General features: G+C 38.2%; 1 protein-coding gene across 4 annotated transcripts; it reads right to left on the minus strand.

The window, feature by feature from the left end:
* Positions 1 to 14,250: 14,250 nt before the first annotated feature.
* Positions 14,251 to 66,045, minus strand: FBXL4 (F-box and leucine rich repeat protein 4). Of its 4 annotated transcripts, none has more exons than XM_081313778.1 (8): positions 65,585 to 66,045; positions 44,440 to 45,025; positions 42,807 to 43,155; positions 38,699 to 38,943; positions 33,927 to 34,140; positions 28,546 to 28,617; positions 25,805 to 26,117; positions 14,251 to 18,865 (listed from the first exon to the last, which is right to left on the minus strand). In XM_081313778.1, the coding sequence occupies exons 2-8, from the start codon at positions 44,946 to 44,948 to the stop codon at positions 18,702 to 18,704; spliced, it is 1,866 nt and encodes a 621-aa protein (XP_081169904.1). In that variant the 5' UTR covers positions 44,949 to 45,025; positions 65,585 to 66,045; the 3' UTR covers positions 14,251 to 18,701. The 4 variants fall into 4 exon arrangements, with proteins under 4 accessions (XP_081169904.1, XP_081169903.1, XP_081169902.1 ...); XM_081313777.1 differs by having other exon boundaries at positions 65,555 to 66,045; XM_081313776.1 differs by having other exon boundaries at positions 43,122 to 43,155; positions 65,279 to 66,045.
* Between the last annotated feature and the right edge of the window lie 78,134 nt (positions 66,046 to 144,179).

The following is a 144,179-nucleotide window of genomic DNA, read 5'->3' on the forward strand; positions in this document are numbered from 1 at the left end:
TTTAAATGCAAGGACTGGCTGTAAACATTTTTTTCACTGGCATCATAACTTCAAACAGCCACTAAACAGGGCACTTGTTAAGTGAGGTCTACCTATAGTTAACTTAAAAATGGTGGGAAGAGACTGCTAGGAAAATGATGATATGTATAAACCCTCATTCTTCAGTTCCAACAGCCAAGGTAAGGTGGCTGTTAGCTTTTTAAAACTTCAGACAGAAAGTAAAAAGAAGACAGCTTTCCCCCCCACCCACCCCCCACACTAGGTAAGGTAGCAAACAAAAATTCTGTTGCCTGCCCATTGGTACACATGTATGTTTATCTCCCTAATTTAAGAAGACAAGATTACAGGGAGCACAACAGATTCAAGAAAGCAGACTTTAAAAAAAAGTCAACACAAGCTAAACTCGGACAGTGAAAACAACTCATTCAAAGAAATTGTTGTGTTGGTGGTGGCTGTTCTAAATATTTTTCGGTCTGTGAAGAATAAGCTCTTCTTGCACTGTCAATTCTTCAGTCCAAGCTGCAGTGGCCCCCCACCCTTCTATTCCGCTTGTGCCTTCAAGGAACTAGACAGAGTCCTGCTCCCCCTCCCTTCTCTCAAATAGAAATGATGCTACAATCATCTAGATCAGGGGTAGGCAACCTCAGCTCTTTTATGACTCATGGACTTCAACTCCCAGAATTCCTGAGTCAGCTGATCTCAGAACTCAGGAATTCTGGGAGTTGAAGTCCATGAGTAATAAAAGAGCCGAGGTTGCCTACCCCTGATCTAGATAAATCAGTTGTGGCTAGCTTTCCGTATCAAGGCCTAGAGACAATGGATCCTCTACCCTGTGGGATTTTCCAGTGTAATTAATGGAACTGCATCAGTGAAATAGCTTTACCTTTATTAATTAGCATTAAACCCATTAAGTGTTTAAAAAAAACAGATTGAAAAGTTAGATGATTCTTCTGAGTTCTGTGGGAATCAGCAACTATATAAATGTAATAAAATAAATAAATAAACCGCCCTGAGTCCTTTGGGAAAGGGTGGTATATAAATGTAATAAAATAAAATAAAATAAAAATAAACTTTTGGCGACACCTTTGACAAAAACATGATCATACATGTACATTCCCTTTTTCTTCCATATACAGGCAAATATAACTAAGGTATAATTTATCTTTCCAATAAATATATTTCCAAGATTCTAAAAACTTATACAACGTAAGGAAGTAGATTTTGGATGCATGTATATTTTAGCAAAAATGGTGTGTATGTGTGTGAAGAAAAAAAATATTAATATTCCTATCTTAAGAGCTGTGGTGGCACAGTGGTTAGAATGCAGTATTGCAGGCTATTACTGCTGGCTGCCAGTAGTTCAGCAGTTCGATTCTCACCAGCTCAAGGTTGATTCAGCCTTCCATCCTTCCGAGGTCAGTAAAATGAGGACCCAGATTGTTGGGAGCAATATGCTGACTCTGTAAACCACTTAAGAGGGCTGTAAAGCACTGTGAAGCAGTATATAAGTGCTATTGCTATTGCTATATCACCCTGATAAGATACAAACGTTACAGTCTAGCTTCCAAACAATGTTTACTTTCAATAATACTTATACATTTCTTTGTTGACTGTACATCCAGAGAAGTTGTAGATGATCATTGGGAAAATATTAGACTCACAACTACTTGCAAGAGAAAAAAAAACCCACATATATAAACTACCTCCGTACGATTGCAGCATGTTAACTTTTAACATCACATTTAAAAATCTTTCCTTTGAAACCCAAGAAAACAGTGCAAAGCAAATATTTGAACAATTAAAGGAATAATTAAAAGAAGTGATACAGTAGTTTATATCCTATTAGAGAATTGTAAATCATATTGGATTTCCTTAATATAGTACATAACATGAGAACCTGGGAGGAGACATTAGAAATTATTCTTTAAACTATCTAGTAGGAGTTGTGGCTATCAAGAACTATTGATACTTTTGGAAAATGACAGCATTTAACATGGGTCACAGCATCATAGCAATAGAACACAGTCAAACTAGAGTCTTGGATTTTAAGAGAGCTAATTTCAATAAACTTAGAGAGAACTTAGGAAGGATTCCATGGATGAGAATCCTTAAGAGGAAAACAACTATTTTGAAAAGTGAGATAATAAAAGCACAGTCTAGCACAGGGGTGTCAAACTGCCAGCCAGCGGGCCGGAGCGTCATGGAGAAACCGCGCCCATCCCATTGCCGGCAATGGGAAAAAGTTCCGATACGTTGTGCGACATCACGTGACGTCGTGAGTTTGGCATGTCTGGTCTAGCACAATACCAACAAAGAAGAAAAATAACAGTTCTCAAAAGAAACCAGTATGGCTGCATAAAGAATTCTCTGATAAATTGAAAGATAAAAAGGACAAGGATAAAAAGTGGAAAGAGGGGCACATAACTAAGGCAGAATATCAGCAGATAGCCCGAGCCTGCAAAGATGAAGTGAGGAAAGCTAAGGCTCAAAATGAACTAAGGCTTGCGACCAAAGTAAAAAATAACAACAAAGCTTCTTTTAACATGGAAAAAACAAGAAAAAAATTAAGGAAATGATTGGTCCATTAGTGGGGAAAAGTGGCAAGAAGGTGACAAGCAACAGGGAGAAAGCAGAACTATTTAACTCATTTTTTGCATTTGTCTTTACACAAAGGGAAAAAAGATCAACCTATCAAAAACAGTACCATAAAAAACAGAATAGAAACACAAATTAAGATAGGCAAGAAAATGGTGAGCACCTGTCCAGCCTAGACAAGGACCAGATGGATTATACCCCAAGGTTCTCAAGGAACTGGCAGATAAGATCTCAGAACCACTGAACTATATTTTTCAAAGATCCTGGAGCACTAGGGAACTACCGAGGACTGGAAAAGAGCTGATGTAGTTCCCATCTTCAAAAAAGGGAAAAAATAGATCCAGGAAACCACAGACCTATCAGCCTGACCTCAATACCTGGGAAGATTCTGGAAAAGATTATCAAACAACGAATTAGCGAACACCTAGAGACAAACAAAGTCCTTACTAAAAGCCAACATGGGTTTGTTAAAAACAGATCATGCCAGACAAATCTTATTGCATTCTATGACCAAGTGACAAAATTAGTGAACCAGAGGAATGCTGTGGATATAATTTATTTGGACTTCAGTAAGGCATTTGATAAAGTAGATCACAACCTACTACTTGATAAGATAGAAAAATGTGGATTAGACAGCATCATCACCAGATGGATTCGTAGCTGGCTGACCGGCCATACTCAGCATGTAGTCCTCAATGGAACTGCATCTACATGGAGGGAAGTGTGTAGTGGGGTGCCCTAGGGCTCTGTTCTGGGCCCAGTGCTCTTCAACATCTTCATCAATGATTTGGATGAGGGGATAGATGGGGAACTCATCAAATTTGCAGACAACACCAAGCTGGCAGGAATAGCCAACACTCCAGAAGATAGGCTGAAAATACAGGAGGATCTTGACAGACTTGAACATTGGGCGCTATCTAACAAAATAAAATTCAATGGTGAAAAAAGTAAGGTTCTACATTTAGGCAAGAAAATCTAAATGCACAGGTATAGTATAGATGGTACCTTGCTCAATAATAGTAACTGTGAGAGGATCTGCATTAACAGAGGGAATAGAATCAAGATCACGTGAAGTGTTAATACCACTTTACAATGCCTTGGTAAAACCACACTTGGAATACTGCATCCAGTTTTGGTCACCACAATGTAAAAAAGATGTTGAGACTCTAGAAAGAGTACAGAGAAGAGCAACAAAGATGATTAGGGGACTGGAAGCTAAAACATATAAAGAATGGTTCCTGGACTTGGGCATGTCTAGTTTAATGAAAAGAAGGACTAGGGGTGACATGATAGCAGTGTTCCAATATCTCAGAGGTTGCCACAAAGAAGAAGGAGTCAAGCTATTCTCCAAAACACCTGAAGACAGGACAAGAAGCAATGGATAGAAACTAATCAAGGAGAGAAGCAACCTAGAACTAAGGAGAAACTTCCTGACAGTTAGAACAATTACCGGTAATCAGTGGAACAGTCTGCTTCCGGAAGCAGTGAATGCTCCAACACTGGAAGTTTTTAAGAAGAGACTGGGCAATCATTTGTCTGAAATGGTATAGGGTTTCCTACCTGAGCCGGGGGTTGGACTAGATGATCTCCAAGGTCTGTTCCAACTTTATTATTATTATTATTATTATTATTATTATTATTATTATTATTATTATTATTATTATTATTATTATTATTATTATTATTGTAAATAGGGAATATCTTCTAAGCTATCTTGGATATGACATTTCTTTATATAGAATCTCAGTATATTCTGTCCACCTTTGTTTAATATCTGTGAATCAGTTAATATTTCTCCATTGGCATCTTTTAGCATACCAGCTCAAAATTGGAACCGCCTTTTGAGTGTACTAATCACTTGGAAGGTTTTTCTTGTTTTTCCATGTTTATTTCCACCTCCAATATCTTCTTGTTCTTTCTAATCTTTGAAATTCTTCGTTAACTTCCTTCTTTCCAAAATTTTTATCTTTCTTGGCTTTGGCTTCTCTTCTTTCAGTTTGGTGCCGTTTCTACCATCTGTTACAACATCCAGTGCTTTCTTCTCTTTCTTGTTCTTTGGCAGTCTCTTTTCATATTTATCCATAATAATTTCTTTGATTTTATCCCATATTTCCTCTGGTTACCTTTTAATAGGATTCCAGGACCAAAGAGTAATTCCTAATGTTCTTGAAAATGGTGGCTTTGTGTTCAGGATTATATCATGAAAACCAGTTAGACTTGCTTTTCCTCTTTGGAAATTGAATTTGAAACTTCCACATGAACACTTCATGATCTCCTCCACAGTCAGCCCGTCGCCATCTTTACTGTTATAACAGCTCTTCCATTTCCTTCTAGTTAGTTTGATTCACTGTACTGTAGTGAATTAGGGAGGAGTCAATTTGAGTTTCTTTTGCATTCACTGTTGCCCAGATTTAAATTATGCTTCTGTTTGTGTAATCATTGCTTCCTCTGCTTAGCTTCTCCAAGATCAACTCATGACTCTCTTATAGTGGCTCAACAGCTGCCCTATCTCCAGGCCTGGAAGTAAAGCCAGAAATGATTTTGGAACACCATTAGGGTGGAATCTCTGGAGGAAAGCTATTCCAGAGAGCAGGCACTGCAACAGAAAAAGCACATCACTAGTCACTTTATATAATCTATCCAAGCAGCTTTCAGGGTTAAAAAAAGAAGAGTGTTTTACCATTGCTTTTTCTCATGCAGTATAAAATTATGGTTTTTGCCATTGTCACTAAGGTGACAATCTTCCTCCAATACCTTCCTGTATGTCTGTTGACTGATATGGGTATCTACTTGCATTAGCTGAGCAGCTCGGATAACCTTAATGCTCTGGAATATATACCCTTGGCATAAACTCCTAGCATTCTTTGCTCAGCCCTCACAGGATCACACCCCACCCCTACCACTGCAAAGCATGTATAATAGGATTTGGTAGAGTGATAGAATTGGTAGTGGTAGAATGGAAGAAACAAATAACATCTGATCTGGGTCACTGTGGGTTTTCTTTCCAGTACCTACCTGTGCTGAGCTTTAAAAAAAGCCTGTAGTGAGAATTTTTAATCTTGATGTACAAAATAGGTTTAACATTTACACCTCTGCCCAAATATCTATCTTTCACTATCCCCAAACATTTCTAGCATACATTTACACCCTCCCATAGGCACTGGCATGTTTTAGACCCTTTGCCTTAAGTAATACTGACAAGGAAATTCAATAATGTCCCCTATCCACAATGCTCGGGATAGTCAGGCGTGCATTTTCAAAATGGCTTATCTAGCACCATTGCAGGAGAAAATTTATACATCTGCTAATCACAAATTATTCAGATCACTCTCAATAGACAATTGTGTTCTTCCTATTAAAGAATCTATGCCACAAAGTCTGTAGGATGGAAGCAGAATTCAGCCGCGCTCCTAGAGATTTCATGGCATAGGTTGTTTAATAGGCTTGTTGACAAATTGTGGATAGCCCCTAAAACAGGAGTGTACTGGGTCATGTCATCTCTATATTGAAGAATGTGTGTGATTATCAGAAAGAAACAGTTAGAATGGAATATGGAGCAACCAAGTGGATCAAAATTGAAAAGGAATGGGCCAAGCGTGTGTATTGTGGCTTTATTTATTTATGTGCAGTATATACCATGAGAAATGATGGAGTAGAAGAAAAAGTGAGCTTTTAGGAAATCAAGGAGGCACTTACTGAGTGACAGTTCTGATTAAACGAATCACAAAGAGGTAGAAGCACAAGAACAATAAAAAAAGAACCATATCCATCAAGAACAGCTAAAGGACAGCAGAGTGTATTATATAAGCTACATATTATGACTGGAAAGTTTGCATGGTGACCTTCCATTTCTCAGAATTGGGGAAATGGAGAAAGAAGAAGTAAATTCCCCAGTCTGAAGAGGAGAGTCTTAAATTTGCCTTTGGAGAAAGCAGAGCAAAGACAAAGATGATTTTCAAAAAAGTCTCTTGCCTGTTATCCCTTCTCCTAATGTTCCTTGTGGCCATTAAGATAATGGTGAATCAATGCTTCTGGGACCATATTTCCAACATTTGCTTCTAAAATAAATTAATCTTAATAAAGCCAGATTAATATATTTTATGTTTGAGCATAACAAAAGCATCAACTACATGATGCCAAGCGTATCAGCACTAACTGCATATCAGTACAGCCTCATTATTTGCCCTTCAATCTATTCTACGATGACAAAAGATTTGTAGTCAGTGGGATCATTTTCATATTTCATATTTTACACATTAAAATATGATCGCATTGCACTTTGGCTACAAAATAATCATGAGTGAAGTTGAGAGTAACACAGAAAGATGAAAGTGTTTTAAATTTTTGGGAAGAGAATTTTTTTTGCAGAAGTATTAAGTAGAAAATAATTGTATTCATTGGTGAGAAAAATGTTGAAATCATTACATTTTTTTTAAAAAAAATTGGCAAACCAAACTTTTGACAGCTTCCATCACTGCACACAGATACGAACTTGTCCAGATAAAAATTATTTAAACAGATGCTTGTTATTTTAAATATAAACTCCTCAGTAAGCTTTCATATATATTTGTTTATTTGTTCACTGTCTTTTCACTGCATATAATGAATAAATTTAGCACATTTGTAATTTTGCATTAAAGACTGAGGATAATGGGAGCTGCAGCCTAATGTTTGGAAGTCACAGTTCATAAAGTCTAGTAACCAGGAAATGTTTTAATAGTAAGCAAGTTCTAGGTTACTAAAAAAATTCTAAGAATATCTACTGTAGAAAATGCTCTTGATGTAGCAAGATTACTTTATGCACAAAAATGGAAGGACACTTTGATTCCCACAAGGAATGGATGGCTGCAGAAGGTGATGGAGTTAGCAGAGATGCCTAAACGGACTGCTTTGATTAAAGACAAAAGCACAATTACTTTTGCTTCTACTTGGAAGCCGCTTCTGAACTTTGTGCTCGAGGTGGGGAAAAAATGAAACTTTGATTTCGGGTTTTACCGATTAGTTAGGTTGTTGTTATAGAAATGGCTAGTTTATACTATTATGTAAAGCATAAAACATCAAGGTTTGATGTTATTATCTTATTTTACTGCACCAAAGGGAGTTGGAAGTCAATGCCTTTTCTTTCTTTTCCCCCTTATTTCCTACATTTTCCCCTTTCCCTTTCCTTCCCCACTATTTTCTTTTGTATTTTTGTATCTTATAGTATTAATAAATAAATAAACTATAAGAACATCTAGAAAATAATGCATTACAATACAACCAACATGTATTTGTAAATGCCAGATCTTATATTATTTTAAAATGCACATGCACATAGGCCTGTGTAATTACTAGACTAATAATAAATTATGGGAATACCACTGTAACACATCAGATCATTTTAGTAAATCATTGTTAAGTTTGCTTGTGACATTTTTGTGGAAAAAAATGTTAAAATGTAAACTAATGCCATAAGATAGGTAGCTGAGCATTCATTCACTTATCCGTTCATTCATTCAAGACAGCATTCTCTTACAGACCTTCTTAAGATGGCTAAAGTTTAAAACCTGAAAGGAGAGGTGAGAGGTCAACATTTATCCACAATCTGTGTGGGCTTCTATTAACAGGTTTTTAAACTGAAGGGTTCTTTTAGTCATTCTCCATAACAGAGGATCCCAAGATTTTTGAATTTGTAATATGGCTAATTGTGAGAGCATCTACACAATAACTACTGGCAATACCAATTCACTCATTGATTCCAACACAGCACCAATTTATACCACAGATAATAGCTATATTCTTCAGTTATTCTTTTATACTATGTTCCCTCCTACTTCTGCTTTACCTTGTTCTTTTTCTGAGATGATACTCTCCAACTAAGCATTCACCATAGAGGCATTTTTGGAACTCAGATTGATCTGCAGGCTGTCATTTGGCTTTGCAATATGCAAGCTTCCCATTATTTTAACTGAATTCATTAAAAATTTGAACTGAGATTAGTGGTAGCAAAGGAAAGGGGCCTAAATTATACATCTTTTAAAATGCAAAGCAAATCATACTTGATTTACTAAGGAGTAGATAATAGAATGAGTATTTCTAACTTTGACATCATGATTCACTTTTTAAGTAACTTTAATTCTTCTAATTTTGCACTGATTTCTTGAAATATGTCCACACCCTTCTGGAATAGTGGTTCAAAAACTGAATCTAGTACTGTTATTAGAAAAACTATTTCTGTTACTTCAATTTCATATCATTGATTTCTTATTCAAGTACAGTCTTGAATAGCATAAACTCTAAACACATATGATGTAAATGAAAATTGTTCACCAATATTAATATCAGCAGTTTATATTTTAGTACTGATAACATAAACTAAGCCTAGTCAGTCTTTGCTCTCTTTCTCAGTGAAAAGTAAGTCAACTTCTCAATTTAATCCTTTTATTTAATCAGTTCAAGATGAATGATAGACTAAAACCTAGCAGTTGAGAAAGCATTGCTGCTTAACCTGCCTTATTCTTGATTTTTGTTGTTGTTAATATAAATAATGTAAATTTTGTAAGAGAATCACTCACTTCTTTATCCAAGTTTTTAATTAAGATGTAGCAATAGAGAATACTTCAATCTATAAAAATATTTATAGATTCTTCTTGGGAATCTTATCTTGACTCCATTATTGACGTTTTTACAAGTTTAATGATTCAACTAATTAATTTAATTTTTTAACATGGCTGTAATTCTGATCTCAATAATCAAAACATTTGGGACACTGAGTTCTTGGTCAACTGAGTTTCTCAATTAAGTTAATTACATTAGTGTAGCATAATCAAAATACTAAATCAAACTAACTTCATAATGGAACAATGATTTCATTATGCTGTAGGTGCTTATGAACAGTTTATCTAATCTAAACTCGTTGCATTTAAAGAAGTTTAAAAAATGTAAGAATTAGGTCTGTAGTTCATTCTTTTTCTTTTGCTAAAAGTAAAATGTTCACTGTCATTTAATCAAAACAATCTTGAAACATGGCAGCAAGATTACCCAAGAAGCTTCTTACCATCTTTTAGATGCTCCCTGGTTAACTTGATTTTTGCCTTATTATTTATATAAGACTATCAAATGTATTATGTAAGTGTTCATTCATTGTAACTGCTAATGCAAAGTTCTTTTTTCTTTATGTGCTTTCCTGAAATGTAGTTGAAAATATTTTGATATTTTCCTCTTGTAACCCAATTTTCCCTTCAATTCCTTCTATCATTTTTCATTCCAAAAGAAATCCATTAAGGAGAAAAACAGGAATTCCAGAAGTCCTCCAAGAACATCCAGCCCCAGCAATTGGTCTGAGGAACTGAGGAAGTTCTAAAGAGTTTAAAGGGAAGGACTTTTGTGAGGGAATAAAATGCTTTTGTCACTGGGAAAATCCACTCTAAAATCTCCCATTCTAAATAGCACTTTCTTTGAACCATAAGATTATAGGGTATTGAGATGTCAACTACTCTCTACAATGCCTGAATATGTTTGTGTGTATTCTAAAGTTTTGCTATTTGATAAAGGAACTCATAAAGGACACTGATGTTAAGTTTCCTTGGAATGAAAGAAAATGGTAGCAAAACTCTGTGTGTGAAACTTTCCAGGAAACGGGTTTTTTTCCCCCCTGGGTGAAGGTCGCATGTAATTTCCTCTTTATGGGAAAGCTCCCCAAATGTTTTCATTAAAAGTCCTATTTTAAAAAACTTCACCTTATGGTTTTTGATAGAAGGAAGCTCTTGTAATTCAGTAAGAATTAGTGTTGAAATTTAAGAAAATGTTTTCAAACACTGAGTAGCAATAAGTTACTTTAGTATCCTGCATGTTTTGTTTTTCATTGTCTTCCAAGCTATCCTCATGCTCTACAAGTCTTCTGTCAGATACATTTACATTTAAAATATCTGCCAAGCATCCTGCTTTCAATATTCTGAAGCATTATCCTTAAGATAAACCAAATACTAACAATGCAGCCTTTTAATGACTTTAATAGAAAAAAGGGGTTGTGTTTTGTTTGTTAAAAATAAAATGTATTGTAAAACTTTTTAAATAAAAAAAATAGAAAAAAAATGTAAACACCTGTTATGCTTGTTTAACATTTCCTCAAGATAGTCCCTATGGAAGCTATCTTACAAGATGGCTACATTTATAGTATAGGTGAGAAAAGAACAATATGAGATAAAAATGGAGTCCATCTGGAGTTATAGTACAACTTACGTTATCTGTGGTCTGGTCTTCTCTTATCTAAGAGATGACTAGGTAAAGGTAAAGGTAAAGGTTCCCCCGCACATGCGTGCTAGTCGCTTCCGACTCTAGGGGCCGGTGCTCATCTCCGTTTCAAAGCCGAAGAGCCAGCGCTTGTCCGAGGACATCTCCGTGGTCATGTGGCTGGCATGACTAAACGCCAAAGGCGCACGGAACGCTGTTACCTTCCCACCGGAGTGGTCCCTATTTTTCTACTTGCATTTTTACGTGCTTTTGAACTGCTAGGTTGGTAGAAGCTGGGACGAGTAACAGGCGCTCACTCTGTTATGTGGCACTCGGGATTCGACCCGCCAAACTGCCAACCATCTGATCGACAAGCTCAGCGTCCTAACCCACTGAGCCACCGCGTCCCAAGAGAGATGACTAGGAAACAGCAAAAAAAACCTTTCTAGGTTCCATCAATGTTCTTTTCACCTTGAAATTATTATCCTTCTCTTCTTCCACATCTCCTCCCTACTATTTTCAGGCATGAGTATGACAAGGATCACATATCTTAAAAAGAGTTAGAAACTTTCAGTTCTAAATCTGATTTTCACAATACCAGTAGGGTTTTAAAATTATTTGAGGGGAGCAAAAATGGACTTAACATTGGCTTTCCTATATACTGAAACTAATAAAATCTCTTTTAAAAGTGAAATATCAGAGACTCTAATCTTTCTCTCCCTTGCAATATAGTGATAAAAATTACCCATATATTTTTCTTGTACATTCTCTTCCTCGTTTGACATTATTTCAAGTATTATTCCATCACTAGCAGCCAAAAAAAATTAATCAGCTGTTAAGTGCAATTCAGTGGTAGGGAAAGGAAAGGGAGAGGATTCTAAACATCTTTTCATGAATATAGCAAATTTTCCCCTCCTCCAAAGCAAAATATTCACAAACAACGTAAATGCTGAATACTAAAAATTCAAGTTCATTTTTTCAATTGATTTGAGGAAAGCAACATTGATCGTTTAAATTATGTTCTTTCATACGAAGTGTTTGTAGAGGTTTTCATTGTGAAGAAATATAAAATAACAAAAAAGTGCAATTTTGATGAAGTAGCAATAATTATACAGTTTTTCTATTACAGAATGCAGAGAAAATTATGTGCAGAGCTTATTCTTCAGTGCTTTTTGAGAAGTTGCCTTCCTTTTAGCACTTCATCAAAACACTTCCTCTCACAAAGTAATGTTTTCTGGACTTTGAAGAAGAAATGAATGTAGCAACAAACCATTTGAATGTTGTAACAAAGCCACTACAAGCAACTTAGTTTTAGATCAATCTTTTTATTTATAGTATGAAAAGCCTAAGGCAATGGTGTTCACAGTGGAGTGATGCCAAGAGACAGTAGTGGTGACCATGACTGCATTAATGTCAGGGCCCAAACCAAGAATAACACATGACAATTCTTCCAAGCTGGGTTCTTTATTCTTTCATACCTATAGATAAAATCTTGCCAGACTGAAGACTCTACCATGTGCAATCGCAATATATTCTGTGAACTATTAGGGAGAGGCTGTTTTCATCCTCTTTCTCTCATACATAGTATCTGAGCTGAGTTTCCACTTACTCCTCTAGAATGCACCTCTGCCCTACTGGGAATCCACCTCCTCAACCCAATCACAATTAGTGCATGTAAAAACACAAGGTTAGACCACGACTTTCTTTTTTGACACATACCCCCACCACCACCACCTTGTGCCTGGTCTAAACCTAAATCCCTGAATTAGAATAACTCCTCTTGCTTCTGATGAAAGCCTTTTTGAGACCTGTGGTGGTGCAGTGGTTAGAATGCAATAAAGGTAAAGGTTCCCCCGCACATGCGTGCTAGTCGTTTCCAACTCTAGGGGCCGGTGCTCATCTCCGTTTCAAAGCCGAAGAGCCAGCGCTTGTCCGAGGACGTCTCCGTGGTCATGTGGCTGGCATGACTAGACGCCAAAGGCGCACGGAACACTGTTACTGCAAGCTAATTCTGCTGATTGCCGACTGCCAGCAGTTCAGTAATTCAATTCTCACCCGGCTCAAGGTTGACTCAGCCTTCCATCCTTCTGAGGTCAGTGAAATGAGGAGCCAGATTGTTGGGGACAATATGCTAACTCTAAAAACTGCTTAGAGAGGGCTATATAGCTCTGTGAAGCAGTATATAAGTCTAAGTGCTACTGCTATTGTTTAGAATCAGCATCTTTTTCTAGGGAAAGAATCAAATTTTAGAAAGTAAGAAATATGAACTTGATGGATATATGCAAGACCCATTGCCATGGGACAATGAATAAAGCATGTTTCAGGTGCGTGACAGATAATACTCAGAAGAAACTCATCTCCGTAACTCACTACAAAATAAGATGGGGAGGGAGGTATAGTAAGATCAGCGCTTTTTTTCTCATAGAACGCTCAGAACGGAGTTCCGGCACCTTTTTTGGATGGAACCTTGTAGGGTAGGCAAGGCGGGTTGTATAACATATGTGAGTTCCGGCACCTTTTTCTTTTACAAAAAAAGCACTGAGTAAGATACATATATTTCTTTACTTTTTTTCTTACATTCCATGGGAAAAAAATAAATAGAAATTAAAAAATAAACTATGAGGCAAAATTTGCAGAATGCAGAGAAAAATCTAATCCCTCCATACTTCTGGCGGCAGCAGACGGCTCTATAGAGGGCTGTTAAGTGTATGCAGTAAGTGCTCAAACATCATGTTTCCTTCATGTTAACTTTTGTAGCTAGGCCTATTCATAGTTCCTTGATTTCTACTCTCTCTTTTGAAGTCTAATCTTTCAGTATATCATCTGTACATATTTTTCTCATTGTTCAGTGTTTTTAATAGCCTCCAGATATTATTATAAACAGATTGTTTTGGTGTCAATTTGTGTATTGGGGACTATCTCTCAGAAGACCTTGGTCTCTCCAGATTACTAGACACTAATCTTAAAAGTTTCAATATTAGTAAAAAGGGATAGTTTTTTTTATTTTGTGTCTATTTTTTTAACCTGCTTTGCCTGGACATAAAAATGGGCTGAGTTTTGCTTACCTGGTTCTGCCTGCCACTTTGCAGCCAATGTTGGTCATTTTGGATCTCGTTAGCCTTGCTCTTCTAAGTCTGGGTGAGAAGGTGGTAGAAACCAACATTATCTTGAAAGCATTAATTTGTGCAACATTTGGTTATTCTGGTTAAGTGTGGTAAAACTCTTTAGAAATTTGCAGATTTCTTTACTGCAGCCCACAATCAGTGAGCAGCATGTCTACAGGATATTTGAAAGGCTACTTTCCACTTCCAAGGCCTTTCTTCAAAGATCAGGTCCGGTTGCTTCAAAATCCAATCACTTTCCCACCTCCGTGTCTTCTCATTTCTTTCAAAGAGCTTTGAGTGATATCAGTGCAGAGAATATTAGGATAATGAACAGTAAATATACAATCTCAACAGAGTTTAATTTATTTCTGGACAAACGTTATAGATCTAGTCTAGTTTTTATGAAGCACAGTTAGTCTGGGAGGTAAACAAAGGTTTTGTTGTATCCTAAACAAAACAATTTTTTTAAACAGATTTCAGTGACATTTGCTCTGCCCTTAAGAATCCTATATTCTGTTGGTTATAAAAATGGAAGGCACAACTTTTAATCAGTATAGTCTTAATATTATTTTACAGTTACATATATCCATGTGTTTAAAAATAAAACATGCTCACCATGAGCTACATAGAATAGTTCATTTTAAAATATTAATATTTGTAAAACAAGCATAACCCCAATAAGCTGTCTTCTTGTTATAGATATGTATAAATATATGTACTTGTCCTGAATTCATATTTCAAAACACATTTTAAAAGGCAAAACAAAAATAGCACATTTAGTGTTTGTCAGCAAAATAAAAAGATTTAAACCTTTTAACAACAGATTGACACAAGCATACTTAATTTTGTCTATGGGAACACATAGGCTAATAAGCAGACATATGGAAGAATCTTAAACTGAATATTTAAGATTGTGTGAGAATATTGCTAGTCATCATTGCCATAGTGGAGAAAATCTCTTTATATGTTTTAGTGGTAATAGTTGTCTAAAATCAAATAAATACAGTAATGTACCCTTATACCTAACCTCCAGGGGAAAAAAATATCTTTTCACTAACCTCTCTATGCTGTCTTTAATTCACAGAACAAATAACTAAATGAAACCGGACTGAATCTGTATGGCAGCATCTCTGTCAAAGTAGAATACATCTTTTCAGATCTTGAATCTTCTGCAGAATGAGAAAAAAAAATCTGAAAACATACATTCAAGTAAAACAGATGTTCTGTTTTCTGAATGTTTTATGATTTTTTTTTAAAAAAACAACAACCCAGGATCAACTGATAACTTACAGTTCTATATAAAATATTTGTCCCTTTTTTGAGTGTTTGAATCTTTTATCCCTAAACGCTTTCAGAATTTCACTTGTGTTTTTCTGATACAGTAAGGGAGCTAAGTAAACAAAAATTAGGAAAGTTAAGACACTTCTTTATTTGATTAAAACAAAGCATCCAACTTAGGATGGAAAAAGCAATAGTGGAAAAAAGGCACTGACTGAAATGCTTCACTTGATTTAATTCAAGGGATAACTAAGTTGCAAGTATTTTAAATAATCAGTTTGCAACGAATCCTGGCTACCCTCTTTACAGTGAAGTTTTTACTGCAAAGATTCTGAATGCATGTTGTGCCACACTAAAACATTTTTTTGAAGGCCACTGTAAAAAAATTATTGATTTCTATCAGCCTACAAAAGGCTATTCCTAAATTTCTCAGGCTACACCAATCCAGAGCCAGTTAGAAATAGAGATAAAGTAATAGCATCTTCTCAAGAATAACCATCCTATCAAAAGCATTCCAACAGCATAGAGTAAAATAATGCAAAAATGTTACAAAGAACCACAGAAAAATATTGAAGGATATGTAGTCTCTATCATTTTGACCAAAGCTAGTGTTCATTATTCAGCATCAGAAAAATACTGGGTAAAAATGAGATTCAAATGAGAATAGCAGGAAAGGAACAATGGCTAATTAATAAGGACATACTTACAAATTTGTTAAACAGATAATTTCAAATTTGCTAAAAAGCACCTAAATAAATCCCCAGACTTTTAGAAGAGTGTTCCAAGGAAATACTAATTTAAAATGTCATGGTTGGGAACCTAGATATCTTGCTATCACTGAAGAAAGTATAAATTCTGCTTTGTAGCAGAGAAATCTACAATAAATCTTCTGTCCATCTGCTGATGCAAAAGTGAATTATACAGCAATAAAATCACTTCAATGAAACATGCAAGTCTACAAGAGAAAGTCTATAAGAGAATCTAGAATAAATTCAATGTTTTGGAATGCTCGGGTCAAAATCCAGGCTTATACCCCATATAAACAGGACCCGAACCAGAAATTCATGCTAGAAGGCCCTCAAATCCTGAAGTAAATTGCCATAAAAGAATGGATAAAAATCCTTACAAAGAGTCACTTGAGAGTGAAATGGGTGGCATATAAATTCAATAAATAAACAAAATACAAGAGTAACTTGGCAATTACAGCAAGAGTTTAATTTGTTGCGCCGAAAGATTGCACATGTAGTTATTCAATCTAAAGTGGCAAAGACTGGATCACTTTAATTAATAACTGAAACAAGCATTAAGCCTTACTGCTATTTATTCACTCAGAATTCTTTTCTGTTAGCAGACTCCGCCCGAAGCTTTGGTGAAATTCATTTCAAAGATATGTAAAAATTCACACAACCTGAAAGGGGGCAAGTACATTAAAACCTTGGATGCCCTTTTATTCAGAAAATCCTTCTTATCCAATTTATAATTTAATATATTTCTAGAATACTATATTCAGCACAGAGGTATCTTGCTTAAGAATGAAACTACATTCAGTAGAGAAACCTTTATTGCCTTCTTTACTATTGGCTATGAAACAGCATCAATAGAGATCCGATACGATACAAAGAATAGGTATGCTTGTTTTAAGTCCCAGAAAAATGAAAGGGGTACAATAACCTAGAAATTCTGACACAAAATTTAAATCAATGGTATCATGATAGTTCATATGAAAACAAATATTTCAAAAATAAGATTGACAATGTAATAATGATTTTGGCTTGTTTCATGATTAGTTAGGAAAAAAGCAGCTTTCTCAGTAAAGTTCTTCTATCATCACTGGCCAAAACTTAACTTGAGATAGGAGAGAAAAGAGGTGAGAGCAGTGAGGAAGGTTGGCAATACCAAGCAAATGCTTAATTTGCTAGGTTTGATCAGAAACAACCAGTACTGCCAAAAAGCCAGATTTTCAGACGTTTCTGGCTAACCTCATTGAACTGGGGGAAATGAAAACTACTACAAGAGTAATGTTTTTGAACTGTGGTGGAATTCCCAAAGATGACTGAAATGTTTGTTTCTACAAAAGCTGACTTAATAATCTGTGTTGTGACGAAGAGAAATTACAGTTTCCAGCATGCTTTAAAATAAAAATACTCTATGCATTATAAGAGGGCTCTCTTATGCCCTCCTAGTTTTGGTGGACTGTTCAATAGTGAAGTATAAGATTCAGCATTGGCACTACTGATAAAAATTTAAAACACAACATCAGTGTTATACACAAATACACATTGTTGTTCAAGTTGGCTTCCCTTCTTTCTTCCTTAAACCTACAAACAGTCCATGTGAATCTCCCAAACATCTGGAGAAATTTGGAGAGCAAGGAAAGAGAAGCCCATCCTGCTAGAAATGTAACTTGTTCATAAAATGGACACAGTGACACACAACTCAAATATATGAGTTATTTTAGACAAAGCTCAAATAATTATCATTACATGAATATTATCAGCATTTGAGTGCCAGACAGATTTTAAAAATGATGTAAAGTCTTTTATAATTTGGATACTTCACTGTTATGTGTAGAAAGCAGCTCTGACCAAATTGCTGTATTAGTAAAGATATTATTTTAAATTTGTTTTCAGACCCCTTAATCAACTGGGTAATCATTTTTCCCCCAAAATGATTTGCTTGATTAAAGCTGGTAATTCTTATCACATCGATGCAGTTCTAAATTCTCAATTCTAAACATATTTGCTAATGTTCCAAAATAATGAGATCCCTTAATTTTACATCTTGTATTGGAATTCAAGCAGTGAACAAAGAGAGAAAGGGAAAAAACTCGACTGATAATATGACAGCTGAAAAGAAAAGATCGGATGCTGCTGTAACTGAGAATTTCCTTGCTACAAAAAGAAGCTCTAGAAATTCTCAGCTCCATCAGAGACTGTCGGGGAATTTCAGTGGGCTGTTCCTTCAGTCTAGCAAAATGGTCCCTTAAAAAATAAATATATAAATAAAATATTAAATGGTAAATAAATTCTAAGATAAAACAACTCATTATATTGCATTTACTAGAAAGGCCGAGGCTCTCGCTGCCAATACCAGTCTGAATGGATTGATGAAACTATTTGAATAAAATAGGTTTCATACTTCAAGACATTCGGGTTCTAAGTCCTTCCAATAGTTATATCTTAAAAGTGAACGTCAAAACTTAAAATGATTTTATCTTTCGCTTCTCAACTGTATTGTTTTACTACTAATATCCTACTAGGATTAAATGCTTTATAAGTGTATATCTTCTAACATTTACAAGATGCTTTCAACTGTAATCATTTGGCAAGTATTATATGAGGAATAGATGCCTGACCATTATTTAAATCTTTTGTATTTTACCTTCATATTAAGAATTAACCTTTCCCCCATGCTTCAGAAAAATATATATTTTCTCTTTGAAAAAAAAATCATTACAAATTCCCAGCAAGCAGAATCCTCAGGTCAGTTCTACGTAACAACATATGAATTGAGTCACTGAGTGAAGCTCTTCTTGATGAGCACGTTAGGGAAGCTGGCATTCAGTTCTAGGAAAACTCGGTGATCAATTTGTGAACAGAAGGACACATCAAGTAAGGACAATTCTTTACAAGACTCCAGCAATTTTCTTAAGGAAGCCGGGCTTACCATTCTTGTCCCTGGAAAAGAAGAGAACGAAAAGTTAAAGAAAAATAAAAGGAATAATTAAAGAAACAAAAATCACTGGGCTATTTAAGAAAAGCGACAATGCTCCTAATTAATCTAAAGCTTTCGTTTAAACAGGGACGTGGTGGCTCAGTGGGTTAGGACGCTGAGCTTGTCGATCAGAAGGTCGGTAGTTTGGTGGGTCGAATCCCGAGTGCCGCGTAACAGAGTGAGCGCCTGTTACTCGTCCCAGCTTCTGCCAACCTAGCAGTTTGAAAGCACGTAAAAGTGCAAGTAGAAAAATAGGGACCACTACGGTGGGAAGGTAACAGCGTTCCGTGCCCCTCTGGCGTCTAGTCATGCCGGCCACATGACCACAGAGACGTCCTCGGACAAGCGCTGGCTCTTCGGCTTTGAAACGGAGATGAGCACTGGCCCCTAGAGTCGGAAACGACTAGCACGCATGTGCGGGGGAACCTTTACCTTTACCTACATTTTAAAACTTTTTTTTCCTACTGCAACCCATAGCATTTTTAATCCTTTCAAATATTATTTTTCTTTTATATTATGCACTTCTCATAAGTTACTTTGGATGCTGGTATAAATAGAAAGCTGGAATATAAATTAAATAATACTGAGCCAACATGGAAAAGAGATGAAAGAATTGGATCTTCATTCAACTCTACAATTTCCTGGATGGTTTGGCAAACCACAACATTTCACACTATTTAATCTCCTGAACTTTTTTATTATAAACAAAAAAGGGCCCATTTTATCCTCTTCTCCACTAACTGGTCTTTCCCCTTTCCAAGACAACTAGAGTGAGTTTCTTCAATGAACCTGTGTAGTATTGATGCCATCTTATCAATTACGTGGACCAATTAAGATCACAGTCACCCCAGAAAGTGCAACAGAAAAAAAAATCTACTGTTATAAAATGTGGCTTAGTTAGCTATTACAATCATGTGGTATCTGTGCTTGAGGCCAAGTGGTAAAAAGGAATGGTCCAGATAGCATAGCTAGATTGTACACTGTGGCATCTTTACAATGCAACTACAAGCCTATCTTATTTAAAACGAGCATAAACTGTAATGTTGGCTAATACACAGTTCAAGATGTTATGTCAGATTCTTGTTTGACACTGATTTCATTTAAGGATAAACTATGTATCACAAACATAATGCTGCACAGTCCTTATTAATTTAAGAGGTTTTGAATAAAAAAACAAATTAAATTTGTTGTATAACACGAAGAAAGTTAGACTTTATCGTTTCCCCTTGCTGAGGATTACACCAATAATAAATAATAACTTGGTAGCAGTCCTAATATAAGCTACCAGTTTGGTCTAGGGGTGAAGGTACCAGGCTAGAAACCAGGAGACCGTGAGTTCTAGTTCTGCCTTAGGCACGAGAGTTGTCTGGGTGACTTTGGGCCAATCACCCTCTCTCAGCCCAACCTATCTCACAGGGTGGTTGTTGCATGGAAAACAGGAGGAGGAAAGAATATTGGGCATGTCTGTCACCTTGACCTGTTTATAAAAAATAACAAAGGAGGGATACAAATAAATAAATAATACCTCGGACTAATGGAGGAAAGAACCCAAACCAGACAAAAAAAAATGCCGATAATCTGCTTCCTTCCAAACAACCTGACTGCATATAGAAGGTTTTTGAAAACAAGCCAAACTCCTCGTGCCCCAGTTTTTTAACTTAGATGGGAAGGATGGTTGAAAAAATCCTCATAATGGGAGCTCTGGAAAATGCAGGTATGTGATTGCCTTTCCCTAATGGGGTGGTGGTGGTGGTGGTGGTTTTTAATGTGCCTATTTTTGTACAGAAACTGAGTAACTGCATTGTGAAACTGTCAAGTAAACTGATGGTTTTGACAGGCGCAAGGGGACATTTGGAACTTTTGGCATTCTAGGAAAATGTGGGAGGCATTTTTTTTTTTAGTTTATAGCATCTAGGAAGCCGTCAAAAGAAGAATGCATTGTTATTCCTCCTTCCCGTGCCTGAACGGTTTTACATATTAGGGCTTTTAAATATGTGTGAACTTTGCTAGAATTACTGTTTTTAATTCAGTCATTTAGGTAGGGTGCATACAGATGGTTAAACCCACCATATTCTCCTAAGCTGTACTTTATGCTGCCTGGCTGCAGTCAAAATATCAAGTGGAAGTTTATTTTTCTGGAGCATGTTTTATGCCCTTACTTAAGCATAATCCAAACATATGTTGCAATTTATGTGATCACATAATGGCTCTGCATATGTTGCTCTACAAGCAAAGAACAGAACTATTATACCCTTTTCACATATTGCCCATTTTCAAACTTCTGTATTAACAAGCATCTCAGCATTAGAAAAGAAAGAGAAGAAGAAGAGCAGGGGTGGAAGCAAACTGCCTCTGAGCGCTATATGAAAGGGTAGGCGATGTTTCCAAAGGTTGTCAATTTGCACAACTCGTAAAAACGGTCGAGGTTTCCCTTGCCAGCCGTGTCCGACTCTAGGGGGCGTTGGGTCATCTCCGATTCACAGCCGAAGAGCCAGCGTTGTCTACGATCACGTGGCCAGCATGATTATACGCCAAAGGGGCACAAAATGCTGTTACTGTCCCACCAAAGGGCTACCTGTTGTTCTACTTGCATTTCTCCTGCTGTCAGCTGCTAAGTTGGCAAAAGCTGGGGCAAGTAAAGGAGGCTCACTCCATCACATGGTACTTAGGTCTCAAAACTGCCAACAAGCCCAGCATCTACTCTTTTATTTGTACCTACTGGCTGAGTGGCAAGTATGAGAGCAGCATGCGGACGTCCAGGTGGAAGCCCACTCTCAGCCTCAGAAACTCATTTGGGTCCGTCATTCACTCTCAACTCAAACTACCGCATGGGAAAGGAGGATGAAGTCCTACCTACCCTGCTTTGAACTCCTGAATGAAAGTATAAATGTAACAAAGAAATACAGACCTGTAAGTATTTTTTTTTAAACAGACGCTTATTGTCATGAGAGTTAAATATTTTACTGGCTATTAAACCCTCACTACTGTTGACAACATGAAAGGGAGAACTGAAAAAGGATAAAACCAGCTTGTCAAAAGATATGTTGAAAAGATGTTTATTTTTCTCTGCGGAAGTGATTTCAACATGGCAGAAATTTAACTCAGCTAGGTAGCATATTTTTGTGCTGGGTGGGGAGAGGACGTGTACTGATCCATTTAACAGCAGCAGGTGCACATTTTTCTAGTTTTTACCTTGTCTATTTATTGCTATAATGAAACCTTGAGCACTGGACAACTTTGACATAAATATTTAGAAAGAAACAATAAACATATTTCATGTTTAGCTACAGTCATTCCACAAACACTCTGCAGCAATAACTTTCAAGATATTTGGTACAATGAATTAGCAATAGCACTTAGGCTTATATACCGCTTCACAGTGCCTTACAGCCCTTTCTAAATGGTTTACAGAGTCAGTACATTTTCCCCAACAACCTGGGTCCTCATTTTACCAACCTTGGAAGGATGGAAGGCCGAGTCAACCTTGAGCCGGTCAGAATCAAACTCCTGGAAGTCAGCAGAATTAGCCTGCAATACTGCATTCTAACCACTTAGCCACCACGGCTCTTAAAATTAATTAATGCAAAGTACACAAAGAAATCTATCACTTAAAAAGACTGCAATGATGACAAGTCCAACAAACCACTTTCCCTCCAAAAATGAAGGCCTTGATAAGCATCCTGAACTGGGGGGGAAAAAGCTGACTAAAAACTGTCACCTGTATCTCACACTAAGCTTCCTACCCTGCCTGTTTTTATTTTTTATTTTAAAAATGAAGCTGAATATTTTTCACCTTTCAAAGTACAAGTTCTGACTTATTTATTTATTTATTTATTTATTTATTTATTTATTTATTTATTTATTTGATTTGTATACCGCCCTTCTCCCTAAGGAGTCAGGGTGGTGAACAGTGAACATAAATAACAGAATGCACAAATAGTTATCTTAAAACAATAATTAAAACAGAACCTGTCAGACCAGACCGGATTGCTTAAACAGATATGTTTTTAGGTCGCGTCGGAAGGAGCAAAGGTCGGGAGCCATCCGGAGCTCAACCGGTAAACGGTTCCATAGGTCAGGCGCGCTCACAGAGAACGCCCTCCCTCTGGGAGCCACCAGACGGCATTCTCCAAATGGCGGCACCCTTAGGAGGCCCTCTCTGTGGGAGCGCACTGGACGGAGGGACGTTGACGCTGGCAGCAGGTGATTCCTAAGGTACTCCGGACCCATGCCATGTAGGGCTTTGAAAACCATTACCAGCACCTTGAATCTTATCCGGAGGACAACTGGGAGCCAATGCAGTTCACGGAGTAGGGGTGTAACATGGGAGTATCGGGAGACTCCCAACACAACTCTCGCGGCTGCATTCTGTACCAGTTGGAGCCTCCAAGTGGTCCTCAAGGGCAGCCCCATGTAAAGAGCATTGCAGTAGTCTAAACGAGAGGTCACGAGTGCATGAGTGACCGTACGTAGGGCATCTTGGTCTAGATAGGGCCGTAATTGGCGAACCTGGGCAAAGGCTCCCCTAGTCACAGCTGTTATGTGGTCTTCCAAGGAAAGCTGTGAATCTAAGAGGACTCCCAAGTTGCGGGCCCTATCTGTGGGGGGTAATAACTTACCCCCTATAGAAAGAGATGGAATGTTCTGAATATCTCGAGATGCCGGTACGTACAGCCACTTCTAGCCCCACCCTGCCTATAAGGACCTCCAAAGCACCCTTAGAAAATAAAATGGCTGCAGAACAGCATCTCAGCACTTACTTTTGGTATGTACTACCCTTCCAGGAAACAACAACAGAGTAAACTGGGAGATGGTGGGGAGAGTCTGGAAAATTCAGAGGTGCACAGCAAGGACAATGCTTTGCCGGTGAGGTGGCTTTTACATACTTTATCCCTTTTTGACAGAGTATGGTGTGTGCTTGTGTCTTTACAAGGCGTGCGTGTTTTGCTTGAAGGGTATGGCCCCAATATTTGTGAATTCTTGCTTGAATGCAAAATAATATGTAGGTGTATGTAGGTAGACTACCTACAAATGTCAGCAGATGAATCAAACATAATAAAAAAATAGCAGTAAGCTTCCATTACTGGTAGATAATGCAGCTTGTGTACAGTACAACTAAGCCAGCAAAGAATGTTATTGCATAGACTGCTTTTTTCTTATACAGTGGTACTGCAGTACTCATTGTTAATTGGTTCCAGGAGGAGTAATACTTACCAAAAACGATGAGTACCAAACAAATTTTTCCCCATAAAGAATAATGTAGTGAGTCACAAGGCAGCCGACATAGACAAGGTCTATCTTGTGTGTTGAGTGCCAACCAATGATGAGTACCTGCATTGGCTCCCAGTTGTCTTCTGGGTGAGATTCAAGGTGCTGGTAATGACCTACAAAGCCCTTCATGGCATGGGTCCGGAATACCTCAGGGAGCACCTGCGGCCGGCATCAACTTCCCTCCGCCCAGTGCGCTCCCACAGAGAGGGCCTCCTCAGGGTGCCACCGGTCAAAGAATGTTGACTGGTGGCCCCCAGGGGGAGGGCGTTCTCTGTGGGCGCACCGGATTTATGGAACCATCTTCCGGTTGAGCTCCGGATGGCGCCCGACCTTCGCTCCTTCCGGTGCGATCTAAAGACCTACCTGTTCGAACAAGCCGGCCTGGCCTGATGGGTGATGGGTTTTGGTTTTATTGTTTTTATGTATTTTAACTTATTGTTATAGTTTTTGGGCATCTTGTTTAATCTTTTTTAACTTTTGTATTCTTGTTTTTTAACATATATTGCCCTGTTCACCGCCCTGAGTCCTTCGGGAGAAGGGCGGTATACAAATATAATATAATAAAATAAATAAATAATAAACAAAATTTTATGGTTTCTCAGAGAAATTTTAATGTACTAGGAAAGACAGCTTCCTATTTCTGGCTTCCTCTCCACAATTTTTTCCTTCTGAAAAAATCTCTTTGGAAGCCAGGGAAGCTCCTGAATAAGGGAGGAGGGATATAAACAGGTAGTAAAAAAAGGGAAAATAAGCTAAGGTCTTTTGAAACTTCCCAAGCTCGCAAGAGACTGGGGTACTTGATTCAAGTTTCAGCAGCTGTAACATTTGGCTACACTTGTCTGGATTCAGAAGTTAAATGAGATTAGTACTTGGTTGGAAATACTATCGGGGAATATCAGGACTATTAAAATAAGTTTGGAAAAATCCAAACATATCCAGATTAATGGCAAACTACATTAATATACAGAAATACAGTGTTAAGTATATTGAGAAAGCATTTTGGGGTCTACTGCAGCACAATTGAAAACTTACATTTATTCATTAATTTTTAAATTAGCATTTAAATTTATTTCAAAAAGTCATAGTTTCATTTTATGCTCTTTAAGAAACTCTTTTATCGTAAGGTTCACACTTTATAAATATATCCTGTCATGCACTATTACAATTCCAAGAGCTTCTCAAAGCTGGCAATAATACTTGAATGAATTTCAGGAATTCATTAAAAAAATCTAGATTTCTTTTTAAAGAAAAAGTAGAATGTTCCCAATTTTGTTAATCAAAGAATTGGGAATTAGACTGATTTATCCCATTACCAATGAGTCTTTAAAGCCATGAATGTATCTTGATATCAATTGTTTTTACGTAGCAATGTGCCATAAGGAAGTAGATCTCTGAACATAATATTTACAATAGAAGAGAATGTTTGTAGCTCAGGGATGAACTTTGGGGTCCTGGGTGCTCTCTGAGCTTGGTTGTTTTCTTACAAGAAAAATAACCAAGCTCAGAGAGCACCAAGGGCCCCACACATAGTATTGCAAAAACATAATTTTCAAAACTTATAATTTTCTCTTCTGATTCGGATAACAATTAATTAATTTACAGACGAATTACATGTTCTTGGGTGAACTTACCCAAAATATCAAGCTGCCGAAGATTTGTACAATTTGCAGCAAGTTCTTCAATGTCAGAATCACACACAGACCGGTTAGCTGTCAGAAAAAGCTTTTGCAAATTTGGTAGTTTTCGAGCAAGTTTCACAAAGCATCCTGTGCTGCTCTGAAGAGTCGGGCACCAGCCAAGATCAAGCTCCTCCAACAGTGGACAGCCAGCAGCCAGCTCTGCTAATCCATTTTCAGAAATGTTTTTACATCGCCATAAATCCAATGTTCGAAGTTTTTTGCATTTGGCTCCCATCATACTAGCTATTGTGTTATAGTCCTCAATCTGTCAAATTAAAAAATATTTTTTAAAACCAAAGAGTGTTATCTGCTCTCACTGTAGATTTCTGATAATATCTATACTTTGTCCAACTTATAGACCCATTAGGAACCTATCAATTATTTAAGAAGCCTTCAAGACCTTGTAGTCAAGAAACAATTTCTGTTCTAAGTTCATTACCTAACTAAAAACATTTGGCACAAAATTCCACCTAACATCTAACATACCATGATATTTTTAAGCCTCTGTGCTTAAAAATAAATAAAATAAAATAAAATAAACAATCCAGATGGATTTCTTTAAATGATTGTTCTAGAGTTCATCTGCTGAAAAAGTCCTGCTTGAAGTCTTGATCTCATATTTTTAGTGATCACTGGACTTGAAGAACAATTCCAAAATAGGAACTATCTGGAAAAAAGTTATTTCTTATTAAATCATCAAAAAGCATTTTAAACTGAAGTCATAAGCACACTGGCTAAAGAGTTAAATTTGCATAGTATAAATGTAATATGATGCAGACTGACTTTACTCTTACTTTGAAACTAAATAGTCTCATTTTGAACTAATGGAAGTTTATAGACTGTCCAAGAACAGAACTAGTATTATTAGAGTAAAAAGAAAAAGAAAACTAATATGCAGGGTGATTATAGAATAAATTATTGAACTCAATCCTTGGATCTTTTTTCCCTAAGGGATAAAAAAAATAATTTGTTTATTAAATTTATTTGCCACTCATATCTTCCCAAGGAAACTCAGGAAATAGCAGGAAAACATCAATAGATCAGAATTATACACCATAGTAGATATTAAAAAGTAATATTTGTAGAAACAAGTTCTATTTCTTATCTATATCAGGTTTTAAGACATGCTAGTATTTATGCAGAGGAAACAGTATACTTAAGTGATGTGTAAACTACCATATTTACATTTAGAATTCCTGCATGTAAACAACATGATATGTGAAAACCTTTTCATGGGGTTTGAATTTACGTACGTTTATATAAACCAAATTTCTGTTTTTCACTTCTTCTGTGGTTATAGATCTCAAATAAACATTCATTTATATATTATATAATGGAATTATGTATATTCTATTTTATTATTTATTTTATTTATTTATTTATTCGTTTTATATACCGCCCTTTTCTATTATGTAAATTCTATAATGTAGAATTTTATATTAATTCTATAATTTATTTACATCAACAAAATCAATCCTTGACCCAGTTCTGGAATTATTTTCTCCTTCAAATGAACTGGGTTGAAAATGGAGCCTTAAATCAGAAATGTGAAATTTACACAGGCACAAAATTTAAGAGAGAATTTTTATAAAATGTTTTATAGATGGCATTTAGATCCTAAAAAATTAGCATGTATGTATCCGAATTATCAGCCTAAATGTTGGAGGTGTGGTTGTGATGATGCAACCTATTATCATATATGGTGGACTTGTAAAAAGGTTAAAGCTTTTTGGATTAAAATTTGGTGGAATATGCAGAAGATATTTAAGAAAAAGAAGGTTTTCTCCACATTTCTGTTGGGTATTATTACAGATTGTACTGTTATAGATACTAAATTGATGTTAAATTTAATTACGGCAGCAAGACTCTTGGTTGTGCAATATTAGAAGGAGGAACTGCCTACTATAGAAGAGTGGACTTTAAAAGTTTCAAACCTGGCGGAAATGGCAAAGATTTCAGCATATCTGAAAGAACAATCGCAACAGAGATATATTTTGGAATGGAGAAGATGGATTGATTATATTCAGAATAAATATGGGACTAGAAAGTTTCATTTAGTATATGAATAAGTATTAGTATTATATGATGTATTATTAATTAGTTATTATTATTTAGTTATGTTAAGAGGAGTTAAAGTGTGTTAGAATTTAAAGTGTCTTTTTTAGTTGGTTAGCATATTTTAGCTTAAGTTGGTTAAAGTTTATACCCTGTATTCAGCTCTGGGAAGTCGGGGGGGGGGGAGGGGGAGGGAGGGGAAGTGGGGGGGGAGGGGGAGGGAGGGAGTTTATGATTTTTAAAATGTATTTTAAAACTTTTCAATAAAAAAATGGAGCCTTAAACTCAAAACTCACAATTTTTCTTACCGGAAGGTTTCATAAACAGACAGTAACTGTACATAATTTATGGGGAGAATGGGGAATAGGGTTGAGTTCCTAATTTCAATCATTCATGTGATACAAGTAAAATGGTCAGCCCAAGTTAACAGATGTAAATAAGAGTAATTTTCAAGCACATATTTACACCTTTAATCAGTTATAGGTGTATTTGTATTCGTGTTGAAATAATTTTTAAAAAGTGTTAATTTTTAATTTAAAGACTTTACATTTATTTTTAAAATAATTTATTTGGGGGGGGAGGAGGTGGAACCAAGCTAGTAAATTTGGGCAGCATCTGCACCAACTTTAAGAACTTACCATTACACAGCTTCCCAGGCTGAGGTGCTGAAGTTCTAAACAGAAGTTCAGAATGCTGAGCAGTGCTGTTTGCTGTCATGAGGGAACACATCAGAAGCAAATATAGAAAGCAAACATAAAGAGGAAGGGTCAATTAGACATTAAAGGCTGTTACCTTTTCTCTGAAATCCAGCTCAAAACCTAGGAAACACACACCACAAATACCATTTAATGAGTCCCCAGATGCTCTAACCATTGATTGGCTTACAGTCAAGGTAATCATTACAACCCTTTATATAATAAGTCACTGTGGATATGGTTTTGCATGCCCTGAAGACACCTCTATTCCCATGACCTATCAGCTCTTTTCCCTCAGGAAAACTCTTAGAAGTCTGGTAAGTTCAAACAACAAGCAAGGCCAAACCAAAAACACAGAGGGCTGGTGACATCCTGAAAAAGGAGAGCATCTCTTGACATTCAGCGATCAGCTACAGCCTGATGGAACTGCCAATAGAGTCACACAGCATCAGGATTGAGTTGGTGACTTTAATGTCACAGGATGGTCTTGCTGACAAGGATGCTGACAATCATTGAGCACCTGTCACAAGCAACATGCAGATGGAAACAAATATAACGTGCACTTTACATTCATGTTGTTGCCATTTTAAGCATGTTCACAGGAAAGTGCCACCTCATTAAACAAAAGTGAAACAGACTCTAACAGAATACCAGATGCACTTTGAAAAATGGCTATTCTTTCAAATTTATGGATAACTTTTACACCCAGGCATTCATAATGTACAAACTCAAATTAGTAATTCATCTTTTCTTAAACAGTTTTCTTTCTTTCCAATTATTTTTTAGATTTTATAATTCTTAATTTACAAAAACTGACAGGAAAAGAGTAACAGAAAGTCAATTATGAATGCAGCAAAAAATTATAATGCAGTAAAATTATAATGCAACAAAAAATTCAAACCTGTGATCTTTCAATGTAATTTTACAAGTTGTACATATTCATTTGATTTAAGTCTTTACAAAAGCTCAAACATGCCCTTTCAAGATTTTTAATGAACAAAATATTACATGAAAGACTACTGTTATAAAAACTGATTAAGTTTCATAATTTTATCTGGTGTTCCAGTTCTAAATAGTTCAGTCAATCTACCTGCTGCAATGTAAATACAATATTTACATAAACAGGTAACTTCTTCATTAAGTAGAAAACTTGGTAATAGTTTTTACCCCTTTGTTATTTCTAAAGCACATAGTGTATTTTTGTAGTCAAGTATAATTTTCATAGTCTCTTCAATACTGAGGTCTTTGTAAATTATTATAAATCATTATTACTTAATTGGATTTACTGTAATATTAGATAGGATGTGTAATTAAATTTAATCTCTAGCAAAGATTTCTACAAAATTACAATGGGAAAAGTAAAAACAGCAGCAAAGGTAAAATCCAATGATTAAAAGGATGCACAATAATGCATCTTTAATAATGAAAAGTTATACAGTCTTGTTCTATAATGTTGGGTATATCAGACATTTGCTTTGTATTTATTACAAGAAAAAAATACTGGATTCTGCTAAAGAGTACATAAGATTAGAAAAACGTAAGTTATGCATGTTCATTCCATAATACTACAATCATAAATAAAATGGATAGTAACAGAAGTTTCAGATCCTAATATTAAAAGATTTGTAAGAAGTACAGAAATGATCAAATGGGATTCAGTGTATTTATATACAGTGAAAAGATGGTTCTCTAAGATTCTGCTAGTATGAATTCAAGTCCAAGTAAATTATAAAAAGAAAGGGCATATTCCATTCAATATTTACAATGTCATTATTGGACTAAACATAAAATATAATTATGAAATTATTGGTTTGTAGCTAGTTATAAAACAATCTAATGTTGGATATAAGAAACTTTTAAAAAAAAGTCTTACCATGCAATAAAACCACAAAACTTTATACAGTCCCCAGGTTCTTTTTTGTGCTATCCAAACTTCAACAGTATTGCTCAACAACAGCACCCCAAAACATAACTTTTCGGCAGCAGCACCTGCCCTCTGGAATAGTTCCCCCCCTGAGATTAAAAAGGTAAAGGTTCCCCCGCACATACATGCTAGTCGTTTCTGACTCTAGGGGCTGGTGCTCATCTCTGTTTCACAGCCGAAGAGCCAGCGCCTGTCCGAGGACATCTCCATGGTCATGTGGCCAGCATGACTAGACGCCAAAGGCACACAGAACGCTGTTACCTTCCCACCAAGTATTTTTCTACTTGCATTTTTACGTGCTTTCGAACTGCTAGGTTGGCAGAAGCTGGGACGAGTAACAGGAGCTCACTCTGTTACGCAGCACTCGGGATTCGACCCGCCAAACTGCCGACCTTCTGATCAACAAGCTCAGCGTCCTAACCCACTGAGCCACCGCATCCCTCCCCTGAGATTAGATTAACCCAAACCGTGCTGGCCTTTTGCAAGGCTTTTAAGACCTAGCTTTTTTTCTCAAGTATGAGAGCCAGGAAACGGTTGAACCCACAAATTGAATGAATTTGTTGCTGACTGATTTGTCTTCAGAACTTTTATTTTGCTGTCAAGTGTGTTCTATTTATTATTTTGTTATTGCATTGATGTATAGGTCTAGTCATTTCTGTGGCTAAGTGAGATGGTCGTTAAGTGACTTTTGCCCTATTTTATGACCTTTCTTGCCATAGTTGTTAAGTGAATCACTGCAGATGTTAAGTGAATCTGGCCTCCCCACTGACTTTGCTTGTCAGAAGGTTATAAAAGGTGATCACATGACCCCAGGCAGCCTCATAAATATGAATCGGTTGCCAAGCATCTGAATCTTGATCACATGACCGTGGGGATGCTGCAATGGTCAAAAGTGTCAAAAGTCACTTTTTTCAGTGCTGTTATAACTTCGGTCACTAAATGAACTGTTGTAAGTCGAGGATTACCTGTATTTATTTTGTCAGCCATCCAAATTCACTTGATGTGAGATGGCAGACTGTATACATATACTGTACATATGTAATAAATATTGGTAGCATCAACAGTCATCATTCTGAGCCACAAAACATGTAACAGATTCTAAGCCATGAAACAGATGACAACACATTCTGAACCGCCAATCACATGGCTTAATGAAGTTTAAAAGCTAAAATGTTCTCCAAAGACCCTCCCTCAAATCCATTTTCCATTCAACTGTCATCACTAGTCTTCCCATAATGGTGCTTGGGCTCCCTCAAAATAAGTTCAGCTCTCAAAAATCAAAAACTCCCCCCCCCCTTGACATGGCATTATCCCTGACATGGCATTACTAGAGAGGCATTACTTAAACCTTTTACCTATCAAGGATGGAATGAAAACTTGTATCCTAGCAGTCCTCGATAAAACCTGAAACCTTTACTCCACTTGATAGATCCTGTTTTCAGTATAAACAATCCCATTTCACTCTATCCACACCTCAATGCTTATCCCAATTAATTAAAATGCCAGAGGTATATAATTGATATTTTTCAAAGAGAAACTCTGGCTTCAATACAAATGTGCAAACAGAAATTAAGATATATATCAGATCAAGTATACACATATACAGAATAGTTCTGTATATAACATATAACATGGTTCGTAAGAAGTTAGCAGTATGCTGCTACTGTCCATTGTGCACCTTAAATACATTCAAGACAATAAATTCTGAATGCATGTTATGAATGCATATTTAATGAATAAATTAAATGAATAAAGATTAAAGTCATGTATTAGCAAATGGTGAGACCATTAGCACAAAAATATTCTGGGTATAATCATTGCAAGCTAGATTGCAACTGAATAGAGTTAAGTCAATTGGCTGATTGAAACAAAATTATAAATTATGTTAAGTACTCTCCAAAGTTAAGAAGCTTTTAACAATTATTTACAATTAGGAGACGGATTGCATATTGTGTTCTGATTCTGGAAACCGTTCACTACATTTTATGAAATGATGTGATAGCTGGATTATGTAAAGAGGACTTTCTATCTTTTAAAAAGTACTTCTAAAGTTGAAAATTGGACCATTCTTGGTCATACACATTCAAAAGTGAGAGACAATGGGCAAAATGAAATATGTGGCAATTAAGCTGCAGTCAGAGGAAGTAATTTAAAACTGAAAATCATGCATGCTATTACGTTATGTATTTTCTTCTTACATTTCTTTGTATTAAAAGGAAGCGCTTTTCCATTGGCAGCAATTAAAAATTCATTCTTGCAGAATGCTGACTGCATTTGTATGTATAAATAACTAGCTGTGAAAATCGGTCTAGAAGCTTTTTGTTTAACAGGTGGCTTCTACCTGTATTACTAACAGGCTCTATAAGTGATGATGAAGAAGAAATAAGCAAAAATAATGTTTTCATGAGCTTGGAAATAACAAATTTCTTATGATACTATAACAAATGATAGAATACTGCCATTCTTAGCATGCACATTGACAATTGCATACTAAATTACTATGAATTTTTGAAACAGGGCTGATTTCAGGACAACACTCAACCCAACAATCAATATAACGAACACCAGAAAGCACATGCAATATGTAGAAAATAAATCATATACAGTCCATCATGTACAGTCACGTGAAAATGTAAGTATACCCCACTGAACTTTATTTTTTCAACATGCATATATTTGATTTTCATTTCAACAATACTGATAAAAGGGATATAATGCAATGACTATCATGTACTACTTACATTTTGTAATCCATTCTGTAATTTAAATAAACACCAGTGCAAATTTCTCATGCGGAAAAATTAAGTGTACCCTTATATTTGTTACTGCTACAAATCCATAAAATTAGTATCTGGTGCCCAGTTTATCTGCAGATCTGCAGGTTCCCCAACGACATCTAACCATACTACCAGGTTAGATAGAGTAGTCACTTTCTTTAAACATTGCCACCATATTAGAGCATGTTTTTTCCTGTGGCAGTTACTGTCTTGTGGAACATTCTTCTCCCTAACATTCAGCAGGCCTCTAGTCTCCTAGCTAGCCTGACAACATTTCCCCCCCAAGCACTGTGACAGATGAGGTGACTGAATATTGAAAGCTTCACTTGTGCCAGGTTTTTGTTTTTAATTTTTAAGAATGTAAATATGGTTTTTATGTTATTTTAATGCTTGATTGGTCACTGCTCAGAGTTTGGTATAAGATGGATGGCTATACGAATGTTTTAAATAGTAAATAAAGGAACAGACCATAATTCATCATTACTGAGCCTTTTAAACATCACATTCTGAAGTTTCTCTTCTTCTGCTATTTACTTTATGTTTAAAATAGTTTACTATGTTTTCTCTATAACGTTACAGGGAGCGCATTAACACATAAGGGTAAAAAAAAATGATTTTCATACCTCTATTTTTGTTCGATAAAGAATTAAACGTGTAAGGTTGCACAATTTGGCAATGTGGTTGAAAGCCTGAGGTGGAATTTTATCACAGGAGGAGAGATTTAATTCCTGCAAATTTAAACATGTGTCAGCAATAACTTCCAAACAAGCCTCATTGAGGAAATGGCCACAAGACAATTCCAGGCGTACTAGTTCTGAACCACAAACTTTCAGGAACCTGTAAGAAGCATATATGAATCAATTCACCAAGAAAAGTAATGCATTTGCTTTTAATTCATTGTAAAAACTGGGTAAATTCCCAGAATTTCCAATGCCACGTCTTAATAGCTCACAAAATTATGCATGCCTAACAAGGAACTATTTTAACATAGCAACAACTTCCTCCAAAATAATTGGAAGGTAATCATAATCAACTCCAGCATCCAAGACAATCCAGCTAGCCAAGGGGTTCTTTGCCACAGTTGCAGTAAGTCAAATTCCAACATGTAAGCTTTTAATATTATTTAAATCCATTTATAAGTGTTACAAACTGCTATCCAAAAATAATGTGATGCATTAATGTATTGGGGATCAAAATGCAGTATCCCATTATATCTGCGCAAACAAAAACATCTCCCCTCCAAACTCTCATGTAATTATGATCTACAGCTGACAGCTGGGTTTCATAATAATTGATATAAGCATTATTTGTATTCATTTACTGCATCTCTATTCAGTGTTTCCTGTGAGAGCTTGCATTCACATACATAAAGGATTCCCTGCAATTTTATCCTTATATAAGAGATAGCTTGGTCTGAGAGACAATGATTTAGTTCAAAGTCACTCAGATGATTTGTAATGGACATGAGTCTCAATACATCTGGACCATTATGCTATCTGGCTTCTCTGTTTTGAAACTTGCATCATAGTTCTTGATGTTGCAGAGGTACAGTTCAACTTCATATTAAAGTTTTTGTATGTCCTATACAACTCATCCCCTGCATTGGAACGTTCAGATATGCTTGTCAGTGTCAAGTGCAATACAGATGGGAAAAGCCCAAGGAAACAAGAGGAGATTGATCCTGAGTTAAAATTTACTTTTTGGGAACAGAAACTATGATCCATGCAATCTAACCAGCTTATACTCAACTGAAACAGTTCAAGCAAAACGAGAAAATAACAGAACAAAAAATAAAATTATTTCACGCAGCAGTCAAATTACATGGCTAAGTAGTTAGATTTTAAAAAATCAGAATAAATTAATTTGTATTGATTCATTCATTGTTTAAAATGTCACCAGCCGTAAAGAAGGGTTTTTTATTTTTAAAGGAGGAATATTGCTTTAATGTAGACATTTCATGCTGCCAAAGCATTTAAACAGAATTAAATGTTCTTCTGTTACAGAAGAAACAACAGCCTTTCACTACTGGTATTTCAAGCACTATCAAAGATATTTACTAGTCTGCTGTTGTCAAAAAAGAATTCTCTCAATTTAATTTATTGTATCAAGAATGTGTATGTGATAATACACCTCGTCTATTAAAGTGTCTAAAGATTACTGATAGAACACTGTAAAATTATTCAGCTGTATCACATTAACATCATTTGATTATACATGATTTATAGTCCCATTTAATATTTCTCAAACTCTGTCTAGCTCAAGCAAAGAAGTTTAGTATGTTTAGCAATTTTTACAAGTGAAATATTACAATATTCTTATATAGCACTACAAAGGTGGACACTATCAATAAGCTAAATTACCTTCAGCTTTGCCTCAGGATATTGAAATGCCTGAAGCATTCTGTTCTCTTATGGTAATATTTTGTCAAGTTTGTCAGCAATCCTAGATTACTATTCTAATTTGTTCTATTTCTTATTATTAATACATTACTAATATTTACATTTTCAGAAAAATAAACATGTCTGCCGTATATATTAGCAGTATGTGAAAATATTTGTCAATCATTCAGTCTATGAATTATTAATTCTAAAAAAGAGAAGAAGCATTTTAAAACTGTAGGTACAAATTGATTGTAGCCTACTTCTACTATTTACAGAATTTCCATTATCAACAATAAATGAAGTAACTAGAATTTTGGTTGTGTTCTTGATCAATATTTTTTTTTATTAAAGAGTTTTACAATATTTTACAATATATCCCCAAATCCCTCCCACCCCAACCCCCCACTTCCCCCCCCACTTCCCAGAGCTAAATACAGGATTATAGTTACAACAATCATATTCTAAATAAAAATTTACACAATATACAGTCAACCAAATTCGTACTGCGCTTTAACTCTCTCTTAGCATAACTACTAACAATAACAATATCCCACTAAATTCTACTCATAAGCTAAATGGAACTTTTTGGTCCCATATTTGTTTTCAATATAATTTATCCATCTCCTCCAAACTGAAATATATCTCTCCTGTGAGTGATCCTTTAAATAAGCAGAAATCTTGGACATTTCTGCAAGATTAGAAACTTTAAACACCCATTCTTCTACCGTGGGCAGATTGTCCTTCTTCCAATATTGTCCCACCAGTAACCGTGCTGCCGTTATCATATTCAACATCAGATTAGTCTCTTTGACATCACAATTTACAACAATACCCAGTAAGAACAATTGCGGGGAAAACTTTATCTTCCTCTTAAAAATCTTTTGAATGTTCCACCAAATTTTAATCCAGAAGGCTTTTATGTTTCTACAAGTCCACCACATGTGGAAATAGGTAGCTTCTAAACTACCACACCTCCAACACTTAGACTGCAGATTAGGATACATGTTGGACAACTTCTTGGGATCCAGATGCCATCTATAAAACATTTTGTAAAAATTTTCTCTTAAATTTTGAGCCTGGGTAAATTTAACATTTCTAACCCAAATTATCTCCTAGGTGTCCAACGAGATTGGTTCCTGAATATTTTGTGCCCACTTTACCATGCAATCTTTAACCAATTCCGTTTCCGAATCCAATTCAATTAAATAAAGCATTATATATCCTCTTTATATGTGCACATTTTGAATCTCTAATTTGCTTTACTAAATTTTGATCTGTAATTGTGATACCAACCTTTTGATCTGACTTCCACCTAGCTTTCAATTGGGTATATTGAAACCAAGAGTAATTTATGTTTTCTTGTCTTAACTCCTCTGCTGATTTAAGTTGCCAATCATTCCCTTGCAATTTGAGTAGTTCCTTATAAGAAACCATATCCATACTCACTCCCATAGATACACCCTCTATCGCGTGTCCAGGAATTCCCCAAATCGGTATTTTATAATTTAACTTATTATAGTACTTTTTCCAGACACGCAGTAAAGCACTTCTAAGAATATGGGATTTAAAAGCCCTGTCTACCTTCTTATCATAAAGCAAGTATGCATGCCATCCATATACCAAATCCCATCCCTCAAGATGAAGTATTCTCTTGTTAGTTAAATTAAGCCAATCACTAACCCAGGTCAAAGCAGCCGCATCATAGTACAATTTCAAATTCGGCGCCTTGAGTCCCCCTCTTTCCCTGGCATCCTGTAAAATCTTGAATTTAACTCTTGGTTTTTTCCCCGCCCAGATAAATTTGTTAATACCCTTCTGCCATTGATCAAGGTTGGCATCAATATTTTCTTAAATGTTTGAATGTATAAAGTAGATTGTAATGAAACATGTCAACATATCAGCAGCCATTTATAGTCATAGCCTTTAAAGAATTTACATATGTTTTACTGAATGAATTCTGTGACAGATCCAACCATTAAACCATTAAAATGAACCCGGGTGGCCCTGTGCTTAGAATGCAGTATTGCAGGCAAATTCTGCTCACTGCCATAATTTAATCCTGATGGGGCTCAAGGTTGACTCAGCCTTCTATTCTTCCAAGGTTGGTAAAACGAGGACCCAGACTGTTGGGGGCAATAATGCTGACATTGTAAACTGCCCAGAAAATGCTAAGAAGCACTGTGGGGCAGTGCTTACACTTAAGTGTAAGTGCTATTGCTATTAAATATAAATATAAATGAGATTCATTTGAGGCCAGAAAGGTACAGACTAAAAGGTCTACACTCTATTATACAGAAAGTTTGGAGTTTGAAAAATATGCCATTTCAGCCAATGGCAAGATGTCCTAGAAAACCATAATGTTGAGATACTGGTTTTCATAAAAGACAGCAATCTTGTTAAAGCAAATTTTCTTTGGCCAGTGTTTTTTATTAGATTGCAGAAGATACACAATACACAAAGGATTTACAAAGGCTCAATTTTCTACCCCTTGGCAAGTTTAGCTTTTTTTTTAACAACCCAAATAAATAGTTCTCTGACAGAAAAACTTATTTTTGCTGAGAACCTTGTCTGTATCCCTACTTTTACCCTAAACTACAGGAGGAAATCACAAAACTATTCCAGAAAGCATTCTCTTTCCTACTGTGTTTACATACAGCTTTAAGTTTCAAAACCAGCCAAATGTTTGGTAGGTGGGGAAAAAAATGAGTAGGAACACAAGACAACAGAAAGAAAATCTGAACTTTTCGACTCCCACTCTTGAAAAAGTGATCAGCACAAAGTCAAGTACATGAAAAAGATTTGCTAAACTTGCCTGCCAGGTTATCTCTGTCATGGATGTATGTCTTTGATGCTGCAAATGCATGGCTAGACATATGCTTCTGACCTTGAACTACTGTGGGTTGACTACAGCCATGTTAGTAACTTTTATTCTAACTGCTAGGTGATTGGGATAAAGGGATGAGCGTGTGATTCTATTTTATAGAATACGTTATATACCTCTTCAGAATACTGACCTGCTAAAAGCAGAAAATGAAATGGTTCCTCTGTTCCCAGTCCAAGATAAATTAAGCCACTGGACCAGGATACAACGAGACTGCAGGTATTCTAAAGCTGTGTCATTAATCCTTGCCCAATATGGTTGCAAACTGAGATGAATATATTGTAGTGGATCACAACAATGTTGATATAGTAGCTTACATGTCTGTGATAGTCTACACAGATCCGGAACTGTAAGGTGACTCAAAATCAACTGGATGAGCTGAATTGAAAAACAACAATAAAAGTGAATTACTCTTATCAAAGTAATATTTTCATTCTAGGTAAAAAAATATTCTAATTAAATTAATTTCCCCAACTTTCATTTCCATTATTTTACTAATTTTTATTTTAAACACAAAAAAATGTAGGTATATACATTTCTATTTTGTGCTTGCTTTCAGATTTAACCTGGGGTGCATAACTGTTCCTGCACTTAGCCTTAAAGTGCATACTCTACCCTAAAGAGTTGAACAAGAGTTGAAATCTGATTTCTACAATTTCAATCAAATGTACTTAAAATTATATACATTTACTCTCCAGTCATATACAACTAGCCCTTGCTTAACAATTGTCCTATTTAGTGCCCATTGGAAATTACAACAGCACTGAAAAAGTAATTTTATAACTGCCCTTTGAACTTAACAAACCATCATAGCATTCCCCACATCACATGATTGAAATGCTGGTGTCTCTCAATTGGTGAGCATTTACAATTGTCACAGCCCTGCAGTCATACAATTTCCATTTGTATGCTTTACGGATGGCTTCTGACAAGCAAAGTCAACGGAGAAACCAGCAGTAAAAACACAAGTCACCCACGTCTTGCTTAACAACCTGCAGTGACTCACTTAAAAACTGAATGGTAAGTGCCATAAATCCATTCCAATTATGTGTTGTTTTGCTTAGCAATCATGTCACTTAAGTTTTAGAGTTGCCGGTCCCAATTGTGGTCGTTAAGGGTTATTAAAAATTACAATCTGATAATAAAAATGGGGATATATGAAGGTGCCTTTGAGTTGTTCTTGATTCCTGGCAAGTCCCTGCAGTTTTCTTGGTAAAGTTTTTCAGAAGTGGCTCACCAGCTCTCTTGATGGCAGGAATAGAACTCACAATTTCTTGGTTTCTGGTCTGATTTTTTAACCATTGCACTCTCTTTACATGAGTATTTTTAATATATTTGAACATTTGAAGTTTCATTCCTAGTTCTGAGTAGAGTTCCTCTGCACATATACTGAAATCAGGATTTTTAATGTCATGATTATTATCATTACTGGGCATGGCTCAGCTGAAATACCTTTAAGTCCTTTTATTTTCAATGGGACAGTAACACTTAAGATTTTCTTCACTCTTTCTGAATTAAATGGAATTTGATTATATCTATTAAAAATAAAATGCTTATCATTATCTCATCTATTATACAGAATTTGGAAATATAAAATGTACGTATACAAAGACTCATGTTATCAGTCGCTCAACTGAAGTCCATCCCTACCTGTTATTTTTTTTAATGTTGCCATATAGCCTAAACTAAATTTCAGTACATTTAAGTTGGGTCTGTATTTTAGAGAAACACTTATGACAGCTGTGCTTTTTTTTTAATTCAAAGGTATAAATGTGCTTCCGATTATACAATAGTGCAAACAATCACAATCGGGACTGGAATTCCCATTGCTAAGCAATGTGATTTTAAAGTGTGATACCGCAGGACACATTGCTTGACAACAGTAATCCATGCAATCCCTATTGTTGCTGCTAAATAAGGATCACGAGGCATTAAGCAAGGACCTCCACTTCGCGACATACTGCTGGCTTCCAACAGGCAAAGTCAATGGGGAAACTGGCAGGAAGTCGCAAGTCCTGGGCAGTTTACAAGCAGGCCAGTGGGTGGGTAAATAGATGCTGCAGCACATGAGCACACCTAAGTAGGAGTGATTGCTGCCATGTATGGGAGGTTGTGCAAGTGACTGCTGTGGCGCAAATGTGGTCAGAGCAGGGATGGCCACTGTCAGGTGTGGGAGGCTGTGCAGGCAGCTGCCATAACACCGTACAAGCATACTTGGAGGGATACTATGGAGTGGGGGAGGCACTGAGGAGAGGCATGGGCTACAGAATATGAGATACCTAGAAGAAAAGTAGTGGAAGTGAGAGCAACTTAAAGAAGTCACTTGCAACTTTCCTGCTGGCTTCCTTGTTCTGGTTAGTTACATAACTAAGTACACCACAACTATTATAATCGGAATCTAAGAACACCAGAATTATGATGTCTATCATTTAATAAATCAATTTTGGCATTTGATATATAGCAGAGGGAAAAAAATCATAAATTACCATTTATAGCCAAGATAAATATCCAAAGTCTACAAATTGTCATGGCAATGGGATAAACAAAAAAATACAGGCTACAGAGTGGCTTATTTTATATATTATTATTATTATTATTATTATTATTATTATTATTATTATTATTATTATTATTATTATTATTATTATTATTAATTTTATTTGTATACCGCCCTTCTCCCGAAGGACTCAGGGCGGTGAACAGGGCAGTACATGTTAAAAGACAAAATACAAAAATTAAAAAAGATTAAACAAAATGCCCACAACTCTTACAATAAGTTAAAACACATTAAATAAGTAGGTTAAAACACATTAATAAAACCCAACCCCATCCCATCAGGCCAGGCCAGCTTGTTCGAAGAGGTAAGTTTTTAGATCGCGCCGGAAGGAGCGGAGGTCAGGCGCCATCCGGAGCTCAACTGGAAGATGGTTCCATAAATCCGGCGCGCCCACAGAGAACGCCCTCCCCCTGGGGGCCACCAGTCTTGCCATAATGGTGGCAAGACTGCATCAAGTAAAAGTTGTGAGGTCAAGTTATCTTATTTGCATTGTACCAGAACAATTAGCCTAATTAACAGAACTACAAAATATCAGAGTTGGAAGGGAATTTGGAGGTCTTCTAGTCCAACCCCTTGCTCAAACAGGAAACCCTATACCATTTCAGACAAATAGTTGTCCAATCTCTTCTTAAAAACCTCCAGTATTGGAGCACCCACAATTTTTGGAGGCAAGTATTTTGACTGATTAATTGTTCTGTCAGGAAATTTTTTCCTTATTTCTAGGCTGATTCTCTCCTTGATTAGTTTCCATCCATTACTCTAAGTTGACTGACTTTTAAGATATTTAGCATTTTAAAATTTAATTTTAAAGATGTGATAAAACAAACATTTTGCACTCATTTCTAAACATGACACCCATCAATGAGTCAAAGCACAAAGTGTAATTTCAGATTAATAATAATGACCAAATCCACTACAAATATAGCAAAAAGTGTAAAGGGGAAAAACTCTTACGACCCCTTTTAACTAATTTCATTAACTGATAATAATTATATACTACATAGATAATAAAATCTAGTATCTTGCTAAAAATTTCATTCCACATGTGGCCCAGCATAAAGCACAATTTCATATTATGCGAGGAGTTTAGAAAATTCCCAGAATGCAGATGCATATTAGCTTACAAAAGCTTATGGTATAAAAATATGGCATCTGAAGTTCAACTGGCTTTTTGTAATCTTAGAACTTGCACTTAAAATGGGGTAGGAACATAACATTTACATAATGAATATGTTAGATTTAATAGTTAAGATTTGTATTTATATCTTCTGTTCAAAAGAAGAAAACATTCCTATTTAATTTGATTAACAGATGCTTAAAATAGCTTATTTTTTTTAAAAAAAATACTGGTGTATTATCCTCTGTAATCAAGACGATTCAGTGAACAAGTCATTCATTTTTATAAGCACTTGACATAGAAATAAAAATAAATTTGCACGGGGAGATCAGCTAGGGCCGATAATAGATTCTTCTATTTTTAAGAATCTACTTGAATCAGTTTCAACCATTTTAAGGGGGGGGGGGAGCTACACTTACTAAAATCCAGCAAGCTAATGGAACTAAAAAACAGGCACAAGTCTGTATTTGAAGCTATAACTATGTACCTCAAGATATAATGAATCTCTAAGGCCTAAGTAATTGTGACGTTTTTTAATTAACCCTGTAAAATTTCCCGGGCTTTTACCTCATAAGGCAATTTATCAAAGTATCCATTAGATGTCCAGTCTTTGAAGGCAGCAGTGCTAAACTGCTTGTTGAGACTGTCTACGCTGCTGTAACTTTCTCTCTCTCCTTCTTCATCGTCATCTAAATCATTCATATCAATAACCAGAGCACCGAGTGAATGCACAGGTCTCTCTCTTAAACCATGTAGCACTACAGCATCCAACTCAGTATAATAATCCAGAAGGGAACTGTTTATTTCCAAACGGATTAAATTTGTAGGAAAATTTATTTGTTTGATATCAGGTGTAAACTGACGTGCCTGAGGCAAATTCACCTTGGAAGGTAGCTCTGACCAAAGGACTTCCCACCTACCAAAAGAAAAGTACATTAGTATCACAGGGCAGTTAATGCAAATATCTGTGTTTTCATTTCTTTAATAAGTTTCAATTTGAGGAAAAACACTACTAATAATAAAGAACATCGAACCGTGGCCAGTGTAAAGGACTCTTAATAACTCTAACTCAACAATGTATGATAAATATCTTAACTCCCAAACATTAAATAACATATTAACATTATTCAGCAACATTTTAGTGTTTTAATTCTTTTTTAACCTATCACTGCATTGGGAGGAAAACAAAGAGAGTAAACTACAGTGAAGATCCAAAGGTGCTTTTTCACCAGGGAACTGGACTTTCTTGTTTTTCTCTGAAGACGTTTCTCTTCTCATCCAAGAAGCTTCTTCAGTTCTGACCATAAAGTGAAGATGCACTTCAGTAACAAGATAGTTAAAGAGACCCTTTGGTTAACTCTGAAATTAAACCACAACTTGCTCAGTAGGATAAGAACTGAGACATTTGACTCCAAACCTATATTCAGGCTATTTAGCATTTGGAAACCAATGAAGTTTTAATGTAGTATACAGGTAGCCCTCAACTTACAACATTCAGTGACTGTTCAAAGTTACAACGGCACTGAAAAAAGTGATTTACAACCATTTTCACACTTTGTAGCAGCCCCATGATCATGTGATCATAATTCAGATGCTTGGCAACTGGTTCATACTTATGACCGTTGCTCTGTCTCAAGGTCACGTGATCACCTTTTGCAACCTTTTGACAAGCAAAATCAATGGGGAAGCCAGATTCACTTAACAACCAGGTTATTACTTATCAACTACAGAGATTCACTTAACAACTGTGGCAAGAATGGTCGTAAAATGGGCCAAAACTCATTTAACAAATGTGTCACTTTGCAACAGAAATTTTGGACTCAACTGTGGTCGTAAGTCAAGGATTACCTGTACTATGGATCTACAGGTCAGATTTCTAAAGCAATTTCAAGAACTCTGTTGTGCAAATATCTTACAGCATCCTTTCTTAAACTGAAACACTGCAAAACACTGAATACTGTGAATATAAAAAGCAAAACAATGGGGTCAGGCAGCTTTCATTTGCAACGACCAGATCATAGAAAAAAAAGAATTCCTTTTCTTGCTACCTGTAAAATCCAAACAGTTTGTAAGTAGCAAAGACGTTTTTGGGGGGAGGATGGGGGTAAATATGTAGAATTTTCTATGAAAAAAATGTTACTTTAAATATCTGAATATACCATATCAAGGAAAGACAGAGAAAATTAATAAAATGAATTACCTTACTTCACTGGGCTGATTTTGTGAATAAGGACTTGCAGAACATGCCAAAATCCTAACCACTGCACCAGGATGATATGTTTCCAAAATATGTATGGCTGTAGGATACACTTGTTCCTCAAACGCAAGCTCTACATAGTCCTGGCTTTGGAAATTGGGAGGCGTCCTCGTAAATGGTATTCGCGCACTAGGGCACATATCCCACCATTTTCCATAGGTCCTAAACACAGCGGTTTGTGTAAAGTCACCTGAGCTAGGATACACATTAGGAGTTCCAGCTAAATTCCACATAGTATATGACATGCTGTTTTCACTGCCATAATGGGAGCTGAAGTCCAACACTTCTTTGGCATACTGGACCAATTGAACGTTGATAGGTAGGGATCTATTTGATTCAATAGCTCTCCGATTGTTCATCAATTCTCCCCTTGTAGCTGTCCTGGCTCGGCGCCGAAGGCAAATATAGTAAAACATACTTAGAACCGTTAACATAGGAAATGCTGGTGACATCCGAACAGGTAGTAAAGTCCTCCTGAAAGTCAGTATCTTCAAGACTTCTTTGTGAGAAGTTTGAAAGAGAAAGGACCCTAAATAAAAGCCCATACAATTGTCAATTTAAAAAAGATTCAAGAATTGAAGGAAACTTATTTTAAGCAGATAAAACATATAATACAGGTAGTTCTCGACTTACAACAGTTCATTCAATGACCATCTGAAATTACAACAGCACTGAAAAAAGTAACTTTCACATGTATGACCGTTGCAACATCCCGATGATCATGTGACCAAAATTTGGATACTTGGCCACTGACTCATATTTATGATGGTTTTTGTGTCCCAGGGTCATGTGATCACCTTTTGCAACCTTCTGACAAGCAAAGTCAATAGGGAAGCCAGATTTCGAACAACTATGTTACTAACTTAACAACTGCAATGATTAAATGAATCTCTACAGTTGTTAAGATAGTAACATAGTTGTAACATCATTTAACTCCTGTGCCAGGAAAGGTCATAAAATGGGGCAAAACTCAACAACTATCTCACTTAGCAACAAATGTTTTGGGCTGAATTGTAGTTTTAAGTCGAGGACTACCTGAATAACATAAAACAGTTACTAAAATATCCAATCAGGATATTAGTATTTAATAAAAATACTATATTAAAAATATTGCTAATAAGATTTGATAATCAATTAGTTAATTATTAATAATATTTGTTTCTCAGCCAGTTTGACTCAGTGGTTAAGGCACTGAGCTACAAACTGGGAGACCATGAGTTCTAATCCTGCATTAGGCACAAAGGCAGCTGGGTTACCTTAGGCCAGTTACCGCACTCTCTCTCATCCTTAAGGAGGCAGTGGCAAAAATCTTCCAAAATCTCACACACACACCCAACAAGAACTAATCCAGGCAATTGCCAAAGTCAAAGGCACTCCCCCCAATCAATTGTAATACTGATTACAATATTTATGATATAATAACAACAAAACTTAGTCTCCAAAGAACTGAAAAATCAAAATGGAAATTAGAAAACAGGTCCTACAACTAGGCACAGCACAAAATGATTGCTGCTGTGCTACAACATGAATCCCACACTTTGTATGAACTAACAATTGCTTTGGTCCAAAGACCTGACATCAAATACTACAGATCATGTGTGCTGAAATCACAAACACTTTTAGTAAGTAGATTTGTGCAAAGAGAATTTAAGAAGCAGCATCCTTTCGAAGATCACACAACTGCTTCAAAGACGGTCCTTGTTTGACTACTTGTACTGAGGATAGCCTTTGTTCAGAACAGACTAAGCCTTTTAGAGCATAGTTTCTTTATTACTTCAAACAGGCATGCTTCACTCCCACTTACGTGCTTTTAAAGAAATATAATATTAGTGCTTTGCACAGCTCTAATAGTAAATATCTGTTTGAGTCTTTTGTGTTCAAATCCAGTAATACCTATTTCAAAGACATTCCTGATGTAAATAAACAAGTTCATTGCTCACAAATATGAAGGGTACAATAAGTGAACCAAAATCTGAATACAGAAATATGAAAATATCCAGAACTAAGCTGAAAGAAACCTTTCTACCCAGAGGAAAAAACTATATTTCCCCCCAAATTTCTACTATTAACTACCAGCACAATTTTAAACAATCCATTTACTCATATGCCAAATTTGGCCTAGTCCCCAAAAGACAAGTCGTGTTCCATATACTATCCAACTAAATATATACCATTATTTCTTTGTAAAACTGCAAGAAAAAAATACATAAAGACTATCTCTTAGGAAAATAAAAAAGGTAGCTCGATGCTGTTTGATAAATAATAAAATTGATTCCATTCCACTACTTACATGTTGATTGAGTACATATTACCTCAGAAGGTGCCAGGTGGTAACACTGGGGCATTCTGGTTTATTTCCAGATTTATAATCTGACAGCTGTTCTGTGTTACTACATTCCATTTCATACAATACAATTATTGCCAGCATTATACTCCTTAACAATGTCAATTAAGATTCTCAGTCATCCAAGTACAGCTATCTGGAAGTTGAGTCATGGCAACTGGACTTCTTTTCTTGTTGGTTTGAAATGTTTCACTGCTTATCCAAGTAAGTAGTGTTGAGCAAGTTGGTTAGGGGAACCCCATATATATAAACCTGCCTGGAGGACATATATGAGGTCCCGCTAATTAACTTGCTCAGACTGAAAAAAACTACTTGGATAAGCAGTGAAATGTTTAGAAAGAAAATCCAGTTGCCATGATTTAACTTCCAGACACCTTAACAAAGTTCTCAAAAGAAGTACAGTATAGAGTTTAATTAAGTAAAAATGTTTTTATATAAGTATAGAAATAATGCAAAGAGCAATTACATATGTTTACCAACTAATAATGTATAGGCATCATTTTTATATTATGCATAGTGAAAATTTATCACATAGTAGGGACTCACATATGGCACATCTAAAGCTACACAGTTATATAGTGGGTGTACATATATTCCAGATGCCTCTTTACTTGCCTTGCTCTTTTTATGCATATGATTAATTTACCATATTATTAGATAATTTAAAGAGACCAGTTACATACACTAAAGTACAAGAAAAACTTTCAAATATGATCAGTAAAGACTAATGATGAAGATGATGTAGATAGATAGACAGACAGACAAATGTTTATCCCACTTTAATATTTTATAAGTTGTTCAACCTACATAACACTCTTTATGTCTCCTTTTTCTCCACAACAGCCGTCAGGTGACCCACAATCACCAAGTTGGTTGTCATGTCTTAGATGGGACTAGTCACTTTCTGTCAGCCCAACTCACCTCACAGGGTTGTTGTTACAGGAAAATAGGAGGAGGAAGGAGTATTGCATCTATTTACCACCTTGTGTTATTTATAAAAACAATAAAGGCTGGACATAAATAACTAAAATAGCAATTAGAAAACATTGCTGTGATATTATTAACATAGTATTATGCAATTTTTATATAATGTCAATTTTAAAAAATTAATTATTAACCCTATAACAAAATTCTCATGAACATCTTTACCTGTATGGTTAAAAAAAAGTCATTTTCACAAAATGAGAAAAATGCAAGATGCATGTTCATGGAGGCTTAAAAATGCGAGAATTAAATTAACCTTGGAAAAGATATTTTTTGTATAGATTTATGAACTCCCCCAGCTAACCTTTTTGGCTTTGCTCATAGCTTTTTATGTTCAATGGCAAAGAGAAGCAATGCTCATAACCTGTTGGGAGTTTGCAAAGAGGATGACAGAATACATCTTAAAATAGATGCAGGATTTTTATAAGCGGCATTTACCAGAACATGCGCTATATTTTACTAAACATTGTCTGCATTTCAAAGACGCTCTATTTTCTCTAAAAATAAAGTCAAGAAATGTTAGTAATTCTCTTCATCATTCTGATATTAAAACATCTAAAGAACACACAGTGCAATTCCATGCATGTCTGTGCAAAGAAATGTATAGGCAGAATTTTAGCCCTACTCAAAGCAGTAAAAGCAGAAGAATTATTTTGTTTTGGCAGCCCAATTTTCTTTTTCTGCATTTTTTTAACTAGGAGTTATTTGAAAAGACAAATACCCTAAATTGTTCAGATGTATCATTTCTTACCAACATCCACTCAAAAACAGGAGTGAGATTCATCTCTGCTTCAACAGTATAATTTTCAGAATAAATTTAGAACTATTTTAAAAGAATCTGTATGTTTCTAATGTTCATAGAAGGATATTTCTTCAAGAAAATTTCAAAGAATCTTCGCAAGTAAATATTTCCATTGTAATGGATGTTGTTTATTCGTTCACACCCATTTTTCCCTTAAAATTCATCATGGAGGAAAACTAACTGCAGTAACTAGTTTTGTCAAAATACTATTTACTTAAATTCAGTCTACTAAAGCAGAGGTCCCCAACCCCCGGTCCATGGACCAGTACCAGGCCACGGCATGCCAGCAACCAGCCCACACAAACAAGAAAAGCCCCATCCGTGGGATGCAGGCAGCACACAAAATCACACACCCTCTGGTCCGCGGAAAAACATGGAACTGGTCCCTGGTGCCCAAAAGGTTGGGGACCTCTGTATTAAAGTAAGCTATAATAACAAACTACTTCTGATCATGCATTTATTTATGTAATCATAATATTTATTCATGATTATTTCTTTAATACCTCATCTTTCAGGAGTTCTAGGCAGCATATAAACTTAATAAATAAATATAGATACCCCCTTTCATTTCTTCCATTACAGATTGTGCGGTTATTATGCAAAAAGTACATATCCATTTGTAGCACAGGTTTGAGAGGGCCCTGCTGAGCTTTTATAGTAATTATTGCTTAGTATAGCTGGGATTTTAGGAGTAAAAATGGAAAATCTGAAACCTTGTTTCAGGCTTCAGTAGATATATAAACTTACAGGCCAAGGTTCAAGATGATGCAAGATGCTGAACTTTTTATCAAGTATTTGTATGTGGATAGATGGATGGATGGATGGATGGATGGATGGATAGATGATAGATAGATAGATAGATAGATAGATAGATAGATAGATAGATAGATAGATAGATAGATAGATATCCAGAAAAATTGCCCACAGGGAGAAAAATGGCTGGCCGTTGCTTTTCCCAAACAGAAAGGTAGGATACCCAGTAGCAGGGTTAGTGGGAGGACATTGTAGCCTGCATTTTGGACTGGACATTTTGGAAGTTGTTGCCAAGATCTCTCAGTCCAGATAGCAGAGTCACCTCGAACCGTGAGATGAGTGGCATATAAATTTGATAAATAAATTTTCTTAATTAATCAAGTATGAGCAGGAAATGCTTAAATGGTAAATGCAGATATAGTTAAGGAGTTCTAAATCTTCATTAGATCTTTTCCAAGGAATCAAAACAACTTTTTAACTTTATAAAGGAACAGAAAATATTCTGCTGTATTTAATTCTCTTCACAGATACACTACCTTCCCATGTGCATAGCTCCATCTGTTTGTTGATTTTTTTTGTTGTATCTTTGCTCTCCACACTAGACAAAATAATTGCTGAAATTATCTTCCCTTTTTACCCTTTAGCATCACTGCCCTCTTCCACACATTATCTACACATTCAGTCTAAACTTCTCACCACATCATATTTAGGTTTTTGTGAAACTGTCTCAGTTACTACAGCTGTAAAAAGGCTATTTAAAACTATTTTTACATCTCTTAATTCACAAATCTTTCCAGTTTAGAAAAATGTTGTACAGATTAGACCTTGAATTATGACAGTCTCTGAAACCAGAATTGCTATCACTAGGGGATGCAGTTATAAAGCGTGTCATGTGACTGCATCATTTAGCAACAGCAACCCTGGCATTGGTCATCAGGCAAGGACCCATCCCAATCCAAGCCTTGGTAAGGGACTGCTTCCCTTGACTCCTCTTCAACTCCCCCTCCCACCTATCTCCCCCCTCCCCCCATTTCTAACCTTTTGGTCACTCTGCACAATAGTTCTCCTCGCTTGCAGCAGTGCTGGAGCTGAATACAGCTTCAGAGCCTTTAGCAGTCTCAGCCTACTTCAGCCCCAGCCCTGCTGACACCAAAAACGTCAAGCCCAATGTCATGGCCAGCCATCCCAGCAGCACAAAAACCCTGCTTTTAGAAAGCTTCTGAGGCCTTCTGAAACCTCACAAGAAGGCTACTGTCACTAGTCTCAAAGTCATATGCACTGTTCTTGTGAGGCTTCAGAAAACCTCTGGAAAGTTTCTGAAGCATCACAAGAACAATGTTCATGATTTGGAGAATGGTAGGCATGGCTTTCTTTCACGGTTATAGAACAGGGGTGTCAAACTCAGTGCATCAAGTGACGTGTCACGACATATCAACACTTTTTTCCCCTTGCTGGAGGGGCGTGGCTTTTGCGTGACGCATCTGGCCCATAACCGGCAGTTTGGTACCCCTGTTACAGAAGGCCTCAGAAGCTTTCAGAAGGCTTACTGTGCTGATTGGAGAACACTGGATACTACTTGGAGAACGATGCAAGCAGCTGTGGGTAGGAGGCCTGGCATGGCCAGGAGCTGCCTTCCATGGGCCAGGATGTGTTGTAAGCAGTGCTTTTTTTTTTAAAGAAAAAGGTGCCAGAACTCGCACATGTCATACAACCCGCCTTGCCTACTCTACAAGTTTCCATCCAAAAAAGGTGCCGGAACTCCGTTCTGAGCATTCTATGAGAAAAAAAGCCCTGGTTGTAAGAGGAAGACAACACAAAAATCCACTGGGTGCACAGATCCTGAAGAGTGCAGGGCAATGGAGGCAGCTGGAGATTTGCAGTTGTGGCAGGCTGAAGCACGGGACTTGAAGCAGCACTGTTTGCTGACAGCAATGGGGGGAACTGAAGTAGACATGTGGTTATAAGTGTGGAATGACTGCCAAGCACCTGAATGTTGATAATGTACCTGCACAGGCGCTACAGCCATAACAACTGGGTATACCATTCATTCAGCACCGCCGAGGTTTCAAAGGTCACTGAATGAATTACTATATTAAGTACGTACATGCAGAAATGAAACTTCAATAGGAAACAAAACTATTTTAAAAACTATTTTGAAGTTATGAATCTCCAAGTTTAGGCTGTATTCACATCTAATGGCAAGGTAATTAAAAGGAAGTGTTAGCTATACTGCAACATTTGTCCCTGTGGAAATAAATAGCTACTCTTTAATACTTGACATAAAAGAATAGGGACTCTATAATTAAATTTAGACTGCTATGGATAAGTACTAAATAATTTAGAGAAGGGCTGCTTACCCACAAATTTTCCTAGTTATACCTATTGTGCTGGTAATGTTTGACACTTTCAAAAAAAAATAAAACATTAGGCTTATTTTTAACCTGAATACACTAAGGAATTTTCATTTTCATTTCTGAAAAAACACTTTTCCCCCAAACTAAATCAAACTGGCAAACTTAAAAGCTGTTCTGTTGCTCATCAGAAGTTAAAAGTCCTAAAATTTAAGTAATTTCCCATTTCATCTCATTTACTCAAATCTGCCTATCTAGCTGGAATGTTGGAAAGTTCTTTAAAGAAAGCTATTTTGGCTAATTTTTGTTGCTTAAGAATCTAAATTTAACTTCTAGGACTTCTTAAGTAAATTTCTTCTGCCACAGATATTCACAACTGCTGATTTTAGAACAGGGCTATTTATTAGACTCTTGATAACATAAGGTATTAATAGTATTTATATCGGGTGCAAGGGTCACTATATAACTATAATTTTTATACAGTTTTATCTTATAATATTGTTAGCTGCCCAGACTTATCATATGGGCAGATAATAACTTTTACAAACAATCTAGTATAACCCTGTGTATCAGAAGCTTCCTGGAATGTGTATTCAGTACAAGATAATGGTTTATCTCCCAAGAAAAGGGAGACAACACAGATCTGTTTCCACAGTACCTTATGACAAGGGTCCCCAACCCCAGGTCCGTGCCGCAGCATGTAGTTATCCTAGACTCCCAAAGACCTTTTTGCCTTCTATATTATATAACAAGACTTGTCTCATGTAATTGCCCTTGCCTCAAGATATGGCTTCCTGTCTCCTGTAATTATCCTTGCCTCAAGTTATGCCTTCCTGTGATAACCCTTATCTTCTCTGTTAGCATTTGTATATGGTTCCTGTCTCCTGTAATTGTCCTTGCCTCAAGTTATGCCTTCCTGTGATAATCCTTGTCTTCTCTGTTAGCATTTGTATACGATAAGTTATGCTTTATTGCTTCCTGTGATGACCTTTGCCCTCTTCATTAGCAGTTGTATGCAATGAGCTATGTTCTATGACCTTCCATATGTTAATTCCTCATGTGTGTACTTCCCCCTCCCTGGTGAAACTGCTCAATAAAAGAGTGCTGTGCAAAGCTGTTTGGGGGCAACACCATCCACCCCGGGCACTCTGTGCTCTCTCACCTTGAACAAACTTGTGTTGGTGCCTCAGTTTGTCCTAGGATTCTGTTCCTGCGCTATCGCAGTTCCCAAGTGTGACCGTTGGAACGTCCGGCACACTGGGTCGGTGGCAAAGGGCTAAATCCTTTCATATTCAAGGTGTTCACCCTTGCGAGGGTCCCTCTAAATTCTCACCCCTGTTACGGGGCTCTAAGAGTTGAGGCCGGAACCCTGACCGGTCGCTCGACGTGACAGCAGCATGCCAGCAACTGGTCCGCACAAACAAGCAAAGCCCCATCCATGGAATGCAGGCAGCACACAAAACCATGCACCCTCCGGTCCATGGAAAAAGCTCTCTCCACGGAACCGGTCCCTGGTGCCCAAAAGGTTGGGGACCTCTGCCCTATGGGACAGAAAACATTTCTTTTCCCTACAGTTTTCCAACTATAATTTAAAAGCAATATTTAAGGAAAGATAGGAAAGGTTACTGAAGCAAAAAATTAAAACATACACAGGAGCTTTTTGTTTCATTTTAAATTTTTAGTTGTTTAGATTTAATTGTTTTTTATTTAGTACTATATTTTGTAAGCCTACTGAAATAAGCAGCTGTATTAAATCTAACAAATGATAATATACTATTATTAACATGTTATATAATTGTAATAAAATGCTATTTCTTGTTTTTCAATCAAACATTTCTGTAATTTAAAGAAAATCAAGCTATTTGTATGTAAAATAATATAGCTTATTATTTAAATTAATATTATTAATATAAATATGCTATCCTTTGAATATTCAATTGAAAAATAAAAACTGCCACTTTCAGTCAGAATTTAAGCGCCTAATATTAAATGTCAGCCTAATATTAAAAGGCCAAACACAGTGGAAGACAACAGTATGCTAAAAGTAAAGCTGGAATAAATTAAAAAAAACAAACAAACTATGGATATATTAAACTAATTCAGTAAAACCAGTATAAAAATGTATAATGCTCTAAAAAGCATTAAAGATGTATAACTAGTTCCAAAGCTTTTGCTTTATTTATGTATGATGTCAAGTATCTTACGAAGATTCCTAAAAGAGCCAATGTACTAATCCAGGCATGTCAAACTCGCGACGTTACATAACATCACACAACGTATCATGACTTTTTCCCCATTGCCGGCAACGGAGTGGGTGCAGTTTCAATGTGACACATCCTGTTCGTGGGCCGGCAGTTTGACATGCTTGTAACTAATGGGTGCTATGGGTGCTATTCACAAAATGAGTATGGAAAATTAAATAATAATAAATTGCAAAAGGCAGCTTTACTTGGAACAGCTTACAACCTGTGATTATACCTTTAACTCTATCAAAAAAAAAACCTGTTTGCCTATATCAGGTCCTTGGGAAGGATTTGACTAGAGGATAAAAATGCCAAATCCAGTCTGAACCTCTGGTTGAATATGCAACTAACCATAAACAATAAATTGCCTTGTCTTGCTAGATTAAGCCCACCTCTCTTGTGCTGGCAGAGAGGGACTGTGGTGGTAAAGAACTCTGGCCGTCAGGATCCAAAAGAAGAGCCTTCATTGCCTTAGCACCCACCCTCTGAAACATCCTGCCCCCCAAGATGAGATCTGTCCCCACCCACCTATCCTTCCACAAAAGCCTGAAAATTTGACTCTGCCAATTGGCCTGGGGATCCAATGGAGGAACAACATACCCCACCTCTCCCCTACATTCCCTGCTTTCCTCTGTCCATCTTTTAATCTCATATTAGCAATACCACTTAGATTTATATACCACTTCATGGCACTTTACAGCACTTTCTGAGTGGTTTACAGAGTCAGCATATGGCCCCCAACAATCTGGGTCCTCATTTTACTGACCTCAGAAGGATGGAAGTCTGAGTCAACCTTGAGCTGGTCAGGATCGAACTCCTGACAGTGAGCTGCATTAGTCTGCAATACTGCATTCTAACCACTGCGCCACCACACATATTATTGTTTTCATTGTTTATTTCACTATTTTGCTACTGTTATGTTTACACTTCTTTACTTTTTTTTTACTGGTGTAAGTCAACTAGAATAGCTCCACAATGAGCAAGCTAGCAAATAAATTTAACAAACAAACACATAAATAAATAATAAGTAAGTAAGCAAGTAGGCAAATAAATAAATAAATAAATAAATAAATAAATAAATAAATAAATAAATAAATAAATAAATTTTCATCAGAGATGCTCTCTTGTCCCTTCATGGATATACCCTTTGTTGTGGGGAAGGCGCTTGTGATGCTCTGGCTGTAGTGCATTCTACCAGACAAGTCAAGCATGCTAGACAGGTTTTAGCAAAAGAGCCAGACTAACCATATTCACCAATCCATTTAATACAGAAAGAAAACAGAAAAAGAATCCTCTACCAGATTGGTCATCACTCAGGTCAACAAGAACCATGTCAGATATTAAGAGTTCCTGTTCTTCTGTCAACAAGTGATTTTGAGCTCTTAACGTCTTCTCATATCCACATATAAAATGGCTCCCAACAGAACTGGGGACAGCTGGGACGGTAAGTGCCTGTCAGCCAGACAGTGCCTGGCTCTGGGAGAGAAGTTCCTTTTGCTTCACCAGCCCTGAAGAGAGAACGAGATGACCTTGCCATGGCAGCAAAAGGAGATAGCCCAACTATTAAAACATGCAGGAGAAAAAGATATGGCTTTTCTCCTGCCTGCACACAACAGGAAGATAAGACTTCTCTACAGATGTGGTCACTGCTGCCTCTAATCACCATTTTGCACAGCAAGGAGAAAAGCAGGGAAGAATTGAACAAAGGAGAGAGAAAGACTGTAACAGCAATTTTCCCATTGAGTAAGAAAAAATAAAGTTGTAAAATGCAAAATAATGAGATATCTAATATCCCTTTGATCCCCGAGATACAGATAAGACCATTTAAAACATAAAAAATGTATGTTTCTATGGCAGAAGAGGAGCCCATACAGGAAAAAGATGGAAAGAGCAGAGATCTAGCCTTCTAATACTGTGATGCCATTAACTGGAAAGCAGTGTTTGCTCTGTCTATCAAACCTTGCCTAACACCGCAACAGCAATTAATGCATAGGCATTAATTATGAATTTGGATATTATCTAGAAAATTCTATCATTTAGTCTGAAATGTCTTTATATATGTTCTATCTCAAATATTATATATTCTAGAAATTCACTGGATTGTTTTCTGGCTTTGTTTCTTAATAATATGTGTTTTTAATTTAGAGCTATACTTTTCCATTTCTAGATAACACATCAAGTATATGGAACTGCTTATTTTTATGACACTGCTTTGCTTCTCTTCTAAATCGAATTCTCATTTAGTGGGATCTTCAATGAAATCTTCCAATATACTCTCCCTGTTAAAACAAAGCATTTTGTTCCTCTCTGATGTTATTCTATGTTTGTTTTCATTCGAATTTCGATGGCTACCGATCATACTCCATTTTCACAGAACTGTTTGCATTTTTTTTCCTGCAATTTCACTACAATGGTTGTGTTCTCATTTTCTTGGAGCATAATTTTGAAAAATAAATACTGTATTTCCCCAAGTGTATATTCTTCTGTATATAGCAAAATAATACAAAAAATAAAAATCTACCTGAATTGTCTTTTAGAAGATGTAACAGTAATAATAGTAACTGTGAGTGAAACAGAAGGTGGAAAAAAATAAATGCTAATTGTTCAATGCTGCATGGGTTAAATATGTCAGACTGGAGTATAATTTACCTTAATAGGGGTTATGTTGCATTAGATTATCCAGAAATCAAATGGGAAAAGGTCTGCAACTCAGAAGGAAATTGTTTAGCCATAATTTCCAGGATAGGGAGTAAAGGGAATTAGTGTACCAAGAGAAACAAGGTTTAGGTCAAACAAGTCTACAACATCAGAAACAGTAACCTCTCAAACGTATACTTCATAAGGCAGTAAAAACAGTAGTTCTACAATCAGACTAATTACTGACAAGGCAAGGCACATTTAAAAGAAGCAGTTAGAGAGGAGTTATTAGATGCTATTATCAACCAAACGGAGTCCCACTTTATAAAGACTTGGTACTCACTGTACAGGCCATATTTTTCACAACTGGCCAATAAAAATCCATGTTTAAATAATTTAGCTTTTCTTTTTTATTTTTTTTAAGTTTGTAAATCTGAAAGTAGGGAGACAATGTGGTATATTAAGATGATAGACTAGGATTGAAGACATCCAGGTTCAAGTCCCCTTAATCACAGTTCACTGAACGAGGTCTCACAGTCACGTCAAACTCGCGACGTCACATGACGTTGCATGACGTATCAGGACTTTTGTCATTGCCGGCAATGGGGTGGGTGCTTTAACTAAGAAGCAGGCGAGACAGCTAGTTAACAGTTTAACTTTTTATTCTGAACCAGGCAAAGAACAAGGGAACATGACATCTATTTATACTGACAGCTGCCGGCGGATCGACCAATCCGGGGTGAGTCTGCTCCCGCGCCGTGGTCGCCGCCAATCGGGTTCGTTTGGTTTTGACAGCTCGGAGCTGTCATCTGTAGCGCGTGTTGAGCTGTCAATGGTTGGCGCTTGCGCGGTTTCGCCCGGCAGCTTTTGACAGCTGTCAAAAGCTGCCGCGGTTTTACCTCAGCTCTGTAACTTCTGTTTAACTTAATGTAATAACAATTAGTAAATACACAACACCCCTTCCCCCTCCCTCTGATTGAGTTGATTTTACCCCAACTGTTTCTTTTTTGGTTTTCCCCATTCATAGTCTTTCAGGTATGTGGGAGGTTTCCTTAATCTCTCGGAGCGCCGGGGGGTAGCCTCGGTAGTATGTTCTGGTTCTCTTGGCGCTTCTTGGGTTGGCTCCGGGGGTGGGGGGTTTGGCTCTGCTGGATCTGCGTTGATTGGAGTGGGGTGTTGAAATGGTATGTTCCGATCAGGGGAGTCTTGTCGTGCCAGTCTTTGCGCCGGTGCTTCTGTTGGTATTTCGTCGTCACCCCTTCCCCCTATATTTTGAGGACTGCGTTGGCGTAATTGGTCTATGTGTCTGCGGATATGTATATTTTGTCCAATGTCAATGATGTATGACAAGGGGCCTGTTTGTTCGATGACCACCCCTTGTGTCCATTTGTTCCCTCCCCCATAGTTTCTAGCCCAGACAGCTTGCCCAGTGTTGAGAGTTCTATGATGGAGGGGCAGTTCTGGGTCTGGAGGGGATCTGTCTGGGTGGAGACGGTCCAGTCTGGTGGTCAATCTTTTGCCCCAGCGAAGCTCTGCTGGGGACTTTCCGGTAGTTGTGCAAGGCGTGGTGTGTTGGGAGAGAAGAAATTGTGCCAGTCTTTGGTGCCAGTTGCCGGAGATGATCTTGCGTAGTGCCTCCTTGGTTGATTTTACCATCACCTCTGCCAAGCCGTTCGACGATGGGTGAAAGGGAGCCGAGGTGGTGTGCCTAATAGAGTTCGCCGTTGTGAAACTCTGGAATTCGTAGGAGGTAAATTGGGGCCCGTTATCGGAAACTATAACATCAGGGAGGCCATGTGTGGCGAATAATCCCCTTAAAACTTGTATAGTGGCCGAGGAAGTTGTATTGGCTACTGGCGCCACTTCTAGCCATTTTGAAAAGCTGTCTACGACAATTAGGAATGATTGTCCCTGGAACGGACCTGCATAATCTATATGAATGCGAGACCAAGGTGACTTTGTCGTTTCCCATCTATGTATGGACGCCTGTGGCTGGGCTGCTCTAACTAGCTGGCAGGAATAGCAGCCAGCTACGTGTGCCTCAATGTGTTTGTCTATACCCGGCCACCAAACATAGCTCCTGGCCAGAGCCTTCATTTTGACGGTGCCCGGGTGCCCTTCGTGGAGGCTCTCTAGTACTTTAAGTCTGTGTTTGTCAGGGATGATTACTCTGCTGCCCCATAAGAGACATCCCTGATGGGTGGATAATTCTTTTTGTTTTAAGAAGTAAGGTTGGAATTGTGGTTCCCGGGGTGAATATTGCCAGCCCGTTGTGACATAGCCTAGGACTCTGCCTAGGATTTTGTCTGCCGTGGTAGCTGCGGAGATATCTTTGACAGATAAGGGGCATTCTGGCAGCTCTGAGATAGCCAGTATTCTTCCAGCTGGTGCTGGGTCTGGGTCCACAATTGGTTGCGGCAGTCTGCTCAGGCCGTCTGCATGGCCCATGGTTTTCCCTGGTCTGTATTCTAGTTTGTATGAATAGGCTGATAGAAATGTAGACCATCTTAGGATGCGGGGAGACAATATTTGTGGTGTTAGCCTGTTTACTGTAAAGAGTCCTAACAGGGGCTTATGATCAGTATAAATAGTAAATGGTCGGCCATACAGGTAATCATGAAATTTTTTTACGCTGGCTACTATAGCTAGAGCCTCTTTATCGATTTGAGCGTAATTCCGCTCAGGTTTTGACAGCGTTCTCGAATAGAACGCTACAGGGGTCTGTATTCCTTCTTTAGTTAAATGGCTTAGGACCGCTCCGATGCCGTACGGGGAGGCATCGCAGGCGAGACATACGGGCAGCTGATCGTTAAACAGGGCTATCGTTGCGTTGCTGGAGAGTAAGTTTTTTAGGAGGTTAAAACTTTTATCATGCTCAGGGGTCCACGTCCAGGGTTTGCCCTTGTCTAATAATCTATGTAAGGGTTCTGCAATGGAGGCTTTATGCGGTAGGAAGGTGTGGTAAAAGTTGACTAACCCTAAGAAAGCCTGAAGTTCTTGTTTGTTTTTGGGGGTCGGTGCTGCTTTGATAGCTTTAATTTTTGTGTCCGTGGGGTGAATTCCCTTAGTGTCTATTTTAAACCCTAAGAACTCTGTTGAGGGCACCCCGATGGAGCATTTGTCTCTTTTTAATTTGAGACCGGCCTTCCTGAACCTTAGGAGTACCTTGGTTAGTTTGCCAGCCAGGTCATTTTCTGATTCCCCTGCAATTAGGACGTCGTCAAAATATGGGCAGACCCCGGGAATTCCCTTAAGTGTTTTCTCCATGATTTCCTGGAAGATTCCCGGGGCTGCAGAGATGCCAAATTGAAGGCGGTTAATTTTGAATGCTCCCTTGTGGGTGACTATTGTTTGAGCCAAAGCGGTGTCAGGGGTGACAGGCAACTGTAAATACGCCTGCGCCAAGTCTAACTTGGCAAATATGGCGCCTGACTTAATGGCCGCGAGGATGTCTTTGACAGCCGGGACCGGGTAGGCATGTGCGTTTAAAGCGAGGTTGAGGGTCGCTTTATAATCGGCACATAATCTAATTTGGCCGTTTGGTTTAACTGGGGTCACTATGGGAGTCTCCCACTCGGCCCCTTCTACCGGTTCGAGGACCCCTAAGTTTGTTAATCTGTCAAGCTCCGCTTCTATTTTTTCCCTCAAGGCGAAGGGAACCCTTCTGGCCTTGATTCTGACAGGCACCACATTTGGGTTCAGTTTAAGTGATACGGGCGGTCCCGTGTATTTCCCTAGTGAGCTGTCAAAAACGTCCGCGAATTGTCGGCAGACGGATTCCAATTTTGACAGCTGAATGGCGTTGACACCTGTCAACGCTATTCCTAGTGCCTCGAACCAGTCTAATCCTAGCAGGCTTATTCTGTTTTCTTGGGTCACCAAAATAGGAAGGGATCCTTTAAATTTTTTGAACTCTACGGGGACGGAAGCTTTTCCCCGGAGTTTAATGGGCGTTTTCTGGAAGTCGGCTAGGCGGAGTTTGGTGGGTCTAAGGGCGGGCCCTTTCCTACTTCGGTTACAAATGTCCCTGTACGTTTGCCATGAAATTAGTGAGACGGAGGACCCAGAGTCCACCTCCATCTCACAGGGAATTCCCTGAATCCGTACGTCCACCTTGATTTTGGGCTTAAGAATGCTGTGGACTGTATGTTTCTCCGCCCTCCCCCTTACATTGGACACTGGGGTTCTGGGGCTGTGCCTAGCTCTGAGTGTATATGGGGCCATACCTTCGGCTGTCACCTCCAGGTCGTGCAGGTTTTCCCGGCTCCGGCTGCGGCACACTGCTTTGAGGTGGCCTGTCTTCCCGCACCCGTGGCATTTGGCACTGCGGAACCGGCACGTTGCCCTAGGGTGGCTTCCCCCGCAGCTGGCACACTTCGCCCTGTTAGTCGGAAAGTTGGCCCCCCTCTGATTGTTGGCAGGGCCCCCCTTGTAGTTGCGTTGCATCCTCAGTTTCTCGAACCGCCGTTGCACCGCGTCTATATCTGTGGGGCCGTCGTCGTCCTCAGAACCGCTGAACCTGCCGTCTTCCTGGTGCACGGACCCCCATGGTCCGCTGTCCGGTACCCGTCGGTCGTCTCCGTGGCAATCTTCGTATGCGATGACTTCTCTAGCCACATCGGTCATTGTCATTTCAGGCTTGGCGATCAGCTTCTTCCTCAGCCGTTCGTCCTTGAGCCCTATGACAATCTGGTCCCGGATTCGGTCTTCCAAATCCGGGAACCGGCACCGACGTGCGGCATGCCTGACCCTGGTTATGAAGTCATTTGCTGGCTCGTCAGGAAGCTGGAGTTTCCGAGCGAAGTTCACTCTCCAGTAGAGTTCTGACTTGAGGGGCATGAAGTATTTACTCAGCCCCTCAGTGAGGTCTGCATAGGAGATGGTGGCGACCGGCTCCGGGGTGAAGATCCCCACAGCGGCATCATAAACAGCAGGGCCGCTGAGCCAGAGGAGGGCGGCCGCCTTGGCCCGGTCATCTGTGATCTTCTTAACTACCAGGTACCCTTCTACCTGGCCCAGATGCGATTCCCAGCCTTCTGGGTGGCGGGTATCGAATTCTCGAATGTGGCCGTGGTTCGTCATGCTGTCTGTAATTGAGGTGCCGCTGCTTGCGTTGAATGGAAGTTTGACTTCCAGTGACTTCAGCAAGTGACCAGCTCAGCTAAGGGAAAAAATCTCTTCTCCCCTTAGGTAGTGACTTCAGCTAAGCAAGCAGCATCCCACCTTCGTCGCCAGTGCTTTAACTAAGAAGCAGGCGAGACAGCTAGTTAACAGTTTAACTTTTTATTCTGAACCAGGCAAAGAACAAGGGAACATGACATCTATTTATACTGACAGCTGCCGGCGGATCGACCAATCCGGGGTGAGTCTGCTCCCGCGCCGTGGTCGCCGCCAATCGGGTTCGTTTGGTTTTGACAGCTCGGAGCTGTCATCTGTAGCGCGTGTTGAGCTGTCAATGGTTGGCGCTTGCGCGGTTTCGCCCGGCAGCTTTTGACAGCTGTCAAAAGCTGCCGCGGTTTTACCTCAGCTCTGTAACTTCTGTTTAACTTAATGTAATAACAATTAGTAAATACACAACAGTGGGCGTGGTTTCAGCGTGACCCATCTGGCCCGCAGGCCGGAATTTGACAAGCCTAGTCTAAGTCAACTATAAATAGTTTTTGGGAACGGGAATTAAATATTAAATTATATACACCATGTTGAAGAAAGTGAAAATATAACTCTTACTTTCAAGAGTAAGAAAGTGGAGTAGAAATGTATGTCAGAAAGTAAGAAAAAAGTGGAAACTTTTTTGTGAAGAATAAACATAGTTATAAATATTTTAAATAAACAGAATTTAGCAGGCAAAGGTAAATGAATACATCTTCATTTTTATTTAATGAATAAACTTGTGGTTAGATGGTAATACGATATGGGCATTAAAAAAAGAGTTTCAATTAAATGTTGGCGGCAATTAGCTAAATCTTACAGCAGGCCAGAATCTGACACTATTAGTCAATCAACACTTTTCAAGGACCAAGTTGCCCTGACATTCTGGCTTCAAGTGATATATTTATTTATTTATAAGCTTGTAAGCCGCCCTGAGTCTTCGGAGAAGGGCGGGATATAAATGGAATTAAAATAAAAAATAAAATAAAATATTTATTTATTTATTTATTTATTTATTTATTTATTTATTTATTTATTTATTTAATTTCTATACCCAAAGGATTCAGGGCAGTGTACAGGGTGATAAAATACAACATACAAAAATTAAAAATAAATTAAATTAATTTAGCCCCAACAATAAATAGTTAAAAATAAACCCAAACCCTTAGTCCAGGCTGGCCTGTTCAAACAACCAAGTCTTCAGGTCATGGCGGAAAGAGCGAAGGTCGGGAGCCATCCGGAGCTCAACAGGCAGTTGATTCCAAAGGGCTGGCGCGCCCACAGAGAATGCTCTTCCCCTGGGGGCCGCCAGCCGGCAATCCCTGACCGATGGCACCCTGAGGAGGCCTTCTCTGTGGGAGCGCACAGGACGAAGGGAAGTTGACACCGGCAGCAGGTGCTCCTGTAGGTAATCCGGACCCATGCCATTTAGGGCTTTATAGGTCATCACCAGCACCTTGAATCTCACCCGGAGGGCAACTGGAAGCCAATGCAGCTCGCGGAGGAGAGGTGTTACATGGGAGTATCGGGAAACCCCCATCACAACTCACGCGGCCGCATTCTGCACCAGTTGAAGCCTCCGAGTGGTTCTCAAGGGCAGCCCCATGTAGAGAGCATTGCAGTAGTCTATCCGAGAGGTCACGAGCGCATTGACTGTACGCAGGGCATCCCGGTCCAGATAGGGCCGCAACTGGCACACCAGGCGAACCTGGGCAAAAGCCCCCCTGGCCACAGCCCCTACGTGGTCTTCCAAACTGAGCTGTGAGTCAAGGAGGATACCCAAGTTGCGAGTCCTATCTACGGGGGGTCACACCTCACCCCCCATAGTTAAAGATGGAATTAACTGAATTTCCCGAGATGCCGGTTCGTACAACCACTCAGTCTTGTTGGGATTAAGCCGAAGCCTGTTCCTCCCCATCCAGACCCAGACCGCCTTTAGGCAACGGGACATCACATCGAGGGCATCACTGGGGTGGTTTGGGGTAGAGATAAAAAAGTATCATCAGTATGCTGATGATACCCCACTCCAAAACCACGAATGATCTCCCCCAGCGGCTTCATATAGATGTTGAACAGGAGAGGCGAGAGGACCGACCCCTGAGGGACTCCACAAACGAGAGGCCTCAAGGCCGACCTCTGCCCTCCTGCCAGCACCGACTGCGAACAACCCAGGAGGTAGGAGGAGAACCACTGCAAGACAGTGCCACCCACTCCCAACCCCCTGAGGCGCCGCAGTAAGATACCATGGTAGATGGTATCAAAAGCCGCTGAGAGATCTAATAGGACTAGGACAGAGGAACAACCCCTGTCCCAAGCCCGCCAGAGATCATTCACCAGCGCGACCAATGCCATCTCCGTGCTGTACCCGGGCCTAAAGCCCGATTGGTACGGGGCCAGGTAATCAGTTTCCTCCAGGAACAGAAGGAGCTGATGCGCCACCACGCGCTCAACAACCTTCGCAAGAAAGCGAAGGTTGGAGACCGGACGATAGTTGTTCAAAATAGCCGGGTCCAGGGTAGGCTTCTTGAGGAGGGGCCTCACCACCGCCTCCTTCAAGGCGGCAGGAAAGCTACCCTCCCACAAAGAAGCAGTTATTACTGCCTGGAGCCAGCCTCGTGTCCCCTCCCGAGCCTCATACACCAGCCAGGAGGGGCACGGGTCCAATAAACACGTGGTGGAGCTCAGCCTCCCATGATCCTGTCCACATATATGCCAGACTTCCTTACTTTGCACAATAACAATCACTCCTGCCATCCAAATGGCCCAATGTAGTTGATGCAAAATTGACCAATTTGCAATTGCATATAATAGTTCGCTCTGAAATAAATTCATTAATTCTGGGAACAGCTACATTAAGATTTGACTTGTCCTATAGTCATCTCTTTCAGCCCTAGGAAGCAGGCAATGACACATACCATTTTCCAAATCTTATGAAAATTACAGAAACTTGTCCTGGTGGTCACCCAAAAGACCAACCTAAAGAAACATACACATTAAAAAAAACAACAACCCAAACTCCAAACAAGCTTGTTAAGTTACAATTGGTTCCCACTTCAAAGCGGTCATAATAAAATCTTCCTTTCGTTTAGCATTTCAAAGTATTTTAGTAGGTCTGCTTTTAAGCTAGGTTTATTATTTTGCCCTGATTTATGCTGTAATTACCGTATCGTTTTATTGTCTTCCCCACTTGACTGTTCTTAAAACAGCACTCACATATCTTATTCTTGTAAGATGAGCAGAGAGTGAAGATAACTCACAAGGAGGTGTCAGAGCTCAAATTTCCTTAACTAATATGGAGCAACACTTGCTCCGTCCTTTAAAGAGTGTGTGTGTGTGTGTGTGTGTGTGTGTGTGTGTGTGTGTGTGTGTGTGTGTGTGTGAGAGAGAGAGAGAGAGAGAGAGAGAGAGAGAGAGAGAGAGAGAGAGAGAGAGAGTGTTTGTGTGTGTGTGTATGTGTATACACACACAGAGAGAGAAGGAAGTACGAGATCTTTTTGAAAATGATGTCACCAAGACGGACCTGTACTATCTGGAAATGACGGTGACCCGAAGGTACGAAAAGACAGGCTGTTACTGATATATATATTTTTTTTTGGGGGGGAGAGAACTGTCAAGGTGCAAGCGCCCTGCCTCACACACCTTGACAGCACATTGCTCGACTTCAAGTGCAAACGATACGAGCCAGGCAGGTGCTCAGATAATAAAGCGGCTCGAGCAAAAGCTGCAGGAAACGACTCTGCCCGGGCGACGTTGTTTACCAGGGAGCGAGTGGGAGAGCGCGCGCACGCATACATACACAAGAGAGGTTCCCACAAGCTGCAGCCACCGACCAGCGCGCGGCGGGGGGGGGCGATCACTCCCGCATACTAGCTACACCATTTCCTCCTGCCTTCCTCGTCCCCATCTAATTCGGAGGACGCGCCATCGAATCGACCCCGGGGGAGCGAGCCTCAAGCCCGGGCCTTAAGCCCGACGCGCCGCGCGGCCCGCGCAAGACTTGAGCACGGCTTCTCTCGCGCGGGCTTCCCCCTCCCGCGCTTATTGAAGGCGGAGCTTCCAACAGGAAGAAGCCGCCGACTGCGTGGCCTAGTTAATAAGGAAGAGCTGGGCAGGAGGGAGGAAGGAACAGAGGGAAGAGGGGGAGAGTAGGCTGCGGGAAGGTTTAGCGGGGTAGGTGGCAACCCTCGTTACCTCGATGGCAAAGGGGAAAGTAACTCTTACAAAAGAGATCTATGCAAGTTAACAAGCGGCTCCAGTGAAAGCGTGGATGCATACATGCCAAATGGAGGTCGAGCACATTTTACCAATAAGTGCGGGAGGGGGGAAGCCCGCGCGAGAGCCTTGGTGGAGCAGTGGGCTAATGCCTCCATAAGTAACACCAGCTGCCTGCAATTAGTGCAGGTTCGCATCCCACCAGGCTCAAGGTTGACTCAGCCTTCCATCCTTCTGAGGTAGGTAAAATGAGGACCCAGATTGTTGGGGGCAATTAAGCTGACTTTGTAATAATGCCGCTTGGGGGTGTGTGTGAAAGCCCTAATAAGCAGGCATATACATAGAATGAAGGCTACTGCTAAGCTTGTAAGCCGCCCTGAGTCTTCGGAGAAGGGCGGGATATAAATGGAATTTAAAAAAAAATAATAAAAGCGAGAAGGTTTTGCTTTTTCCACATTTGACAATATTGTTTTTTGGACGTTATTTCAGAGCAGGGAAAAAGGAAGCCAAGGAAATTAAAAGCAGAGCTCAGAACAAGAAAAGGAAATGGGCCGAACATAGCTGACACCAGCACTACTTTAGGGTTTCTATTCGACCATGTCCATAGAAAACACAGTTGCCTTTTGAAAAAGTACCTTTGGGACAAACGTGACCTGGAGGACTGAGAATCTCCGTAGACATGGTCGTATGTCTACACCGTTTCTGTATTTCTGTTCTTTGAAGTTGTCAGCTCTTTTTGAGGATTTCTTCAACTCCATCTAACCAATGTCATTGGGCTTCTCCTTCCTCTTGACTCATTATGCTTCTCCCACACACTATAATTTTGTTTTATTCAGTTCTCATTCCTTTTCTCTGTAACCAAACCACCTCAATGTACTTTCATATTGGCCACCCTCTTTCGTATTCACTCTTGCATACATTCAGTACCAATTCATTCTTAATTCCGAATTCTGACCATTTGTTACAGTTCTTCCCTTAATATATCATTATCTTTCCAATGCATATTTCTAAAATATTGTTTCCATATTTTCATCATTTCAGTTTCATCACAAATCATTTCATAACTTTTAATTCCATTCACTGTGTTACAGTCCTCATGTTTAGCCTCTTTTCCCTGACTTCCAAAACAACCTATTCCAATCAAGATCATTTCACATTTTCTTTGCCTTTTAATCTGAAGTTCCTTCTCTTTCACTATGTTTTTTTTGCAATTATGTTTCTTCTTATATACATTATACAATATAATTTCTCATTTTTGCAGCAATCATTCTTTTATATGCAATTTTCTCATCCACGGACTTTCATTTTATCATTCCAAGCATCAATTTTCACCCTTTCCATCAGCATAGTTCTCTGGCACTCTACAACATAATTCTTTTTACTCTGTTTTCAAGCAGTGTACATATCTTCTTTCTTATCCAGTTTCTTTTCCCCCAGATCATTCCTGATACTGCCAAATAAATGCTCTGTCCCAGAGAATTTCTTGTTGTATTCTTCACTTATTCTCTGACATAAATAATTACAAACAAGAATTTTGCATTTATACTCATCCCTACCGTTATATATGTATGCATGTTTATGCAATGTATGCTTAAACCATACATTCAAACCAATTAATTTTTTATAAGTAGTCAACCACCATCAAAATTTAAAAAATAACAGTTAAAATCACACAAAAGCAATGAAACCAACAAATAGAATAATTTATTTACATTCACAGTAAAAACATGCTAATACATATATTATTACATAACCAGTGAATGGCAATAGTAGAAGAATCAGAGATACATCTTGGGGAAAAATATAAACCATTTTGAATAGATGGGAAAATATGTTAGGTTGCATTGAAATCCAATGAATGTATATAGTGAACGTTTGTTGAGTATCTGATCAGAAAAGTTCTACAGGTGGTCCTTGACTTATGTCCACAACGGAGCCCAAAATTTCTGTTGTTAAGTGAGACATTTGTTAAGTGAGTTTTGCCCCATTTTATGACCTTTTTGCCACAGCTGTTAAATGAATCACAGCAGTTGTTAAATTACTAACACGGTTGTTAAGTGAATCTGACTTCCCCATTGACTTTGCTTGTCAGAAGGTTGCAAAAGGTGATAACATGACCCTGCATGACGCTGCAACTATAAATATGAGTTGCTAAGTGTCTGAATTGTGATCATGTGACCACTGAGGTGCTGCAGGGATCATAAGTATGAAAAAATGGTCATACACCACTTTTTTCAATGCTGTTGTAACTTCAAACAGTCGCTAAATGAACTGTTGTAAGTCGAGGACTACTTGTATTTGGTTTCTCTTTGTCTACTGACTTTGGTCCAGAAATATACAGTAAGCATCATTTTGAACCTCCCTCATTTTTGACATTTTTCTCCCTGTTTCTGTACCTTACATCAGCTCCTATTAAACCCAGAGTCCAATTTAAACTCTTGGTATTAATGCTTAAAGTCTTGTTGTTTGCTGTACTGTACTATCTGCTCCAGAAAATATGTTGGTACGAATCTATTTTTGGCCACATTTGTATTTTTTTCCACATTTTATTTAAATTCATTCTCAGAACTGATGGTTCTGTAGTTTTCTTTGCTCTCATCTAGTGATTATCTAGATTTTTTCAGCTCAGAAATGGTACACCTAGGTCAGGGGTAGGCAACCTCGGCTCTTTTATGACTCATGGACTTCAACTCCCAGAATTCCTGAGTTCTGGGAGTTGACGTCCATGAGTCATAAAAGAGCCGAGGTTGCCTACCCCTGACCTAGGTGATAATGAATATTTGACACAAATGAAGTTGCGTTGTTTTCTAACAATATAAAATACATTGGGGGTTTGGTGCAGTGGTGGGATTCAGCCAGTTCGCACCACTTTGGCAGAACCGGTAGCTAATTTTTTGTTGCCCAGGCCCAGAACGGACTTCTGGAAGCGGCATCCACACAGAAAACTGGTTGTTCACATATTTGAATCCCACCACTGGTTTGATGGTAGAAAGAAACATGATGCCCTTTTTTAGCTGCAAATAGTCCAACCATTGGCCTCACTTTTCGTATGAAATAACCTGGTCTTGTTTTGGGATACTGACTTGCAAGCTCTTCAGTTAGACATCCCTGTAACTGTAGTATAACTACAGATAGTCCTCAACTTACAACAGTTCATTTAGTGACTATTTGAAGTTACAACAACACTGAAAAAAGTGACTTAAGATCCTTTTTCACACTTACAACCATTGCAGCATGTCCATGGTCACATGATCAAAATTCATCTGCTTGGCAACTGACTAATATTTATGACAGTTGCAGGGCCTTGAGATCATCTGATCAGCTTCTGCAACCTTCTGACCAGCAAATCAATGGGGAAACCAGATCCGCTTAACAATTGTGTTACTAACTTAACAACTGTAGTGATTCACTTAACAATTGTGGCAAGAAAGATTGTAAAATGGGTCAGAACTCACTTAACAAATGTTTCACTTAGCAACAGAAATTTTGGGCTCAATTGTGTTCATAAATTAAGGATTATCTACATAACCCTAGCCTATACTGTAGGGCAGGGCTTTTCAACCAGTGGTACGGGTACCACCTGTGGTACACTGGCACCTGGCAGATGGTACGCAACCATCCTAGAAAAGTAGTAGCAGAGGAGGGGAATGAACTGAACCGGTGCAGGGCTGTCAGGGCTCAATGGAAGTGCCAGGATCAGCACAAGGCTCCAGCTGGAGCTTTGCGCTGATCCTGGCACTTATGCTGAGCCCAGAAGAAGTGCTGATCAGCTGGAATGTTGCAGCATCTCCAGGGTCTTGTGATTTACATTCCGATGCTTGGCAACTGATTCATATTTATGACGGTCACAGTGTCCCAGGGTCATGTGAAGTGACCAAAACCTGCTGCAATCACCCAGCAAACGGGGGAAATAAAAACCAAACACCCCCCATCCCATCCCCGCTGCCAATCCTCAACAGGAATGCTCACAACAATGAAAACCTCGGACAGGAGGAAGAGCACCGCCATGCGGGCAGGCAGGTGTCTTGCTTGGCTGTGGCTTGGGGGACACTTTTTCAGTGCCATTGTAACTTTGAACAGTCACTAAGCAAACTGTTGTAAGTCGAGGACTACCTGTACTTCATCACTTTTTTCCTTTTTTGGGGGGGGGAGGTAATCAAGTTTTTGACACCTTGCTAGGTGACTGGTGGTACTCGGATGTTGCCATATCTTAAAAGTGGTACAATGAATGAAAAGGTTGAAAAGCCCTGCTATAGGGAACTTAAACTATTAATTACTTTAGACAGATAAGGATAACCTTGCTTTTTGAGTTCCTATTGCAAGATGGAATCCCCAGGTACAGGTAGTAACTACAACCCATGTCTTAAAGGTGGAGTAGTAGCATACACCAGAAATAGAGGGACCACCACCAGTTAAAATAATTTGTCTCTTGAACATGCCATCTTGCTGAATTGGACTCATGGAATTTATATGCAATGATAATATGTGTTACTCCAGGACCATCAGTTGGTTAGGGCACGGGCTTTCAAAGACCACAAAACCTGTGACCTAAAAAGAATAATCCCCAAAATCCCTGATCAAGATTCTAAAGCAAGGAGTTGTCATTGGCAAAAGCCCTCAAACCCATGAGCTGCTGAGTGTCATCTGACAAGGCCTCCTTCCCACAGTTACCTTTGAAAAATTGCTACACATATCTCTGGCTGCACTCAAGTGATTTTTTTTAAAAAAAATTCTACTTTGTCTCTTCCATCTAGTTGTCATGGAACTGTCTGAAAAATCCTGGGTTAGGGTAGGGCAGGGGACTGATTGAATGGCATTTTTTCACATCCCTATTGCTTAGCTGGGGAAAGTATTGACTGGGTTGTGAAGTTCTCAGCTTGTTCTCAGATTTGCAGAACCGAAGATGATTGCAAAGTAGCTTCCAATAGTTTGGAAGAGTTGGGGAGCAGGTAGCAACAACTTCAGAAGCTCTTTCCTAAGCTATTGAAGGATGATACTGTCTCACAGCCTATTAATAATGATAACTTTATTGTCACTTTGAATGTACACCAATCGGCATACATCAAAATGAAATTTCGTTGCATACAGTTCTCAAAGGGTCACCACCTCCGATATATACTCCTTGTTCGTGGCCCGCTCAAATTTCACATTGTCCATTTTAGTCTCTAGGGAGTGAACGATGGCAAACAGGACAGATGGAAATGGGGCTCCATGTGGATTAGCCTGACATATTAGCGAATTCATTACAGGCTTTCAAAGCATGGTAACCAGAGGTGCAGTGCTTTATAGCTGAGGACTCTAAATGCTTAGGTAGTGGAAGACAGCAATTACTGGAGCAATTATGCAAAATGGTTAGGGACCATTTCATGTACGTACTTGGGCAAAATCTGGATTTCCTGTTTTTTCCTAATCTCATAAATTTAAATATTTTAGATTGCATGAAGACATACGCTACAGTTTTTTCATTGTAACGCTGCTGAGGGTCTTTCTTACAATGGCATGTCAATATGTTAATTAATAATAACAATAACAACTGAAAAGTTTTATGTTCATATTCCCAAACGAGGAAATAATACTTCTGATTTTCACCATTCATCCCACCATTGTTAGCAGTGTAATCTGAAGGAGCTCAGGAGATTTATACATCCAGTACTATCTTTTAGGAATCATCCATGTTTCAGTTATATTCTCTGATTGTTTGTTTGTTTGTTTGTTCGCTGTCCACCTCATAGTTCAATGACTCTGATCTGATAATACAAATCTAATGTATATGTGGAAATGACCACATCTTGTTAGAACTTATTTTAAATACTTTACAAATAGGAAGAATTACATGTGTTTTATTAGCCTTGGTTTTAATGTAACACTTTCACCATATAACCGACTGCCACAAAGCGTAAGGTAGTTTGAATTGGCTAAAACGATTTTTTTTAAAAAAGCCATATTTTTGTCATCATTTCTAATGATTTTGCCATTTGGGCATATTCAATTGTTATATGTACAATTAATAAGATAGCCATAAATATGGTAGCTTGCTTCTTCTATTATTGCTGGGCTTAATTGTAATAATTAAATAACAAGTATTGCTTTAATATTTCATGCCTCAGAATCTAGGTAGTGAATTAGGTAACAAAATATGTAACAGGGTGTCTATCATTTTGATAATGGTTAAAACAGAACATAAATTCAAGCTGGGTTATCCATAAGTTTCAGAGTTCCCCCTCCCCCCCAAGCCCATTTAGTATTTTATCCATCAACAGTAGACTGCTACTTCTAAGATACGTTTGGTAGCACAACTGATAATACATTTTGGGGTGTAATATATTCAAGGCCAATTCTTTCAGAGCTGTGAAACCTTCCTGGAGGTAGGTGTGCAGTCTAACAGCATGTAAGTAAAAATGACCCTGAATCTTTGGAGGTGGCATCCACCCACATGTTCTCTGTGACCTTATATTCAATTGACCTGGCATGGGACTGTTCTCTTAAAAGGCCATAGGCATTACAAGCAAAAATCAGATTATAGCAGGTCTATTATAATCTGTCAGATAGAAAACGGATGTGCTTTTTCTTTCTAACAGAAATATTTTTTTTTTGCCTTAATAACAGTCTTATTTATTCATCTTTCTAAAATATTGATACTCAATCTTTCATGTATAAACAAATGCAAAACAGGCCAAGTGTAGTAAAAATATGTTTTAAACAATTTGATTACATTCCTTTTTAATTATTCTATTAAAAGTTTTTTTAAAGAAAATGAATATTGAGAAGAAAGAAGAAAAAAAAGAAAGAAAGAGAAAGCAAAAAATTCAAGAAAGGCGAAAAAGTAAAAGAAAATAAAAAAGAAAGAAAAGGAAAGATGCAAAGAAGTCCCTTCCAAACCTTTTAAAGCGGTTATAAGTAATTTATAAATTTACTTTCTACATTTTTTGATTTATATCTATTTCACATTTCTGATACAATGCATTGAACGTAACGATTTTTAAAATCCACTTTAAATAAAAAATGGATTATATTCTTTCTTAAAGTCAGAAAAAAACACCAATATAAAAATCTTGCCACTTAAAGCCTATTTGAAAACTGAAAAATTGAAAAATCATGTTCACTTGTCATCAATGGCTGCACTCCTAGCAAATATAATTATTAGGTAGTAAACATATATATACGTCATGAATTACTGCTGAAGATTTTATTCATAAACTTAGAACACCTCAAGTAATGTACATAAGGATTTTCTTGCTTGTATAGTGGGGTTTGCACCAGGTGGGAGCTCTCATCATGCTCTCAGAAAATGATAGATATAATTCCTGAGAAGCTTGTATTCTTTTTTTTAAGATTAGGATCTTTTGGCTGTGTCATTTTACTAGCATGGCATCAGCGTGGTTTGCCCACTTTGTTACTTTTGTAACATAAGTATTGGACCAATCTCAGAGGCATGGTCTAAGGCAGCGTTCCCCAGCTTTTCCAGCCTGTGGACTGGCAGGAGTGGATAGAGGGGATGGTTCTATGCAAGTAGATTTGCCTGCGTACTTGCCCACCACTTCTGCAGCCCAGTTCAAACAGGCCATAGCCTGGTTGGGGGACCCCTGGTTCAAGGCTTGATACAACAGATCTGTTGAAGTTAAGCACCTTAGAATAGAATAGAGGTGGAAGAGACTTTGAGTTCTTCTAGTCCAGCCCCCTGCTCAAGCAGGAGAACCTATAACATATCAGACAAGTGAGTGTCTAGTCTCTTCTTAAAAACCACCAGTGATGAAGCTCCCACAACATCTGAAGGCAAGCTGTTCCACTGGTTAATTGTCCTCATTGTTAGGAAGTTTCTCCTTAATTCCAGGTTGCTTCTGTCTTTCAGTTTCCAACCATTGTTTCTTGTCCTGCTCTCTGCTGCTTTGGAGAATAGTTTGACCCTCTCTTTTTTGTGGCAGCCCCTCAAAGACTGGAATATTGCTATCATGTCACCCCTATTTCTTCTTTTCTTTAGACTAGCCAAACCCAAGTCCTGCAGCTGTTCTTCATATGTTTTAGTCTCCAGGCCTTGGATCATCCTAGTTGCTCTTCTCTGAACTTTTTCCAAGGTCTCAACATCTTTTTTGTAGTATGGTGACCAAAACTGGTTGCAGTATTCCAGGTGTGGTCTCACTAGGGTTTTATAAAGTGGTACTAATACTTCACATGGCCTCACTAACTTAAAAGAATTAAGCAAAAGGGTTTAGGATGAATCATAACCATGAAACTCTGGAGCTGTATGGTGGACTGGGAAGTCAGAAAATATTCTGCATGGAGATAATGACAAAGTAGTTCTGTGATGCTGCTGAGAAAGTTATAAAGACATCACGAGAAGTCAAGATCAATTCAAAGGAGTTCCGGTGGCGGCGCGGCGCCGGAGACAGCCCTTTCGGGCTGCCCGCGGCTCAGCTGTGTTATTTCCACCCGAAACAGCGCCGATCAGCTGTTCGGGTGGATTTGAAGCCCCCTCCTCGGGAGAAGAGGAGGGGGTGAGCCCCCAGGTAGGGGTTGAGTTCTCCGGGGCCGCCTGAGCTTAAAGCTTGGGCGGCTGAAGGATCGAACTCCCCCGTAGCCTGGGTTGCTCCCAGCTGGTCAGCGTCTCTGCTCCGTGATTTCTGGAGCGGAGCCAGGCGTTTGCGACCACCCCTACCAGAAGGAAAGTCCATGGAATAAAAGGAGCAGGCAGAGCGGTACAGGAGGAAAAGGTGAAGAGGATTCTCATTGCTGCTTTCTAGCTTAATGGATTTTATGAATTTAAAAGTGAAAGTGCGTAGTAAGTGAAAGTAAAGATGGCGGCTAAACCTCCTCCAAAAGCTCTTTGGAGTGCTGGAACTTCTCCGGTGCAACAGTCATCAGTGCAAGCGTTGCTTCTTCCTGATGTATTGACATCGAAGGATTTACAAGATGCTCTTGGAAAATATGCCCAGGTAATTCTGGAAGCAATGGGTGATAAATTTGCAAAGATGGAGGAGAAGTTGGAGAAATTGGAGGAGAGAATAGAAGAGAGGATGGAAGAGAAGTTCAGAGTGATGAAGGTAGACATTTTGTCTTCAGTGTATAGAGTGGCTGAATGTGTGGAAGATTTGGATGAAAAAGTGGAAGATTTGATTCAAAAAAATGCCATATTAGAAGCAAAAGTACTGGAAAATGAAGATTTAAGAGAGAAAATGGACAAAGAATTGAGTCTTGCTCAATATTACCAGATGCAGTACGCTGTTAGAATCAGAGGTTTAAAAGAGAATATTAAGGAAGATCTAAAGCAGCTGATTTCTGAGGCTTTGGAAGTAATATTGAATCAGCCAGCATCTGAAATAAAGGGAGGCATGGATAAAGTGTTTCGTGTGAATTCATGGATTGCCAGACAGAGAAAGCTACCTAGAGATGTGGTGGTTTATTTTGCAAAGAGGGAAATTAGAGATGAAGTTATTCAAGCTGCTTATGGTACTAAAGTCGTGATTGCTGATCAAGAAGTTTTGGTTCTAAAAGAAATTCCTCCAAAGATTTTAAGGAGAAGGAAGGATTTTACATTTTTAGTGCAAGAGCTCAAGCAACGAGATATAAGGTTCAGATGGGAGATTCCAGTTGGGTTGATGGTGATGCATGAAGGTAAAAGGTACCGTTTGGCTACTGTGATGCAGGCGCGTGATTTTTACAATAACGTTTTAAAAGCAACCCCACTATCACTTCTCGAAGCTGCAAAGGGATCTGGAGAAGGAGAACACCAAGAGGCTGAAGATGGACAGACAGAGGAGAATGGTGCTGGAGGAGATCAAGCTACAACTTCTTTGGATGATTCTAGAGAGCAGAGGGAGATGCGTGCTGCTTTAAAACGATCAAAAAAAAATAAAAGAATAAGATCAGCAGAAGTCTATGGAATTTCCAAAATGTACTTACAGCCAAGTAGTGGGAGGAGCACGGCCTAAAAAAGATAGTCCTATTTAAGCAGTGCTCCAAGAGCTTTGGGATGATATGCATGGCAACTAAATTTTTAATTTGGAACGTTAATGGACTAAATTCATCACAGAAGAGGAAGAAAGTTTTTTTTTTAATATTTAAAACAATTCAAGATAGATGTTATATGTTTGCAAGAAACGCATATTAGGGTTGTGGACCAAAAGTATTTATCGAACTCAAGGTTGGGCACGCAATTTGTTGCTTCTGCAATGAATAAGAAAAATGGAGTGGTTGTTTATCTTAAAAGTGCTTTAACAGTGGACTTAATTGAAGCAGATAAGCATGGAAGATACGTTATGATAGACTTGCTACTAGTAGGTAAAAAGATGCTTTTAGTTGGATTATATGCTCCTAATTAACAACAAGTTGACTTTTTTAGTTTATTTCATACAAAGTTTACCCAGTTGGATTATAAAATTTTTATTTTTATGGGGAATTGGAATGGTGTTTTGGATGTACAGATGGACAAGGCTGGAGCTTTTAAGCGCGGCCCAAGTCATGCTAGACTGTCTAAATCCTTTTTTGAAATGAAGGATGACTTGGAACTGCGAGATATTTGGCGTGAAAGACATTCGCATGAAAAGGATTATACTTTTTTTTTCTGACAGACATCAATTTTTTTTCAGGATCGATTTTATTTTGTTGACAAATGACTTTTTTTTAAGGATTAAGAAGGTGAAGATATGTGTAAGAACTATTTCTGATCATAGCCCAGTTGGGCTAGAGATTTATAAGGACAATAGAGATAGGCGCTCGTGGCGCGTAGATGAGAATTTGTTTAGAAACCAGAGAAATGTGGAAGAATGTAAACAGCGGATGAAGGGGGTTTTTTTTTGAAATTAATATGAATAAGGGCACCTCTATGGATATGGTTTGGGATGCTAGCAAGGCCTATTTGAGAGGGGTGTTGATATATATGAACAATAAACATAGATGTGCTGTGGAAGCTAGGAGGGAAGAATTGGGGAATGAAATAAAGGAAAAAGAAAAGGCTTGGATTTTGAATTTAGAGGTTGTGAAGTCTAAGGAGGCTATTAAACTGTTAAGAGGAATGGATTGAGTATATCCAGAACAAATATGGGATTAAGAAGTTTCAGGTAGTATTTGAACAAGTCTTCCTTTCTTTTTTTTTCTGTTTTTTTATATATATTCTATATTAATAGTGTTTGTAGTTATCCTATGTGAGCTAGAGAGTGATAGATTTTAGAGTCTATGGTTGTTAGCATATGGTTGTTTATGATTCTTTTTTTGTTTTTTATACCTTGTACTTAGCTCTGGGAAGTCGGGGGTGGGTGGGGAGGGGGGGAGGGGTAAGGAGGGAGGGATAGGGGAGGGGTAGGGGGGACTGTCAAAGATAAAATGTATGATAAAACTTTTCAATAAAAAAAAAAGATCAATTCAAAGGAGAAGTTACTATTTTAATAGAAATTGATTAGTATCAGGATGGGAGGCCATCCTGCAAGCTTATCTTTAAAACCTCAACTTCTGTCAGAATGTCCAGTTATTAATAAAATTAAATAAAATATTACTTTTTATATAAAATATAAAAATTTTGGCAATTTGACCTCTAAAAGGGAAATAAAAGGAAGCATGTTGTAAAAAGAAATATATAGATAAAGTCCTTCAGTGTTTGTAACGTTACAAAATAGAATGTAAATCATGCAATGAATAAAGTTCTTTAGCGCTAGTATAGTTGCATGGTTATAGCAATAGCCAAATAGTTGCCAGTTTATTACTAACAAATGATAACTTCTTTTTTCTCTGTGCTTGTAGCAAGATGTCAGGTTTTCAGTTTATAAATCAATTAGAAAAAATTTCTCTGGTTGATTTTTGACTATTTTATACTGCAATATTTATATTGCTATCCTGCCTTTGGTAAAGAGAGTTTGTTTTCTTTATGTTTTTTTATATTTAAATTTATTCCCTAATTTTTCTAAAATATGTTTGCCCACCATTAAAAAGAAAACCTTCCAAATATTGTCTCTATGTAATTGGACTTGTCATACTCAGACAGAATTTTGATTCAATATCCTTTCCACATTTTACTTATCCAAACATATTCTATAAATATTAAGAAAAATTAAACAAGTTTCAAAAAAATAGCGCTGAATGTTTTCCTTGAGGTTGTTGATTGTGTTAATTTATCTATAAAATTATAATTTCCATAAATTAAGAAAGATACTGGTGTGTTAAAAATGTTTTAAGCATGACTGAATTATGCAGTATTAAGACTGCATATTTAGTGATTTTTATCATTTGTGGATTGATTCCTGGTATGCTAATGAAGACCTATGTATAGATTACTTGATTAACTCATGACTTAGAACTTGTTACTTTCAGTTCTAAATAAGACTTAAGGTGATATGGGGGTTTTTTTGTTTTTGTTTTTGTTTTTGAAATGTTGAGTCTGATACCTCAATTATTCATCCTAGGAATTAATGTACAATTAACATGAAGAAGAAGAAATAAATGGCTATGTAAATTTGGATGTTCTTTCTGGAATAATTTAGAAAAATAACATGTGATATCTCCTTATATCTCCTTGGATATAAGGAGAGGACTTGAGATTGCCCACAAGTGCTCCAGACAATTGCTCTTTGCAAGAAGACTACAAGACTACAAGGCAAGACAAGAAGCAATGGATGGAAACTAATCAATAGTTTCTAATAAGATAGAACTAATAGAACCAAGGAGAAATTTCCTGGCAGTTAGAACAATCAATCAGTGGAACAACCTGCCTCCAGAAGTTGTGAATGCTCCAACACTGGAAGTCTTTAAGAAGAGATTGGACAGCCATTTGTCTGAAATGGTATGGGGATTCCTGCCTGAGCAGGGGGTTGGACTAGAAGACCTCCAAGGTCCCTTCCAAATAATAATAATAATAATAATAATAATAATAATAATAATAATAATAATAATAATAATAATAATAATAATAACAACAACAACAACAACAAAAATAACAACAACAACAATAATAATGTTACAGTTCAGGAAGATAAGGGAATAGCCATCTTACTCAAACCATGGTTGGCATTTTCAAAAGGACACCAAGCCCACATACTTTCTTTTTTGAACATTTTGAAAATTGCTTGTTGATAGCTTTTCAGCTATTAGGAACCTTTTGATTTAAAGTCTGAAAATAAATGTTTCCTTTAATGCAGGCATGTCAAACTCGCAACGTCACGTGACATATCAGAGCTTTTCCCCCATTGCCGGCAATGGGGTGGGCGCAGTTTCAATGTGACGTATCCAGCCCACGGGCCGGCAGTTTGACACCCCTGCTTTAATGCTTAGTGAACAAAATTTTAAATACAAGTTTAAAGATTGAAAAAAATATAGAAAAACAGCAAAAGGCTGATTAGAACTTTGATTTTGGAAAGTTACAAACAGACTAGGTGTCTAGTTGGATTCAAATAAGATTTTGGAATTACCGGTAATTATAAGAATTCTTCCCATGGGAAATTGCTTTTGCTTTGACTTGTTTTTTTTTTGTTTGTTTGTTTTTAAAAAAAATGATAGGATGGGACTTTGAAGGTTGGGCATTAAATAAAAGTAGAATGAATTAAGATTACCATTAAAGGAAAAAGAACACTTAAATGTGACTTACTTATACAGAATGGAGAAAAATATTTTAACATTGCACATATTGGAGAATAGTATTGAACAATGTACTTAGACGTTAATTTTAAAAGTGTCCACTTCTATAGATAGTATTTAAAAGATGCTATGGAAGAGAAACAAGTTTTTATGGATAAGATTGAACTAATCCGAAAGTGGATTTAAAAATGACAAAAATGATATGAAAAAAATTGCTACACTGTCTTAGTAAATAAAGTTTTGAAGAAATTAGTGCAAAAGGGACAAAGAAATCAAGTTATATGACATTATTTGAAGGGACTAAAGATCAAGATTGTTAAAATTAATAGGAAGGAATATAGCAATAGCAATACCACTTAGATTATATATTCTACTTCACAGTGCTTTACAGCCCTCTCTAAGTGGTTTACAAAGTCAGCATTATTGCGCCCAACAATCTGGATCCTCATTTTACTGATCTTGGAAAGATGGAAGGCCAAGTCAACCTTGAGTCGGTGAGAATCAAACTACTAGCGGTCGGCAGAATTAGCATGCAATACAGCATTCTAAACACTGTACCACCATGGCTCTTTTATAAATTTGGTTTATTTGATCAAAGTTAAAATAGATACATTATTATCTCTGCTGATCAGGACTGAAATAATATTTTAAGGATATTTTTAGAGACGAGAGATGGAATATGGGAAAATGACAGCATATCTTGTATTTTAAGAGAAGGTGACGTTACTAGAATTGTTTATATTTGTTGTAGTAAAGAAGGAAGTCATTTTTATATATATTCTTATATGAAATATTCCTATAGAAAGTCATTTCTTTACTATATTCTTATTTTTCTTTCTTTTCTGCAATAATAATAATAATAATAATAATAATAATAATAATAATAATAATAATGAAGAAGAAGAAGAAGAAGAAGAAGAAGAAGAAGAAGAAGAAGAAGAAGAAGAAGAAGAAGAAGAAGAAGTTGTTGGAAGGGACCTTGGAGGTCTTCTAATCCAACCCCTTGCTCAGGCAGAAAACCCTATACCATTTCAGGCAAATGGCTGTCCAGTCTCTTCTTAAAAACTTCCAGTGTTGGAGCATTCACCACTTCTGGAGGCAGGTTGTTCCACTGGTTAATTGTTCTAACTGTCAGGAAGTTTCTCCTTAGTTCTAGGTTGCTTCTCTCCTTGACTAGTTTCCATCCATTGCTTCTTGTCCTGCTTTCAGGTGCTTTTGTAATTTTTCTTTTCACTTATTTTGTTTGTATTACTTTTTAATGCTGTAAATGTAATTTTTTAAAATAAAATTACTATGTTTTAAAAAAGAAATTCTGTCTGCCTGTTTAGATGGTGCAGTTTCTCATATACTGATCATTGTTTGTGTACTTCTCCCTTTGTTTAATTGACAGTCTTTAAGAAAACCTTGGTTCGTGCCTTGGTAATTCCAAACTAATGTGAATTGGTAATCATGCAGCAAATGAGTTACAAAAGAGTTACAGCATTAAATTATAGCCACAAAATAACAAAGCAACTGTGCTGAATCACATGTCCACAAAAGCAACTGCTTAACTAGTCCTCTATTTTACTGGGAAAAATAAAATACAATAAATTAATGGGGTAGCAATTATTAAGTAATATTCATGTTTTCTCATTCCAATCAAGCTGATTTGCCATTTGGCTAGGGTAAAAAAAATACTTACATAAATTATCTGAACATTTTAGGAGATATTCAAAATACTGTAAAGATATATACATAGGATCCCATAGGATATAACATTAACTAAAATGAAGAAAAGGGCACTCTCTCTGCCCTTTTTTAAAGCGCTTTATTGTAAGAAGTCATCTTTTTGTAGCTGATTATTTGAAACAAAAATGTTTATTTTGTAGTTGGCCAAATTGATGTGTACATGTCCATCTGACAACTTTTATAATCTCATCGTCAAAAGTATGGAAGTCTTAGACATTTCAACTATTTTGAAGTACAGAATATACATTAGACAGTTCTTAATCTCTTGCACCTCTCATGTCCTCAGAAAGCAGAAACAGGAGAGGAACAAGGAAGGGATCAACCCTTGGCAGATTAATATAAAAATATTAATGTCAAATAAATGCATGCACCATGCTAAGCACATTGATTTGTGCTTCTTAGATTGTAAGCCGCCCTGAGTCTTCAGAGAAGGGCGGGATATAAATGGGATTAATAAAAAAAAATGTGCTGGCCACAACTTTTTGATTATGAAATCAAAAAGCTTTCACATGAGACTAGGAAACTGAAGTTCAGTGATCCAAAATTCAGCAATCCACTTGATGGGAAAGATTAATATACATATATTGTCACCATATCACATTCTTAACTGAATTTCTCTACACCTTCCTTACTTCCTTCCTTCCTTCCTTCCTTCTCACACTTCTGTTTTATTCTATAATTTTTTCTTCTTTTCTCATTTTTTTTCACTTTTTTGGAAGCAATTCCAATAAAACTCTTATATTTCAGTTTGAAAGGGTAATCCACAATGTCTTTTTCAATTTTTAAATGATCGTCCAATTGCATTTGTAAATCCAGTAAATCCATTTCAGAGGGATCTACCATCTGTCTCCAGACAGATATGTTCATTTTCAGTAATAATTCTGGTTCCAGTAAGGAGTTAAAAAGTTCAAATATTTCATAGGCCTATAAGTCAAATATTTCATTTAAAGTAGCCATCTTGTGCTCTGGTAATTTCCTTCAAGGATTTGTTTTGATATGTAAACAAGATAGTTTTCACACACAGGAGGACCTTTCTATTCACACTTTCAAAAATGAAAGTTATATCTGTCCATTTAAATAATTTAATCTCTTTAGTTCTCAATTTTTTTGTGATGCTAGCAAAAATCAATTAAGTTCTCAGGCATTTCTAAATTTTATAATATCAGAAATAAATGAAAACCACCAAAGAGAAACACTTATCTGTATCAGAAGAAAATCTCTCTTTAACTGAAGAAGAATTTATAATCCAAAAGGACACACTATTAGGGTGTGTCCATAAACATAGGCTCTGTCACAGCTGCCAACATGATGTAAGAGCCTGCCTCTCTGTTGCTTGACTCACCAGCTGATTGGGGAAACCTCCATTTCTACAACTTGCCTGTGAAGAATGACAAGACAGGTGGGCTGATTTCAGGTTTCCTCCTTGATTCCAGAGGAAGAAAAAGCCCTCTCCCCAAACAAGTTAGCATGCAGATGTGTCCAAGTGGGGTTGTAGGGAGGGTTGTCCATGGCTTCTTTCCTGTGTAATGAGGGCACATCATCAGTTTCATAGCATTTCATCCTAGTTAAATGGCTTTGATTAAAAAGAAACATTGACTTTGGTGCTGTTAACTATTGAATGGAATATTTTTGAGGTAAATGTTCATGCAACTTCATTGGCTTCATGGTAATTCCAATTGTTTAGCTTCTTCTTTAGTTGAAGAAATGAAAGGATAGATTTGCATTAGCCATTTTGTATCTACTAAAGCATTTCAGAATCTTATCTTAGAAAATAAGCATGGTCGGGAGGGGAAAAAATATCTCTCCCTATTAGAAGCCTAAGAGCTACAGTGGCACAAGCAGCAGTATATTACACTAATTGAGTACATTAGTGAAAGAGATGAGACAGGTCGGTTATCTTCACTTTCTTCCAAGTCCAGTATTCTGGAATAGAACTCACATTATCACCAATCAGCCAGGAGGCCTTGAAGCAAGGTGGTATCTTTCAACCATTTAAAATTTAGTCAGACAGGTTTGCAGCCAAAGCAAGAGATCCATTGATAGAGGAGGTAAAGTATTGCAGCCTGATGGCTGGAGGACCATTTTAGAAGCACAACCACACAAACTCAGGTGTCTGCAGGTTTCATCAGGAAATCACCATCCTCTTTTTGTTTAACTTTTCAAAAACGACTCTTACTGCACGGTTACTGGTGGGACAATATTGGAAGAAGGATAGTTTGCCCACTATAGAAGAATGGGTGTTTAAAGTTTCGAATCTTGCAGAAATGTCTAAGATTTCTGCTTATTTGAAAGATCATTCACAGGAAAGATATATTTCAGTTTGGAGGAGATGGATAAATTATATTCAGAACAGATATGGGACTAAAAAGTTCCATTTAGCTTATGAGTAGATTTTAGTGGGATATTGTTATTGGTACTTTGTTTGTAGTTATGTTAAAGGGGAGTTAAAGCACATTATGAATTTGGTTAATTGTATATTATGCATAATTTTTTATTTAGAATATGATTATTGTAACTATAATCCTGTATTTAGCTCTGGGAAGTGGGGGGGGGAAAGTGGGTGGGTTTGGGGCGGGAGGGATTTGGGGATATATTGTAAAATTTTGTTTTTATAAAACTCATTAATAAAAAAAACACGACTCTTACTGATTAATGTTGGGGAAATCAGCCCTTATAGGGTGTGCCAGAGCCTGGTATTAGTGACTCCTTTTTTTGCCTGTACTTGTGTTGTTTCAAAAGGGTCTTTTCAGTCAAGCCTAAAGACACAACTCTAAAGTACAGGTAGTCCTCAAGACCACAGATGAATCCAAAATTTCTGTTGCTAAATGAGACATTTGTTAAGTGGTTTTTGCCCCATTTTACAACCTTTCTTGCCATAGTTGCTAAGTGAATCACTGCAGTTGTTAAATTAGTAACACAGTTGTTAAGTGAATCTGGCTTCCCCATTGATTTTGCTTGTCAGAAGGTTACAAAATATGAGGCAGTTGCTAAGCATCTGAATTTTGATCACGTGACCATGGAGATGCTGCAATGGTCATAAGTCACTTTTCCAGTGCCGTTGTAACTTCAAACAGTCACTAAATGAACTGTTGTAAGTTGAGGACTACCTGTATTGATAAGACCTTTGAGAGCACCCCTATGTAACAATCCTCTCCTTGTCCAAAAAAGCCATTTCATCGTGGGACACCTGGCCTTTATTAGAATGGAATGGCAATCCCAAACTGACAACGTTGTTTTGACAAGTACTTTCTACTCATTCTCTGCAAGGCCCTTCTCCCACCATTAAAGCAGCTACAGATTGCAAGTAGGTCAATTCAAGCTAGTGATAAGAACTTCTTTTTACACTGTAATTTGTGTGAGTGTCTCTCTGTGTGTGCTGTGATAAAACATTTTGCCATTTTTGTTACCTGCTGCAGAACGTATTTTTAGTTCCTTAGGAACCAAATTGCTTATCTCTATTTTGAGCTATGACTTCTTCCTTGAGCCTGCTTTAGGTTTACGCTAGTCTTTCAAGGGTTAATTTTTGCTTCACAAATGTGGGCTATTTGATATGAAAACCATCATTGTTTGATATGTCAAATAAAACATTTGTCAATCAAGAGCCTTTAAGCACTGGGCTATGTGACATTTACTCTTTTATACACCAAGAAAGTCCCCAGTGGCAATGCCTTTTTCCCTCTCATTTAAATAGTAGTAGGAGAGCAAATCATACTTCAGGGCAAGTTGATAACTGCCAGTCACGATTCCTCCCTTGTTTACTATAATGAGGAGGGTAATAAATGCATCTGACCATTTTAGCTGGCATTTGCATAGATGAATGATTTGTCCAGTCAGTTCCTCTCTTGTGATTTGGGCCTTTTTGTCAGCACAAAGAGCATTCAGTCTCTCTGGAATTTGCGGCCGCCAAGCCCTCATTAGTAAACATCCTTTGCCATGAATGATTCAAATAATTACCACTGAAATAATAAACTGTTTCACAAAAAACATTTTATTTGATGGCTCCAAAACATCAACTTTTCTGAATTGTTGACATTCAAATAAGCCAGAAAGCTTTATTGTTCAGCAACAATGATCCGCTTGTAAAAGGATGGTCATTGTTTTACCGCCAGGAGACCTTTCAACTTGGCCTATTATCAAATGGTGTCCTTCAGTCTGGCAGCCAACCATTCTGGGTAATCCAGAGGGCATGCAGCAGATGGAGCTGCAGGAAGTGGTGGTGCTTGGGCTCCAAATAAATTTTCATTTTCAATTTGCTTCTGATGTTGCAAGCAGAGAAATGCCAAGCTAATTAGTAGCAATAGTTCCTTGCCTCTTTACACCTACCGTGGTAATAGATGATGGCTCTTTGTTTATACTGAGTTACCACAGGGCATGCATTTCTTCCCTGAATGGGATTCAGTGTGTACTGTTCAGTACTGTTGGTATAGCTTTCTTGAGTTCAAACAAATGAATAAGCAACAACTAGATCTGCCTATAATAGTTGGTCGTGGTAGAAGGAACAAAAGCCGTGTGTTAGCAGTTCCTGTCTTTTTGACATCCTCTCTCACACACATAATTTGTAGAAGTGTTGTTGAGTTGGAGCTCCTTTGGGTAGAATGAGTGTCATCAAATCTAATAACCCTTTATTCCTGCATGTAAGCGTGAAAATACCTGAAAGAATTGGGACAAACAAGGTGGTGGTGATAATTTCTTTCACAGCTGTGAGGAAAAAAACATTAAGCAAAGAACGGGCAACAATTTATCTCTTCTATTCTGGGCCTTGCTTTACTTTTGCTTTTAATTGGAGCAAAGTTCAATACTGACAGGATGGGTATAGTCAACTTACATTTCCATAACCTCTAGTAAGAAAAGAAGCTTGACAATACCTCCAAAATATAGGGAAAGAAGTATTTAATAGCAATAGCAATGACACTTAAATTTATATACCACTTCACAGTGCTTTACAGCTTTACAGAATCAGCATATTGCCCCCCAAAATCTGGGTCCTCATTTTACCGACCTCAGAAGGATGGAAGGCTGAGTCAACCTTGAGCAGCTGAGGATCGAACTGCTGGCAACCGGTTGAGTTAGCCTGCAATACTGCATTCTAACCACTGCATCACCATGGCTCTTTACGGGTATAATGCTTTATGGGTAAGATTCAAGCATCCTACTCATAATGTGCAAAACAGGATGCTCTTCTCTGCAGACTTTGAGACCACGCTGATTGAAACAGAGGAAAACCTTTATTTATTTGCCATTCTGTGCCCCAACGTACAAATGTAGGACTCAGATTGAACCCAGATTTGATCAGAAAGGCAGCAGCTAACATTTTTCTGATTTAAATGATCTTTTATTTTGACTGCTATTTGTATCATGTCATACAGTTCTCCAATGGCAATACTTAGCTGATCTTGAGAAGGTATGAGTCCACCAGGACATTCCTGGCCTCTGGTACCAAGTAGAAAGGAAAACAGCAAGCCTCTACTCTTCTGAAGAAAGATAGTCAGCAGGATTTGAGGTGAACTTAAAGGAGTCTTTCATTTACAATTACTTACTTGTCCTTTTCTAATCAAAATGAAAAAGCCATACAAATAATCCATGCACTATTTTTCTGATCAAATGATCATACCTCAAATGCACTGAGAAAGAAAACTGTTAGATAACATAACTCTAGCCAAAAGTCATAGGAAAATTTGAAGGATTTATAGAGAGGGGAAGTAAAAATCAATGCCAATAAAGCAGGGGTGTCAAACTCAATTTCATTGAGGGCCGCATCAGCATTGCGGTTGCCCTCAGGGGGCTGGGTGGGTGTGGCCTGGGTGGGCGTGGCCTACTGGGTAGACGTGGCTAGAGTGCGTATGGCCTACTGGGTGGGCGTGGCCAGCTGTACATCGTTCGCGTCAATGGTGCCTATGGGGGCCTGGGCAGGAGTGGGACAGAACTGAGGGTCTCTGGCAGAAGGAGGGTCTCTGGGCCAGGGCCAAGGCAGTGGGGGCCGTTCCGTCACTGTTTCCAGGATGGCTTTGCGGGCCGCATGAAACCACTTCGTGGGTCAGATCTGGCCCCCGGGCCTTGTGTTTGACATGTCTGCAATAAAGGATGGAAAATGTGCTATCATTACTTGTTTTCTTACACTTAACCAGTGTCAAAGGAATCAGCTTCTCCCTTAAGCCTCTTTCTGGTGCTCTCCATTTATTATTATTATTTTTTACTTGTCTTTTCTAACTCTTCATCAATGCCAAGTCTATTTTTCATTTAAATCTTTGGCTTGTCAAACCCAACATCAGGAGAAGATGGTGAAAAAAAAACATTAATAGTTCAGATTTGACAGATATATATTTTAAATGTCTCATCCAATTTGGCGTTTGTGAAATTATGCGACAAACAGAACTGGCTGTGCCTCTCAGTTCTCAGACTATAGAAGTAAGGATAAAGAGCTTCAAAGTAAGCAAGCTCAGGATCATTTTGTCGGTGAACACGTAAGCTAATACCATAGAATAATGTACTGCACAAAACACTTTAGCAGATTAGCCGTGGTACCTGAAACAATGATGTGATTGCTTTCTATCAGCCTGTTTGAAGAGGCTATAATAATAATTCTCTCTTGTTCTTTGTCTTTTACAAGAAAAAGGTGTAACTTATCATCTTGAGCTATTTGGGAATGCAGAAATCTCCATGCATTCAAAGGTATGCAGTACCAATATTCAAAGTCTTTAGTCAAGGTAATATGACGATGTTGCATAATACCACACATAGAATTAATCACTAAGTCTTTAGCACTCAATGTATATACTGCGTGGTTACAGTTGTAACATGGAAAAGAGCTATTCACAGAAAAGTGAAACCTAGTTAGAATTATCAAGTGGAGGATCTGGTGGAGAACCACTTGCAAATGGCATTTCAAGGTATATACTCAGATATTTCAATATCTTCAGAGCCTACAGTCTAATTATTATTATGCAAATAATAAAATAAGGAATAAAAATTCCCAGGAAAAGAGCAGTGGTAATGCATGTTGTAGTTAAAAATAAAATTAGTATTGTTTTATCAATGTATATAATACAAAGAAAAATAAAACAATAAAACTCATATAAAAAAAAGAATAAAATTTTATTGCTAGGTAGAAATCAACCCTAACTTGTTTAGAGGTTCTTTGCGTTCCTGCAAAGCCTGTCCCTTTCTGGAGCATACATGGTTGTGTGTTTCTATTCAGTGCTATATGATTGCTTATAAATTCTGTGACATAACCTGGTTAATGAACCCTACAACAGAGAAGAATCTCCTGTTCACACACATCTCAAATATCTACTTTCCTGCTCTGTTCCAGATTATAGCCCTAGTATCTACAATTTGTGAAATTAGTTTATTATTATACAAGATAAGGAGGCAATGACTACAGAATGATTTATAGCAATAGGTAGATCAGACATGTCAAACTTGCGACATCAGGTGACATCGTGCAACTTATCAGGATAGTTTTGCCATTGCCGGCAATGGGGTAGGCGTGGCTTCCGCGTGACATGTCCAGCCTGTGGGCCAGCAGTTTGACACCTCTGGGGTAGATGATATGTGTTTGTCGGTTACAAGTGAATTAGGTTTCTTTCAACAAAGGAATAAGGGGCATGTTGAATTTCTTGGAGATGTTCTGTTTATAACAATTTTCCAGATTTTCTTTTTCTTTCCCCTTTCTGTTTCATTAATACTAAGGTATGTGTTTATACTTTCCTTGTGCTAGTTTAGCACAGTAAGTTTAAAAAAAATTGAGATTGCCAATTTTCACAAGTACTGTGTTGGATTGTATCTGGAATTCCGAGTTCTGAAGCCCCTGATGCTGATCGTATTTTAATTCTAGGGTTATGGATACAGTTAAGAGGAATCTTTCCAGCTCTATAATTTTTGCATCAGACATTTCCGTAAGTAGTGTTATAGTTGTGGAGTCACAGATATTAAAATTTGAGAAAATATAAACTATAGTTATCTGATAGCAAATTGATAATGTTATTTCAACATAACCTGTTAAACAAACATGCATGGAATGGTTTGGAATAAAACTCTGGAGTGATTCTCAGAACCACACCAAAATTGTAGTGGAAGGTAATGCCTTTCCATGTTTCCCCGAAAATAAGACCAGGTCTTATTTTATTTTTGGTCCAAAAGACACACTAGGGCTTATTTTCAGGGTATGTCTTATTTTTCCGGGAGGTGGTGAATGTGTGGGGGCTGATAGTGCCTCAGTGATCTGCGGGGCAGGTTGGGGCAAAGCAGGGGTGGTGGAGACCAAAGAAAGGCCTTCCAGTGGCACACGTGGCTGTTGCATAGCAGCTGCAGAGGCCTTTCGCTGTCACTCCCCCCCAGCTCTGAAATGGCAGAGAGGGACTGGGTAAGGGGACCAAGGCTCCCCCACCCATCCTCCATAGCATGGCAGTCCAGCTCAGGAGGGGAATGAAAAGGAAGAGGCAGGCGGGTCATTGAATGGGTAGGGGGAGGTCATTGAGTGGGGAATGGCCTGGCTGTGGGGGTCCTGAGTTGCACAGGTGCATGGGGCAGCTCCACACCACCCGCCAGTTGCCTTGCCTCAGCTCATGGAGGTGGCACCAGCATGCCATGCAGCCTTCTGCCCCATTGCTGCAGCAAGCAACCAGATGGTGGGATGGAGTGGGCAGGCTCTTAACTAGGACTTATTTTTGGGATAGGGTTTATATTAGGCATATGCTAAAAATCGTGGCAGAACTTATTTTCTGAGTAGGTCTTATTTTCGGGTAAACACAGTAGATTGTATGTCCTTCTACTATAGTATGCCTATGCATTGCATGAAGTGGCAAGTATATGACACTTCCTGTAAATAAATCAGCAACTTCTCTCTATGTGTAAATGATCCAAATGATCTTAAGGAGAAGCAGCATAGCTAGATACCTATTTGGAAGGAATGCAATGTAGCTCTCCATACCATGATTGTGTCTGACAAATTGCAAGGCTCTGTCTTTGTAGTAATTAAGGACAAATTGCAGAACCAGTAAAAAAAAATTATATAGAAAATAAAGAATTCTATGTGATGTTTTTTGAGTTTCCTTCCGTGCAGATCATGCCAGATCTTTTAAACAATTTTATTGATTAACTGAGCTTTATAATTTTGAAACACTAGATTTTTTAACTCACCCTCCATACTCTCAGCTGCTTTTCCTTGCTATTGCAAATTTACTATTTATCCTAATTTACAGAAGGTTTGCTTGGGGTTGTTTCACTGTGTTAGAGATAGAATAGCAAAAATCAGTTTATCTCCCTCATGTAGGTAAAATTGATTTCTGCTTATGCAAATTCACCAACAGTTGCAAACAGTGCCTTTCATTATTTTTTAAAGCTGATTTTCCATTTGAAGCACTTAAAAAAATCCTATAGACATCATGAATATATGTCATTTTAGTACAGGGGACCGAAGTCCCGGTCCATGGCCATGGCATGCCAGCAACTGGGCCATGCAAACAAGTGAAGTTCCATCTGCGGGATGCAGGCAGTGTGTAAAACCACACCCCCTCTGGTCCACAGAAAAATCTGTCTCCACGGAACTGGTCCCTGATGCCCAAAAGTTGGGGGGGCACTGTTTTAATGCATGTACCTCCTAATGAGTAAGCTGTGAGAAATAGTATGTTGGCTTGCAAGATAGTCCCTACTTTGGAGACCCTATCTTGTGTAGTATTTGTGACAAAACTGAGCTTTGGTTGAGTTTATGATATAATAGCCAAAATCTGCCCAAACTGACCTGTGCTGTCCTTACTATTAGTAGGAAATGTAGTATAATGCCGATAACTCAGTTTACTTACTAAATGGCATTATGTGAAAACCTAAATTAATCACAGCCATGATAGGAGGCAAAAGTCATATTTATGGACCCATTTACTAATTCTGCTAATTATGAGATCTTGAAGACTTGGAGTATTAGAAGAATAAAGAGTATCAATTAGCAAATTAAATTACAGAAGGGAAAATAGATATGTTGTATGTCTGTAGAACTAAGAGAAAGTGAAAAGATGCAAGACATCTGAATGAACTTAATCTGATGAATACATGCAGGAAAGTGAAGGTATATTTTTAATTATGAATTAAAGGGTTCAGATGTATGTCATAAAGTACAAATTAGTGTCATCCTGATTGTTGTGAATTTACATGAAAGTAGACATGTGATAATAGCATATTATGCTGTATTGAACAATAATAACAAAAGAATCAGAAGTGAGGTTTAAGAAAAATAGTGAAAGGTTTTGAATAAACGTGATCCAGTAAACCATCATTTGTTAAACAATAAAGCAGAATGGGTGAAAATGAAATGGAAAATTATTATATAAGTGATTGGACCATTTTAACCACACAAGAAGGCAGAAGATTTGGACTTTTAATGAGTGGTAAAAAGGGAATCTAAATCTAAAAACATGCTTGTTTGAAATAAGAAAGACAGAAGTTTAGTAAAGGATAAAAGAATGGAATGGACCATGATTTAGCAGCGTGAAATATGAATCTGGAATAAAAATGGGCATGGGAGAAGAATAGAAAGAATAGAGTGAAAGTAGAACATATAAGCATAGATGAAAATGTATTAGAAGTTTACTTAATCTCTCAGCAGAATGAAAGGAAGGTGGATACAGGAAAAAGATGAAAGCTCCATAGAAAAGAGTGAAAAGAATTATGCTACAAAATGCCATAGAAGTTTGTTTGTTATGTGACCTCAGTGAGGATTCACAGCAAACTAGACATCCCTGTTTGAACAGGATAGCATCTATGGCAGAGACCAGCAAAGTCTCTCTGGAGCAAGGAGAGAAGATGAGATAACCTGTGTGTACTATCTATGGTAGCTCCTTGTAAGTCGCTTGCAAGAACACAATTCTTTGCAATCGGGTTAAAGTTATAAATGGACTAAGGGTTCAGATAATTTTGGAATGAGAATTTGTAATTAAATGTAATAATATTTCCCATTGGAATCTGTGATTGTTTTGATTTGCTGGAAAGGTAACATGTTAAAAAGGGACTTTGAATGCTGGACACTAGATAGAACTAGAGGAAACTACAGATTATTTAAAAGAGAACACTCAGATTAGACATCTTAATGCAAAATGGAACAAAATATTTTAACAGCAGATGCTTTTATGGATATCTTATGCAAAGATCCAGAACACAGAAGTAAGATGTGCCACTTGGAATTGGAGAAAACAAAGCAGGAAATATTACAGTGGAAAATGTAGTTGGCCTGTATGGCTTAGGAAAGTTGGTTTGAAAGAATATTGGCACTTTTGTACTTTGGTGTTGGAAGACTTCTGAGAATACCATAGTTAGCCAAGAAAATAAGCAAATGGATCATTAAACAGATCAACCCAGAGTTCTCACTGAAGCACAAATGACCAGTCAGTTATCATACCTCATCTTAAGCAAAAATCAGCTCTCTTGAGACATCTATAATACTGGACAAGGAAGAAGTAAAGAAAAAGAAGAGGATGACCAGCAGTCGAATATGGATGGATTCAGTTACAGTACAATGGCGATGGATGCACTGTTGTAAGATCCAAACAACAAGATTAGGGACAAATTGTCCTGAAAACAACCTATCTTTGTGGTTGCTAAGATCTGACCCTGACTTGATGATGTATAATCTGTCAACTACTCAATCGGTTTCCTGAAAGAACTTGTGCCACTTGTTTAATCTGAATGTAAAGACTTAATGTCTACTTTATGATTGGAATAATGCAGGTACTGTTCTCCTATACAAAAGGAAAATTAGCAAATATTACAAAGGCTTGTGTTTGTTAAAATCTTGGGGAGGTATTTGTCAGAATTCTGAGCAAAATGGTATGAGAAATGAGCAAAATTTGGTTAAGCAGGGTGTGAATTTATATAAGGAAGGAGGTTTGCATAACCAGATTTTTGTTTTTTAGTTGAAAGAAATACAGAGCATGAATGCAAAAACCACCGTTTCATCCCATTCAATAGAGTATTAAATAGAATACTCAGGAATATATTATATTAAACTGTATTAAATTATATGGAATGTTTTGCATGAACCCAGTATTGAAGATTAATTTCTGAAGGTAATGAAAACAATAATTAAAAAATAAAGCATTGGTGAGAATAAGTGGAAAGTGATTCCATATAAGTGGCGAGGAGTAAGGCAAAAAAGTGTTTTAGCTCTTGGTTATTTAATGTATTTATTTATAAATTTGTAAGGCATGTTTTACTGTGACCATTGCTCTATAAATCCACAATTATTCAAGTAGTAATAAATTCCAGTTTTTTGTATATAATTTCAAATAAATTTATAATCATTGTATATATTTATAGCACTAGATTAACACACTTATTAATGTTAAAACCAAACAATGTAATAGTTCTAGTTGATATCATATGAGTTAGTAAAGCTTCAGCTATTTTACATTTTAAAACAGAGATTGGTAGCCAACTCTTTTTAAACATGTAAAAAATTTGCAACTATTTATGTGTTGGTATTTGTAAAATTGATTTAATTTATTTTTTGGTATATGTAATATAGAGAATATATATATTCCTTTATTCTTTTTTCTGTTTTGTTTTTTTGTATTTCAGGCTCTCATCTGTTGTTTTTGTTCCACTTTTCTGTATATTAATGGAATGAGAAAATTAAAATAAAAAGGAATGGTTGTGATGTTATTAGACATATGTTGTTTGGGGACATGGAATAATATATTTTTGTATGCATATGATGCCATGTTATTCCCTTAGAATCCCAATGGTTTGAAAGAAATGTTAGGATCTATGAATAATCTGAAAATTAATATATTCAAAACCAAGAAATTTGTAGGTCATAGAAAAGATAAAGCAGACTTCCAGTTTTGCAACATAGTGAGACAGATGCAGAAAGGCAGAGTTCTGCCTTCCACAACTGATTTCTCCCTGCTGGGGGCCCTAAAAGGGCCTAAAGTCACCCCAAATAGGTGATAAAGAAGGAGGGGTGCCTTGTCAATCATGGAGAGATGGCAGTATTTCTGTTCAATCCAAGGAAAACCTTCCAAACCGGCAGGGAAAGATTGGCTACATTCCTGTGGCCAGCCATTAGCCACTGACAACCGAAGAAGAAAAGCACCAATTAGCAGATTGTAAACAGCACTGGGTGAGAATATTGATCCTTTCTTTATTATTTTACAACTGAATTGCCTGGGAAAGGCTCCCAAGAAGCTAAAAACCTCTAAACGTGAGAAGGAAGGGGGTTGTAACCAGTGGTGGGATTCAAATATGTGAACAACCGGTTCTCTCTGTGGATGCCACTTCTGGAAGTCCATTCTGGGTCTGGGCAACAAAAAATTAGCTACCAGTTCTGCCGAACTGGTGTGAACAGGCTGAATCCCACTGCTGATTGTAACCCCACCCTTCCAGAGTAATGGAAGCAGCATTTTAATTTCTTTTATGGGGGACAGAAATACAGTACATAATACTGAAGTGGAGGTAACATAAAACTACAGTTTTAATAAATTTCAAAACTGGGATAATTGCTAAGATTTTCTCTTTAGAAATAAAAACTTTGAGGTGAAATATAAGAAATCAACCTTTGTCTTAAGAGTGGAAAATGGATTTTGAATGACATCCAGTGGTGGATTTGAATATAGAACTACAACTAGCTTCCTGGCTGCTTGGTGACTTCTAGCTTAATGCAGAACAGCTGGCAAAAAAGGAAAATATTTTGGCATACTTATCACCCTGACCTTCTTGGATTATAAACATTGAGCTTGGACCTCTAATATGAAGAACTATTGGGAGAGAAAGAATAAATTGGCTTTTGACTACGTCTGGCTAGGAGAGACTTTTGAACTGTTTTATGGATGGTTGAACATTTTGAACACTTTGAACATTGTGGATTACAATCTTACCTGACCAACAATTTTTGGATGCCTGAGACAAAGGATCACTACAAAATATTGCTTTTAGGACTGGACTTATACTTTGGAACCTATTGGATTATAAAGGCTATACATAAAACCCAGAAAACTAGATGAAACTTTGTTCTACTCTTATTAGGATTGGTGATACTAGACAAGACTTGTATTTGGAGAACATAAAAGTTCTGACAGATTATCTGAAGGGGGAAAACAAAATGGATGTTTTACACCCAGCTAAAAGTGGTAAGAAAATATACCTTGCACTTCCATTTGAAACCCCCACCCAGGCTAATCAAGGATCTCTAGGAATGATGCCTCAAGAAAAAAATAAACACCTTTCAGAAGGAAATATACTCTGTGCTACAACTAATTCACCAAACAATTGTTGCACACAAAAAGGACACAGAAAGAAACCATAATGAGACTAAAAACAATTTAGATAATATAAATGAGCAATTCTCAAAATTAAATCTACAATTAGAAAATTCCCAAATAACGGCTACAAAGAATGAACAAATAAACCAGAAATTAGAAGATGAAGCAGAGGAAATTGACCCAGAGAGGGAAGAGATTAAAAAAGGAAAATATAAACTACCATATACAAATAAAATACTGCAAGACTTAGTCATGACAATGAAAATTGAAAAGGCGCTTTACCCCTTAGGCCTACAAAATATACCTGATGTTAAGGAAGAAGCATTTAAAAAATGGAATATAGAGCTGTCGGGGGAAATGTCACAACCTGAGAGACAAAAAATGAAAAGAGAAATTGAGGGAGAAGGAAAGTGAGAGTTGCTTAAGGAATATAAATGGGCAGAATTCCCCCCCAAAAATACCCCACCTAAATTTTCTTCCTCATTCCAAGCTACTTTTACAAAATAGAAAGAAAATTCCTGGGTGATTTAATTGCCTTGGCCTGGAAAGCTACTTGGGAAAGAAAGAAAGAAAGAAAGAAAGAAAGAAAGAAAGAAAGAAAGAAAGAAAGAAAGAAAGAAAGAAAGAAAGAAAGAAAGAAAGAAAGAAAGAAAGAAAGAAAGAAAGAAAGAAAGAAAGAGTTAGACTTAAAAAACAGAAGATTTGACCTATTAGAGGGGGCCTTATATGATTAAATATCTGTTTGAATATGATTAAAAGAACGGGTGACCATTAGATATCATTAGACTTTTATAATGAAATATTATGATTTAGAATTAAAATGGCATTCTTTTTTCTTTTTTTCTTTTTTGATATGGGAAATATGAAAATAAGAGGATGTCTGGTATGAATAAAATTCTTAGCAATATAAATGTAATTAATATTGAGAAAATCATAACTGACAAAGATATTTCAAATATTGATGGGAAATTGAACTTTAACAAGAGCATGAAAAACAGGATGTTGATTTATGAATTGATATTATTGTTATTTGTATAATATTAGTAAAATATAATGAGGATGTTTATATTTAACTTTGTATGCATGAACAGTAGCAAGAATTGTAACTGTGTAATGAGGGGGAAATGGGAAAAATATGGGTAAGAAAGGAGGATCAGGGGCAAAACACTTGATTGTGCAGTACTGCACAGATTTACATTGAAGAAGTTAATGTTAAATATGTGAACCCAGACAACATGTTGTTTACTAAGCACTAAAGATTGCAATTATAAAAAATCAATAAAACATTATAAAAAAGATAAACCAAATTATTGCAAATTATACCTAAATCACAAAGAACTAGAGCAAGTAGATAGTCTGTTTTAGAATATGGAGAAACGGAGTGGAGATTTTAAAATTATAATAGCGAAAAATATGTGGTGTCTATGTGAAGTAAATATTTGTGAAAATGACTTTGAATAAGAATATGCTTCTTAGGGAAGCAGAAGTTTGTGCCAGGAGAAACAGAAAAAATAAGTGGAACAGGCTACCAAAGAAACATATATGGTAAAACAAGCGCTAGAGTTAAGAAGAATGGGCACTGAATGAATGTGAACTCAACAAAAAATGAATAATCAGTATGAAAGAAGTGTGTTCAAATGGTTTGGTCATAAAGAGAGAATAAATGAGGACTGAATAGTAAAGCAAATAACAGAAGGAATGTACAGGTTGAGAGAAAGAGGAACACAAAGAATCTTATAAAATGTAAAAGTTGAGATTTTCAGAAAGGAACAGGTGAGAAATTTAAGAATCAAAAAACAATGTATAAAATAGGATTTGAACATAGTAGAAGCAAAGCAACTCTGGAAAGATAGAAAGGTCTGGAAAGATGAACAAGTCTGGTGGTGGTGAACAAGTTTGGGGTAAAGTAGATTTAGTTGTATTTCCCTTCTCTTAACTCTTTCCTTCATTTTGTTCATTTATTGGCCTATTTCTTTTTGTGCTTCGTTTCACCCCACAGAAAGTTATAAATTGACTAAATCAAACAATGATAATTTGGGTTGTGTTCTCTAAATACGTTTACCACAAACCTTTTTTTGGGGGTGGGGGTGTTAGTTTACTCTGATGTAAACAATAGCAATAAAGATTGCTGGTCATTAAATTCTATGGCATGACACTGTTTCTTAGCTGCAGTGCCAAGTTTTTAGCAGTTCGTATAAAATTATATACACAACAATTTTCAGGAAATGCAGTTCTTCTTTGGATATACTGTTTGCATAAAATCAGTTAATATAAAAAGGGGATATATAAGCTTCTCCAAAGTTTTCATGATGCAACTGTGTCTCCAGGTTTGCTTGAAAAGAAGAGGATACATTGTTCAATGGCTGCTTGGTTTGCTACCTATGCTATTTGAATTTATTTATTTATTATTTATTTATTAATTTAATTTCTATACCGCCCTTCTCCCGAAGGACTCAGGGCGGTGTACAGGGCAATAAAAATACAAAAAAAATACAATATACAAAAGTTAAAAATAAGATTAAATAGAACTAACCCATTACAATAAATAAATAATTTAAAATTACTAAATAAAATACCCCAAACCCCATTAGACCAGGCCGGCTTGTTCAAATAGGTAAGTTTTCAGATCATGGCGGAAAGAGCGAAGGTCAGGAGCCATCTGGAGCTCAACCGGTAATTGATTCCAAAGGGCTGGCGCGCCCACAGAGAATGCTCTCCCCCTGGGGGCCGCCAGCCGGCACTCTCTGACTGGCGGCACCCTGAGGAGGCCCTCTCTGTGGGAGTGTACAGGATGAAGGGAAGTTGACGCCGGCAGCAGGTGCTTCCGTAAGTAATCCAGACCCATGCCATTTAGGGCTTTATAGGTAATCACCAGCACCTTGAATCTCACCCGGAGGGCAACTGGAAGCCAATGCAGCTCACGGAGTAAAGGTGTTACATGGGAGTATCGGGAGACCCCCATCACAACTCGCGCAGCCGCATTCTGCACCAGTTGAAGCATTTCTTGTCACCATTGATTTAATATGGTCAAAATCTTTCTGCCACCAGATCTGTCTTGCATCTTGTCTCCCAATATTTTACACTACGAAATAAACCCCAAATGGGTCTGTGCCAAGCAACGTCTGACATATGAAATTATTAAAATGCAAGCACAATTTTTGTGGTTGCTTGGTGTGTAATAACCTACACACATTCCTCTAATGTTATCACTGAATCTTTTAACATCTGTGAAGCCTTAAAAATATGACCCCACATTTTCCAAACATGCGTCTCTTCAACTCAGCAGGAAAATGGGTTAAATAGGATGTTTCAAAGAGCAAAATAGAACAACAGGGCATTACTCCTACATGTTTCAGCCTTTCAAATGCTTCTCATATTTTAATGAATGAACGCCCTTTTGGTTATTTTTCATTATGGAAAAAAACATTCTTTTGAGAAGTTTGAAGTCCACAAAGAAAGTACAGATACAAATTCCATTGCTGGACTTATAATAAAATGTTTGTAGTTAGCTGAACAAAATATCTAGTAATACATTTATATGTGCTTGAGAACTGTTATTGCCATTTTTGGTGTACACTGTCAAAACAATTTATTAATTTCTTAAAAGAAAATAAAGTACATCAAATATATATTCTTTATCAAGAAAATATGTGTGACATGTAAGGATACAGATTCCACGGAACTCTTGAACTTAACGTTATTACAAAATTATAAGCAATTATGATGCTGGGCTTGTCAATCAGGAGGTTGGCAGTTTGCGACCGAGTGATGGGGTGAGCTCCACTTCCTGCTTCAGCTCCTGCCAACCTAGAAGCTCAAAATCATGCAAATGCGAGTAGATAAATAGGTACCACTTTGATGGGAAGGTAACGGTGTTCTATGCTCCTCAGCATATAGTCATACTGGTCACATGACCACAGAAATGTTTTGGGACAATGCTGGTTCCCTCAGCTAGAAAACAGAGATGAGCACAGCTCCCTAGAATCAGACACGACTGGTGGGGAACACTACCTTTTACAAGAAATAGGAGAGAAAGGAAATAGAAAGTTATGCCAGACACCATTGTTGGATTCACATATTATGCCAGGCTAGAATGAGGTTTGCTTGGTTTGTAAGTTTTGGTAAGAACATGGCACTTTCAGCAAATCATAGCTTTATGAATTCCAGAAACTGACTGACAAAGAATGCCAATACTTTTTTATTATTATTATTATTTTAATCCCATTTATATCCCGCCCTTCTCCGAAGACTCAGGGCGGCTTACAATCTAAAGCACAATGTGCTTAGCAACAGCCTTCATTCTATGTATATGCCTGCTTATTAGGGCTTTTGGGGGGCCCCCAAGCGGCATTTTTTTTACAAAGTCAGCTTATTGCCCCGAACAATCTGGGTCCTCATTTTACCTACCTCGGAGGGATGGAAGGCTGAGTCAACCTTGAGCCTGGTGGGATGCGAACCTGCACTAATTGCAGGCAGCTGGTGTTACTTAAGGAGGCATTAGCCCACTGCTCCACCATGCATTTCAGCATGGCACAAAACTTTCATTTTAGCTCAGTTTAATACCAAGTTTTAAAAGAAGTTGGCTCAGCTTTCAAATACAACGGCAAGCCATCATCCCTTTCTGGGCTGCTAGTTTCTATGGAGGTCCCCTTTACCTTGTAGAAACACAAGGGAGTGAGTGCAGCACAGCAGCCCCTTAACAGCAGGTAGGTATCCTGTCTCTTATCTTCAGACCTGGCAGTGTACAAGGCAGTTCCATTGGTACTTGAATTGGAATTTTATAACTTAGCTTGTTTTGCAATCTTTATAATGTTGTATTTCTTGCAACAGGTACTGTGGAGACAAATATAGTCAAATACTTCAGGGGTGTCAAACTCAATTTCACTGAGGGCCGCATCAGCATTGCGGTTGCCCTCAGGGGGCCGGGTGGGTGTGGCCTGGGTGGGCCTGGCCTACTGGGTGGGTGTGGCCAGAGTGTGTATGGCCTACTGGGTGGGCGTGGCCAGCTCTACATCATTGGCATCAAGGGTGCCTATGGGGGCCTGGGCAGGAGTGGGACAGATCTGAGGGTCTCTGGCAGAAGGAGGGTCTCTGGGCCAGGGCCAAGGCAGTGGGGGCCGTTACCTCACTGTTTCTAGGATGGCTTCGTGGGCCACATGAAACCACTTCGCGGGCCAGATCTGGCCCCCGGGCCTTGTGTTTGACATGTCTGAAATACTTAAAGATGATGATGATGATGATGATGATGATGATGATGATGATGATGATGATGATTGGAAATAAGACCGTCCGAATGAAGGATCTACTTAATTATAGTCTTAGTCAGAGGACAAAGGTATGGAATAAGATTGGAAACTAAGTACATAGTACTCAAATTTATTTATTTACTTACTTACTTATTTATTTATCTATTTATTTATATTCCACATTTATTGTTTGTATAAATAAGTCAAGGTGGCGAACACACCTGATATTCCTTCCTCCTTCTCCTATTTTCCCCACAACAACAACAACCCTGTGAGATGATTTGGGCTGAGAGAGAGTGACCTTCATTCCTAAAGCAGGGCTAGATCTGTTTTGTTGGCGGAAACTCAGGCATTCTGATTTATGTAAACAAATTAAGCTTATAACATACCTAAAGTGTTATGTGACAAGAAGTAGTCAGGGATTTGACAAAATATTACAGGATCCAATCTGGGTCAGTCATCGGGACCAGAGGTTTGGTCTTCCAAGCTTTCGGACTCGTGCTGAAGCCCATCCTCAGGGAACTTCTCTCTCACCAGAATGTGAGATGCAGATTGGATCCTGCAATGTTATCCTGGGACATGTATATCTGCCTTCATTCGTGCCTGTCAGATTGCGTAGAATTGTCACGCTCCAGGTCCCTTCCCTGAAATCTTGCCACTTGGTGGGACATCCAAAGTGCAGGATCTGAAGATGGGCTCCAGCACAAGTCTGAAAGCTTGGAAGACTAAACCTCTGGTCCCAGTGACCAATCCAGTTTGGACCCTGCAACGTTATCCTGGGACAAGTATATTCGCTCACACACCACCCAAATAGGACAGTATATCTGTGAAGCAAGGGTCAAACTGACCTGCAAGGATAGTACAAGAGTACAGTTTGAAAAAGAGAAGAGAGAAACAGAAGAAGCTTTCATTGGGATTTGCTGGAAATGGAATGCAGAGAGAAAAGTATCTATGATTGGTGGATTTGTATCAAAAACATAAAAGAAGCTAGTTCTCAGTATAGGTAGTTGCAACAGTTCATTTAGCAACCATTCAAAGTTACAATGAAAAAGAGACTTAAGACCGTTTTTCACACTTACGACCATTGCACATCCCCACGGCCACACGATCAAAATTCAGACCATTGGCAACTGATTCATATTTATGACGGTTGCAGTGTCTTGGAGTCATGTGATCGTCTTTTGCAACCTTCTGACCAGCAAAGTCAATGGGGAAGCCAGGTTCATTTAATAACCATGTTACTAACGTAAGAACAGCAATGATTCACTTAACAACTGTGGCAGAAAAGATCATAAAATGGGGCAAAATCAACTTAACAAAGGTCTCACTTAGCGACAGAAATTTAGGGCTCAATTCTGGACATAAGTCAAGGACGACATGTACTGTTTTCAATCCACAGAAAGTAACACTATATAATCTTGTCTCTGGAACTTCCTGCCACTTTCAAGAAGTGGAAATTTTGTTCATCTTCTATTATACATTTAAACACTTCAGCACCTGTGGGAGCATTTGGGTGCCATTAATTTGCAATGTGGAACATAGCGCAATGGATATACAACTGCCTACATTTCTTCCTTGCCTATATTTAATGCTCACTCAAGGTGAAATCCATTCTTAAGAAGAAAGCCAACATACGCACAACATGGGCAATGGCTTTATTTATGTTTCACTTAAGACAATTTACTGCCTTGTAGCTGTGCAGTTCAATTCTGCCATAATATGTTAAACTCTGCTTGCTTCTTTCAAGGGCTTGTGAGTGGATTTTAGATCCTGAATGCATCTTTATTTAGCACGTTGTCTCAAATGTTGAGACGGAAACTTTCCAGCGTTCGTGTAAATAGAATGCTATATGACTAAAAAGTCTGGATTGCTAATTTTTATCAAAAAATGCCTAAATCATATTTAATACGGTTTGCAAATAGAACCATTGCCACCTACCAAATACTCTAATAAATTTACTCAAGAGATGAATAAATTAGTATGTTACATCTTCCCACAACTCTCTTTTTAGGTAAGTCACATTACTGTTTATTTGCTTATGCCCATTAACGGATGTGTAATTTACAGCCCATAATATGCATATTCTCTGTTGTGCCTAATGCATAGAACATGTTAAAATTCATACTAAATCAAGTACTATAGTGGGAATGAACAACATAATATTAATGTAGGAGAATATCCAGACAATAAGGCATATGATCTCACTGTCTGGAGCAGTGATGGAGACAGGCCAACTTTTCAGATTGGAACAAAGACTCATGGGGTTTTTTTGTGGGTTTTTTTTTGAAAGGGTGTCTTTTTTGAACCTCTCATGCCCAAAGTCAATGAGAATGCCATCACCTTGCTCCTCTGTGACTCAACATCCTTAAAAGGACCACAGCAAGCCCTAGTAGGTACAAAACCTTCCTTGTAGAGCAGCATTCACTGCTCTGAGTAGATTGTCCATGCTACCTTTCTTTAGATACTATAGGGCAGGGGTCTTCAAACTTGGCCCTTTTATGACTTGTGGACTTCAACTCCCAGAATTCCTCAGTCCACAAGTCATAAAAGGGCCAAGTTTGAAGACCCCCCGCTATAGAGAAATATAACTGTTTATTTAAGCTTTATTTAATAACTACATTACACTCATTCATTTTCAAGAGTAAACAGAAGATTACATGTTAAAAGGAATTTTCTAAACTGATTTATAATCTCTATGTAACATCTGAGAAACAGAAAACAACTATTTTCAAAAAGATATTCTACTCCTGCATTATAAACCCAATGCTCAGAGTGATATTTCTACATGAATATCACAATGTTTCTTTCATTTTTTTATGTCACAATGTTTTCCAAATAATCAGAAAGTACATAAAAATGAAATGGATCTAATAACAATAGAGCACTACAGACAGGACTGCCTTAAAACTAAAAAAAAGAAAAATCTGAAGAAGTCAAGGACAAATCGTATTCACATTATTGCCCATACGGTCATATGGACATCTCACTAGAAATTGAGTTTGACTTGAAAGAGTCTTTATTTTTACCATAACAATCCTTATGAGATGTCACTTAAATTTCATAAGTGTTTGGTGGCTTTTTCCAAAATCAGGTAAAATACTATTATTCTATTTTAAGAACTCCCTGAGGTCTTCCTCCCCCACCCCCAAATCTGATTGATACATTTATTGATACTGCAATCACATTTGGGACCAAAAAAACTTTATTGAATTTTTATACATACAGACCATGCACAATGATTGAGGGATGTCATCAGAATATTTATAATTACACACTGATGCAACCTTATGCAGGAAAAAATGATAAATCATGATTGTTGTGTACAGAGTTATGGGAGTGGTTTCCATTCGGCGGGAAACCTGAGTGCAATCATTGGCTGCTACTTCCCGGCGGGAGATTCTAAGCCGGGGATTGGTTATGTTTGAATGGAGTTAGTATTTAAGGCAGGGTTCAACGGCTGCTAGCCAGTTGACCCATGTGAGTTCTAATAAACGTTCCTTGTGTGACTTCGCTGTCTCCGCTCGTCATTCCGGACATAACAGTGGCGACGAAGGTGGGATCGACGGCAGAACAGCGAAAGAACCGCGGAAAAGCCGACAGAGCGAAAAGCGGGAGATTTGAACCACAGTCAACCGAGCAGCAAGCAAATTAAAACAACAGAATGGTGCAAGTCGGATCCCTGAAAGAGTTTGACCCTAACTACCCTGAAGACTGGGAAGAATATGTCAGACAAGTCGAGGGGTACATGCTGGTCAACGGGATCACCGAGGACAGGAAGAAGGCGGCAGTGCTACTAACTATCAGCGGCACGCCGGTTTACCGGGTGGCCGTCGGCCTGTGCCAACCCCTGCCGGTCTCCAGCGTATCGTACGCCGACCTGTTGGCGAAACTGAGGGTCCACTTCACCCCTAAACGGTCGGAACTGTTCTGGCGGAGGATATTTGAGAAGAGAAACCAGAAGCGGCCAGAAAATTCCCCTTAAACCCACCAAATTACAATTAGCCGACTTCCAGAAATCACCCATAGAACTAGTGGGAGAGGCTACCATCAATGTTAAATATAAGGGGTTCAGTGGAGTATTAACTATTTTAGTCACCGAGGGCCAGAGAACTAGCCTTGTAGGCCTTAATTGGTTCTCGGCCCTAGGCATTTGGGTGGGGGGAATTAACACCATTCAGAATAAAACCCTAAAATCCGTCTGTGATAATTTCGCAGACGTATTCGACGGGTCATTAGGGAGGTACAAGGGACCCCCCATTAATTTTAACTTAGACCCCGAGGTCAGGCCCATCAGGCTTAAGGCCCGGAGGGTGCCTTTCACCCTCAAACAAAAAATCGAGGCCGAATTAGATAAGCTAGTAGGCCAGGGCGTCTTAGAACCGGTAGAAGGGGGCCTGTGGGAGACACCGATCGTCACACCCCTGAAACCGAACGGGGATGTGAGGATCTGTGCCGACTATAAAGCTACCCTGAACCTCGCTATGAAAAAACATGCTTACCCGGTCCCGACGGTGAAGCAGGTCCTCACGACGATCCAGGACGGCGCCATTTTCGCCAAGCTCGACTTGGTGCAGGCGTATTTGCAACTTACCGTGTCTAAGGAAGCCGCCGAGGCTCAAACGATAGTTACCCACAAGGGGGCGTTCCGCGTTCACAGACTTCAGTTCGGGATAGCTGCAGCTCCAGGCATCTTCCAGGAGGTGATGGAGAGAACCTTGAAGGGCATTCCAGGTGTATGCCCTTACTTTGACGATGTCCTCATCGCTGGAAAAACTGAGGACATCCTAGCTGAAAGGCTAGAACAGGTACTGGGAAAATTCAGGGAGGCAGGATTGAAATTAAAAAAGGATAAGTGTTGCATAGGGGTAAAATCAACTGAATTTTTAGGGTTTAGAATTGATGCATCTGGCATCCACCCTACAGAAGGAAAAATTAGAGCCATAAAGTTAGCCCCAGAACCCCAGAATAAGGCGGAACTACAAGCTTTCCTTGGCTTAATTAATTTTTATCACACATTCCTGCCTCACAAAGCAGCTATTGCTGAACCCCTCCATAGACTTTTAGATAGGAAGACCCCCTGGCAGTGGCAACAAAAACACAGGACCAGCTTCCAAACTTTAAAGGACATCCTGTCTAGCAATTCTACAGTTACTCACTTTATAGAGAACAAACCCATATTCTTAGCGTGTGATGCTTCCCCTTATGGAGTGGGAGCAGTTATTAGCCACATGGATGAGCAAGGGCAACAGAGGCCTATAGCATACTATTCCAGGACCTTAACAAAGGCGGAACGGAATTATGCACAGATTGACAGGGAAGCATTGGCCATAGTGGCAGGCGTAAAAAAGTTCCACAATTATCTGTATGGTAGGGACTTTACTATTTACACTGACCACAAACCCCTGCTAGGGCTATTTACCACCGATAGACAGACTCCACAAATAATGTCGCCCAGGATGCTACGATGGTCAATTTTCCTTTCCGCTTACACTTTTTCAATCAAACACAGGCCGGGCAAGGAGATGGGGCATGCTGACGCCCTCAGCAGGTTACCCCTAGAGGATACAGGTACAGACCCCGCACCTGTGGGACAAATTATGTCCCTACAAGAACTCTCTGAGTGTCCCCTAACTGCCAGGGACATTGCAGCTGCCACCAGGAAGGACCCCATACTCAGCAGAATAGCAGCATGGGTACAAGGTGGGTGGCCTAGCAAAAGCCCTGACCCCAAGTTCACACCATATGTTAGAAGGAAGGACGAACTATCATCACATGTTGGTTGTCTATTGTGGGGCAACAGGGTTGTCATACCAGAGAGGCATAGAAACACAGTAATTGGGGAATTACATGATGGGCACCCGGGAATTGTGCGTATGAAGGCCCTAGCTAGAAGTCACGTATGGTGGCCAGGGTTAGACACAGCCATAGAGGATAAAGTTGCAGGGTGCTACCAGTGTCAGTGTTCCAAACCAGAGCAAGCACACACAACGGTACACAAGTGGGAAGAGGCCAGGAACCCGTGGTCTAGGATACATATTGACTTCGCCGGCCCTTTCCAGGGCCTCACATTCCTTGTAGTAGTAGATAGCTACTCCCGGTGGTTGGAGGTCGTGCCCGTTAAGTCCATGACATCAGCAAAAACCATACAGGTCTTAAGGGGACTCTTTGCCACTCATGGGTTACCTGACGTAATCGTCTCTGACAATGGGCCACAATTCACATCTAATGAATTTCAGGACTTCCTCAAGGCCAACTGGATTAGACACGCGACTTCAGCACCCTTCCACCCTTCCTCTAATGGCTTGGCAGAACGGAACGTCAGAACAACCAAGGATGCCCTCAGACGAATAATCCACGGTGACTGGCATCAGAGACTGGCTCAGTTCCTGCTGGCCCAACACACCACACCATGTGTGGCCACAGGGAAGAGTCCTGCTGAAATGAGGTGGGGCAGGCGATTGATAACAAAATTGGACAGACTACACCCTGACAGACTACCTGCTGAACACGACCCGGTTACCCCAACCAGGTCTCTGAACATTGGGGACATGGTGTGGGCTAGAAATTACGGACAGGGGGACAAATGGGCACAAGGGGTCGTGATAGAGAAAACCGGTCCCTTATCTTATTTAATTGAGGGGGAAGGGAATCAGCTGATTAGGAGACACATCGATCAGTTAAGGAAAAGGGCCCCTGAAGGTGTACAAGCCAACACAGAGAGGGACAACGCTACAACGAACTCTATACCTTCCCCAGCCAAGGGTAACCAAGCGCCAGGGGGGAAAGGGAGGAGAATACATTTCAGGGCAATTGAAGCAAACCCCCAGAATTGTAACACAAACCCCCAGGATTGTAACGCAAGGATAGAAATAGCGCCCCCTGACAACACACCAGGGGCATCCAGTCAACCCAATGTACCCCAACAACAGCAATCACAACAACAGCCCAATCAGGAAACACCACCTGGGCCGTCCACACTCACAACAGGGTCAGAGGAGGTAGTCACCGGTGGAACCGAAGGAACCCCAGCAGTTAGCATGGCCAGCAGATATCCAGTCAGGCAACATAAACCCCCAAGCTATCTGAAGGACTATGTCAAATAGTAATTTCATCCAGGGGGGAAGGGGTGTTGTGTACAGAGTTATGGGAGTGGTTTCCATTCGGCGGGAAACCTGAGTGCAATCATTGGCTGCTACTTCCCGGCGGGAGATTCTAAGCCGGGGATTGGTTATGTTTGAATGGAGTTAGTATTTAAGGCAGGGTTCAATGGCTGCTAGCCAGTTGACCCATGTGAGTTCTAATAAACGTTCCTTGTGTGGCTTCGCTGTCTCCGCTCGTCATTCCGGACATAACAATGATGATTATGCCTGAACATTTGTCGCCATTTTGCATTTCACAATAGCCTCTTTATAACTGTTTGAAGGACCAATTTAAATATTTTTGTTTATTACTGAAAATATTAAATGAAGGACTTCCGGTGGCTCCGCGGCGACGGAGACAGCCTTCCCGGGCTGCCCGCGGCTCAGCTGTTGTTTTTTCGCCCGAAACAGCGCCGATCAGCTGTTCGGGCGAATTTGAAGCCCCCTCCTCGGGAAAAGAGGAGGGGGTGAGGCCCCAGGTAGGGGTAGAGTTCTCCGGGGCCGCCTGAGCTTGGAGCTTGGGCGGCTGAAGGATTGAACTCCCCCGAAGCCTGGGTTGCTCCCAGCTGGCTGGCGTCTCTGCTCCGGACTTCTTGGAGCAGAGCCAGGCGTCTGCGACCACCCCTGCCTGAAGAAAGGACTATGGATTAAAGGAGCAGGCAGAGCGGTACAAGAGGAAAAGGTGAAGAGGATTATTTTATTATACTCTCGAGCTTGATGGACTTTTTAAACTTTTAGTGAAAGTGCGTCATAATTGAAAAGTAAAAGATGGCGGCTAAACCTCCCCCTAAAACTCTACGGAGTGGTGGATCTCCTCCGGTGCAACAATCATCATTACAGGCGTTGCATCCTCCTGATGTATTGACAGCGAAGGACTTACGAGATGCTCTGGATAAACTTTTGGAATCAATTAATCAATCAATGGCTGATAAATTTGCACAGATGGAGGAGAAATTGGAGAAACTGGAGGAGAGAATGGAAGAGAGGATGGAACAGAAGCTCAGCGTGATGAAGGTAGACATTTTGTCTTCAGTGCATAAAGTGGCGGAATGTGTGGAAGATTTAGATGAAAAATTGGATGATTTGACTCAAAAGAATGAAATATTAGAAGTTAAAGTACGGGAGAATGAAAGTTTAAGAGACAAAATGGAAAGGGAGTTAAGCCTTGCCCAATATTACCAGATGCAGTTTGCTGTTAGAATCAGAGGTTTAAAAGAGAACATTAAGGAAGATTTAAAGCAGCTGGTTTCTGAGGCTTTTGAAGTGGTACTGAATCAGCCAGCATCTGAAATAAGAGCAGCTATGGATAAAGTGTTCCGTGTAAATTCATGGATTGCCAGACAGAGAAAGTTGCCTAGAGACGTGGTGGTTTACTTCACAAAAAGAGAAATCAGAGATGAAGTTATACAAGCTGCTTATGATGCTAAAGTTGTGATTGCTGATCAAGAAGTTTTGGTTTTAAAAGAGATCCCTCCAAAGATTTTGAGGAGAAGGAAGGATTTTACATTTCTTGTGCAAGAGCTCAAGCAACGAGATATAAGGTTTAGATGGGAGATTCCAGACGGGCTGATGGTGATGTATGAAGGCAAAAGGTACCGGTTGATTACTGTGAAGCAAGCGCGTGATTTCTACAATACTGTTTTAAAAGCAACCCCATTAACACTTCTGGAAGCTGCAAAGGGATTGGGAGAAGGAGAAGGAGAACATCAAGAGGATGAAACTGAGGAAAATGGTGCTGGAGGAGATCAAGCTACAACCTCTTTGGATGATCGTAGAGAGCAAAGGGTAACGCGTGCTGCTTTAAAAAGAGCAAAGAAAATAAAAGAACAAGATCAGCAAAAGTCTTCAGAATCTTCACAACGTACTCATAGCCAAGCAGTGGGAGGAGCACGGCCTAAAGAAGATAGTCCTATTAAAGCAGTGCTTCAAGAGCTTTGGGAGGATATGTATGGCAACTAAATTTTTGACTTGGAACGTTAATGGACTAAATTCACCACAGAAGAGAAAGAAGGTTTTTCAATATTTAAAACAATTTAAGATAGATGTTATATGTTTGCAAGAAACGCATATTAGGGCTATGGACCAAAAGTTTTTATCGAACTCAAGACTGGGTACGCATTTTGCTGCTTCTGCAATGAATAAGAAAAATGGAGTGGTTGTTTATATTAAAAGTGCCATAACAGCGGATTTAATTGAAGCAGATAAGCATGGAAGATACGTACTGATAGACTTGTTGTTAGAAGGCAAAAAGACGCTTCTAGTTGGACTGTATGCCCCTAATCAACAACAACAACAGGTTGACTTTTTTAGTTTACTTTATACAAAGCTTACCCAGTTGGATTATAAATCTTTTATTTTTATGGGGGATTGGAATGGTGTTATGGATGTACAGATGGATAAGGCTGGAGCTTTTAAGCGCATTCCAAGTCATGCTAGACTGCCTAAATCTTTTTTTGAAATGAAGGATGACTTGGAATTGCGAGATATCTGGCGCGAGAGACACCTGCAGGAAAAGGATTATACTTTTTATTCTGATAGACATAAATCTTTTTCGAGGATTGATTTTATTTTGGTGACTAATGACTTTTTTTTGAGGACTAAAAAGGTGAAGATTTGTGCAAGAACTATTTCTGATCATAGTCCAGTGTGGTTAGAGATTGATAAGGAGAAAAGAGACAGGCGCTCGTGGCGCGTAAATGAGAATTTGTTTAGAAATCAGAGAAATGTGGAAGAATGTAAACAGCGGATGAAGGATTTTTTTGAAACTAATATGAACAAAGGTACTTCTATGGACATGGTGTGGGATGCTAGCAAGGCATACATGAGAGGGGTGTTGATATATATGAACAACAAACATAGACGTGCTGTGGAAGCTAGGAGGAAAGAATTGGAGAATGAAATAAAGGAAAAAGAAAAGGCTTTGATTTTGAATTCAGAGGATGTGAAGACTAAGGAGGCTATTAAATTGTTAAGAGGACAATTTGATAAATTAATGGCTGACCAAGTGGCAACCAATCTGCGGTTTGCCAGGCATAACACTTTTTGTAACGCTAACAAACCAGGCAGATGGTTAGCTTATAGATTGAGGAAAAAACAAAGGGCTTCTAATATAGACAAGATTGAGCATAAAGGAAGGGTTGTGTTTCAACAGGATCTCATCAAGGACGCTTTTGTGGATTTTTATTCTAAATTATATGCTAAGGAGAAAATTAATGAAAAGGACATTGATATATATTTGGAAAATGCTAGCATCCCGGTTCTTACGCAACTACAAAAAGAAGGGATTAATCAACTGATCACAGAAGAAGAAATTTTTATAGCAATTAAGGAATTGAAGGTGGATAAAGCACCAGGTACGGATGGCTTGACTGCGGCCTATTATAAAAATTTACAATTAGAAATGATAAAACCGTTAAAGGAACTGTTCCAGACAATCCAGAGGGGGGGAAAGGTGCCACCGTCTTGGAGAACAGCTTTTATCTCTTTGATTCCGAAGGAAGACCAAGATGTTACTCAAGTTAAAAATTATAGACCGATATCGCTTTTAAACACAGATTACAAGATATTTGCTAAGGTTTTGGCTAATAGACTGATGAGGGTTCTGCAACAGGTGATTCATGGGGATCAAACAGGGTTTATTAGTGGTAGGCAAATGAAAAATAATGTGAGGCATATAGTTGATGTGTTAGAGTTTTTGGAAAGGAACAACCAGATTGCTGCGGTGCTAATTTTTTTAGATGCTGAAAAAGCTTTTGATCAACTGAATTGGAAATTTTTGTTGAAAGTTTTAGATAAAATGGATTTTGGGGAAAATTTTTTACAACCGATCAGGGCATTATATCAAAAACAAACTGCCCGAATTATAGTTAATAATAGTTTGACAGAAGCATGTAATATTGAGAAGGGCACAAGGCAAGGGTGTCCGTTATCGCCCTTGTTATTTGTGTTAACATTAGAGATATTATTGGTTAAAATTCGGAATTCGGAAAAAATTAAGGGGATTCAAATTGGAGATCAGGACTACAGATTGAGAGCATTCGCAGACAATCTGGTTGTTACAGTGACCCAGCCAGAGAACTCTGTTGTGGACCTGATGGAGATAATAACACAATATGGGAAGGTTTCTGGATTTAAGGTTAATGTACAAAAAACAAAAATTATGGCCAAAAATATGACAACATTGCAAAAGGCCCTTTTAGAAGGATTAACTGGATTTGAGATTGTTAAAAGGGTTAAATATTTGGGGGTGATTTTGTCGCCCTCTAATACAAAGCTCTATAAAAATAATTATGAAAAATTATGGGGGAAAATTCAAAAAGAATTGGAGAGTTGGAAAAAATTGCAATTGTCTTTGTTGGGACGGATTGCAGCAGTAAAAATGAATGTCCTGCCTAAATTTTTATTTTTATTTCAAATGATACCGATTCTTAAGAAAGATTCTAATCTGGAGGAATGGCAGCGAGGTATCAATAAATTTGTGTGGGCAGGGAAAAAACCACGAGTTAAACTTAAGATTATGCAGGATATTCGTGAGAGAGGTGGCCTTAAATTGCCTAATTTTAAATTATATTATGAAGCTGCTGCACTGGTAGGAATAAGTGACTGGATTAATTTGACGCAAGGGAGGTTATTAAATCTTGAGGGCCACGATTTGTTGTTTGGCTGGCATGCATATTTGTTGTATGATAAGAAGGTAGACAACGTGTTTAGGGTGCATATTTTAAGACAGGCATTGCTGAGAGTTTGGAAGAAGTACAGACATAAGTTAAGTTGCAAGATACCATTGTGGGCAATTCCAAAACATGCAATAGAAAATATACATGCTGGCTTCAAACATGATTTGACTACGTACAAGGAGATTCTCAGTTTGGAAAGAAATGTTTGGTGTTTGAAATCATATAGCCTCTTGCGAGAAGAGAAGGTTGTTCAAAATTGGTTTCAATATACTCAGTTACGGGCCAGGTGGAAAGAAGACCAGAAAAGTGGATTTACAATGACTGATGAAAATTTGATAAAGCAAATTAGGAATCAGGGACCAGCACATATCAAACGGATATATCTTGCACTGATAGAGATTGACTCAGAAACAGAGCTTGTTAAGGATTGTATGATAAAATGGGCCCAAAATATCCAGGAAGTCATTACAATGGACACGTGGGAAAAGATTTGGGTGAGGAACGTAAAATTTACACAAGCTCAAAATTTAAGAGAGAATTTTTACAAAATGTTTTATAGATGGCATTTAGATCCCAAAAAGCTTGCAAGTATGTATCCGAATTATCAGCCTAAATGTTGGAGGTGCGGTGATGAAGATGCAACATATTTTCACATATGGTGGACTTGTAAAAAGGTTAAGGCTTTTTGGATAAAAGTCTGGTGGAATATGCAGAAGATTTTTAAACAGAGGTTAAAGTTTTGTCCGCAATTTTTTTTGTTGGGAATAATTACAGATGCCACAGTTGTGGACACCAAGTTGATGTTGAATTTAATTACGGCGGCAAGACTTTTGATAGGCCAATACTGGAAGAAAGAGGAACTGCCGACCATAGAGGAGTGGACTTTAAAGGTTTCCGACCTGGCAGAGATGGCGAAGATTTCGGCCTATTTGAAAGATCATTCGCAAGAACGCTATATTATGGAATGGAGAAAATGGATTGATTTTATCCAGAACAAGTATAGGGTTAAGAAGTTTTATGTAGCATTTGAATAAGTCTTCTTTCGTTCTTTTTTTTTCTTTATTATCTTAGGTTTTTTTTTATATATATATATATTCAATATTATTATTATTTGTTTTATCTTATATAAGCTAGAGAGTGATGGATTTTAGAGTTTATAATTGTTAGTATATGATTATTTATGATTGCTTTTTATATATATACCTTGTATTTAGCTCTGGGAAGTCGGGGGGGAGGGGGGGAGGGGGGGAGGTAGGGAGGGGGGAGGAGGGAGGGGGAAGGGGGGATTCTTAAAGGAAAACTGTATTTTAAAACTTTTCAATAAAAAAAAAATAAATGAAGAAGATTGTAACCTTTGTGCTGCCTGTTCCATTAATTTGTCTTACCAGAGTGGCAAGGAGCAGATTTATTTCAGTCTCTATAATCAGGAAGATCAGGAAGCCAAAAAGAAAAAAGGGGGGGGGGGAAGAAGAAGAAGAAGATGCAGCATTGGGTGAAAAATGCATAACTCTATTAAAGTTACTGGAGCATTACACATTACACAAGCAGAAAATCTAGGCTGGATATTCATTGAAATTTTCTTGATAAAGCATGTTACCAGTGAGTTATAGAAACATATTAGGCTGCACAGTAGCAAGGAAAGTAACACTTCACATAACATTGTATATTAAAAAGTTGAGATGATGTTCTTATTATTAGTGTTACACCAAATAGAACTTTCTTGGAGAAAGTTTGCCACTTGACTCCATCGGCATAGTTGCAAACTTTGACACAATATTTTAAATTTAGCCTAAAACCAGCCAGAACATAAAAATATACATGTTAAGTTTAAATACAAGCCAGCTTAAGAGAAACACAAATGCACAGTCAGAACGCCAACATTAGACTGTAGACCATGTGCTAATTTGCATGAATGATAATTTGCTGTTCTTTGGAGTATTGTGTTGGCTTGCCTAGAATTGGGACTCTCTTTCTAACTTATAGAGTCGTGCTTGCTCAGCAAGGGATTTTTCATCAATTGTGAAGAAGGAGGTTGTGTGTGGTGTGCAGCATAATGAATCCATACCCATATAGTTTTCTCTTAAGAACTATGTAATTACATTATCAACCTTCCTGTGCTATTGTTGTTGAGAGATTAATCAGGCATTGTATTAGGTAAAAGAACAAGCCCTCATTTGGGGAAATGATACAAATGCTTGCAGCTTTATTTAAACTTGGTATCACTCATCCTCTACAATGAAAATTAAAATGATATTCTCCAAATGAATGGTTGTGTCTAGTATGAACTTTCTTGTGCATGTATAGTTTGTATATGTAGAATAATTAAGCAATTGTCTTAGAACAAAGATTAGTTTTGATCCCAAAGCATTGCCATAGAATATTAGAGTGTGCTCCAATGCACAATTAATGCTGCTTAACCACTAGGCTATGCTATTTTCTTCAGTGGATGTCAAAACTCTGGTATATTCATTTTATTGCCTCTCCTCTCCACTTGAAATATAGATTCATCGGTGAATCTGAACTGGAGCCCTTTCATACTTTTTGAACTCTAATTCAGAAAGTGATCTCCATATATGGCAAAGCACATGTGCAATACTAGCCAACTATGAATGATTGGTTACATCTAGATGCAGTAAACATAGAAGCATTCCTGGTTGCTTAATAAAAGGTAAAGTTTCCCCCGCACATGTGTGCTAGTCGTTTCCGACTCTAGGGGCCGGTGCTCATCTCCGTTTCAAAGCCGAAGAGCCAGCGCTTGTCTGAGGACGTTTCCGTGGTCATGTGGCCGGCATGACTAGACGCCAAAGGTGCATGGAACACTGTTACCTTCCCACCATAGTGGTCCCTATTTTTCTACTTGCATTTTTATGTGCTTTCGAACTGCTAGGTTGGCAGAAGCTGGGACGAGTAACAGGCGCTCACTCTGTTACACGGCACTCAGGATTCAACCCGCCAAACTGCCAACCTTCTGATTGACAAGCTCAGCGTCCTAAGCCAATGAGCCACTGCATCCCTATGGTTGCTTAATACTTTATAATTAATGTACATAACTCTATGTATTGTATATCTAGACTTAATTAAGTGGGCATAGGATTGGTATTTACATTTATAAAATGTTCTACGCATTTTTATTTTCTCTAATTTAAGTCATTATCTAAGGAGGAAAAGTGTGTTGACTTTTGAGGTAGGTTAGTAGGAAACAGAAACCACAAGAATAACTGGAGCTCTACTCTATTGTTGAAGAGGATAATAACAGAATCTTGAAAGTCCAACAGAATTTCTCTCTTCCCCCTTTTATAGCAAGGAGAATCAAGGCAAGATAATCTTGAGTTTCTTTCTCACCCTCTCCTCTTTCTCAGAATTGAACTTGTGCTTACATGACTGTTTTCACACTTCTTCAAGGTTGTTTCCCATGTGGAAAGAAGAGTTGCCTATCTCTATGCATAAGGTTATTTTTAATAATGTATATCTGCTCTCCAAAACAGGGGTCCCCAACTTCCATTCCGTGGACCAATACCAGGCAGCAGCATGCCAGCAATCAGGCTGCACAAACAAGCAAAGCCCCATCCGCGAGATGCAGGCTGCACACAAAACCACGCATCCTCTGGGCCGTGGAAAAACCTCTTTCCACCAAACCAGTCCCTGGTGCCCAAAAGGTCGGGATCTCTGCTCTAAAATATTGTAAACCACTCTGACAAAGTTGAAGGATGCCATACAAATTATAAAATTAAAAAAATTATTTTACTTATTTTTCAATAAGTTGGTTGTTTTTTAAATTTTAAATAAATTACTTCATTGTCTCTGCCTTAAAAATCTGTGCCTGTTCTATGTAGAATGGCTGCAACATAGATGCAGCCTGAACAGAAAATGTAAATATTTGTGCAGCAACAATAAAAACAATGTATGGAGCAAGCTTTCTCAACCTGATGTCCTTCAGATAAGCTCAGTTTTAATTTTACATTTCTCACCCTTTGACCAAGCTGCCTGGAGATTCTGGGAATAAAGTCAAACAGGTAAACAAATCACCTGGTTATTGGAAAAGTAATCTAGAGCCTTTGCAGAAGTAGAGACAACATTGTGTTCAATGGACCTGTTTCCCAAAAACATGAGACTTGGGATCTGCTGAGACGAGACAATTAAAAGCAATGAACAAAGCAATAGAATGTGAAACTTAGAGCAACGAATTCATGAGAGTTTATACTGTTGCTAAACTTTTATACAATTCATTGAATTTCTTTTTTCACATGTATAAAAACTCTTTGGATTGTATTGTTTAGAACTATGAAGCCTTAGGATAGGAAAAGAAAACGAGAATTCTGAAATCAGAAGAGAAACAAGTAGTTGGCTTTCATTCTTCCTTCTAAGGCAGGGATGTCAAACTGCTGGCCCGCGGGCTGGATGCGTCATGAGGAAACCGCGCCCACCCCATTGCCAGCAATGGGGAAAAAGCTCCGATAGGTCACGCAACATCATGAGACATAGTGAGTTTGACATGTCTGTTCTAAGGGATAACTGTTCAATGTTATATCTTTACTTTGTACTGCGATAGATTTACTTAAGCATATATTAACTTTTATGTCCCCCTGCATTTATTTAATGTTTTATTTTTCCTCATACATTTTTAGAGCTTAATTTTATATATATCTTTTAGATTTTAGAATAGAATAGGACAGAATAGAATATTCTTTATTGGCCAATGTGATTGGACACACAAGGAATTTGTCTCCAGTTCATAAACTCTCAGTGTATGTACAAAAAACAAAGTAATAAGTCAAACATCATCATCATCATCATCATGTTGGAAGGGACCTTAGAGGTCATCTAGTCCAACCCCCTGCTCAGGCAGGAAACCCTATAGCAAACATGTCAACCCTAAAGCAGACGTTGCACAATGTATTGGAGCTTTTTCTCCATTGCTGGCAATGGGGCAGGCGCAGTTTTGGGATGACGCACCCGGCCCCATGGGCCAGCAGTTTGACACCCCTGCCCTATAGCATTTCAGACTGTCCAGTCTCTTCTTAAAAACTTCCAGTGTTGGAGCATTCACAGCTTCTGGAGACAGGTTTTTCCACTGATTAATTGTTCTAGCTGTCAGGAAATTTCTCCTTATTTCTAGGTTGCTTCTCCCTTTGGTTAGTTCCCACCCTTCTTGTCCTGCCTTCAGGTACTTTGGAGAATAGCTTGACTCCCTCTTCTTTGTGGCAATCCCTGAGATATTGTGACACTGCTGTCATGTCACGCCTCATCTTCATTAAACTAGACATACCCAATTCCAGCAACCGTTCCTTATATGTTTTAGCCTCCAGTCCCCTAATCATCTTTGTTGCTCTTCTCTGTACTCTTTCTAGAGTCTCAACATCTTTTTTACATCGTGGTGACCAAAACTGGATGCAGTATTCCAAGTGTGGCCTTACCAAGGCATTGTAAAGTGGTATTAACACTTCACGTGATCTTGATTCTATCCCTCTGTTAATGCAGCCTAGCACTGTGTTGGCTTTTTTGGCAGCTGCAGCACACTGCTGGCTCATATTTAAGTGACTGTGCACTAGGACTCCGAGATCCCTCTCACAGTTACTACTATTGAGCAAGGTACCACCTATACTATACCTGTGCATTTGTTTTTTCTTGTCTAAATGTAGAACCTTACTTTTTTCACCACTGAATTTCATTTTGTTAGATAGTGCCCAGTGTTAGAGTCTGTCCAGATCCTCCTGTATCTTAAGCCTATCTTCTGGAGTATTGGCTATTCCTGCCAGCTTGGTGTCGTCTGCAAATTTGATGAGTTCCCTATGTATCCCCTCATCCAAACAGTTGATGAAGATGTTGAAGAGCACTGGGCCCAGAACAGAGGCCTGGGGCACCCCACTACACATTTCCTTCCATGTTGATGCAGTTCCATTGAGAACCACACGCTGAGTACGGCCTGTCAGCCAGCTACGAATCCATCTGGTGGTGATGCTGTCTAACCCACATTTTTCTATCTTATCAAGTAGTAGGTTGTGATCTACTTTATCAAATGCCTTACTGAAGTCCAAGTAAATTATATCCACAGCATTCCTCTGGTCCACTAATTTTGTCACCTGGTCAAAGAATGCAATAAGATTTGTTTGGCATGATCTGTTTTTGACAAACCCATGTTGGCTTTTGGTAATGACTTTGTTTGCCTCTAGGTGTTCGCTGATTCGTTGTTTGATAATCTTTTCCAAAATCTTCCCAGGTATTGAGGTCAGGCTGATAGGTCTGTAGTTTCCTGGATCCATTTTTTTTTCTTTTTTTGAAGATGGGAACTATATCTGTTCATAAATCATAAGATACTATCATAAATCATGTTACAAACAAGTGATAAATTATAAGATACCAATAAGAGATGGTGGTAGGAAATATGAGAAAGATGAGATGATGAGAAAATGAGAAAGATGAGAAGGAAAACAGCAATACAAACCTTCTACATGGGTAAATATCTTTCTGTGAAATTTTTTAAAATGCATTGTTTAAATTTTTAACCTTGTGCAACATTTGTTTTTATATATATTTTTTTAGCTTTTAGAAGATTATTGTTTGCATTCCGTTCTCCATAGGCTGATCTGTGATTGTCAGGTTGATTGACTGTTCACTGTTTGCAACAGTAGCAAACAGTTGCCTATCACCTTGTTTTAAGATGCGTTTGGCCAGCGGTGTCTGATTAAGTGGCTTGAGGGGTGGTTCTTCTGACCTTCATTCTGAAAGTGATCTGTCTTTGATTGATGTAACCCAACTCTCTGGGTGAGAATGCAATTTATTTTAGGATCTCTGCACAACACTTGGCTTTAGAACAAACCCTTTCCACTCTTTTTTCAAAGGACAAAATGTGATTGCATCTGAGGTACAAGGGGTGAAACGATGAATGCAAGACTTATTTTTAGAGAATTCAAAATGTTTATTTTGAAGTGTATCTTAATACCTTTAATGGCTTTATTTAAAAGTAGTGCCATGCATTCACAGGATATGGTGCTAAATGCAAATTATGCTAAAGCGGTGCTCTTTTCCCTAAAGTGGGCCTGGGGGGGGAGGGGGGAAATAAGGCACAGACAAGCATATTCTGCACATCAAGTTGGTTCCCTTCCAGTGCAAAATATGGACTTGAGTGACTGCAAGGGGAGCTGTCAGTTTGGACTTGCCTTCCCTGTCAAGGGCTGTGTCATCTGTCAATGTCGGTTCCACCTCACTGTACCACATAGAGGGGATGCACTGTTGCCTCCCAATTGATAACATGCTGCCAGAATCATGCTAGTTTCTCATCTGTCTTCTTGTAGCTGTCAAAACTGCAATCCATTAATTAGTTTGTTCTCGTGAATTTTAGTTGCTCTGAAGACATGTAGATTCTAAAAGTAAGGGAATGGCACACACACTCACACGCACACAAACCGACAGCAGTGCCAAGAGAGGTCTGCAAATCCTAAATGGCATTTATTATGGGCAGCGTAAGTGCCAGTGATCACAAGTAACAGACTGGCTGGGTGTAATGACGTAGCCGGTCTCACTGCACAGCTTTTAATGAGACCGAGGTTCCTCCAGAAGCAGAAATGGAATGACAAATAAGAGGAAGAAAGTGCCAAAGAAGGAGGTCAGCTCAGACGTGGAGGTGTAGCTTGTACGTAACAGCCTCTTTTTCCCCCCAGTATTTTGCAATTCCAAACAAATGTTCATAGTATATAATACATTGGCATGAGCAACCAGAACTAGAGTAAAATTATGATGATGATAATAACCACAAAACAACAATAATTGACATTTATCAGTAGAATGTCTTAAGATTTTTATTTTTTTAAAAAAATACTTTCAGTGATACTTGGTTACATAATTACACTCATAGTAATAACAACCAGGGTGGATATGAGGGAAGTTAACTTCAATGAGCTTCCACTGAACCTATTTACTCAGTAAATTAGGTCCTGAGCTTTGGTCCTATTGGAGATTAGCTGTTGAAATATAGAGGCGTGTCACCTCTTCTAGAATTAGCAGTCTCCAACATCCTTGACAAATGGCTATCCAGTTTCTGCTTGAAGACATCCTGTAAAGGGCTACCCATTATCTCTTTAAAACTGATTTCATTGTCAGGTTGGCTTATCACTGGCCTGTTTTTTCCAGTATTCAGTCAGGATCTCTTTGCTGTAACTTAAAAGGCTTATTCTGGATCTTGTACTTTGGGATAATTAAAAACTGGTATGCCATCCTTCTGTTACTACTCTTGGGTGTAAGGAGTAATTGAAGTGAGAACTTTATGATGAATTGGTTGAGGGAAAGGCAAAGAGAACTTTGAAATTCAGGGCATCCAGACAGCCAACTATTTCTGTCCCATTTGTACACTAGAAAAGCCCACTTTACTATTAGATGGAAACAAGAGTTAAGAGGGTTGTATTTCTTGCTGTCATCTAGTTTTGGAGCTCAGATGCGGTAGACTTATTCTTGCTCAAAGGGTAGGCAAAGTCTCAGAAGCTTCTAAAGAACAACCTCTATACTTGCATCCCTTGAAACAAGACTGAAACACAGTTGCGGGGGGGGGGAGAGAAAGCTTCAAAGAGAAAGAGAGACTTCATTGGTGGGCTGAGTTTCCCTATCCTTTGAGTATTGCCTGCATTTTCCATCTCTGACTCCAGGGCAAGCATCAATAGTATCATAGTCACACATAGGAGAGCCTCCAGAGATATAATCTGTCATAATTGCAAATGTGTGAACAGAAATTCATTTTTTGTTGTAAGCATATCCGGAATAAGTTAAACCCAAGTTGGGATGGGTTGAATATACAAGTGAATTTAGAAGAAAGTGAATGAGTGAATGAATGAATGAATGAATGAATGAATGAGCCTTTATTGTCAAAGTACAACCATGTATACAATGAGATTGGCTGAGCCTCCCTCCGTGCCCCACCACCACAACTCACAGTGTAGGAAAGGACATGTTCACATTGGTGTATTCATTGTGAACTAGCATTACAACTTCAATTTACTTTAAGAGAGACAGGAGGGAAACAGAAAAGGAGGGAAATCAAAAGATACTGCAGCTAATTGCCTGTAATGTGCAATGTCCAAGGATAAGGAATAAATATTCTTCACAGGAATTGAAGCAGAGAGCACAATTTGAAAAATGGTGTAAATCATTAACCAAATCATTCTTGAATTTGATTGATTGAGTTGGTTTCATTTGATTTCAGTTCTGCTTTTCTATAATTAAAATTGTCTTAAAGGTATGTGAAATGGGTTTTAAAATTCTCTTTCATATGCCAAGCCAGTCAACTTTTGAATAGCCGATGCTGAGGACTGATAATGGAAGAAAAATCTTATTTCACTGATAAGTGTTTTTTCTGATATACCAATGCTCTTCGTTTTCTTAAGCAGTTAACAGCATGAATTGTAAATTTATCAGTCAGGATCCTTCTTGTATTAGTCCATCACATGATCTATAGAGACATAATGAGCTGAAAAACAAGATTTCTGTATTTCTTTAGTGAAGTCAGGATTTATCTATTTCATAATTGATTCATAACCCTACCTTTCTTTAGCCATTTTAAAGTTATGATAGCCAGCTATAAGAGCAATTTGCTTGGTTCATTCTGTATAATTTTCAGTGAGTTGCAATTCTAACTTGTATATTCATGTTTTGATACAGGATGCAAAAAATATTTTGTCTCCATAATTAATTTCACATTATCTTTTGCTCATAGAGGAAGTTCATAATGACCTTTAAATTCGCTTACAAATTGGAAGTCATTGATTAATATGGACCAATTGGCTTCAGTTACACGTTCACTGGCAAATCATTATTTCTGTCCCAGTTGTTTAATTGGCTGGGATGCTCTTTCCCATCAAATATATTCTCTGTCAGAACTACTTGCTAGCCTTTTGCAGAGTTCCTGGATGCTTTCCAGGTCATTAAAGCTACATCTTCCGTTCAATCTCTTTTTAGCCAGAGCCAACACTCTAACTTCTTGGTCTTAATTAAAGCAAGGAAAATTTTGGAATATGTCAAACGGCAGGTGATATGCATGAAACGGACAAAAAGTGAAGCAAACCATTCATCTGTGAAACTCACTTTTTGACCATTTTAGAACTTTAGATTTCACAAAGCAGGTTTCCCCAGCAAATACATTTTTAAAGATATAATAAAAATGTTTTATTTTCAAATAAGCACAAACAAATCACAATATTCAAATATCCTCTAGCTCCCCAGAATGGCTTCCCAACAGAGAAGTTAATTAAGCATTAAATTCTTCATTCTCTAGAACAGAACAGAACAGAACAAAACAGAACAGAACAGAACAGAAGCGGAAGGGACCTTTCAGTTCTTCTAGTCCAGCCCCCTGGTCAAGCAGGAGAACCTATACCATCTCAGCCAGGTGGTTGTCTACTCTCTTCTTTAAAATCTCCAGTGATGGAGCGCCCATGATTTCTGGAGTTAAGCTGTTCCACTGGTTAATTGTTCTCAGTGTCAGGAAGTTTCTCCTTAATTCCAGGTTGCTTCTCTCTTTGATCAGTTTCCAGCCATTGTTTCTCATCCTTCCTTCTGGTGCTCTGGTGAACAACCTGATCCTTTCTGCCTTGTGGCAGCCCCTCAGATACTGGAACACTGCTATCATGTCTCCCCTATTTCTTCTTTTCTTTAGACTAGCCAAACCCAAGTCCCGCAGCCCTTCTTCGTATGTTTTAGCCTCCAGGCCTTTGATCATCTTAGTTGCTCTTCTCTGAATTTTTTCCAAACTCTCAACATCTTTTTTTATACTGGGATTTTCCTTGAATATCTCTTTTTGGTGTTTCTCTCTCTTGTACTTTATACCTAAGTATTCTCTAACCCAACAATGTGATTACATAGAGAAACTACTAAATTGTAACATGTATATGGTAATAAAACTAGTGCTCTATGCACAAGGACATCAAAACTATGATAAACTCTGTTTAGTCTTTCTGCAGAGTTACACTAATATAGAAGAAATGGTGGAATAGAATCATTAAAGAAAGGATGCCAAAGGAGAGAACTGAATGAAATGTGAATAAGAAAAATTAAAATAAATTTTAAATTATTTTAAATAATTAAATTGAATTATTGAATTGTCCCACAGCGAGTTGTCCCACGGTGAGTTGGCCATGGCGAGTTATCCCATTCCACTTTAGTCATATGTGTGGCTGTCCCATCAAGGTCCAAAAGCAGTTCCATGTGTGCTCTATGGTAGATAGAGATTATATAACTATAGATATTATTATAATGTCCATGCAATATGTCATTTATTGAGTTCATTATTTCTGGTAACGGTTAAATCTTCTGTGCATTAAACCATGCAAAAACATCACTTATTCACCACTTTATTATGTCAATGGCATTAAAATTTTGTGATGATATAATGTGCTCTGGATCTGAGAAGGGATTGGCATTGGCACAGCAAAGATTAGGCCAATATGTTTTTTCGCCAACTCAGAAATGGGCAGAGCACTTAAACTCAGTGGCAGAAGAAGGTCCTTAAAACAAAATTATTGCTTGTTTTTCTCTACTCCTGGGAAACATACTCTTTCTTTCCCCCTCAGCTATTGATTAGATTAGCTTTCATATTTTTTCTAATAAATATTTAGACAGGTGGTGTAAGACCTGGCTTGTGTGATAGCATGCTAAGCACATCCTACATGCTTATCTAAACTGATCACTTTTACTGGTTCTTACCTGGACTGTAAATATAAATGAATTTATGAATGAGATTAGATATAAGTAAACTTTACGTATTTGTCTTTTCACATGCCTACTGATAAATTGCTTTTTTAGAGGCATTGATTCTCTGAAACATAAAGATATGTTTAGTGTCTAATGCATAAACAAATTTGCAATGTAACTCTTGAATGAGCTACAAAATATGTATTTTCAAACATTCAGACAATTACTAGCTGGGTGAAAAGAGTTATGATTTCTATGCCTTTTTTTGCTTCCATCAAGAGGTCCTTCTTGCAGTCCAGAGAGAATAGCCCAGAAGCAAATTATAGTGGTTTACATTTTATTCCATCCCAAGATTTTTGATGCCTTACTACACAAAAATTTCCAAAGGAGAGGTCTTATTCCTGTAAATGCTCTCCATGTCAAAATATCAGTAGTGGTCAAAACAGCCAAGCTCAGAGAGCACCATGGCCCCCATAAGTCAAAGATTATATCATAGAGGATACACACATGTAGAGATAGGTGACCTTATAAGCATAGTGGCATGATGCCAACCCCAAAACTAATGAGTTTTCTTCCGAATTCAGAATGCAGTTGTAAAAGTGGAGCATTCATTTCTCCTTCAGCTACTGAGAAATTGCTCAGAATACTTCATTATTCTTCCATCTCCTCCTTCTGGATACTTCCGGATTGTATGTCTAAGGAGATTCTCATTATTCAGGTCATTATTATCCCAAAGGTGTTTTTCAAAAGGCAACTCGACTTTCTTTGTTTCTTTTTTTCCCTTGAAGATGTTTCACTTCTCATCCAAGAAGCTTCTTCAGTTATGATTTGTGGTTTGCATGGATGAGCCATCCACATAGTTTGAAAAATTGGGGGGGGGGGGGGCGTACTGGTTTAATATTCAGGATCAATATTATTTGTACTTTACGAGAGGTGTGAATACTTTGATTCACATATTTGTAAATACTTATGTGTTCCGAATCTGTAGGGACTGAAATTCACAGAATTTTCCAGGTTCATCTGAATAGGAGTTTTAAGAATGCAATCCTGATTTAGCTGGAAGGTTGCAGAATGGAAAGGCCAAGTTATATTTATTCCAACTTCAATTCCACTTCACTTAGATATGAGCCAGCAATGTGCTGCAGCTGCCAAAAAAGCCAACACAGCATTAGGCTGCATTAACAGTGGGATAGAATCAAGATCACGTGAAGTGTTAATACCACTTTACAATGCCTTGGTACGGCCACACTTGGAATACTGCAACCAATTTTAGTCACCATGATCTAAAAAAGATGTTGAGACTCTAGAAAGGGTACAGAGAAGAGCAACAAAGATGATTAGAGGACTGGAGGCTAAACCAGATAAGGAACGGTTGCTGGAATTGGGTTTGTCTAGTTTAATGAAGAGAAGGACGAGGGGGGACGTGATAGCATTCTTCCAATATCTCAGGGACTGCCACAAAGAAAAGGGAGTCAAGCTATTGTCCAAAGCGCCTGAAGGCAGGACAAGAAGCAATGGATGGTAACTAATCAAGGAGAGAAGCAACTATAACTAAGGAGAAACTTCCTGACAGTTAGAACAATTAATCAGAAGCAGTGAATGCTCCAACACTGGAAGATTTTAAGAAGAGACTGGACAGCCATTTGTCTGAAATGCTATAGGGTTTCCTGCCTGAGCAGGGTGTTGGACTAGATGACCTCCAAGGTCCCTTCCAACTTTATTTTTATTATTATAAAACTTTTATTCATAAACATGAAACTCAGTCAACTGAACACTCAAACTGACTGGCACCAATGGTTGACACGGGTTGCTGCCAGCATCCTAGGTATCAACCAGGTATCTCCTTAAAATGTAAGATGTTCCGAGTAGCACAGTTTTTTGTAGCTTTGCTGGAGTTATTGCAGGAAGCTGCAATTTCTTGATGTATTTTGCAAAGTTTTTGGACATACAGTAGTTCCCAGTGCCCCGATGACAATGGGTGTAATGTATTGGGCTTGTTTTGTTAACACCACGTGGTATTGCTGGGAGGCTGTTTGAGCAGGGAAGCTAGCTAACAGCTCCCAGATCCTCAGACAACCCATCACCAGCGCTACTATTGGTTGCCCCTAGGGCGGCAATAGGTTGCTTCAAACCTGTTGGCCGCCACCTAGGGGCCAGGGTATAAATTGCTGCATCTGCAGCCCTGTTCTCTAGTTCAGATCCTGCAAGCAATAAACCATGATCTTAGCTGAACTCACTCGCCTCGTCTTCATTCCTGCGCAACAAACCCAGTGCACAACAATGTGTATCACTGTTACATGTTTGATCCATAATCGCGCAGTTTCAATGGCCAGGTCACAGTATTTCATAATTTTTTCCAGTTCTTTTTCTTCGACTCTGGCATCTCCTGGTACAGTGATATCAATCAGCTGTATGCTTCGGTTCTCTATGACTGCGATATCTGGCGTGTTGTGTTCCAAATGGTGATCTGTTTGTATTCAGATATTATTATTATTATTATTATTATTATTATTATTATTATTATTATTATTATTATTATTATTATTATTATTATTATTATTATTATTATTATTATTATTATTATTATTATTATTATTATTATTTCTGAAATGTTGACCATTTGGGGATAGAGAAATCAGAAATTACTAAGAAATGTGCTTTAACAAAGGTCAAGTAATGTAAAAAAAAATCTTATTACATTCTTTGACCAAGTGACAAAACTAGTGGACCAGAGGAATGCTGTAGATATAATTTACTTGGACTTTAGTAAGGCATTTGATAAAGTAGATCACAACCTACTACTTGATAAGATAGAAAAATGTGGGTTAGATAGCATTACCACCAGATGGATTCGTAGCTGGCTGACAGGCCGTACTCAGCGTGTGGTCCGCAATGGAACCGCATCTACATGGAAGGAAGTGTGTAGTGGGGTGCCCCAGGGCTCTGTTCTGGGCCCAGTGCTCTTCAACATCTTCATTAATGATTTGGATGAGGGGATAGATGGGGAACTCATCAAATTTGCAGACGACACCAAGCTGGCAGGAATAGCCAATACTCCTGAAGATAGGCTTAAGATACAGAAGGATCTGGACAGACTCGAACACTGGGCACTATCTAACAAAATGAAATTCAATGGTGAAAAAAGTAAGGTTCTACATTTAGGCAGGAAAAATCAAATGCATAGGTATAGTATAGGTGGTACCTTGCTCAATAGTAATAACTGTGAGAGGGATCTCGGAGTCTTAGTAGACAATCACTTCAATATGAGCCAGCAGTGTGCTGCAGCTGCCAAAAAAGCCAACACAGTGCTAGGCTGCATTAACAGAGGGATAGAATCAAGATCAAGTGAAGTACTAATACCACTTTACAATGCTTTGGTAAGGCCACACCTGGAATACTGCATCCAGGTTTGGTCACCACGATGTAAAAAAGATGTCGAGACTCTAGAAAGGGTACAGAGAAGAGCAACCAAGATGATTAGGGGGCTGGAGGCTAAAACATATAGGGAACGGTTGCTGGAATTGGGTATGTCTAGTTTAAGGAAGAGAAGGGTGAGGGGTGACATGATAGCAGTGTTCCAATATCTCAGGGGCTACCACAAAGAAGAGGGAGTCAAGCTATTCTCCAAAGCACCTGAAAGCAGGACAAGAAGCAACGGATGGAAACTAGTCAAGGAGAGAAGCAACCTGGAACTAAGGAGAAACTTCCTGACAGTTAGAACAATTAACCAGTGGAACAACCTGCCTCCAGAGGTGGTGAATGCTCCAACACTGGAGGTTTTTAAGAAGAGACTGGACAGCCATTAGTCTGAAATGGTATAAGGTTTTCTTCCTGAGCAGGGGGTTGGACTAGATGACCTCCAAGGTCCCTTCCAACTTTATTATTATTATTATTATTATTATTATTATTATTATTATTATTATTATTATTATTATTATTATTATTATTATTATTATTATTATTATTATTATTTAAAAAAGCCCTCATTAGCTTTCCAAAATATTGCCATAACCAAAGTGCAGCACTGTCTGTTAGTGACACACAAGATTGAAAACTTTACATGACAAAGAAAATGTGTTCTGTTACAAACATCCAATAAACTTTCATTCCTGAGAGTATGCTGTTTCCACTTGAGCAAACCATTACCTTTGTCCCCATTAGGCTTCGAGAACTGGCCAGACAATATACTAATGTCTAAGTCACTGCTAGAGTTTTAAAAGCATCTGGTTAAACCTGACTTCTAGCTGGGGTGCAACTTTTGTTATCAAATAACTTTCCATCACTTACCAACTGCTTTGCTAGAAATTACTGAACACATTTCTACTGCCATAAAATTGGCTTGGACTATATTTCTGGATTCCAAGAAAGCTTTTGACAGCCAACTATGATACTTTATGTAACAAGTTGTCAGCATACTGTGTATCACCTAAAGCTGTCGCTTGGCTTAGGTAAAAACTGTCAGATTGACTGCAAAATATTGTTACTGGGAGCACGAAATCTTTTCAACCTATTTCTGTTAGGATTCAATAGATAGAGCCCATGCTATGACTTTTTTTAAAAAAAATTTCTAGCTATAAATGATCCATCCTGTGTGTTTATGGTGGGGAGGGGTACGGAGGAAAAGACATATATGGAGAGAATAGTACCATTTGTAAGACCAGCAAATGGCATAAGCAATCCACTTTTCTTTATGAAAGAAAACAGTCTTCATTCCTTGTATTTTGTAGGACAATTCCCATTTATTGTAATGCTTATAAAAGAAGAGCATGAACCAACTGAAAAAAATATGAAATATCTACCCAGAATCAGTAGCATTCATTCATTCATTCATTCATTCATTCATTCATTCATTCATTCATTCATTCATTGCCTGGTGTCTAACTTCCACCAATCAATGGGATGTTAAATAAAGAAGAAGAGAAGGTTTACAGACTTGCTATAAAATAAAAATGGGTACTGAAAAATAGAGGTAGAGAAAAAGAATGTTGACACTCTTTTATAAATAAATCTATATGAATAATGCACCAATGGAAATAATATGAAAACACTTGTGTTTTATAGTGATGAACATCTTATATGAGTGGTAGGAAACCTGTAGCTCATAGACCAGTCTCATTTTTGAGCAGTCCATAAATCATGACTCCAGTTTTTAGGAGAACATTTTTTTCATGGAAAAAGTTCTCAAGTTGCTCCCAAATTGTTCTTTTTAATATGTAAGAAGAATATATTTTAAGGATGGGGGGAAGGGAGGTTTCCATCTCTTCATCCATTCCAACATACCATTTCTGACTTTTTTCAGATAATAAACTCTGTCCCCAAAATTTTCAGTCTTCTGCACAAACCATCAAATCCCTGATCTCTCCCACTAAATTCAGGTACAAAATTCCTTATTTTACTCTCCCTGCTCACTTTGGAGGACCATGGCTCTACAAGAAATACTCTGAGGTAATTTACGTTCCAATCAAATTTATTGAGAATTAATTATAAGTAATGCAGCTTTTTTGGAGAGGCAATTCAGATAGAAGAAAAGTTCTTTAAATGGCTTGTGTGTTCTGCAAATAGTGATGGAGCAGGAAGGATAAACAGGCACTGTTCTGCTTCCCTCCCCGTACACAAATTTATCCCAAGCTGTTGAGGCAGTATCCTGTAAAATACTATGGGTTTTCCTCACTGCCACCCTGTATACACATTCTCAAAGCAGTGGATGGTGATAATATGTGGAGCTAAAGAGATTATTTATACAGCATGTGCCCTCTTAGTATAGCCAAAGTGAATCCTTGGTACAAGGCAAGGAAGCCTTCCTGAACCAAAATCATATTGCTAGTAACATCATCTTAACTGGGGGGAAAAAAATCTCTCTCATTTGTCCGTACAATACCCTTACAACTACAGAGACTTTGTACCCAACATTGCATGGTCATGATAGAAGAGAATATTTGTACTTCAGGGTTGAACTGTGGGATCTTTGATGCTCTCTTTGGTGGTTTTCTTGCAGATGAAATTCACGTGCAGTGATGATGTTATCTAGTTTGATAATGAGATGTCTGCTAGAAAACCAGCAACTTTAAAGAATTCCAAGGACCCCAATTGCAAGATCACTATCTATAGAATCAGATTTTCCTGGTGCTACATATCAAATGTTAAACTAATTAAACACCTCACACGTTCGTGAGGGAACACAAGTTCATTCTCCTCACACGTTCGTGAGGAAAACGCGGCAGCCCGTTGACAGCTGTCAAAAGGGCTGCCGCCGCTCACCCCGCCCACCGGCGCAGCAAGCGGCTGATTTTGACAGCTGTCAAAATGCCGCGCAGGCGCAGTTCACTGACAGCTGTTAGACCTGCCTGGGCCGCGCATGCGCAGTACAACCGGAGCTGTCAAAGCTGCCAGCTGGCCACAGCAACAGCTCGTTGACAGCCACGGCTGCCACAGCTGATCTCGCCTGATTGGCTGCCGCCGCATGGCGGGAGAACACTGCCAGCTGATTGTTTTTTTGTTACAGAGGTTTGTGTATAAATAAGAGGGAATCCCGGCGGTGCCTCGCCCGGGACCCGTGTCCAAAATAAACTGTTAACTGTGCCTGCTGTCTCCTGGTCTTCCTTCGGGACAATTCACCTGGCTAAATAAAATCCAAAAGTTATAAGCCTCACTACTTTTCCCTTTTTACTTTGGAATCACTAGGCCTTAGAAATTCTTGACTCAGGTTGGGATTTGTCCTTTTTAAAACTTTGATTCTGAAGGCTGAAGTGCTCTATATTTTAGATGAAGTCTATATAACATGTATCTCTTCATGTCATCTCAGAAAATGTTAACCAACTGACTCAAAGAGGCTCATATTTTTCCATATAAATTGCTCTTATAAGAGAAGAAAAAATATATTTGCAAAAGGGGCTTCCCCTAGAGGATTCCACCATATTTAATCTCAATACTATGTCAAGACTATTAAGGTATTTCTTAGGTTACAGTACTGTTGCTACAACTGTTGTGATTACTTGACATTTTTCTTATTTATCTGCTTCTTCCTTAGAACAAATAGTTCTTGCAGTAATTATTAAATTTGTGCATTTATAGAACAGCAGTCTAGCCTACCTGTGTGATAATAGCATATTTTTATATTTATCAAGTGCTGATTTTCTACAAACACAAAAGTGCCATTAATTATCCCTGGGATGGTTTATTAAGGTTTGAAAGGAGAAACATAATGAATGGACACATCATTTACTAATTAAAATACTTCTGATTGTGTCACTCATAAGACATCGGCATATTGAATTTCAACACAGATACCCTGAACGCTGACTTCTGATAATCAGCTACACTTTAAAGAAAAATCAAATCTTCAAAGTGAAGGTCAATTCCTGATTACTTTTTGGAACCTCCATGTCATTTTCCTTCCTTTCAGGAATGTCTTGCACTGCAGCCTTCTAAGATTTTTTTTCCAACTTCCCTGAGAATCTGGAGATCTCCCATCCAGCTCCTAACAAGGCTTGACTGAGTTTAGAAAGATAAAAAAAAGAACCTATTATGCTAAGATGCACTTTGAAGCAGGAAGGCATAGGTATGGGCTACAAATTGGTTAAAAAAAACACCTCAAGAACTGAAAGAAAGAAAAATGATACACTGCTGCTAATTCTGATGTAGTAGATCAGAAATTAAATGCCTATTGCTAATGTTAACTGACAGTGCAATTTAAGGGCATTTCGCACACATGCAGGCAGTGGAGTCCCAATAGGCTTTACTTTTAATGAGAAGTTGCCTGGGTTGGGAGGCAAACCATGAACCTGATGAGAGGGGCAGAGTCTGGTATGCATGCACATATGAGGGGGAAAAAATAAGACCAAGTACTTAATCCTTTCCCCACCAATTATGATCTAATCCAAAGTTTTGCTGTCTTCTCCTATAAGGATGCCGGAATGACTGCAATGTGGTAAATCTATATAAAGTTGCCATTTTAAAAGGTAAATCCTTTTGTAATATTTTTCCTAGAATTTACCCAATATCTGTGTAGGACAAGAAGATCTACCTAGAACAGGGATGTCAAACTGACGGCCCGTGGGCTGGATGCATCATAGCGAAACCATGCCCACCCCATTGCCGGCAATGAAAAAAAAGTCATGATACGTCGTTACACGTCATGTGATGTTGCAAGTTTGATACCCCTGACCTATACACAAAAGTGGGAGGGCACAGAAGCAGGGGAACCATCTAACAGGAATATTTGATAGTCCAGATTGAGTAACCCACAAACTGTTGCCGAAATGTCTCAGTCCAGGCAGAATTTTATTATGCCAACTCAGAGTCAAGCCAACAACAACAAAAAAAGGACAACAACAGCTTAAATAGTAATAGGGGAATATGCCCAGAGATAAGAGTGCTGAAAAAAAATAAGTTTTGGTTACATAGCTTTCCACTCTTTGTAGTGAGCCTGCCTTAGCCATGGTCTGTACCAAGTTTCCTACCAATGACGCCACAAATTTCCTTCCACTCAATTTTAAAATTGACAAGACAGGAAGAGAACAAGATATTAGTGTACTGGTTAAGGTGCTGACCTGGAAACCAGGAGATGGTGACTTCTAGTCCCACCTTACGCATGGAAACTGACTGGGTGACTTTGGGCCAGTCATTCTTTCTCAGCCCAATCACAAGGTTTTTAGAGGAGGAGGAAAGAATGTTAGCTACTGTATGTTCACTGCCTTAAGTTACTTATAAAGTAATAAAGGTGGAATAAAATTCAAACAAACAAATAATTAAATGTTACCATTTCTTTGCTGGGATTTATATATCCCCGATCGTGCCTGAGAATAGCTGGTCAGTGGGAATGTTTCAATTTATAGTATACTCTTTTCAAGTAGAATGTTTCACTGCCATAGATGCAGATACAATTCTGACTTAGTTCCATTTATTCTTTGCTATCCTTGCCACTCAACCTACTTTTTGTGCCTTGCAGGGGCCAGAGTTATATAGTAGGAATGTATATGTATTTGACTAGCCCATTCAAAGTATGCTTCTCCAGCTCTGTGGAGTTACTCTCTTAATATATTAATATGGATTTGTAGGCTGGTTTAGGGATAGTAATTGCCACTTCACGTACTGTACATTTTATTTTTATTTTATTTTATGATTTTATTTTATTATTTTAATTTCCTCTACCAATTTTACATTCCCTTTTGTGTGTATTGTAAAAAAATATTTATGGGGTCTGCTGAAACCCTATATAGGGGTAAGGATCCACTTCAACTACCACCCAAGACAGCAGAACTTTTGAAATGGGCATCGTCTCAAAAGGATACTTTTATTAGGGGCCAGTGACAGTAGGGAAGTCAAGGCGAGATCTGGGAAAATCCCGCACAAACGGTATAGTTAAGCAAGCAATAATCCTCCTCCCACCAAAGTCATAATGTCCATTTGAAATTCAGCCAATCCACAGGTGGTATGATGTGCAGGTAACTGGTTCAGCCAATCCACAGGTGGTATGATGTGCAGGTAACTGATTCACCCAATCCACAGGTGGTATGATGTGCAGGTAACTGGTTCAGCCAATCTACAGGTGGTATGATGTGCGGGTAACTGGCACAGTTAGCCCGCATCTCAAGGTCTTCTCCAGCTTTCATTTCTCTGTTACTGTCTCCCTGATAAGGGTGACACATTCCTTTCTCAAAGTTAGAGGCAGGAGAGGGAAAGTAGAAAGCAAAAGTTATCCCAAGCTCCCCCTCCCCCCAGCAAAATGGCAGGCCCCAAAAGTAGAATACATACGCAAAGGAAACACAGAGGTTTTGGGGACCTGACAATAGGAAGGTTTTTTTGCTTTCCCTCTGACATCCATTTGCCTACTGACATATCTTAAGATGAACAAATTAAACATTTTTATTGCCAAGCAATGAAGCTGAACAAAGCTCTACATGAATGGCAAGCATATCTCAAATGGCTATCAGTTGAACATTCTTCTTTGCCAGCTGAAGGATTTTCTCTTTTTTTCAATGAACTGGGGGTTGGGGTGGGGAAGAGTACTAGCTACTAAAATACTATGCTTACTTGAGAATAGCATCTTGTTAAATTGAACAGTATTTGTCTACAGGGAACCTAGAGTTATAGGGCTGAGATTCATAATGTACAGTCACAAGCATCTTGGATCCAAGAGTATCAGAAATACCAACCGTTGATTCTATTTCTTCCTCTTAGGCTTGATCTTCCACCAAGTAAACTTCAAACTCCTAGTCAGTTTTTAAGGAAGGCTGCCAGACCTACGGTTCACTTCTCACTGAGATGATAAACAGATTCAGAGTGCATGTTGCCATTCATCTCTCTGCATAAGAAGGGAAGATGTTTAATTCTAGCTTTTCTGCCTGACATGTTCATTTTTTGGGTGCATGGAACGTTGGTTAATTATTAGTAATTTTAATATTTATTTATTTATCATGAAGGGTAATTTTATCATGTGAGCTATATCTGACAGCCCTAATGCTAGGCTTAAATTGCCTTTTAGCAATAGCACTTAGACTTATATACAGCCCCATAGTGTTTTACAGCACTCTCTGAGCAGTTTACAATGTCAGCATATTTCCCCCAACAAACCTGGGTCCCCATTTTACCAACCTGAGAAGGATGGAAGGCCGAGTCAACCTTGAGCCAATCAGGATCGAACTCCTGACAGTGGGCAGAATCAGCCTGAAATACTGTGTTCTAACCACTGTGCTATCATGACTCCTTTTAGACTGTTCCTGTCTGGTTCACGCTTTGCATTAACATCACAGGTATTTTGTCATAAGTTCCTGCTGTAAAATAGATTTGATCACACTTAAAGGTAACATAGCATGGAGGAAAGGCATGCCTTTGATAAAAGGACATCAGCAGATGCCAAAAAGAAAAATAACCCTACATTTCAAAGGTCAAGAAAACATTTGTTTAGACAGAATCAAAGCCTAATTCTCTTCCAATTTAGAGGAAGCTTAATCTTATTTGGCCCCAGAGAAATGTATACTGTACTTCCAATAGAATATATGTAGCTCGAGATGGTACTATGGAGTCCTTTGTAAGCATGACTGTTTGCCTGAAGACATTTAATTACCCAATTGAGGTAACATCATCAGTGCTAGAGAGTGTGTGGTCTACCTTCTGTTTATATACAGTAGCTTGTCCTGTCAATATTGGTGAGGGTGTGGATTTTTTTCTTTTGGTAGTTGCTTGATTAGATATTGTTTTCTGCTTGATTGTCTGGTGATAATCCCTGATTATCTTGATATTGGTTGCTGGTTTTTTGCTTCCTTTTTAGCTTTTGCATTGTTTCTTTTGAATGGTGTATAAATGTGGTTCATCGCCATGCATCTGTTGATGGCTGGTTTATCTGAATGCCAAATTTCTAGGAATTCTCTAACATTTCTGGATTTAGCTTAGTTTAGGATGCTCGCAGTTTCTCAGCTGAAACTATTACTGAGTCTGTCTATATGTTGTGAGATTGATGAGTTTTCATTATGATGAATGAAGGCGAATATACGTGTCCCAGAATAATGTTGCAGGATCCAATCTGGATTGCTCATTTTATTTATTTATTTATTTATTTATTTGTTTATTTATTTGTTTGTTTATTTATTTATTTATTTATTTATTTATTTATTTATTTATTTATTATTTATTTAAACTTATATACCGCCCTTCTCCCGTAGGACCCAGGGCGGTTCACAAGGCAATTAAAACAATATAACAATACAAAAGTTAATAACAAATTAAGATAAATTTTAATTTATCCTTAATTAAAATCTAAAACCCTTAACTCTAATTAAAAAGCCCAATTACAATAGGTTAAAAATTAAAAGTTCTCAGTCCTGGCTGGAAAGCTCAAAGAGCCAGGTCTTCAGGTCCAGGTGGAACAAACGAAAATCTGGGACAGTCCTGAGCTCTAAGGATAACTGGTTCCAAAGGGCAGGCATGCCCACAGAGAAGGCCCTCCCCCTGGGTGTCGCCCTCCGGCAATCCTTTGCCAGCGGCACCCTGAGAAGGCCCTCCCTGTGGGAGCACACAGGACGAAGGGAACTTGATGCCAGCAGCAGGTGTTCCCTCAGATATCCCGGACCCAAGCCATTTAGGGCTTTATAGGTCATCACCAGCACCTTGAATCTCACCCGGAGGGCAACCGGAAGCCAATGCAGCTTGCGGAGCAGAGGTGTTACATGGGAGTATCGGGGAGCCCCCATCACAACTCGCGAGGGCGCATTCTGCACCAGTTGAAGCCTCCGAGTGGTCCTCAAGGGAAGCCCCATGTAGAGAGCGTTACAGTAATCTAACCGGGAGGTCACGAGCGCATGAGTGACTGTGCGCAAGGCATCTCGGTCCAGATAGGGCCGCAACTGACTTATGCAGGAGCCCATCTTCATGGAAGTTCTCTCTAGTTTTCATTGTGTCTTCTGATTGCTAGTTAATGTCCATGGATGCACTTTGTTAGTCTTCTGCTTGTCTGTCCTACATAGCGACTGTTATAGTACTTACACTGCACGTTGTAGATGACTCTTGTTTTTGTTTCTTTGTTTCTTTGATCTTATGGTTTTATTTTTGGTTCTGGAAAGTTTTAGTTAGTTTGTGTGCTATGGTAATGCTATGTGGTTGTAATAGTCTTTTGGTTGTTCCTGAGATCTTTTTTTCTATGGTAGTGTTATTGTTTTCATAGCCTCTCTTAGTTGTGCAGTAATGGTCAAAAGCACTTGAGGGCAGCTTTTTTTAAAAAAAAATCTGATTCTGAGTTATTGTTCTGTAAAAACCTTTCACTAACACAAATATGAGTTGTGTTTTTACAGTCAAATCCTAACTATGTTAACTTGACTGTGCAATTTTAACTGATTCATTTAATTCTTATAAAGACAAAACTTTCATATCTCTTACGTTGACTGTAATACAGTAATGTACTACATGTTCTCCTTCTTCTAGACAGGAGTATTTCATGCATATCATATATGTCTCCTTGATGACTGAAAAACTATTTATAGTATGCAGTTAAATGTAGCTATTTCTCATTAATTTTATCAGTGCAATATATGGAGAAGGTCTTTTCTCAATCACTAGTAATTTCTGCCCAATCAGCCAGCAAGATTGCTAGATATCCAGATGTATATACTGTAGGGTAGAAAAATATTTGCTCAATTTAAAGGTATCATTTACATTTATGGAATAAATGTATGTTATAATGGTTATTTTCCTTTTCAATAAATAACAGAATAACAGAGTTGGAAGGGACCTTGGGGATCTTCTAGTCCAACCCCCTGCTCAAGCAGGCCACCCTATACCATTTCAGGCAAATGGTTGTCCAATCTCTTCTTAAAAACCTCCAGTGATGCCTTCAATTTCTGAAGGCAAGCCGTCCCATTGGTTAATTCTTCTCACTGATAGGAAATTTCTCCATAGTCCTAAATTGCTTCTCTCCTTGAAATCACCATTCCATCTGCCAAACACAGATTTCCTTACTGGAGCTTGAGTTTTAAAGGCAGAATGAAAAACTGTTGCTGGAAGAAAAAGAAGGCCCAACTTTCTCACTGGTTAAAGGAAGTATTGTCACAAGACTAATTCTTTGGTGTTTGACTATATATGCTTCCAGAATCATTTTCTATGAGATGGATGGCCACATAAATAAATAAATAAATAAATAAATAAATAAATAAATAAATAAATAAATAAATAAATAAATAAATAAATAAATAAATAAATAAATAAATGTATCAGCAATACTTGCCTTTAAAATTATGGTATTCATTAACAATGCCATGGATGAAAGTGTTTTGAATAGGAAGCCTTTCTCTCATTCATTGCTTTAATGAGTTTCTTCCAACTTACCACAAGCTGTGAAGAAATGGAATTCAAAGGTTTTGAATAAGTAAATAAAGCTATGCCCAATATCTACCGCATGCTCCACCGACAATGTTTTCTTTAGATCTTGATACACTCCCACCCCCTATTAAATTGCCTCCATATTAATGAAGTTCTCCCCCTCCCCTTTCCCCTCAATAATGAATCTAGTATTTTATTGGCACGGGGTATATTTCTAATTAATTCTCTCATGGTATCATCTGAATCAGTGTCAGGGAGCAATAAAGGGTTCTCAGGAAGGAAACCCTGAGTGTAAGAAAATCATTATTTCCATAAACTTGATTCATTCCACTAGATGGTTTGGAATGTGTTTTGATTTCCAAAGAGATGACAAGCTGTAAGTGGGACTGTTGTTCCTGGAGAGATCTCCTTGCCATTATTTTTCTGGTGTTTCACGGACACGTTGGAGTGAACAAGGCTAAGGTAGCAAGGCTAATGAGTTCCAAAGAGTACAGTTGTACTAATAATGAGATATACTCATTTGCTTTAGAATCCTTGCAGGCTGCCTCTTCTGATTGCTCCTTCCTATACCAGGGATTTTATAAAATATGGTAATTAACACAGTTTTTAGACTACTAAATTTCTTCTGAATAATATGTTCAAGAAGCCTGGTAAAAGGCCATGGCTGGCACTCCTTTAACTCATAATTATTGTGTTTTATTATTGTGGTTCCACTAACACCATTAACAAGCTAGGACTCTGCTTTATTAGAATTCACTTGCATATTTATTATGTGAGAGAATAAGATTCTTTTCCTCCAGCCTTTACTAATTTAAAAGAAGATATCCTCAATGAAATGTATTCAAATATTTTGACATTTCACTTCACCTCACTTACAGAGCAGAAATTGTTTCTGACAGTTATTATACAGTACGGGAAACCTGCTGTTTCACTCTACTGAAGTGCAGGTTGAAAAGACACAACGAGCGCATTTTGTTCAAAGAGAGCTTCTTTGGCCCAGAAATAGCAACACTGTCAGCTGTATGATTCACTGGAAGTTTAGATAATATCCTCTATGAACCTCCAGGAGGCACAGAGATTTGGGGATCCCCCCTCCCTCCTTAGAATATTGAAATAGATGATCTGGCCTTCAGAAAGCTTTTTTTTTCCTTGAGACTTTTTATGGAAATAATTTGCTCATCAAATTCACACCAATGGAAAATATTATGGTGACTGGCAGAGTACCCACATCCATTGTCAGACCCCCAAAACCAAGAGGAATTACTCCTGAATAGTTTCCTTTATTGTTCTTGACATATAGACAGAATCTTGCCAGATTGAAGCAAATATTTGCATAATTATAGATATACTCCAGGAATTGCTAGGGAGGAGCTATTTGAACCCTCTTGATGCTGATCCGACTTTCCAAGTTCTGCAGCCTCTTTGTACTCTTGAATGGAGCCCCTCCCTCCTGGGAATCCATACTACATTCCACCACACCTCTACATCTCTTTGGGATGATGCACACAATAAACTACCATCAACTGCACAAGAATTAACTAACGCTGGTTAAATAAAACAAAATTCTATGAAGATTCAAATACTTCCCCATGGTTGTTAAGAGGAACAAGTACTTTTTTAGACCAAACTCACTCCATTTGTTTACTACAGACACCAGATTCACCTAGCAGTCTATCTCAAATAACAGTACAATTTCTGTTCACCTTAGTCATCAATAGCTGAACTTACTTATGTATAGGCAGTCCTCCACTTATGACCACAATTGAGCCCAAAACTTCTGTTGTTAACTGAGACAGTTGTTAAGTGAGTTTTGCCCCATTTTACGAACCTTTTGCCACAGTTGTTCAATGAATAACTGCAGCTGATAAGTTAGTAACCTGGTCGTTAAGTGAATCTGGCTTCCCCACTGATTTTGCTTGCCAAAAGCTTGATCACATGACCTTGAGACACAGCAACAGTCATGAGTATCAACCAGTTGCCAAGCATCTGAATTTTGATCACAGGATCATCGGGAATCTACAAAGGTCATAAGAGTGTAAAACGGTCATATGTCACTTTTTCCAATGCCGTTGTAATTTTGAATGGTCACTAAATTAACTGTTGTAAGGCGAGGACTATGTGTACTGGCGTTCAGGCAGGTAAATGAGGCCAAGGTTTCATAATGTTCCAGCAGAGTGGGTCATCCTTAAGAAGTCATATCAATAAGTTATTTCATAAGGCTCCCAATTTCAAAAAGATGCATAGTAACAGGCTGTGATCTCAGATTAGAATATTCATATGTTTTCTTCTTCCCCTCATTTTTAAGATTGACTTGCGATATTTAGGTTTCATCCAGAAATTTAAAGATGATTTTTATCCAGTAGGTTTTTTCCTTGAAGCCATCTGTTTTCACAGCTGATTCATATGACAATGACAGGAGTAGATCATATCTATTCATTTCTATTTGCTTGTTTTAATTCTGTTTCCACTAACCCAGCCCCAGTTCAATATGATCTTCCACCCGCATAACAATTATACATATTTATTTCTTCTACACAAAATGTAAAGTAGCAGTCAATTGAAGCATGACTCATATGACTCAAAATACCTTCATACCTTAGTGTTTGAAAAGCACAAATATAACGGTAAACATCAGAATTCTGTCTTTCTCTTGGGAATCACATTTGCAAAGCCAATCTGAAGGTAGAATAGAAGCCAATAATATCATGAAGAATATTTGTATGGCATTGTCTTTGCTACATCTTTAAAATAGCATTTTGTCTTAATGGGCATTCTACAAATAAATAAATAAACAAATTTCTTCTCAGATTTTATGCAACCTCGGATCCTTTCTTTGTCAGCCTGTTTCTAACTATGATGAGCTAAACTAAAATAACCTCCTCCTCCTCCATTTTTTGTAAGTCACAAAACAGGTTGCTGATAGATGGCCTTGCCTGATAGACATCAATCCCCTCCAGCAAGCAACAGTTATTGTGCCACTATACCAGCTTCTTTTCAGTTGCTGATTTTCTCTATTAAAAAAAGGGGGGGACAAGAAAGTTACAAATAGGAAATGGCAATATGTATATTTCTAAAAACATTCGTGAACTGTTCAGAAATGTCAGGTTTTAATAAATAAAACGGGGTATGCAAGAAAAGTGTAATTTTAATTCAGCATTTGTATTTAATAATGTTCACTGAATGTTCATGTTATTTATAGTCCAGCTTTCTGGGTTAGGCTATTATACAAAACAAAGCCAGACAAATAATACAGATTATTATTAAATGCTGCCCACATCTGGATTATTTAAGTTTATGTCAATTGATTATAATGTTCTTAGCTTTGGTTGCACTCATTTCACTGGTAATAATTGTTTTGGAAGGAAATGAACAATGAACTAGTATCAGTTATTTGTAAGTTCTGGAATTATATTTTATTTATTCAATTTCTATAGCTGCATATCTCAACCAGTGACTCTAGGTGACTTACAGTCCTTAAAACTATAAAAATAATTAAACCATTTCAAACAATATAAGTAACAGATATATAGTATCTGGAATCAGATCCCTAGGCCATCAAACCTGATTTTAACATTGTAAAGTACACTTACTTCATTGTCTTGAAAAATGAAATAGATAGGCTGCAGCTCCTTTACCAGACCTTCAAAGAGCTCCTTAGTTTGTCTTGGCCAACAGGGTTTCCAAGCAACCTGGTCTATCATTAGCTAATGCAGGTAAATTGAATTGGAAGGATTGGGGAGTTGGGGCAGAACTATCCATTAACTAACATAGTTCTGGACTCCATTGACTAGATATCTTATCAGATGCAGATGGAAGAATTTTTAAGAACTGCTAAGCTGCATTCATAAAAGGATTTTTGTAGTTCAGTATATTAGGCGAAAGAATGGCATTTTTAAAGCCTTTGAAATGTCCAAAATCAAAGTAGTCACTTTGGGAATTTTATTGCTGTCTCAGTGTGCCACTTCTGAATAATAATTTGTGAATTCAAATGCTCTTTGCACTTGTTGTTCACAAGATACTTAGAAATTGCACAACGTGCTTTCTAAAAAAATCTAGATGGGAAAACTAATAGAACTAGAAAACATAAATGTTCAGTATGGTAAGTGCAAGGGTGTTAGTTTCCAAATCTTATAGAATCCAATTATAAGTCTCTTTTATATTTATGCACTTTTACTTAGAGAAGAGCTTTCTTCTGCTTGTGTCATTTCTCAGCAGGGGCTTCACATTAACATTGATGCTTCGTTTCACTACCCTTTTTCATTAGAAGGCAATTGCCATCGGTTCTAAAGATCTTGGGGCTGGGTCTATCCAAACCATCCCGCATTGATAAAATGTTTTGAAACATTCCACAATTTTTCATAGCTTTTTTTTTTACATACCATTAGGTTGAAGTTTTGAAAATGCGTACTATGTTTTGCTGCGTATAAAACTATGGAAAACATATTCTATCACACAAGAAATTATCTGAATGCTTCTTTTCAATCTACAAGGTTCTAAATTAATGTCCTTTTCTAAATGTTTTTGTGTGATAATAGAAATGATGTTTCTCGTTGATAGATTTTCCTTCCTTGTGAAGAAGCAAGAAAATATTTGACATTTCCTAGCCGACATAAACGCAATTGCTTGTTTTCTCTACTATTGCAGGTTACAACACAAATCTGAGGGTTTCAGCCCCCATGTTTGCCCTCTAACACTCTTGTACATAGAGCCATTAAAGAAACAGTATTTAACCCCTTCCGACTAGCAGCTTTCTTTTGTAAATGCTTTTTACCTATTTTAAATAATATTTCATTATTTATTCAGTAACAATGATCCATAAAGTATTCTATTGTTAATTCACAAACACCATTTATATTTCCAAAGCGTAATGCTTATTATTTATCATATGCTGTTTCTTTTTCTAATAATTTCTGTTTATCATTTTCCCTTTGGCAGTGGGAAAACAACCTGGAAGATATTTGCAATTCAGAATTACTGAACTCATGAATGCCTAACCAGAGTATCCTTTCCATGTGCAAATCCACTCCTAAGTACTTCTTTATGCCTACAACTGCATCATTCAGCAAGTGGATATTGCTCTTCAGGAACAGGTGGTACCTTTACTGTGTAAATAATTTCTCTCCTCATTCTACTTCACACGTAATGCTAAACCATGGGACCATCCAGTTTGGTCTGCTAGGCACATCTGGTGTATAGAATTACACAGCTGTCACAAAGAATTTCCATTTGGGAGATATCACCAAATCACCAAAAGATTACTTATCAAGCCTTCCACTTCATTCTCCCCACAGATGGACTCAACCTTTGAACAAAGCACTAGGAGAGAGTAGCCCAACATTTAGCAATTACCATGTCTTTTCACCCTTCCTTCTTAGAAATCTTTCTCCAGAATTTATGTTGGAAAGGAGAGGAAATGACTTCAAAGATAGCTTCCTTAGCTAACAGTGGTTTTGTTTTAGAAACAAGAAAAAGCATGAAAGAATTTATTTATTTTATTTATTTTATTGCATTTATATACCGCCCTTTCCCTGAGGACTCAGGGCGGTTTACAGGGAGTTAAAAATCAACCATACAAAAGTTAAAAATCAATTTAAAAAAGATTAAACCAACCCTGTACAATTAAAAACCCCAATTAAAATAAATTTCTCCTCAGCCTGGGCCCGAGAGCTCAAAGAGCCAGGTCTTCAGGCCCCGGCGGAATGATCGGAGGTCGGGGGCAGTCCTCAGCTCCACTGGCAGCTGGTTCCAGAGGGCAGGCGCCCCCACTGAGAAGGCCCTATCCCTGGGTGTCACCCGCCGGCAATGAAGAAGAAGAATCTTTATGTAGATACTTTTTGAGGCCTTCCACCAGAATTGGCTAAACTTGAAATATTAATATAAATGTTAGCCATTCCATCTGCGATTTCTCTTGAAAAGTCTAGGTTCACGCAGATTACATAGCTTTAGGGGATTCTTAAAATATATGTGATGGTCATATCACTAACAGACCCTCAGAAAGTAGAAGAGGGAATACAACAATTACAGAAGGAAGCAGGGTGGTTACAGAAAATATTTTTGAGTTCAGGGGATGGGGGAAAAGTGAGAAACATACTCAAATTTATTCTACCTTAATTATGCTAGGTACAAATTGATCTG

This window comes from Vipera berus (genome assembly GCF_964194415.1).
Source record: "Vipera berus genome assembly, chromosome: 1".
NCBI lineage: Eukaryota > Metazoa > Chordata > Lepidosauria > Squamata > Viperidae > Vipera > Vipera berus.

Coding starts and splice junctions, on each gene's coding strand:
- FBXL4 (XM_081313775.1), bottom strand. CDS start 65,552: ATGTATGCGTGCGCGCGCTCTCCCACTCGCTCCCTGGTAAACAACGTC. Junction 43,156..44,439: donor AATCAGCCCAGTGAAGTAAG/GTAATTCATTTT, acceptor TTCTTTTGGTAG/GTGGGAAGTCCTTTGGTCAG. Junction 28,618..33,926: donor TTTATCGAACAAAAATAGAG/GTATGAAAATCA, acceptor CCCTCATGACAG/CAAACAGCACTGCTCAGCAT.